The sequence below is a fragment of the Melopsittacus undulatus genome, chromosome 7, assembly GCF_012275295.1.
Source record: "Melopsittacus undulatus isolate bMelUnd1 chromosome 7, bMelUnd1.mat.Z, whole genome shotgun sequence".
NCBI classification, from domain to species: Eukaryota; Metazoa; Chordata; class Aves; order Psittaciformes; family Psittaculidae; genus Melopsittacus; species Melopsittacus undulatus.
The window spans coordinates 26,558,583-26,661,060 of NC_047533.1; the positions used below are offsets into that span (position 1 = coordinate 26,558,583).

The 102,478-nt window shown below is 38.1% G+C and overlaps 1 protein-coding gene across 1 annotated transcript; it reads right to left on the bottom strand.

The window, feature by feature from the left end:
* Positions 1–27,339: 27,339 nt before the first annotated feature.
* Positions 27,340–84,342, bottom strand: GABRG1 (gamma-aminobutyric acid type A receptor subunit gamma1). Its single transcript, XM_005149100.2, has 9 exons — positions 84,251–84,342; positions 64,098–64,246; positions 57,100–57,167; positions 41,841–42,061; positions 39,097–39,179; positions 37,660–37,797; positions 37,391–37,543; positions 32,847–33,058; positions 27,340–27,618 (listed from the first exon to the last, which is right to left on the bottom strand). The coding sequence occupies exons 1-9, from the start codon at positions 84,340–84,342 to the stop codon at positions 27,340–27,342; spliced, it is 1,395 nt and encodes a 464-aa protein (XP_005149157.2).
* Positions 84,343–102,478: the final 18,136 nt, after the last annotated feature.

The window sequence follows — 102,478 nt, forward strand, 5'->3', positions numbered from 1 at the left end:
GGATACAGTTGGCTTTCTGGGCTGTGAGTACACACTGAAGCTGGCTCATATTTATTTTCTTGTCGACCAGCACTCACAAGTCCTTCTCCACAGGGCTGCTCTGAATCTCTTCTCTGCCCAACCAGTAGCTGTGCCTGGGATTGCTCCGACCCAGGTGTAGGACCTTGCACTTGTCAGGGTTAAACTTCATGAGGTTGGCATCAGCCCACCTCACAAGCGTGTCAAGGTCCCTCTGCATGGCTTTCCTTCCCTCTAGCGTATCAACAGAACCACACAGCTTGGTGTCATCGGCAAACTTGCTGAGGGCGCACTCAATTTCATTGTCCATGTCACCGAAAAAGAAATTAAACAAGACTGGTCCCATCACCGATCCCTGAGGGACACCACTCGCTATTGGTCTCCAGCTGGACACTGAGCCATTGACCACAACTCTTTGTGTGCAGCCATCCAGCCAGGTGTTTTTTTCACCAAGTGGTCCACCTATCAAATTGATGTCTCTCCAATTTAGAGAGACAAGGATGTCATGTGGGACAGTGTCGAACTCTTTGCACAAGTCCAGGTAGATGACGTCAACTGCTCTACCCCTGTCCATCACTTTTGCAGCCCCATCATAGAAGGCCACCAAATTGGTCAGGCAGGATTTCCCCCTAGTGAAGCCACGCTGGCTGTCACCAAGCACCTTGTTGTTTTTCATGTGCACTAGCGTGCCTTCCAAAAGAATCTGCTCCCAGATTTTGCCAGGCACAGAGGTGAGACTGACTGCTCTACAATTCCCTGAGTCATCCATTTTCCCCTTCTTGAAAACGGGGGTTATATTTCCCTTTTTCCAGACTTCAGGAACTTCACCTGTCTGCCATGATTTTTCAAATATGATGGCCAGTGGCTTTGCAACTTCATTCACCAGCTCCTTCAGGACCCGTGGATGGATTTCATCAGGTCCCATGGACTTGTGTACGTTCAAGTTTTTAAGATGGTCTCGAACCAGATCCTCTCATACAGTGGCCCAAGGTCTAGATTTTCACAGTCCCTGCATCTGCCTTCCAGGATTTGGGTGGTGCAATCAGAGCCTTTGCTAGTGAAGATCGAGGCAAATAAGCCATTCAGAACCTTAGCCTTCTCCAAATCCTGTGTAGCCAGCTCTCCCAAAAGCTTCCAGAGAGGGCCTGTGTTGTCCCTGGTCTGTTTTTTAGCCGCTACATAACTATAAAATCCTTTCCTATTATCTTTAACATCCCTAGTCAAGTTTAACTAACTGGGCCTTAGCTTTCCTAACTTGGTCCCTAGCTTCCCGGACAACATCCCTGTATTCATTCCAGGCCACCTGTTCTTGCTTCCACCTTTTATAAGCCTTTTTTTTCCTGTGAATTTTTCTCAGCAGCTCCTTGTCCCTCCAAGGAGGTCTCCTGGCCCTTCTGCTGCACTTCCTTCTAGTTGGGATGCAACACTCCTATGCTTGTAGCAGGTGATCCTTGAATATCAACCAAGAGTCTTAGGCCCCCCTGCCCTCTAGGGCTATATCACATCGAACCTTACTAATCAGGTTCCTGAAGAGGCCAAAGTCTGCTCTCTTGAAGTCCAGGGCAGTGAGCTTACTGCACACTCTTCTCACTGTCTTGAGAACCTCGAATTCGACCATCTCGTAATCGCTGCATCCAAGACTCCTGTGGAGTGTCACAAGTTTGCCAGTGCAGCTGAGCAGCTTCTTCCCCCCACAAGTCCACTGTATAAAATGCTGTAATAACATGTACGGTCATCTTCCAGTTTCACTGATCTTGTAGTAATATGGGTAAAGCTTTAAAGGCATTGTATCCAGTGGTATTTCTTGAGTGGCTTTCCTATATTACTTGCTCAGCTGCCCAGTAGCCACTGTTTAAGGAACACACAGAGTGACAGGTATTAATCTGTGCTACTCTGTTTATCCTGATCATCTTGCTATGCATCTGAATTTCAAGCAAGATTGTGCAAGAGAATAAGAGCTGATTTAATTTCACAGTGTAAGTACCATAGCATAATATATGCCACATACGAAATAGATTGTGCTTCCAGGTATTTCTTCAGGAGGATGTTAAAAAAATACTGAAAAACTTTTTTTACTATATTTCTTAATAAGAAGGTGTTAAATCATGTAATTTTAACTATGATGAATTATTGGGACTTCTTACTATGTCGAACACTTGCTCTTTGCAAATGTCATGGGAAAAAAAGCTAAGGTATTGAACTTAGAAACATTTGCTGTCAAAGTTTTCACCTTACTAAAAAGCAGAAGTTCTGTTCATGTTTTAAAGTAAATTTCGAAGACACATTTGTATACCAATTAGGAAATAGTAAAAATTACAAATTTGTTTTACAGTTTTATTTATTTGGCATTCCTGCCCATGGCAGGGGGGTTAGAACCAGATGACCTTAAGGTCCTTTCCAGCCCTAACCATTCTATGATTCTATGGTACCTAACTGGCAAAAGAGCAATTTAGCACCATAAGATCCCTGGGAGTATTACTTACCAATACTATTGTAATTCTAGCAGTTATAATCTTATAATTTTTCATCATTGAAAACAGTCACCCAGAAATACGTATTCAAGTGGAATCTGTTCTCTTTTTTCTATCAGTTGTCTTTATCTATATGCTGGTACATAGACACTTATAAATGAGTCTGTGTGGAAGCAACTTGTCTTTGGCTGATGCTCAGATGCAGCAAAGATGCTCCTATATATTCAGAGAAAGAGAGAGAATACATTTTCCTTCCTAAACTTTCAACAGGCAAAGGAAATTCACAGCTGAGGGCAGCTAAATACAGGTCTTATCTCCATCAGAAACACTCTTCTCAACCACCTGACTAAGCTTCAACGTAACAGTAAGCTGCAAGTAACTATATCCCAAAATAAAAGCTCAGTTGTTACACCTGCAGTATGAAGATTTGCTTCACAGTCCCAAGTCAGCAAAAGAGTGGGCACTGTTGGTAGCTGCAAAGAGAGATGAAAAGCAAAAGAATCAAGAACAGATAGGCCAGTTTTCAAGCCCAGTATGCTGACCTGGGTCAAGGCATTTAAAATGGGCTGAAGAGAACACTTTCATCACTGCTCTTCAGAGAACTTCCTCTACTCTTGCTCTCTTTAATCCCTAAGACTTTCTCATCAGCATAAATTAAACTTCCTGAAAAATATATGAAGTTTTAGGAGTTTGCAGTATCATCGCTTTCTTAAGAGTGGCCAGTATTATCTGATGGTATTTTATAAACAGGTCAGAGCAACAGAACCAGAGATGAAAAAGAGAAAAGGCACCTTTCTGCTGTGTTGAAATACTGTGGCCTTCTGACATTCTGGTTTTTGAAAATATATCTGGGAACAGGATTAGTGGAGCTACACACATGCATCACCCGTCTAATAACTGATTTTGTACTGACAGAAGTCTTGGTGATTTCAGGCAGCTTCAAGATTAAGGAGATAGAATTTGTGGTCACAATTTTGGATTTCAGCATTAAATGTCTGCATGGATCCTGCTTCAAGAATCTTAAGCCTTTACAGTGTCTGGTCCCTAATCCTATTAGTCTTGCCAAGACCTGGCAAACTTGCACCAGTGAGCAAGTTCTTTTTGCCACATTTCTAAAAAGAAGAGTAAAGCTTTTTTTTTTAAAAAAAAGAAATTCTGTATTAGTCTGTCAGCCAGATAGTCATCAGAATGCAAATGGAGACAGACAGGAAATAAATGTGGCTGGGGAAGGAAAAGGAGACACGAGAGGAAGAGAAGAGAAAAGAAAGAATCCATAGTACACTTTCAAATCTAGTTTTTTAAGTTCAGATGTGGAAACACCTCTCTGACTCACTTTGATCAGGTTGTCTTTCAGAGTGAGGTTGATGAAGGTCTACTGAAGGTGTGAGGACCAGAGATGGTGAGAATAGCAGCTAGAAAGGCAAAACTTACTGTCTTCAGTTCACCCATCCCTGTAGCATCATCAAGTGAAGGTCTACAAGATGCAGAAAGACTATTATTTTTTTACCTGTTTGTCACAAGAGTTTGGGTACATGTATACGCAGTTCTTACTCATCTGATATAATCCTAAATGCAGACTGCTGAATGGGCAGATGTATTCTGTCTTTAAACTGTTTCTGAATATTAACTTTTTTTCTATTAAGCTACTCTGGATCTTTGTTTCCTAGGAGAACTCACCAAACTTTCACATATTTCTGAGCATCTAAGCATATTTCTGCCACTGGGTAACATGAACTGCTACACAGCATTATGCTGGACTTCCCCATAGCTCATTCTGGAGCTTCTTAAATATCTTTCCAAGACTAAACACAGGGACAAAAAATGAGAAAAGAGACCTGCCCATTATAAAGCCAGCTGGAAGACAGCAAGCTTTCCAAAAAAAAAAAAAAATGCAGCAGAGGGAAAAAAATAGAATTTCACCTTCTACTAGATTGTTAAGATTATTGGAAATCAGAATATGGAAGTCTGGTTAGGGGTTGGCTGGGCAGTATTTTTGGGTTAGATCAGTTTTATGGCTTGGAAAAAGGCATGAACTACAAAAAAAGGGTGCTGGCTCATTTGAGACCTTTTTTATAACTGCAGTTACAGGCAGTTTTAGGAAATAACATTTTGCACACATGCAAAAAGCTTCCAGGCAGATTTAATCAATTTAAGCACCTCAGGAAGTAGCTTTGGTCCCTGGTTAAGTTGATTGACCGCTTATCTTTTTGAAATGGTGCATTTCAGTCCTTATAGACCAAATCCCATTCAACTCTGCTGCAGCAGCTCTGTTAAACCTCAAAGGCCTTTTCTTTGCAATGTCTCTCATCTGGAGCTCCTGCTTTAAATTGTTTACCTACACAGCTTAGTATTCCTCCATATCATAGCACTGCTTAATGTAATGCAATGTGATGCGAATGTCAGCTTGAATCACTGCTGAAAACAAATGACATTTTTTGGGGCACCCTAGGAATTAGAAGCAGTAAATAAACACTCTGCTGTCAGCATGTCTCTGCATCAGGCTGATCAACAGTCTGGCCTTTCTAGTGTACTCTGAAGAGCAGTAATTTTGCTTTCCCCTTTTTAATACTAGCAAACATTATGAATGGGGCTAGGACTTCGAAATGGTAAATATTCAGTCTCATGAAAGGTGTTGCCCTTAGATGAAGCAGGATGAGTACCATGCATCTACAGGGACAAATCAAAACAATGTGGTCTGAAAAACTACTCAGGTGATATAAATAATATTCTCACTAAAAAAAAAAAAAGAAAAAAAATTAGTTAATTACTTGACTCTGTCACAATGTTTTGTTAGCAATAGCTTTACTTTAATTTGCCCATTCTTAACACCATTCAAGCAGTTAGAATAATTTAATACCATGAAAACCAGACATAAATTGACCAGAGGACTGTAGCTTACTGACAGTCAGAAATTATCTCTAAAATCTGAGGTTTACTTGCAGAATTTGTAATTCATCGCCAATTTCAATCAGTGGTAGTACAGAGACTCAGTGAAGATGAGCTATATTTGATTAACAGACACATTTTTAAACCGCAACTCTCATTCATGAAAATGAATGACTGAATTTTAATATCCTGTGATAACAAAGGTACGGTTTCTACAACCTGATAAGGAATGGATGGTTTCTACAAACATTCTTAGGTCAGCCGCAGAGGACTTCAATTTGGAGAGCAGTCTTCTCAGTAGAGTCATGCCATATTATATTTCTCCCGTGGCTGTTTCATAGTACAAAATAAAATGTTTCAAAACACTTTTACAAAATTTACTTCTCATAGTACATTTCATATATAGCTAGGAATTTATGAAAGACTGCCCACTGGGACACAGGACAGAGCTGAGCCCATCAGAAAAGCTAGTGGCATATCTGAGAAAATGTATTTTTAAAAGAGCAGAAAATGCCACAGTGGCAATAGAGAAAGGAAAAGAGTGAGAAACAACAATGGGAACACCAAGGTTCATTTTATTTCAGAACTGAATGAGGAGGAAGAGGTGCTCCATGGTACAGAAGATACTCCTGAAGAACTGCAACCCTTGGAGAGCCCAAGCAGAAGCAGAGTAAATATGTGAGGTGGGAGGACTGGCAGAGGAGAATCACTGTTTTCTGATGGTAACCACCCACTCCCCAACCTCCTGCACCACTCAGGGTGTGAGGAAAGTAGAGGAGTCTGGAGTGAAGGCACAAGGTTGAGAAAGAGGAAAAAACAAGAAAGGTGTCATTTTAATGTTTGTTTCTTTGTTTCCTTCTACCCAAACTGTTAACTAAATATTTATTTTAATTTGCAATGTATTAATTTTTTCCAGGTCTTGTCTGTCTTGCTTATAGCAAGGGACCTCCTTGTCTTTAACTTGGCCCATGAGATTTCTTACCCCTTTTCTTCTATTTTCTCCCCACTCAACTGGCTGAGCAAGGGAGAGTGAAGAAGCACCTGAGTGAGAGTTTAGCTGCTGAGCAAGGCTAGCGCACCACAGAAACAGTAGGGTTTTTTTCAGAGGCACTAGAAACAGAGGGCGTCATTTTACCTGCCATCCAAGAATAACAAGATATTTCATCACAACAGAAGAAAAATATTTCAAAGGAGCTTATTAGCATTTCCACAATACAGGTACCAGAAATACTGTGTCAGGAAGGCTGTTCTGAATGGTTTGGGTTGAGAAGGGACCTTAAAGCTTGTTTAATCCAATCTCCCTGCCACAGGCAGGGACACCTTCCACTACACCAAGTTGCTCAGAGCCCCATCCAACCTGACCCTGAACACTGACAGGGATGGGGCATCCACAACTTCTTTGGGCAACCTGTGCCAGTGCCTCAACACCTTCACAACAGAGAATTTCTTCCTTCTATCTAATCTAAATTTACCCCTTTTCAAATTAAAGCCATTCCCCCTTCTCGTACCCCTACGTGCCCTTGTGAGAAGTCCCTCTACATCCTTCTTGTAGGCCCTATCCAGATTTCTTGGAAGGCTGCTAGAAGATCTCCCCAGAGCCTTCTCTTTTCCAGGCTGAACAAGCCTGGAGGCTGAACAAGCCTCCAAGCTTGAACAAGCCCAACTCTCTCAGCCTGTCTCTATACAAGAGGTGCTACAGCCCTCGCGTAAAGTTTCCACTGACTGGAAAATATCAATAGATCAATAACTGGTGAATAGATCAATAACAAAGGCTAGCTGCACTGCAATGGCAAGAGCTGGGGCTTTCCAAAACAACCACCTCACAGCTTGATTCACATGTGTAAATGTCAGCAAGCCTGTTTTGTTTCATTTTGTTGCTTCAGTCTTATAACTTCTGACAGAATTATGGAAACAATCTGCTAATGTCAGATGTCTCTATAACAGGATTGCAGAAATCCTCTGAAGTCACAGTTTCCATATTTACAGAATGTTCTTCTTTATACCTCAGAAAGAGCAAGAGTTATTCTAGCACAGCCCAAATACAGGATAGTACACATATCAAATTCCCTCTGGATGGCACACTGGCTTAGAAACATCTTTAGCTGACCAAAGGGTGATTTATTAAAAGTATGACACAGCCATCTTATCTACTAAGTAGAAGCAGTCCCATGAAGCTTTAATCTCCTTTGTCTCTGGAATTTAAAAAAAAAAAAAAATTGGTTAAGAAGGTTTTTCACTAGAATTTATTAAACTATCTTGTCAAAAAGAAACCTCAACATCTTTTGAAATTCTTTCCATTCAGGTGTGTCTTTAATGAACTTCTTTACTTTCCCAAAGGTTTAATCAATCAAATCAGAAAAAAACCCAACAGCCTATAATGTGATCAATACTCATCTTAAACCACTTGGTAATATCCAGCAGGACTGTACCTAAGATTATCCAAACCCCATAGTTTCAAAGGAGTATTTTCTTAATATTTCTACTATATTTCCATATTTTCATTTGTCTGTTTACCTCATTGTGGAGACACCTCATGAATTTCAGAATCAAAAAAAAAAAAAATTTAGTTTCTACAAAGAGATTTAAGTTCAGAACTCAAAAAAGTTCAGAAACAGTTCTGACTCCATTATTTATCATCTTCCATTCAAGCCAAAGGTCTAACCCAGCTGATGCTTTCACTCAGCTCCCACACAATGGATTGTGGCTTTCTGATTAGTTCTACAAATGTTCCTGTACTGGACTTAGACAAAACTAACACCTAGAAGCACAGCTGGAAAACAGAGCTGGTAATTTTGGATGAGCTTTGATCTTCACAGAGGCACAAGGTATTTCTGCTGTTTGAAGGTGAAATGTGTGTGAGAATAATTTGCCTTTTTATAGTTGATTCAACTAAATCACTTTCAGCTTATCTGTGCTGTAACTTCTATGACATGATCCATGCTCATAGATCCCTAGGCTCTTAAGTTTTGAAAATATTTGTGAAAATCTCTGTGAGAAGCCTACATTTCATGCCACTAAAAGATATTAATGGTACTGTTATCAGCTATCTATATAGCAGGAGGAGTTCTCAGGCTTCAATAACTTTCTACTAAGAAGAATTCTCTGATAAATCTGTGATATGTCCATTTCACATCTTTCACATCTACCTCAGGCCTAGACAGGATTTAAGAAGATCCACATACACCACAATGCAGGAAAAGTCATATTTCAGGGCCAAAGTTCTTTACTTACCTCCAGCCATCACTTCTGCATCAAGAACAGATTATTAGCAAAGACAAATCGCTGAGAACCTTGTTGTATAGAAGATCCTAAAAACTGAAACAATGTGGAGTTCCATGTTAAAGATACATTGCATGTTGAGAGGAAGAGGTTTTTGGGCTATGGGCAGAATGATGTGATAACCTCTTCCATAGAATGAGTTTATAGGTTACTACGAGTTATCAAAAATGTTCAGTGCACTTTAAACAGCCAATTTTCCATTCTTACCATGGAGGTATTGACCACTGACATGCAGAGTTAAAAGTAAGATGTTGAAATTATGGCTCAGAACAGGAAATTTTTTCTTCAAAATGATAAGTGGGAACTCTAGATAACCTCCTGTCATTTGTGGTGTTGCGGAGGGGTTTTGTTTGTTTCTTTTTTTTAATTATTATTATTTTTTATTTATTGATTGATTTATTTTAATAGCATTCATAATTAAAAATAAAAAAAACAACTGTATGTTTAATGGTTGATGGGTTACTGACAAGCTTTGGACACTCTAGGAAACTTTCTAGAGTCAAAGTATTGTCTTTCTTCCTTGAGTTCAACAACAGGTATGGATATAGTATCCCATTCATAGTAAAACATATTACACAGTACTTCCACTAGATTTTAAGAATAGGAAAATAAAAAATAAAATTTAAAAATCACAGTGGAAACATCGATGAAAACTGAGTCAACTCTGCTTTGCATGCGTATGTTAGTAGCTTTCACATATTTGTCATTTATATTTTACTCTACTTTTTATTTAAGCAATTTTTAACTTCTTGGATATGATTTTTTTGCCATTCATTATTAATCACTCTCCTTTCTGCATGGTAGTAAGCAATTACTTGATTAGTTTCAGAAGCCTCTATTTGTGTGTGACAAACTGGTGAAAAAAACTATATAGAAACAACCTCTGCATATTGTTTCAAAAATTACCTGCTCCATTCTCATTCCTTTCTGCTATATGAATCAGCTTCCTAATCCATGCCCAGTGTCTGGACACTGTCTCCTGTATATACATATGCAAATCCTCTTCCTTAATAACATTTTCACTATGCCAATGGAATACAGCTGTTCTGGAAAGAAACACTCCTAGGAGGAACCACATGTAGATCTTAAGTTCTGAAAACAGCATCCAGTAGTGGACAGAATACCAGCAAATTAACACTGGCATCAAGATAATATATACTGCTTACAGTATTTGCCATGCAACAATAATTGAACCTTCAAATTCTTTCAGAAGTCTTTGTTTCATTTCCATTGTACTTGTTAATAAAACAACTAAACACAGTTGATGCATCAAGTCAACTCTGTGCTATACCTCTCAGTTCAAATGGTCAATACAGCATATGAGACAGGAGAAACACAGAATGTAAAATAATCTTTACTGTGAGAGTGTCAGAGCACTGGAACAGGTTGCCCAGGGGAGTTGTGGAGTCTCCTACATTGGAGATATTCACGGCCTGCCTGGACAAGCTCCTGTGTGATGTACTCTAGGTTACCCTGCTCGTGCAGGGGGGCTGGACTAGATGATCTTTTGAGGTCCCTTTCAACCCTTGGGATTCTGTAATCTGCATTAATGGAAAAACTACAGCTTTCATTTACAAGAATGTCTGCTAGCTAAATGTCCACTGTTCACTGTTTTGAAGAAGGTTTATTCCACTGCAGGGATGTTACAGCATGTGTAGTTAAAAAAATCATTTTTGTACCATAAGCCTTAAGACTGCCTCTTTGATGTCTCCAGATGCGGGGTTTCTTCCTTTTACCCACCTCTAAGTTCTTGTAAGAGCTCCATTCATATTTAAGTCTGAAAATTAAATTATAACATGAACAGGAGCTTTAAAAGCATTGAGAGGCAATTCAGAAGGACTTAGTCCTGTTGAACATATAAGGTTAATTAAAATAATGAACTAGAGGTTTTCTCTCTACTAGACCACTGATTAAACTGATAAGAGAATATTGTGCTCATCCTCAGCATTGAAGACCTCCCAGGGAACACTAAGTGTTCCAAATACAATTCAAAGCCCAAATAAAGATGCTTCTGAAAAAGAGAGTTTTTTATGTTATCGGAAAAGGATTACATGATGGGATAGAATGTCAAGTTCCCTTCCAGAGAGAATATATTGACTACTTACAGGTCCATTAGTTCTTTAGACATAGACATGACAGATAAAATGACTAGTACTTTAAGCCACAGCATTCACAGAGAAAACAAGCAACAATGAAAATACAGTGAGAATAGCTTAACTTTTTTCTGTGTTACCAAGTAGCATCTCCATTTTCTGAGTTTTAAGTCATGAACAGACACCCTTTTGAAAGCCATGTCAGACTCATGGTTTTTGGATTCTGTATTCCTATATGAATTATATGAATTGTGCCACTTTATGATATATAGTAAGTCATACTAGATAATCTCCTGGAATCTCCTCAATAACCCCGGAGAGCAATAAGAGCAACATCTTTACGTTTTGGAAAGCAGTACCTAAAATAACATAAGCTTTATGGAAATAAGTGGTATTTCAAGTCTCACATTAAAAAACAGTCCTCACCAGGCTGTTGACCAATGTTATTGCCCTATGCATTTTATCTTATAAAGCACCCTTTTTAAGCAACTTCCTTCTTCATTAAGCTAAAGTTATTTGTCCAGCTCTCCCAGACACAGTGAAGATAGCTTTAAAACACTGCCACCATGAAGAGGAAAAAAAAAGTTATTTGCAAGTAAAAAATAAATAGAAGACATGGACTTTTTTGGGGAAAAGAATTAAAAAGATGTATCATGGTCTTATTACAAAGAAAGTTACAGATTCCATCCTACCGATGGGTCATATAATAAGTCTTTAGAACTGAACCAGGAAGCAAAAATACTCAATGTTCTTTTCTATACCTCAAATGTGTCTCTGCTTCAGATCAGGCCAGAATTTCATTTCCTTGAGACTCTTCAGAGCTTTGAAGTAAAAGATACTGGATACAGCTTTGATTTCCAGAGTCCTGAGTTTATGGTTAGGCAGTCCTCTACGCAATATAAACAAAAGGAAAAAAAAAGTAAACAGTGAGGCCTTGTAACTTTTTTGAAGAAGTTTTTATACAGTTGATCTTCTAGTGCATTCTCTGTTTATTCAGAAAATTGGTATAAATCATAGGCTCTGAATATCAGCTTCCCTTTGATTAATGAAGGGCTGATCCCTCATATCATTAATAGAAAAGTCCAGCTGCTGGCCTTGTGTCACTTTCTTCAGATGACCCTTTTCATGGGCTTGTGTGTGCCTTCAAATGTTGCACAGGACTGTGGAAGCAGGGAGCCCTCAGGTGATTGCATGAGTGGTTACCACATTTCTGAGCAAAGTGAAGAGCTGCTGTCCCAGGAACACCACAGTCCCATTGCATCAGTGACGCAGTCTAATCAGCTTTAATGTAGGGCAATCATCCTACTCCTAGCTCTGGTGTTTGCTATGTCAGCAGTAATTTGAGGGTCTGTGGGTTGTGTAGACCTAGTAGTCCCATCTGTAACTGATAAATAATAAAAAGTCATATTTGACAGGTTTTTTAACTTCATGTGACATTTCTAAACAAGACATATCTATACTCAAAATAACTAAAATTCATTAACAATGAAATGTTTAAGACTAGTTTTACTAGCTTTTACTAGTTTTTTAATGAGTTAGCTCTGAAGATATTCTGGCTCACTTCCTTCCTCCCTTCTCTTCATTCTTTTCCTCCCTTTCCTTCCCTTCCTTCCTTCCTCATTAGCTGAAAGTAAACATTAGAAACACTTCCCTGACATTTCTCCACAAAATCCTTCACCTCTCCCCAGAGAAGTTCTGAACAGTTCAGTTGTCAGGTTTAGTTTACATACTTTATCTGACAATTTAAAGCAACTACTCACAGTCCCTTAAAGTATAGAAAACATCTCCCATGAGTTCCAATTTTTGGATTCTGAAGTACTCATTCTCTCCTACAACCAATTCTTACCTCATATCTCTCTTAGCATAGCTATGTTCCTCCTTGGCATAGTCCCAGAAAGCCTTCTTACCTTCCTTGTAAAATTTCAGACTTCTTAATGAAACCTTGTTGGTTAAACTGCTTTAGCAGTTTCTCAAGTCAATGCAGATAAGACACAAAACTCACTTCTGCTTCTACTCTTCCTGTTGAGAAACTCATATCTGGGAAAGAGAAGGTGTAGACACAAGTCTCAAATTTTTTTTGCTGTTCTTCAGGTGCTTTAAACAGAAAGAACAGGAAAATGTCTCACACTTCCTTCACTTCCTGTAATAAAACTATTCACATCTCATGCAGCTCTTACGCTTTTCAAGCTTTCATGATGACAACTACTATGTCAAGCATACTTCAACGAGTAGCCTCTTGCACTAAAACTGTTCTAGCCGCATAGATCACGAAGGGACACCACCAACAACAAAATCTGAATAAAATGTTCAGAATACAGTTTTCTGTTAACATAGGTCCCACATTAGAGATATTGCAGTATTTAAGATGATTTGGGTTTCATGCTAAATCAGGAAAAGAAAAAGGTTGTAGATTGTAATTCTTTTTCCTATAATATTTAAGGTTGTCAAGATGCAGTTTATCTCAGACAGTTTGAATTGCCTTTAACCAGTATTTCCATGATCCTGACATTCTTTAAAGTTAGTCTCTGTAGACAGATTTCCAAGCAGCTAATCATTGTGTTCTCAAACTTTCATGACTTGAAGACTAAAACATCTAGTGATGCATTGAAAGGTACAGTGTCTTCCACAGATTTTTAAAGCTCCTTCAATGCTTGGATCTTTCTGCTTTCTATTGTTCCCTCTTTTTAGGGGAATGCCTCTGTAGCAGGAAACTGTAAAAGAGAATATTCTTGGAAAGCTTTTTCTGGATAGGAAAGAGGAACAAGGAGGCATCCTTAGTTTCCATCTCCCAGTGAAGGTGTCTCCAGGTAAAATGTTGCCTTCATATGGCATTTTCCAAGGGAATAATGACTACTAGCTTTGGTTTACTGCAAAGAAGACTAATGTTTCTCTGCTGGACTAGGAATCATGGACTAGTGGTTTGTTTTCAGTCTAAATTATCAGCTAATTTTTATTTCTCAGGCAAACAATAATCCCTTTCATAACAGAAAGCCTTCAAAGGGGATATTTGCAACCAAGCACACAGAGAGCTTAAAAATATAAAGCAAAGAAAGGTTAATCTCAGCTTGGTGCAAGCTTTCTCCCTTTTCTAAGCAGTCCAGAGCCTCAAGGATTTGGAAAGGCCTTGAATCAGAGATTTTCATCTACCCTTCTGCTATAATCCATTTAAAAAGTACAGTTGCAAACCAGAATGATTGTTACTTTAAGGGCAGCAGTCTAATAGTGAAATGGTCACAGGCAAGATAAAACAGAAAGAGAAACAGCAGTGCTGGCAAAACTGGGGCAAAGTCATATGGAAAAATCCAACTTGCCCAGGAGAACAGCAAAATATATGATTTTGGTTTAGTTGTTAGCAGTGACCAGGAGATATTTTCAGAATTAATTCCACATTGAATTTAATCTAGTAGTTTTCACCAAGCAACAATATAGATATTCATTTCTAGTTTCATTTTAAAGTACTGCACCAACCAGCCCTGAAAAAATGCCATTATGGACTGCTCATAGTTGGTTGGTTTGAGGGGGAAGCACTTGGGAGAGGTAATCTCAGTGGAGCAGGGCAAATCACTCTTCATAATGCCAAGGGATCCTCGGGAATCCAAACTCATTCTTCTCAAAAATTTTATTATAAACTCAACCTTTTTGTCCTTCCTTGTAATGCTTTGCCAAACAAGGATCAAAGGATGCAGCTGCTTTTTTAGTCTGTTACAAAACAAGAGTTCCAGGATTTTAATCTGATATTAGTGATAGTTCAAAACGCCTTATAAACATCATGCATGCATTAAGTAGCAGCTACTTATGAGAATAGTGCTGTTGTTCATTGTAGTTCATTAACAACCTGAACAATGACGGTGTGATCTATGAGATTACTGTGTGCTGAGAAGGCTGTAATTCCAAAACCCATACTTCTCTGATGCAAAACATTGGTGATACTTACCACTCATGTCAGAACATATAGTTCTTAGTTATAAAATGATGTTGGTCATTCAGTTGCAATTGTAAATCAATGTAATTCTATTGATGTCAGAGGAGCAATACTGCCTTACACTGAGACTCTGGTCCTGTCAACTTTCAGTAAAATTAGATCAGCAAACCTGTTACACAGACTAAACTTTGCTATTAATTTTATTCCCTGACAGATATTTTTTTTTCCATGTGTTGAGACCTTAGGCAGTGCTGAGCTGTGCATGTGACAACAACTTAATTTACTGCAACTGTGGAGGTCCTAGAGTCTTCCAATACTGCCTGTAGGACAAACTACAAATGAAACCAGCATTTAGATAGCATGCTTTGCTATCAGCAAGAGAGCCAAAACAAGCTACAGATAAGCAGGATAAAATTGCTTTTGTGTATTATAATTAATAAAATCAAAAAGATATCACTGTACTTAGTTTCACACCACCTTCCAAAGAGTTTTCATATTCAGAGGATACTGACTGGGTAGCTCTGCTCCTGGTTAATTCTTAGGGTGAATCCTGATCACTAAATTTTTCTGAGGCTCTATCTTCACTAATGACTGTTTTATTTACTTATTAATATTTGTATCAAAAATATTTGTATTAGTAGGGATATTCCAGGCACACAACTATCACTACCATAATCAGTATAGTTCCCATTAAAGACATGCATACATTTTTTCTTCTCAGATTTTAAGGTCATTTTACAAGAAAAGTAAAGCATTTTGCATTCATTAAATCAGTATTAATTTTAAAACTCCATGAGTAGCATTATTGACATCTTATGGATAGAAACTGAGATACAGTGAAACTATTTGTCTCAAAACAGGAAATATTTGAGTCACACAGATTCAGTGGTAGTATAGGAAAAGGAGAACCTTAGAAGTTCAAGTCTTAAGGCTCATATCTAACCTTTGATTCATACTCTGTCCATAGCCCCCAGCATCAGTCTTAAGCTAGGGCTTCTCATAGTGGTCTCTATGGCAAGTAACAGTAATAGGGAAATAAGTTCATTATCAGTGTCCCTATTTGTTTAACCACTGCTGGTAGGAAGCTTAGTAAAGTATCTGAACTTTTGACAGGTTATCCACATTAACATGCCACAGGGAAAACGCATTCAAGAACTCAACCTGCTTTGAAGACACTGCTGCTGAGAGCTCAGTGACCTCAACAGCAGCACCATGTAAGAACGTTCCAAACAAAAAAATCATTCTCAAGGATATTTTGACCTTTTTCAACATCCTTAAGAGAGTGCTACAAAAGACCTGCTGCTTATTTACCATTTCTTATCAGATGACTTCACACCAGACAGAAGTCTCTGAGGGGTTCTTCAGACAGCAAGGAGGTTGATATACCGCATCATCAGACTGCTGGTTTTGTGCAAGGAGGAAAGGTCTTGTTTCTTATGTCAGCATCACTTTCACAGTGATCACCTCTCACCTGCTGCAGTTCTCATCTGTGAATGTGTGAAATAACCCAGGACTAAACAGAAAATGAGAAAATGAAGGTGAAGAAACAGGTAAAAGGTTGGGCAGTATAGGGGAAGTTTAGGAATACACAGTGGTTTTAATGTGAGGAAAAAAATCAGGTATCAGATTTGCGGAGGAAAGTTATGAGAAGATGGTAGCAAATAGCTCTAAACAAGAAGGCATTGGGAAACCTGAGCTGGTGTTTCTCACAGGAGGGAACGCATCAGAAAACAGAAGAACAGCAGCTAACCTGGTAAATAATTATGCAAATTTTCAGTTACCACTATGTACCTAACACTAATTAGGTCTGAAAGTTGTTACCATATGACTGCTGGCCTGTGTGGAATAACTTCAATGCTCAATGCTTCCCTTCCCGAAAGAGACATGAGAGCACCACTGAAGTCACCCTTACCAAAGGCAGCTCTCTTGGCAGTCTCAGGGCATGTGAACTGGGTTAATCCCTCACAAGAAGACACAGTGCAGGACCTTAGGGCATGAAAGGGAGTGCAGAGACAGCTTCACCTAGTACTTTGGATAGCAGCAGTTTCTTCCTTTTGACTAGGATTTTTAAAAATCCACAGGTTTCATGGGGACACTTGGAGCTCCTAATCCACATTTTAAGAACTCTTCAATTTCTACTGCAGATATTATTAGCAAATAATATTAGATATTAATAAAAACATTTATTTTTTAAGAATTCTGTTTATATAACAATTATTACAAATTAAAACCTAATATTACATATTACTAGGATAAAGTAATTGGGAAGTTTTACAAATATACTGCCTTATTCTGGTTCAGTCAGCAAGGCTTATACCTATACCAAGTCTGAGCAGTCTTAGTTTTCTAGAAAATAATATACTTTGGCCTGTCAATGAGAAATTAATTCATTTTAGCTCCTTGCAGGCATGTATTGCTGAAATTCACCCTATTGACAGTAACAATGAAAAAAGTTTACCTTAAAAATAGAGATGACAGATTTTAATCTGAAGTCTGTACACAAAGGCTCTGTCTAATTCCCTCATTCATCAGCTACTTCAATACTGTGGAAGCTAGGGGTTTGATTTTTTGGAGCGAAAAAGCCATTCAAAATTTCATGATTTCAGAGGTTTGGTGTCATGAAATACCACAGGTCATTGTACCATTCATACAACAGAGAGGACATCAACAATCTGAAAGAAAAAGGTAAATAAATTCTACTATACCTTGAGTAAGCTTAATAATCTAAGTAACAGTTGGCAAGACACAATACCAGAAGTAGTTAGCAGGGGAAAAAGAACGTATGATGCTAAAAGAAATGTAGGTGTCACCGAAATTTTTTACTTTAATCTGAAAAGAATGTGTAAGACATTAAAGAAATCTGTCATTTTTCAGAAGTCTGTGATTCTTAAAGCATTTTTGACTCTTTTCCCAAAGTTTTTATGTTGACTTCATCCCCCTTCCATCACCTTTCCACACCCTGTTCAGAATGAATTAGAAACAGGTTCTGTGTCTGACCACTTACAAGAAGCTGACACTTACAGGTAGATCCTCCAATGGTCTAGCAGGGAGAGAGAACAGAACACATTTCAGGAAAATAATGAGGATTGATTTTTTCCTGGATATTTGCTTTCAGTGCGAGTCCTGCTCCTTGCCCCATGGTGAGCCTAATAGAAAGTTACAACCATTTCTAAAATTACAAACAAGACAAAAAAGAGGGAGCCACACATTGCGGATACTAGAAAGGGAAGGAGACAGGGATTCACCAAGCACCAGCAGCAGCAGAAGTAATGGGTTTTTGAGAAAGAGCAGGACCACTCCTCTTGGCAGTAACAAGCAGGACATCTTCCTGAAGGTATAAAACTGTCCTTGACCAAAACAATTGATGAGGTGAAATTTTAGCTCCAGACCTTGACTTCCATGAGATGACTGATGGTTTATTTACAGTATTATTTCAGGAAGGAAAGAGAGGGAAAGAGGAGAGGAAAGGAGGGGGAAAGGAAAAATTTTCAGCAGGTAAAGGCATTGGTCTTGGTTAGAGCAGTGTATGAGACTATTTTCACCAGAATTACTATTAACATCATGGTCCTAAAGAGAAAAGACTGTATCACATGTAGAAAACAAACAACATCAGAAAGTAAGTAGCCAGGCACTATTTATTTTTTCACAGTGTAACCAATCAACTTCACAGCAGATACACTAAAAACAATGCATTACAACTGCTTCACAAAGTTCAGTGTTGAAACTCTCTCAGTTTAAAAGACATCAGAGCACAAACATCTAATCTGTTCATTTTGCACAGAACACAGGGTATTCAATGGCGGGGTTTTAAATTTATTTTTAAGACTATGGCTTTCAGTTTTACATTTAGAATATTACAGGCTACATCTCAGAAACATCTGTATGAACCACTCACAAGGGTGCAGGCACATTTCCATTCAATGCACAAGGAGTAGTGTAACATTTATAAGAAAATTCAGTAGACATTAACATTCACAGTATAATCATGAGCTATAAAACCCGTCCTTCGAACTACTGCCAGCCTTCTCCTGGCAAGAGGTTTCCAAGATTTTATTTTTCTAGAAGTCCTTACAACCGAGCTTTCTCTCGTAATCTTACATCAGAAATTCTGTTTTTAAGGCCTTGAGCAGCCAAACCCCTTCTGATAATAAGGGCTACAAGCACCTCCTTTCTGAGCTTGTTAGTATTACTCTAGTCATCAGTCTCAAAGTCTCATCAGTCCTCAAACAAATTCAGCTTTTAGCAGCTGATATACTATTCTGCATGAGGTATTCTGTTGTAAAAAATAAAAAAAAACCAAAACAAACAAACAAAAAAACCCACAGAACAATCATAGGGTGAAATACCTCCCTTTGCTTTCATTTCTATCCAGACCTCGAGAAAAACTAAAGCCAACAAAAACAAAACCACAAACAAACAAAAATCCCACAGGTAAGAGAGGACAAAAGGCTACAAAACTCTAGCCTTGAACCATATTTGATCTTTCTGCAATATCCTGTAGAAATCTAAACTTTACATTTATTTAAAACACTATGAGTGATGCCCAGTTACTTTTGGAATACTTTAAACTGAACTCTTAAGGGATGATTTTAGAAAACTTTAAACATTTACAGTGTGAAAAACAGGTCTTAAAAACAAGCTGAATCCATCCACTCTACAAATGCAATCACATAAACTTCCTCAGCACTGAAGAAATTTGTGTCTACTTTTATCTGTAAATCAATTTTTCATCAAAGAAGGAATTGTGATGTTTATTTTCAGTGATATCAATGCCTGTCTTCAACCAGAACATTTATGTTCTCCCTTTCTCTTCAGTAAAAAGGAGTTTGATTAAAAACCAATCCTTAAGACTCATCAAATTTTAAGCTTCTGAATCACTTCTACATTTTAACTGTGCAAATCTAAATGGGGGGCATTTTTAGGACCTTTTTGGTCACATTCAGTACATAAATTTTATGGGGGAAATAAGCTTATTAAAACAACATCAGAACTTGACGTACATGTAAAAATATTCATAGGTTACTTTCAAGTCTACATACATACGTATATACATATGTCTTTGACATTGCTAATATAATTTTTGCACACTCACAAAGTCTTGGTATAGGATTTAGCAAAAACATCAGTTTATCATCTCTGAAGTCTTCTGGTTCAGCCATGCTCATTCATAATGTTGTCAAATATTAAAATGATTATATCAATGTTTCATTCTAACCAGGTATAGAGAATTTGTCAAAATGGAGAAGCAGATAAAAATCAATACTCACAAATGCTCTAGTTTTGGCATTGCATGCAAAAGACCATGGTATTTTAAGAGAGGCTGAAGATCTCATGGCTTAATCACATTAAAAGCCTATGAGGATACCTTGATGTTTCTAGGTAACTGAGTAACTGATGAATGCATACCAAGGCTATTGGAAAAGTTCCAAATAACTGAGTAGAACTGTAAATGTTGGCACACTTACAATATTAGCCAAACTGAGGAGGCTTATGTAAGAAAAACTGAAATGGAAAAATAAATTTGCATCAATATTATCTATTCTAAATACTACCCCTAGAAGCAACACAGATTTACAAAACTTCCTAATGTTTCATATTTTTTTCAGGAAGTTATTCACAAGGGCTTTAATAAATAATTTTAAAAGGAACATAGTATTATAACATTGTCCACTGGAGCCACAACACAATCAAAATAAATGCATGGTACGATTGTTCACTTAGGTAGCTAAAAATATCAGCATTTTAAAAACAATTTTAAAAAATAAGGATGCAGTAGATATGGGCAAACTAAAACACTATGTGAAGTGTAAATGCTGAGATTTGCATTAAGACTGAGATACATAATAAATCAACAAGTGAAGGATATTTCTGGAAATTTAGTTTTTAGACCATACATTGCAATTGTTTATAAAACTTCAGTGAAGGGGAATATGAATTATAGCAGTATCTCTTACTTAATTAGAAAAAGTGATTAAGAACAAATATTAGATCTTTCAAGATATTAATCACCATGAGATTGCCAGATTGTGATCCTTCAGTTTCATTTAAGGAAGTATTTATATTCTATAGTAATTTAAACTGTAAGTATCATAACACAGCTCTTCACATTCACATATAAAGTCTAAGCATCCACAGCAGACAACAGTGGGAAATAAAAAAGGTACTGTGAAATCACACAAACCATTAAGATTTTTTTCCTTAACTAAAACTTAAACACAGATTGTATATTTACACCTGGCCTATGAATATGCAAATGTACACATTTACCTATCTTGGAAAATTTGAGCCATAGTGCAAGCACCTTCATTGCTTCTGCTCCTATTCCATCAGTGGGATGAGGGGCAAACATTACTTGACCTGTTTAAAATAACCATGAACTCTTTTCTGCAGATCTCACAAGCCAAAAGATTCCTATTTACCATATTCCTAAGGAGTAAAAACAATTCAAGGGGAAATAGATATCTGCAGTGAAGTGATGACTCATCCTCACTTCCCACCCACAGTGGCTGGTTTTAGATTTTAAATATTGAATTGGCAAAATAAATGTATCATCTGTGGAGCACTACTGGCCATTGTTGTTAAGAATTCTCAGTCTTCTTAAGTCTAAATGACAAAGCAATCTTAATGTTGCTCTATAAACCCAGTCTGCCTCCTCAGTGGGATCAACTGAAAACCCCTTTTCCAATGCTTGGCAGCAAGACATCTCCTACCTGCAATGCCTGGAGAGGGAAGCTGCAAGAGGAAACCTTTTCTTTTGAATTCAGCAAAGTCCAAACCCTGATGATAAGATCACTCTGTGAAGCCAGAAACAAAAAATGTTGCTTCCAACCTGATACATGTTTGAGTCTCAGGTAGCCATGCAGAGATGTATGGAAAAGAATTAAACAAGAGAGGCCTTATTATTGCAAGCAAACTCACATCTCCCTTGATCCTTTTATCTAGCTGTATTCAGGCCCTGGTGTCTGTAGCAAAATTGTCCTAATTTACACAGGCCATACCCCTACTCTTCTGAAACTCTCTTCTTGAATAAGAAAATGAAATGAGAGGAAGAACGTGGTAGAACCGTTTACACGTCTTCTGTCTTATGTCCCACACGGCTCTCCTCATACAGCCGAAGTAACATTGATCTACCATAAGCAAAACTTGAAGGCAATGCAAGATTTCCCACTGGAAAGTGGAATGAGATTGCCCAGGAATTTTACAGATTTATTTTTTCCTTAAAATACCATGAGAATTTTAATTCTTTTTTTATAAACAAGACATAGTTAGGGGGGAACAAGACCAACCTATGGAAAAAAAGGGCTAGATCCTTCAGTTTTTTACAGTCTTAGCTGATCTCTTACACCAATGAGCTTCTGAGATTTCCTCTAAAGCCTTCATTAACACTCTGGCTTTCCCGATGAGATTTACTAGTAACTAAAAAAAATTATTATTTATTGCCTTTTCACTAGCGTCATAACAGATCCAAAAGACAACACAGAACCCACACAAAATACTGAGCTCTGTGACTAGATTTAGACACTTTGTCCAGGAGTGCAATCAAAACTCTCCCCCTATACTACACAGAGGATGTCTCAGTGCCTCATAACAGGACAGCCAACTCAATGAAACCGCTCCTGTGCAAAGATAAACATAAAGTGCAGGGATGCTTTTCCATTGTTCTGGAAGTCACAACACACATCCATCTTCTGAAGGGAAGCATGTACCTTATTTCAAATTACAGTCTTGCAGGGAAAAAATCACCATTCCTTTTAACTAGAAACTAGTACCAACTTCCCTGGAGCACATCAGCTATACTAGTTCATGCCTGGTATGATCCACCTTTCACACTCCTGAGAGAGGGACTTAATGACTGAATGCAGTCTGGGTTAAATTTTCATTCTCAAATTGTTTAGCCCTCAAGGTGACTAAGAGCAGTGTAGACACCTGGGTATGAGGTCTTTCCCAGTGTCTACTGTACTAATTAATACTAAATAATGTTAACAAATATTGTTTCTCATAATTAAAGAAGAAAAAATAACCTTTTTATGATTTAATCTGATTTTTTATCTGACATTTCATTAGAATGATCACTCAAGATAACTTTCTGTTGCTCATTCAATCTGTAATTGATGTGTAGTAAATGCACAGTAACAATTCTTTTTTTTATAAAAAGTAAAGGTTTAATTATGGTGCAGGGAAATCAAGTGCATTATCACAAATATGAGTGAGAAGCCCATTAATTAAACATAGGTCAATCAAATCCATGTAACTGGATTCTGGAATCACTGCCCCCAGCAATCTTTCCTCCCCATCTTTTCCCTCCCTTCACATCAGTTTTCAGTGCAGATTCTCAATGGAATGAAAAATGGCTATGTTAAGAATCCATCCTTTTGCCTCCAGCTGTAAGCTCCCATCACATTTCTTGGACCAGAGCTTGTTCATAGTCTTGCACACTCAGTCAGATAATCCCACCCATCTGATTGAAATACTAACTTACAAAAGAGTAAAATAAAGATAAATTTTCAGATTTTGATTCATCTGGTAAAATTGCTTTACAACTGCCATTGTTGGTACAAGTAAGGCAGAAGCAAGAGACAACTGAAAAGGATGGACAGATCTATTCCTTTCATTGACTTAAACCACTTGGGTAGCAAGCTTCTGGCATGAACCAGTGCAGAGGCGTTTTCTACGGCCTGGAGAATGTTCTACCTCTCCCCATGAGTCATTTCACCACCCCAAGAATATTCATCAGGGCATGTGGATATTCACTAAGCAGAAGCACAGTAATTCTTTCTCACTCCTTGCCTTGTATTCTTTAGCTGAGGAACTCTACATTAATTTCTATTTTCTGTATCTGTTACAATGACTAAAAATACATTATTATTTCACAAACACTAAAGATCACATTCAATGTATAATTGAGAGAAACTACAATGAATTAAGAATAATTATATTGACAATGATTTTTTTTTTCTTAAAAAAAGATGCATTCGTGTTAATTCTCAGGTATTTGGAAACAGCAAACTGAAATGATGACTGATACACATAAATACAGCATACCTTACTTCAAGCAGACAGATATTTAAATCCGGACTCCTCCTGTTGGCTTTCAATTGAAAGGTCAAAGGTGTTCACAAATTACAAAGCATAGTTCATATACCAATTTTAAACAAATCTTTTATTACCATAGCTAATAAGGAACGGAAAATTCTAAAAAACATATTTGAGGTGATTCTCCTTCAAAGTCTTGCACAATCCTATGTCTCTGAATGTCAGAAAACCAGATGTGATTAAGGCCTTTGAAGCACATCAACATGTGAATATAAAATACATTACCCAGAGCTCATGCTTTGCTTGCACTGCCACTACATAAAACAGATTCATTCAGACACAGAAGACATGCACTGAAGATCAGTGAGGTACAATCACAGACAAAACCTTGCCAAAAATAACACACTGAGCTGTACTTACTACTTAACCAGACAAGTGGTGAACACTAATACAGAAATATCAAGGAAAAGTCTCTTCTTTGAAAAATAAATTTCAGGAGATGACTATATAGGTGCACTATAAAACAAATTCCCCAGACTTTTCCACCTCTCCATCTGCACGGCAATTTCTGGTCTTATGTCCCTCTCTTTCAGTGAGGAAACTTACTGAGGAGGCTCTGGCTCACATCCTTAGTGTTCAATCATTTGAGCTACTGAACACTCATTATTGAAATTAGTGCAAATTAAGTATGCGTTAATGGCATCAATTCAGGATAGCATCACTCTTTATGACAGTACATAAGCACATGCTTGTCTGAATTCTGGTCTAATTACAGTACTGATTAGGAATCCGTTTAAGCATGCACTTAATCAGTAATGGTCAGAATAATATGACTCCAAATGCTGTGATCCCAGCTATCAGTAAATGAACTTTTATCCAGGTAAGTTTGAAAAGAGATTGCAACATCTTAGTCCAAGTAATTATAGTCTGTTTCTCGCCATTTTTTTTATCACTTGGATTTCTTGAAGTGTTCACATGCAATTATAAACAAAACACATAATACTAAAATATCACATTTATTACATGCCATGTTACAGTTCACTGTATTCCCATTTCTACTTGCACTCACAGTACTATGAGAAACTAAAATTATTTCATCAGAAACAAATGAAGTACACAGAAAAGTTTGTCAACAGAGAGAAGCAAGTATATCCATAAGCCAAACAGCTGTAATGTTCAATAGGTTTAATACTTCATTACATTGTTTCATAGAAATAAGAGATGAAAGACTTTTTATCTATCCCTTGCCAATTCTGGATGTTTTCAGTTCTCCAGTCACTGGAAGCTGACTGGCAACTAACAACCACATGAATAGAAAAAGCTAACTAGATCTGCCAGAGGAGAGCAGGCTGTAAAATTTGTATTTCCTCTTGTGAGGTGCCAAGTTCTTTGAAGTTCCTTTTGTTTAAAGGTGAATTAACGAAACTCAGGAGCTCACAAAATCTGGGCCTTGTATTGTACAGTGTGTAGACGGCTTTTCAACTACACATCCAACATACTGCTGAGAAATGTGTTTACTATGTTGTCAAAAAGCATCAAACTGCACTATGGAATTAAAACTGACACATTTCCTTTGTACTGAACATTTTCTGAAAATGAGACTCTAAAGAAACAATAAATTATAGCAGTTCAGTGTTGTTAATGATGCCACACTTCTGTGCTTAGTCTAAGAGTCGGAAGTTAGTGCTCAGAAAGGTCATGCAACATATAATGTCAGCAAACCTCAACATCAGGATTTCAGATTCTCAACCACTTCCATATCTCATCAGCTAAATACTGAAATAAGTTTGCATTAAAACAGGACCTTCTCTGCCATGCTTTCTTCCAGAATCACTACATATATAGTGCTGCATTTTGTATTACTTTGGGACTGAACACTGCAGTAACATTTCATCTGAAATGTGTATTGCATATCATATCTTACTATGTTTGGTATTATATAAATATACATTCATCTTTTCTGAGAAATTCAGAGGAAGCACATCTAAAGGAAATATTGGGGGTAGTGTATCGTTTTCTATTATTAGCCATTAATCATGTCTGTATTTCCAGTACTGAACATCCTTACCTACAGCCAAATGTTAATCCCGTTAATCCTCTTTAAAGATCTTTAAGGTCTTCTGTGTAATTCTGACTTTTACTTAATGCATATCTTAATTTTACAATGATTTTTTGCAAGCTCACTTGAGACCAGGTTGGTTTCTTTTTTTTTTTTTGAGAATGGAGGACAGACAGCACTTTTCCATAACAAATACAATGTATTTTAAAATAGAAATGAGATACTAAATGCTGTCAGCCGGCAACAGTCAACACAGAGAAGTCAGTTCAGAAAGGCTGCTACTGAAGGACTGCTATCAAAGTGAACAGAAGTTCTGACCACAGAAATGCTGGAGAACTGGCCCTAGAAATTTAGGGGGGCATAAGTCCCATCTTAGAGAAGGGTCAGCAAGGCATAAGGATTATTTAACTGCCCCACCCCCAACAGAGCTTTCCCATTAGAAACAAACAACTATCAAGGAGATAATTACACGGCAATCTATAATACAGACTCAGTAAATTCATACCATTTGGCTTTGGCTCAGTGAGCAGCATATGCAGTAACAAGCAGAATCCACAAATTGATACCATATGCAAAGTGAAGCAGGTCACACACTACACTCCTAGGGCTAGAGACTTAACATAGTGGCTTTGAATACTGTTGTGTGACCACAGTAGTGATACAGGTTTTCCAAACTCTGATGATACAAATTCTACCACATGTAGTGTTATGACTTTTTCTCTGGCCTTGAGTATGAATCAGACAAAGAAGAGAATGGGGAGAACATGGACAGCCAACATCATTCTGGTTTCCATTAAATGAGCAAACAATGGCAGCTGGCTAGAAATTTTTGAAAGTTGTAGCCCTCTTGGAAAACTTTGGGTAATCACAACAGAGAAGTAACGGCAGATGGAGCACAAACATACATGTAATCTAAGGTTGAAAGCCAAAAGCCTACATCAATAATCAGGATAAGACAAGCTCAGAATTACTTTTGGGGTTTTAGTGATATATCCATTTCTCACTGCTCTAATCTCTGTGTTCTGTATAAATATCACTGTGATTAATTATGACTTAATCACTCTTTTTAACATACTGCAGAGAACAAATGGCTAGTTGAAAAAATAGTAATGTTCCCTTTCAACTTTTTAAATCAAGGATTAATAAAATCATCACCTTATGGATGAAATGGATGAGAATAATTAATCCCATTTTTTAAGGCTTTCTTTGTAAAGGTGTAAGAGATGCTACAAAATTCATCTGCATTATCACTTAGAATGAAAATTGAAAGCTTATGTAGAACTGTCCAGTTAAATAACATAGCCTCTTGACTCTGCATTTTGTTAGAGCTGGACAAAAATATGTACATGTTTAGGCAAGTTAAATCTCAGGGATATTTGTATCTTCTCTTCAAAATACCAGTATCAGTTCTATAGTTGATCACAAGAGGGAGACCACATCACCATATGTCCTCTCATTGTTTCAAATTTTTTTAAGTATCCAAACAATGTGAGTCATTTTGGACCAGCTCTAATCCCTGACTGCTCACTGAAAAGTGTTACTGACTGTTTTTTTCTGAGTTTGTCAAATCTCTGAAACTTATAGATAAAGATAGCCAATCCAGTAAACGAGATTGAACAATGCAAAGGCAGTTGGAAAAAATATTCGAGAATAGGAGTCAATTTTTGCAATTCGGATGTGTATTCTTCCTTCTCTCCAAGATCCTGTGCGGCAGTCTTCAAAACAACAAAAGAAGCTAGCACAGTCTTTCCCTTCTAGGCACTCATATCCATAATCATCATCACGTTCAGGGAGATGATTAATGTTATTAATTGGAATTAGTGTTGATCCAGGTCGAACAGCGATTGCAGGTGCTTTCTTAAGAAAAACAAAAAAGAAAAATATAATTTTGCAGGTGGTTGGTTTGCTTCTTTTTTTATTTCCCCTTATTCTTAGCCTCCATAGGCTTTCCATTAGCACCTTCAGCACATTATACAGTAATTCTGATATTAAGCGGTTTAGGGAGCTTTGCGAATTATGATAGCTCATGCTGGCAAATGATCATGAGATATTTTTCACCTGCTACAGTAAAAATGGGGTTGTGCTGCGATTTGGGAATAGTGGATAATTAGTTACACAGATGGAATTAGCTGATCCCATCTACACAACATAAACAAACATTGTGAAGTTCGCCACAGTTTGACAACTGGGGCATAGGCAAGTCTACAAGCAGGCTACAAGCATCACCATCGAAGGAATAATGATTCCCCAACATTTATAGTCTTGAACAAGAGTAAAGGTGTTTCTGGAAGACACATTTTCACCAAAAAGCAGCTAATAAGGTTAGTACAACATTACTGGTGAAGTTTAAGAAACACACAAGGCCAGGCCACATTATAACACCCTCTAATGTTAAATCCCTAAGCAATATGCCCTGCCTTTAGAAACTAAGACACAAGAATCCTTGGGAGAGCACCATTTGAGTCACTAAGCTGATTAATATAGATCTTAAATCTTTCACTTTCCTTAAAAATAACTCTTATTGCAATCTGGTAAAAATTCGGTGTAATAGATGTTAAATTTCATAAATAATTTTCATAGAAAAAATATGGGTGCCTTATGGCCTAGCATATATATTGTTTGCTATTCCCTTTCTTGTTACTTTTGCCTTTTCACCACCCTTTTACTTGCACAATCACAGCCTATCTTTTTCCTTTTTTTTGTTTTGTTTCCTTGCAGTTCTTTACTCTTCATGCTTGTGTTCCTGAATATTTCAAAATATATTCTATTTCTCTAGTTGTCTTTTTTTGCCTTTCTAAACCATATAGCCTTTTTAAACTAATCCATAATCCTCTTTCTTTCAACTCCCCCCATCTTTGGCATCTCTTTCAAAATCTCAGATAGAAGACAGAATTTACATCAACACTACTCTTACGTTGTCTTCTCTCTTTTCTACCATCTCCATATTTTGTCATGTTAGGAATAAATGCAGCAGGAAAGGATGTAGTCAGAAGAACTAACTAAGTATTTAGGTGTAGAGAAGAATCTCTCTTGAACAATTATACATGACAGGCAGTGAAAAAATATGAAAAGCAGGAAGCCAGACAATTTCAGTTCTTGCTATGTTTTAGAGTCCTGTTGTCACACTCCCATGGAATTACTCTGGCCAGCACACAGATCTCTATACATTGTTAAGGAGGCATTCTGTTGCTGAAGGGACATTTCACCCTCTGTCCCAAGGGGTGATGTTTTAAAGCAGTGCAGGGTGCACAGCATTTTCAATAGCTTTGATTAATAAGTGTCTTTACCAGAGGAAGTTTCACACAGGCTGCTGTTTCAATACTTTTTTAGACATAATGACCTAGGGAGCTAATTATCATGCTAAAGAACTTCATTATTCTTTTCAGTTATGCTAAAATACCAACAATAACAACAAACAGCAGTTACATGCTTCTATCCTAATTTGAAGTATTACAAACAGGGCTTATTTTTACAAAATATTAAAAGTAAGTTCAATGTTTTTTTTTAACTTACAAATGCATTATTTTGTTGAAGATATGTAGGGAAAAAGATGCTTATAATAGTAAAGCCTACTCTGGTTTTACAATATTTTTCTGACTGTTGGTTCTGCTAATGTAAGATCTGTAGCATGATTCATTTCTACTAATGGGGTAAAACAGGAATCCCCAACTCAAAAACACCATAAAAGGAGGAAAAATAACAGTACTGCTTTTAATTGTTCACGTTGCCAGCACAGACCTAAGCTGACTACTACATTACAGGTTTGAAGAGGTGGCCTGAGAGAGGCAGAAAGATAGTGCCATGTTATAGGCCTAACCACTTCCAGGGAATATATAAAACATGCAAGAAAGGGACAACGTGAGGAGAAAGGGGAAAAAATACCAAGAAGAAAATGACCTGTATCAATTTGAAGAGACTTAAAAACAAAAAGCCACGAAGATGTAGATACAGTAGTACATGCTGATTTTTCATGTACGTGCCTACTAATACTGTAGATAGAATTCCACATAGAGTGAGAAGCATTTATAATACATTCTGTTAGGACAAAATCCAAGTTATTCTGTATTAACACTAACAGATGTACAAAAGAAAGCCATCATCTGTTGAATTATAGCATAGGTGATGCATTCACTTCAAGTGAAATGATGATCAGAACAAAACCCGCAACTAATTAAGTTTTATCTTTCCTGCCTAAACTCATTATCCTTACTAATGTGGATTTACATAAGCCAGTTCCTACTACCTTTCTTGAATTATGCCAGCACATATTTTGCAAGATAAAACTGCTGTAATCGTTTGTAAAATCTCACTTTTTTTTCACAAGATCATTTATTGAACGTTATTGCTATCAGATCATGGAATAATAAGCCTTTATTGCATTTTGCAATAGAAATAGAAGACCAATGTAAGGCAAGCTTTCCAAGGGAAAAAATACCTGTAAATGAGAACTCTTCAGGAGGAATTAAACTATTTTAATTAAATTGTGTTTTTGAGTTACATAGCCATAACTACAAGAGAAAAAGAATGAAGTCAAGTCTTTGACAACAATAAATGGGGGGGGGAAAAAAGGATTTGTAGTTGTATGACATCCCATTAATCAGATGGCTTCTTTAATTGTTCTAGTTAGAACAAAAAAATTTACAGCTTTTCACAAAAAATCACCCCCAAAAAAAACACCTATTTACAAAATGAGAATCCTTGCATCTAAGTATATTAATTCCCCTGGTTTTTACAGTAATCTCTTACCTAGTATGGTCTTAAGGTGAAACATGTTTAAAGAATTCTGTGTGAAAATATAGCTGGTTTTCAACTACTTAGAAAAAACAAGCACGCTTTAAGAAGACACTAAACCACAACCAAACAGTGTTTGGAATATTATGTTGTTAATTTTAATCTTAATCAACAGATGTAATAATTTCTATCCCCCCATTTTCATACATTTTAAATTGTGACATGCACTGAAAATCTTAAGTCATTTGGTAGATTATTGCATAAACAGCTGATGTGTGAACAGATTCTGGAAAGTCTTGTTATTCCATTCAGTAGAGTATACTTGCAAACCACTTCAGTGGCTTTTGATCTGCCAGCAGCTGATATTTAATAGCTCCTTGGTTTGAATAAGTAGTATTTTCTCCCTTCTTTTCTCCTTGTTGTGCATGCTGAGAGTAGGCTCTTTTCACTTCCTGTTCCCTAAGTGTTGCTGAGACCTCATTGCAACAGCAACCTAAAATTGAATCTGCTGTACTAACACTGGAAGTTCCCCAAATCTCCACAGTCTCTGTTATCTTTTACCTTCATTACTCATCTGTGGCTCTTGCCAAAGCCTATGTTTTCCATGCCTTCCATTGTGCCCACATTTGCTTCTACCACTAACAGGGAAGTTTGAGGTTTCCATTTTCCAGCTATTGTAGCTGTGCTGGATTCCTTGAGGATCACATTGATGCTTGACCAAAGCTGCATAGGGCAGTATTAACCCTTCACCACTAGGTTTGCTGCAAAGACACAGAATCACAGAATCCCAAGGGTTGGAAGGGACCTCGAAAGATCATCTAGTCCAACCCCCCTGGCAAGAGCAGGGTAACCTAGAGTACATCACACAGGAACTTGTCCAGGCGGGCCTCAAATATCTCCAATGTAGGAGACTCCACAACCATCCTGGGCAACCTGTTCCAGTGCTCTGTCACTCTCACAGTAAAGAAGTTCTTCCTGATGTTCACATGGAACCTCCTATGCTCCAGTTTACACCCATTGTCCCTTGTCCTGTCACTGGATATCACTGAAAAAAAACCTAGTTCCATCATCCTGACACCCACCCTTTACACATTTGAAAACATTGATGAGGTATCCGATCCACTCAAACCAGCTCACCATATTAAACACAAGGGCTCTCATTTATTATGCCATTGCAGCCCTGCAGTGCCCCCATAAGACAGTCTCCCACAGAACTGCTGCTCAAAATTGGTGCACCTGTGCTTTTTGACACTAGCTGCAGAAGGAACATGGGCTGCAACAGGACTTCTGCATTTGTGTATCTGGGCTTCTCTAATTTAATTTTTATTTCTCTTTCATCTTACACAGCATTCAGTCAGAAAAGACAACTGATATTATGATTCAGCTATTCTTCAGCTTCCTTTGATGAAATTATCTGCAAGGGGCTTTATAATATTGTCCTTCTTCTTATTCTCTCCAAAAGATGACTACAATCAAGCCTCAGATACTAAGACTAGTGTTTCAATGAATAAGTTATTTAACACTTTTACCTCAATATTTTATTAAAGATTAGCTTTAAATATTTGTACTGGCTTCCAACAATAGAGTCTTTGGAAGTTCCAGTGTTCTTACAACATGAACAGAAGGCTTCTTAAAATACATACTTGTATATATTATACTTGGAATAATACATGTTCCTGAGATATGTAGGAATTCAAACATCAACCTGTAAAAGCAGAAGGTTCATTTCATCGGAAAGAAATATGGCAGTGAAAAAGAAGGGGGGGGGGAGAACCAAACCAAACAAAAAACAAACAAACAAACACCAAAAAAAAATAGTTAAGGTAGATTTCTGAAGTGGAAGGGTGTCAGAATACTGACCAATAATAAGCATTTTTTATGTTGAAAAGCCAGCGAGGTAAGAACCGAGTTACATGGTGTGAATCCAAACTAATCTTTACACCTCCAGTCCATTTACATTATCTCTACTGCTACCCTCTCTATGCTATCTATAATCTATGCTATCTATGGTTCCCTCTCAGATGTTGTTTGCAGAAGCAATATGCCAGACAGAATTGTCTCCATAGGCACACACCTCATGGGAAGATTAACAGGGGCTTGGCAGGGAAGCACAGAATATTATAGCAAACTGCTCTCTAGCTTAGGCTTACGAGCAGAATGATCCAAAACCTTTGTTCGTTATCAGTATTTACACAAAATTAGTACAACCTCCCAACTGTAAAAAAAGAAAAGACAAAAAAAATTAGTGTTAATTATGTTTGAACATTAGCTCTTTTATTTAAGAACAGTCCCTCAAAATTAGTGCCACAATAAATAGCAATCTGATTTTTTTCCTTCTGTTTGTTTAAACTTACTGATGGCTTAGATTTTGTCTTCTTTTCTTTTCCTTTGTCTCCTTTTCTGTTACTGGTAAAGTAATGCAATGTGCCATATTCCATCAAGGCAGCAAACACAAAAATGAAGCAAACTGAAACAAAAAGGTCCATTGCTGTCACGTAGGAAACCTTTGGGAGTGACTTCCTTGCAATTGTACTCAGTGTTGTCATGGTCAGCACTGTTGTAATGCCTGTTTGAGAAAGAAAGAAAGAAAAAAGCCAAGAGGGAAGTGTATAAGTGATCCACTTATATTGTAACAAAAAATCCTCAAATTGTCCCTTAATTCATTAATACAATGACTGAGCCACAGCAGAGGTCACTGCTGGTCATAGCCAAACACAACAGTGCTATTGCAAGAACTCATCTCTATGGATCCAGCAGCCATCATGAGATCATACAGAAGGCAGCACATTTCACATTCAGTTTAAATCCCTCCATTTTCAAAACACACCCATTAAACAATGACATTGAGAAAGCTTGTGTAATTTCATAAATCTGTTAAAGAATGTGCACATAAAACAGATACAAACAGGTACAAATAAGCACACAAATTTTATTAATACAAAAAAAGTCTTTTGGTTCCTGAAAGATTAAAATGTACACAAGGACACATTCAGAAAAAAGGAAAAAAAAGATATGTTATTTATCAGTGATTTCAAACTTTCAGAAAACACAAGGAAAAGGAATAACACTTTCAATTGTTTGCTTCTGACATGTCACATATCAAACTAGATGACCTTCGTGGCCTTTCTGGTCTCATTCTTCAAGTTACTAGGTATTTTTTCTATACTGTGTCTTAAGTAATAGAAAACATTTCCCTTGATTCACTTACATACAAGTTAATTAAAAGAACAAGCTGGCCTTAATAGAGATGTGTTCAGAATCTCAACTATACCCCTCTTCTTCACTGGTTTAATATTTAGAAGGTATTAACAATTTTTCTTGTACTTGATGCTTCAGAAAGAAGCAAAGCCTTTTTCACAGAAGTCTCAAAAATTAAGATGTGATCTTTCCTTCGGAAAGCAATACTTGAACACAGAAATTATTCGTTTTTTTTATATGCACAGACTTGTTGCAAAAAAAAATGTGTTACACCACTCTAAAGCTGTCTGTGGCATTTCAATCAAACCATGGAATGCAGGAAAGCAGTGGTGATTTTACAGCAGATTTCCCAATGAAATTATGTGCCTAAAAGGTCAAACAGGTAACCACAGTTTTCTAAAAGTGATTGGCTCCCACTAGATGCTTTTGAAAATCAATTAGGCATTTCTTCACATAGTTAAACATTTAAATACCTTTAACCATCTCAAACCTTTTGCTTTGGGAAACCACAAACTGCCAGGATCTTTCAACATACATGGAAGAAAAAGGCCCAAACCTTTTCAGCATACCAGACCCCAGCACAGCCTCCAGGCAAGAAGTCACACACAGCATTTCCCTGACTGACCTCTGTTCAGAGAAGACAAAAGGACACCTGGACTTTACTAGTCCTCTCTGCTATTCAAAAGGCACACAGAGGGCTGTCACAAGGACCTCAGCATCACAACTGTTTGCCATGACAGACCATGCTTAGTTTTGGCTTTCTTGTCTTAATTTATCATTATTCCCCATAAAATTGCTTTGTCTAGTATTCTCCACCAGAACATCTACATGTGAGAAAAGTCATCCTTCAGTCTGTCAAACAATGGCTTCTGCATGTTCATACAATAGGAGCTCAGAGTTAACTGCAGGGAGCTGTAAATACAATATTGTAAACATCAAGGATGAGGGGGTTATTAAGAACAGCCAACATAGTTTTATGAAGGGGAAGTCATGTTTGACCAACCTTATAGCCTTCTATGAGGAAGTGACTAGGTGGAGGGATGATGGTAGAGAGGTAGATGTGGTTTTTCCTGATTTCAGTAAGGCATTTGATATTGTCTCCCACAGCATTCTCATAGATAAGCTAAGAAAGTGTGGGCTTCACAATCAGGTAGTGAGGTGGATCAAGAACTGGTTGAAAGGAAGAAGGCAGAGAGTTGTGGTCAATGGCACAGAATCTAGCTGGAGGTCTGTCACTAGTGGAGTCCCTCAGGGGTCAGTGCTGGGACCAGTGCTCTTTAATATTTTCATCAACGACCTGGATGAGGGAACTGAGTGTACCCTCAGCAGGTTCGCTGATGACACTAAACTGGGAGGAGTGGCTGACACACCAGAAGGCTGTGTTGCCATTCAGCGAGACCTGGACAGGCTGGAGAGTTGGGCGGGGAGAAACTTGATGAAATTCAACAAGAGCAAGTGTAGAGTCTTGCATCTGGGGAAGAACAACCCCATGTACCAGTACAGGTTGGGGGTTGACCTGCTGGAAAGGAGTGAAGGGGAAAGGGACCTGGGGGTCCTGGTGGATGGGAGGATGACCATGAGCCAGCAATGTGCCCTTGTGGACAAGAAGGCAAATGGCATCCTAGGGTGCATTAGAAAGGGTGTGGTTAGTAGGGCAAGAGAGGTTCTCCTCCCCCTCTACTCTGCCTTGGTGAGGCCGCATCTGGAATACTGCGTCCAGTTCTGGGCCCCTCAGTTCAAGAAGGACAGGGAATTGCTTGAAAGAGTCCAGCGCAGAGCCACAAAGATGATGAAGGGAGTGGAACACCTCCCTTATGAAGAGAGGCTGAGGGAGCTGGGTCTCTTTAGCTTGGAGGAGACTGAGGGGTGACCTCATCAGTGTTTACAAATAGGTAAAGGGTGGGTGTCAGGATGATGGAGCTAGGCTTTTTTCAGTGATATCCAGTGGTAGGACAAGGGGCAATGGGTGTAAGCTGGAGCATAGGAGGTTCCATGTGAACATCAGGAAGAACTTCTTTACTGTAAGAGTGACAGAGCCCTGGAACAGGTTGCCCAGGATGGTTGTGGAGTCTCCTACGTTGGAGATATTCGAGGCCCGCCTGGACAAGTTCCTGTGTGATGTACTCTAGGTTACCCTGCTCTTGCAGGGGGGTTGGACTAGATGATCTTTCGAGGTCCCTTCCAACCCTCGGGATTCTGTGATTCTGTGATCTGTAGTACATCTCAAATAGGTAAAGGTTAGTACTGCTGAAGGGGGAGCATGAAAATTCTCTAAACCATGAGATTAAAGGCAAATTTGCAAGTTCTGTGGCATTGAGAAAAAAAAACAAAACCCTCTGTAAAAAGAGCAAGCTGGATACAGAACTCACAGAATACCAATACAATTTTTCCTGTTACAGCTAGTGTCTTTCCAGATGGCATACACAGTGATGTCCAATGATTAGTCAAAGAAATCTTATAATAAATTGAAAAATTAAGATTTGAAATTATTTTTTTATTGTTTCAACTTATTTACACAAGATTTTAGGCTCTCTTCTGTAAACTTTGCAATACTTTTAAATAGCATAAAGAATCAAAACTCAGATTTTTTCCCCTTACCTTTTCATTAGGCTACTGAGCTATTTTGCTTACTTTCTTGTTTGACTCATTAATCTTGCAGGCTTTACTGCAAGGGGTCCAGTTTCAGTGGGAAAGTCAGGGAGTTAAAACCTGGACACACTCTTCTGATAGGAAACACTCCTAATAAGTGGGAATGGTACGTTCACAATCCTATAAGCTGATGAGAAAAAGTAACACACTTCTCTCACTTTCTAAGATGCAGTCTCAGCTCTTGATCTTTCTCCCAGAACAGGTCATACTACCATCACCAGTTTTACTAAAAACACCTATCACTTCTAAGCTCAAAGTTGTAATTGTGCATCTTTACACTCCACACACCATCTAGCATTCTTTACATGGGGAGTACGACTCTTCTTCAAGGCAGCACACAAATCCTCAAGTCAAATGTAGGAGACTGGCACCATGTTAAACATGCCAGATGACACTAACACAGAATTATCTCTGTAGCAGAACTTGCAACACACTTCATTGCTATCTGTAGTAAAAGCAGGACAGTGATACAAGCTTTTTTGAGTTATATACTTAACTGCTTGAAGTGCAACTTTGGTTGCAAATTTTCTGTCCTACCCTGGGCTTAGAAGAACAACTGAAGCATTTCTGTTATTAAAAAACCAACAGCAATACCACAAAAAAAAACCCCAACAAACATACAAAAAAACCCAAACCACCAAAAAAAAGAACAAAACCTTCATGGTTATTGCTTGTGTAGCAATGACATCCTTCATTCCATGATGCTAACTGAAGTTTAATCATATTTGTCAGACTAATGATTGCCATATTGCAAGTCCCTAGAGACAACAAAATGAACACAAAGGAGAAGAAAGTGTATTTATATGAACACCACCACATCCACAAGGCTTGGTTCAGGACTTCCAGATTTCCATTCTCAACACTCCCTCCTTAAGCCGTACAGTGCAACCACAGCAGGATCTTTCTACTCTTAATTCTGCAGTTCAAGAGAAAGGGTGACCAATGGTCACAATGTGAAGGGGAATAAACTGTGTTCAATTTATTCCCTGCTGCAGGTTTGTATTCCTGGGGAGTGCCAGACGCTTCAAGGTTGAAAAAAATATGTTCTTACCGAGAGAAGTTCTTGCAGGAACTGCATCCTTATTGATCCAAAATGACACCCATGAAAGAACAACCGTGAGTATACAAGGAATGTATGTCTGAATAGTAAAATACCCCATACGTCTGCTGAGATCAAAGAAGATTGTCATAATAATATAATCACCTATAAATTAGAAAAAAAAATACATGACATTGAGAATGGTTTTCAGTTCTACCTTCATCTGTTAGTCTTGTTTTACACACATATTACGTGAAAAAACATTTAACACCTTGCCTTACCAGACAAGGTATGGGAAATTTCAGTTGTATTTCGTAAGCCTACAAATGCAAACTGATACAATCTCCAGTATTTTGGATCCGCCACTTCAACTGAGGTTTTCTTCCATTTGTATTCAATTTCATTTCTGGGATATCCATCTAGAATAAAAAGAGCTAATCAAGCATTCAGCCACCGTGCATACCAACACATATTTTGTAATCTCTGAAGCTGTTTATAAACTTTTCAAACTGTTTATAAACCATGACTATACATAAAGTAGATCAAACAGAAAGCCAATGTACAGTCCACCCGATACATGTAAAATTTAACCACAAAACCTCTAGCCTCAGTACCAAGCCTAGCTAGAAATACCTGATCAATAAAAAATTATGTAAATACAAACATTTAGTAAGTATCTATGCAATATTCTAGAACTGACAGAAAAAGTGTCTCAGAATCATCACTATGAATTAATACACAAATGTAATATTCATTATCATTGAAAGACCACAAAGAGCTTGGGTACATATGTTTATAAAATTCCTACTAATGTTTATTCTTTGTCTATTACTCTCAGAATGAATGTTTGTGGCCTGATTCACTATTCAGTACTTCAACTTTAAGGAAGTGCAACCTTCTTGATTTTCACATGCCTCATGTTACCCCACATTATCTTGTAAAAAGACAGAAACGAAATTAAGGGAGACTCGCTTGTGTTGCACAACTACTTAATCAATGGAGCTACCAAAGCTCATTTAGCCAGAAGCACTCAAGAAGAAAGTATTAAATGAAAACATTAATTTAAAAAGAATCACTGAAGTTTGATTTCATTGCCTGTTAGGTTTCACATTTACGAATAAGTCATTTAGCTGTCTTCAGGTGGTTTGGGTTTCTTTTGCCAGTAATAGCACAATCCCCTTAGATTTATTTCTTTTTAGCATAGTTTATACTAAAGAAATTAATCCTGAAAGTTGTCTTTCTTGCTCACATAAGTAAGTCCCACTGAAAGAAGGACTTCTTATACTGATTAAGCATTTACAGGAAAAAGGTGAAGAAGACAGATCTTGTTTTTCCTTTTAAGAATAGCACATGGAACTAATTCAAAGCTGGCAAGTCTGGCAGGCATAAAAAATAAAGTTCTTCCAGAGTAATAGATTTCCATTAACTGGAATGGGCACTGCGTCAGACTCTTGAGCAATAAGATTATTTTTAAAGTTGCACCTAAATGAAATGCATGAAATTCAACTTAGTCATTACTGCATTTAATAATGCACTAAATAATGCAATAAATCTAATGAAAAAAATAAAAATAGGTCAGTTCTTTTCTTCACTACAAGGCTCTAAAATGTTAACCCTTGCTCTCTTGCTGCTGGGATTTAAGGAAATATAATGCCTGAATGTAAAGGGGAAAAAAAAAACCCAACCCAAAACCAACAAAAATGTATTTTACCACCTACAGCTTGAAAACTCCAGTGGACAGGAGTGTTCATCCATAGGAAAGTTATGAAGCTGAAGATAACATTCAGCATTAATTGTCAGCCTAATTAAAAAGGAAGGGAAAAAAAAACAAAAACAAGAAAAAATATTACATTCAAGCATCCAAACACTCCAGACTAGATAGTAAAACACATGCACAGAAATCAGTTTTGTCAATTAATGAATGTTACATATAGACAACTGTGTATCTGCAAAAGCATCCAGCACCACTGCCAAAGAACAAAAACTATCATGATATGCAACCTAAGGACAAGCGTTGTTTCAATTGCAATTTCAAGCCATTTCAAAAAATCAGTAGATTTGGGAGAATCCTTCAGCTGCCTACCAGAAATAAGGGATAAAATAGGGAGGGACTGAAAGCAGGGCAAGGAGGGGAAATTTATGACAGAAAAAAAAAATATTTTTCTGAAGAATGCATTTTTCAATTCAAACTGCATTTGGCATCATTGTATCAGGTAGACACATACACGTGAGAGGAAAGTAAGAACATTCGTGGCCTTGTTCTATATTTGTGGCAAAGGCAGTAGCTTGGATATGAAAGAGCAGACTTCCATATTTCTAGTCATTTAATGTCTAAGGCATCAAGTAGTTGCATTCATGCAACTAATATATGCTTTAGAAGTAATTTAGGACTGTAATGGTATCAACTGAATCACTTGTCACTTTTGAAAATACTACCACAGATTTCTGAAGAGCTTCCAAGCAACCAATGCAAAACCCATTTCTGCTAACTTTCACTAGGAAGTTAGCTTAAGGGGCTAGACTTCAAACTGCTTTCTTTGCATTTAAAATTCTTCATAGTGTTACCAACGGGAGGTAAGTCAGAATGTCTTCCAAAATCAACTTTGAAAATTAATATAATACTTACATACTGAACAAAAAGGGATGGGGACAGGAAGATTCTGCCACACGGTGCCAGAAAGCTCTAGAAGTCTGTGAACAAAGTAGTTATTCTACACAAAGTGTCACTGGACTTTCCTAGAAGTTTGTCTTGACCAAGAGAGAGGTTTAAAGGGGGATGGGAAGTTGGCAAACATCCCCCCATTTTTAGGCAAAAGAGTTTTGTTCCTCTGAAGATGCTTTTCAAACTACAGTATTTTTTACTACTTTTATTGCCTTTGTATTCCGTTTTCAACCTTTGGATAGTCAAATGCTTAAAGAAAAAGAAAACAAAACAAGACTTTTATTAAAAGCAGCACAACTAGATTTGGAATCACTGGATTCATGGATGCAATGGATAGATCAGGTACAAGGGAGCCCGTGAAACTGGAACACTGTCAGATCCTATTATTGTTCCTTCAATCACCAACATATGAACCTCTCAATGTTATTCTACCTGAGGCCAAATTCAGGCCATATCCTCACCTATACAGATGTTTGCATGCTGCAGTACTGGATGAACACCTGTTCTGCTAGCTTATTACTAGCTCACTGCACTTCACAGCTCACACTCCAGAACATTAATTTTAACCTGTTGCTCTGGGAAAGATCATAAGGGGATTTTGTTTGGTTTTTTTTGTTGTTTTTTTTTCTGTGGTTTTTTTTGGTTGTGTTTATTTCTTTGTGTTACTTAGACCCCATTTAAAAGAAGTTGTATACTGAAACTGAATGGGCAATGGAAAAGTAAAGTCCAAGTATGTCAGCTACAAAAGGAAAAAAACACATTAGTATGTTAACAGAGAGGCTCTCTGGAGATTTTTATAAACACCAGTATAATAAACTGCTAAAAAGTGCTCTTCAGATATATTTGTATACTCTGAAATGAAGCACACTAAGAAAAAATTCAGTGAGGAGAATCCTTTTAAAACATTCTTGTTCTTCCTACTTGTGATAGAGAAGACTTCTATAAATCATTCATACAACACAACTAGCTTGCATATGAAAAAAGCATAAATGACTCAAAAGTAATTAAAGGGTGCTACTTTTTGTTTTAAATAAGCAAACTCTCAAGAGCAGAATCAGATTTAGAGCACCCTCTGTATGGACTGCTTCCAGATCAGCTCCTAATCTATAGCAACATCTTTTAGGCATACTCAAAATTGAGATATGACCCTAAAATGCTTTCTGTAGACTACAGTCTTTCAAGAACTGTTTGAAAAGTGACACAAAACTTAAAGCCAGCCCAAGATCTCCCATTTACCAGGAAGAATTATCATCCACATGTTTGCTTGTGCCCAATTTAAATGAACAGGTTTGTTGATTTTAATAGCTTTCAAGGGAAAACATATTAAAAAGCAAATGCAGGACTGGGGCTTTAGCTTTAATCAAATGTCTTATGAGTTTTATTATCTGAAGCATTTCATATTTTGCTTACAGAATATAATTTGGTGAAAATTAGATAATGAACTATTTAGAATCGAAAGTCTGCAAAATAATTTATTGCTAGATCAGCAATATGTTAGTGACAGACCACCATGGTGCTACCTGCTATGTAATATCTTTTTTTAATCTTGCCTAAATGAGATAAAAAATTGCTAACCTCTTCAATTCTCTTTACTCAACTATCTACGCAATATGTTTCAATACTACAAATTTCATGTTTTTCATGATTAAGTATTTTCATTTTCTCCTTTTGTAAACTCCTTGCAAATTCCTGCAGTCCATAACAAAAGAGATACCAAGGATTTGATCCATATTCATTATTTCCATAATCTTGGTCATAAGAGTTTTATTTTTTTTTTCTACACAGTTAGTAAAAACCCACCTTAGAGTGTATAATACTCTTCCATCACTCCAGATTCGAAGCAAACGATTTGGAGTCGTAATCCAGTGAGCATCAGATTTCCTTGAGTTCCGGAAGAAAGTGTCTGGAATCCAAATTTTTCCAACCATATTGCTATTAAGCATAAGCACCTTCATTGAGCTGTTAAATTTTAGACGACTGTCATACCAAGTCTGGGCAAAAATTATATCTATAGTGTATTCCTAAAAACAGAGAAACAATCATATCTATGTATACATTTACCAAAGTCTGCAAGCCAACAATTTTTAATTCATACATAAATTCGAGGTCACTTCTATTCTCTTTTGTATTGCAGCAGCCCATAACCCCACATTGAGAAATTACAGGGTGACGAAACACACACACAGTTTTCTCTCCCTAGATGCATACTGATTAGTTAAGGAGGAGGAGATTTGATGGGAGCTTGCTGTAACTTGGTTCCTGTACAGTGCAACTACCTATGGGAGCCCTAGACATAAATGTAAGGGCACCCTTAATACTTCAGGGCTAGGTTATGTTTCTTAAGACAGTGATTCTACAACTCTAAGAAACAAAAAATAAACTATATTTCCCCCCCCAAAACCGTACAACATGGAATTTAAGATCCTTAAAGAAGTTTCAAATTTTGAAAAATTCATAAATATGCAGGAAGTAAACATCACCGTTTGCAGAACTGTTACCATCTGTCTCATTTATCTACCTACATACACACAAAAGTACATATAATCATAATCAGGAAGGAAATTTCTAAAGTAATTTACTTTACTTATTAAAGCCTGAAAACAGCATTTTTTTTCGATTTTTTCAGTAGACTTATGGCCAGAGAAGAAAGGTAAATAAATTAAATAAATAACGGAAAGCCCATAGCCTTTCAACAAGACAATACTTGACACAGTAAAACTTGAGGGAGATAACTATAACAGATGCAATGAAATACTGTTTTTCAAACAATCCAGTTCCTGAACTCCAGACAAAGGAGCAAAGTAGCAGCCTCGTCTCTGTTTTATTTGTCACAGCTCCAGATCAGGACTCTGATCTTAAGGGCAAGTCTCTCTAGTTGATAGCAGACGTGATCTTTCCTTCACGGCTGCCCTGTGAGGGCTCCAATGAGCAACTCAGCAGCTCTTCTGCAGGGAAAAAAGAGCTGAAGACCAGACTTAGATATTTGGTGTTGGTTGTTCACTTCTCAGTTACACGGGTGAACAGATGGAACAGAGAAGGAGACAGTGATTCAAACTCCTGCTTGAGCCAATGGGGTCACTACTAGTTTACTTAGTCAGTAAAAATGTGCAGTGCAGACAGTCAATTTTGTTTTCAAATAGAAGTGGAAGGCTTTCCTGCTTGGATTGTTCGGTTTTGTTCATTTTAATTTCACAGCAGCCGACTGTGTGAGTTACAGGCTCCTCACTTGTTTCTGCAACTGATACCACCCATCTTGCAGGAAAGTTTGTGAAATTTGGCACTTCATCCTTGAGAAGTGTGAAAGGCAGATATTCTAGAGCAACCTGAATATCTCTCATTTCTTCCACCTGGAGAGGTGGGAGAAGAACTGGAAGGATCAAGAAATAGATATGCAAGAGGGAGGCTTGTCCTTGCTCTACGGTGTATGGGGATGAATTGCCACCTGGACTGTGACAACTCAGTGACTCTCAAAGTTATTAATAACTAGTGTATGAGGCAAACAAACAGTGAAGGGACAGAAGGAACAAAGGTACAAATAAAAATGCATTTTAGAGATGACTTAACTCTAAAACTCTCCTTATTCCTAGAGAGGCACTGTTATCAGGGGAAGATTCTGCAGGTCAAAACAAATCCTTCACTATTTTACTTCTGTAAATGACGTTCAAGATACCTTGAAAACCAAAGGCCTATTCTGTGCTCTTCTATAGCGGTTATAACTGGAAAGAAAACTTGCCTTGCTGCAGTGTAAATGAGAGCCCGAGGCAGTGCAACAGATAAGTGTTTTAATGGGCTTAAATGGAACAGATTGAACAAAGATTTATGTGTTGCCTTTACAGTACAAATAGGAGGGAAAAAAAGAAGTCAGTGAGAGAAATCAGCAGACATGAACAAATGTATGAAAAGTGCAGACTGTCTGAGTTTGAAGGTGCTACTCTAGGCAACCACTTCACAGTAGCAGTGCATTGTCTGAGAAGAAATTTATCAAAGTGTCGTTACAGTCAAATTCACCCACAGCAAGAAAACTCAGGTTGCCATAGAATGCCAACTACCCTAATAAAGTAAGATAAAAAAGGGAGAGGAGCTCATAGATTATTTGAACACAAAGCAAAGGAATAGTCTCAGCAGACCCAGACACTTCTATTCTCTTACCTTTCAGCATTAAACATGAAAGTTTTTATCACAGCATGAATTACAGGGGTTGTTTAAAGAACTTTTTTGAAAAGACAAAAAAAAAAAACCAAGACCATGTTAAAATCCTTCAAGATACATTTACGACTGTTAAAAATAATCTACTACATAATAGTTTAACATTATAAAATTAGCAACTACCTTTTTCCAAGTATCTTGCTGCATGTATAACAACAGATACAATTGCTAGCCTCTTGTCACATACCTGCAGAGGGTGGTCCTCCATTTGAAAACCTACACTTCAGCACCCAGCCATCTTCTTCTCCCTCAGGAATCAGCCAACCAAAGGCATAATCCTACTACTCATCTCACCTGACATATGTGAACTTGCAGTCTGGCAATGGGTGGTAGCCGCAGCTCACCACCAACTTCAGCAGGACTCAGAGTCAGTGCTCCCTGGTTTGTCCCAAGAACACTTTATTCATTTGTAGTATCTGTCTTGGTGGACATTACTACCTACTTCTTCATCAGATCTATTTGTCTTATGCCTCCCAAAGACCTCTCTTTGAGGGTCCATAATACAACCTGAGGATGCATATATTCTTCACACAACGCATCTTAGGTAGGATCACATTTTCAACCCATTTGTCTATGTTATCTTCCACTCAAGCGAACTTTAGCATAATGTCCAAGCACATACATGCAGTCATATTGTAAAGTGCAAGGCGTGTGAAAAGGACCTCAAACGTGTATTAGCCTCCTTTCTGAACACTAGTTTCCCTGCAGAAAAGGACAGGTAGCATAGGTACTTATCAGTAACCAAGCACAGGCAAATATACAGGATGATCAGACAACTAAGAGCCTGGCAGCATGCAGCTGTGATGGTAAAGAAGTTTGAGAGCAATAACCTGAAAAGAAAACTATGCTAGAAGAATGATCAGCAAAATTGGATTCTTTCTGAAAATCCAGTTTTGAATGGGTCTGAAATGTTCAGATTGTATGGATTCATACATTATATTCTCTTAAATTTGCATCTCATTAAAAATATTTCACATTTCATTTTAAGGTGGGGAAATATAGACCCCTAAAATTTGTTGAAAATTAGGTTAGGAAAAAGAAAATCACTATAACTGTCTTTTCTAGGAGTATTTTGTTTCCAAAATTAAATGAATAAAAGCCGTATCTTTGTTTAGATACTGTATGAGCAAGCACAACAGCAGCCAGATTTAGACAATGTTCTTTTGTTATAAAAGATATTTCTGAGCTATTATTTTGTTTTTCCTGCTTACAAAAAAAAAATAAAATTAATATACTTATCACTACTTCTGTTAGTTTTTCATAAATCTCACCATTTAATGTCACTGCGTAACCATAAAAATCAGTTTACTATTCTTTCTTTCAAATGAAACTAATGATAAAATAGCAGTGCAGAACAAAATGGAATCAGTCTATGGCTGTGTTAGTCACAGTAACAACAAAATGCATACTTATATATATTTAGCCTTACAGGGTTCAATGATCATGGCATACATTAGCTCATATTTGGCATTTGATTAGATTACTGACCGCTTTTTTGCTGGCATAAAAAACCCACCTGCCTAATTATTTACAGATAACTGCAATCCTTCTCCATCGTTTTCCCCTCTAAAAGATCATAACAAACTCCAAAGGCTAGGAATACACCGACTAATCAGAGATTACTATTAACGGGCCAGGCAGTGAACAAACTGAATATTGACAAGCAGGTGCACAGTCTGAGAGAAAATCATTTAATAAATAAAAGCAATTACTTCAAATAAAGTAGAAACAGCTACTGTATGGGAATAAATGGAATCCTCAATATCAGTCTCACTGTCAAGTATAGTTCAATTAGACACAAAAATGGGCCAGTGGATTAGATTTATCGGCAAGCTGTTAAAGAAAGGGAGGCAGATACCATCCTACATGATTGTTTCTCAGTGTAACCCACCTCCCACAAATTCCAACATAATATCAATAAGGATGGGAAAAATCTCACAAAGCAGAAAAAACATTTTACTTGGATATTTTGTCTGGAAGTCTCACAACTGATTTGATATTCCACAGTGAAAAGTGTGGAGAAGTCAAGCAATGCATAGCTAAATTGTTGGCTGGATTAGGTTAACTACAACACATTTTGTTTGAGAGCAGGAAGAGAGTGGCCTAGTTTCCTGGGGCCAAATATAAAAGCAATGGGAAGTCCCAAAACCAGACTCAGAACTCAAAAACTGTGTTTGTAAACCACAGGCCTGCAATACAGTTGATTACCAGTCAATTTCAGAGAAAAAAAATAATGAAAACTTACTCCTGTCATCTTATCTTTACTCAGAAAACCACCCCAGCTTTTCTCCCAGATTCAAAATTTCACCTGAAGGGCACAAAGAATTTGCAAGAGTACAACAAGTTGATTCAGAAATCTGTTTCACAGGGAGCCCCTGAACTCAGAATTACCAAGTGTGATGTAATTTCATCTTACTCAGCTTCAAGATATTTTCCCCATGTTTCTTCATTCTATCCAGCTTTTTAATTCCTTAAACTGGAATTCAGGGTAATACTGTATTATTGATACTGCAGCTATGGAAGAGGGGGTTGCAGGAAATACACTGAACAGAAGTGCACAGCACCTACTCCCAGAACCTTTTAACCAGTCAGATTGTTATAACCATACACGTAATCACACTGGAGAATGTATGCACAGGGTAAGTGGAAATATGGCAAATCATATCCACAGAAGGTGAGGGAGTTCAGTGAGACCTACATAGTCACAATACATAAAAGAAACCTATCAGTTTTCACATCATAATTTTTCATCTGTGCTTATCCAGTCCTTATTTTGAACATGCAAAGTGACAGATGTGAACAACGATATGAAAAAAATCTTGCCTTTGCAAGATTTGTCTCAATACTTTGTAGATTACAAACTATAATTAAAATCCTGCCAATAATGAAAAGATTAGCTAGAAAAGAAAGCAAAGCACTTCAGCAAAATCTCTGCTTTTATTTCATCAGCATAGATTTTGGCCATTTGAAATGAACATCAGGCAAGGAAGTAGATTATATATATATATATATTTATAAAATCTATACACATTCCCACAGCAAAATTCATACAAAAAGATTTGGTTTGCTTTTCAGCTGAAAATTGACTATTTCAGCTACAGCCACTTGCAGAGAAACATTAAACTACAGAAAAAAAACAGAAAACTCAGAACAAAAGAAAAAAATCAGACATAAATACATACACATATATTAAAAACCCAGGAGTGAATGCTGGTATGGATTAAGGGTTTGGCTTTGAGATTGTGAATAGTGATTTATCAGCTTCATTAAGTGTGCTTTCTAAATTCAAGCAGCTACATCTACTTTCTCGTAACTAGAGAGACTCAGGCAGTAAAACCTGCTCCACAACTTCAGTGACAAAGCTGCGTATTACTCAAGCATATATGGTTTTCTACAATTTCCTTTTATAAGTAAGCTATCAAGTCTCAAATACAATACCTGAGTATTCAGTATGGTGCAACGTTTTTTAAAGAAAGATTAAGTGCACAGTTACTGTTTGGTCTCTTTATTTCCATGTTTTTCCTGCTATGCTTCCAAACCTCAATACTGATGGCAAGAAGACTTATCTCGGTTTGGTTTCTATGCCGCAACTCCTGTAAGATATATCATCCTACATGAAAAACAGCACAACTATCAGTTTAGCTTTCTGATGAGGCAGTCATACAACTCCAAATATCAGTCACCTGCTACACTGAAGATAGAACAGCATCAACAACCATTAATAACTTCCTAAAAGAGCTTCTATTTACTTACCGGCTTCAAGGATGTCACCCTTTGTGGGGATAACCCTCTACAATAGAGACACTACTATTACTCAAAAAGGTGAAATCTTACACAGTACTTACTGCATGCTAGTGAATGACACTCCAAAACAGACCAACAAGAAGTGGTTTAGATGTGTGTTCTCCACAGTGGTTGAAATAACCACCCAGACTACATAAGATTAGATGAAATTTCAAATCATAAACCAACAGTATAATAATGAAGACCAAGATCAACAGGCAGTTACATTCACTTACTAGCAAAAGCACACGGCTTTTCTTAATAGCTATTTTGTCAGTGCTGTAACCCCTATTAAAAGGGAGTGAGGGCAACACTTTTCTCAGGAGTAGGTCTGGTTCTTTGCCAAACAGCTTGGAGGTACTGCTGCAAAAAGGGCACCCAGAAACCCTGCTTTGTAAAATGAACTTCCCACAGCATGCACTGTGAAGAGAAAAATCCTATTCCTGCAGTCCAGCTTTTATCAGAGAATAACATTTTGCAATGTCAGCACAGATCCTGGCACTAGGCATTGTAAAGGCAAGTGAACAACAGCAGCTTTCCTCTGGAGCACAGCAGCAAAGGAGGCAATGAAAACCCGCATGCTAGAAGCCATTGACAAGGACAGTTTTTATCACAACAAGCTGTTAAAAGTTATCATAACAATTAAAGTACATTCCCTGCCTTTTTTCCTGAAAGCCAATTCAAATCTAGGCCAACAGAATTGCTCCTGCAAGTGGAATGCAGCATCACAAATTACCATATAGACAGACAGACTAGGAATTAATAACAAAGAACAGGTGTGTAATGTTCCTCAAAATAGCTATAATCTATTCGACATAAAGAGGTACAAGACAAAGAACTAAGTGTAGCTTGTCTCAGCTGCAGATACAAGAGAGACAACTACAGTAGAAGAAGACAAAGTATTTGGATAGGATATTCAGGCATCAGAAGTAACAATAAACTGTATGACAGAGCAGCCAAGCAGTCTGTGCAGTTTGCGGGGAAAAAGCAGGAGTGAAGGACTGGTGAGTTAACTTTAGAACTAGTCAATACCTTTACTTTCTTGGTGAAGTGCTATGTGGTGGTTCTGTTAACACCATTCTTTGCTTAGATCATCTCAGATCACAACTGAATTGTGCAGGCACTCAATACTGCTTATGCAGGATACACATCCTCTGCCAGGAGGTTTGAATTTAACATAAAAGACAAGATTCAGAAAGACAACATAGGCATAAGAAACATGAAACAAAGAACCCAGTCAGAATTACAGGTAGGGATTTTAGCACAACAAAAGCTTCACTGTTTGTGATATTTTGTAACCTCCACAGAAAGAAGAAAAAAAAAGAAAGAAAAAAGTTATAAGAAACAATGAAACATCTTTACAGGCATGTATAGAGTTTCTTTCAACCGCAAAGGGCAGCTTGGGAGAAAGCAGTATGAAAAGCTGAAAGAATGCAAGTAGAAACTAAGGAGATCTGAGATAGGAAATGACCTCTTGGGGTGGTGGGGGGGGGGGGGGGAGGGGGGTTGGCAGTGTAATAAATGGTTGAGGATAGGCTTTAAAGTGCCTTGAAAGTGAAAGGAAGCTTGAAACTGATTATGTGTGAGGTTCAGTGAAGGAGGAAACTGAAGAACCACCTGAGAAAGAAAACGACTCAGTTGAAACAGTGGAAGATTCTCTCTGTAGGTCATCACTACACAGCACAAATGCAGCAAGGCTGCAACTGGAAAAGTTACAAAAATATGTTAGCATAACAATGGGAGTCTGGACAAGGGATTCCATGTGATGGATTAAAAAATAAACAGATAAAAGCCCTCTGCGCTCAGAATTTGCAGCACTACAAGTCTTGGTTCTAAGATTTATCACATCATAAAAAATTTTTAGATTTCAGGTCTCAATGACATAGAGACTAGTGATTACCCTCAGCAACTGTGTGGAAAGGGTAAAAAGTGGGAAGACCTAAAGCTATGATTTAGCCATACTGAGCTAACTAAATATCTATGAACAGGTATGAGTGACACAAGGCAGTATTTCAAATTCGACAAAAGCAGACACACAAAGGAGAAGGCAACTGGCACAGAGTACTGAATTTGTGCATGAAAAGAAGTAGTTGAAAGCAGAACAAAGAAGGTGACCATGGAAGATATCCTGCACAGGAATGCCAAAGAATGAGCATTAAGAAGTATGTTCATGTCAACACCTAAATAGATCAAGCACTGGAAACATGAGAAATTAAGGGACTAACAACACACTGGCAAACTGACCACAGATAAAAAGAAAGCTTTTCAGAACTGTCTTCTGCTTCCAATCAGATCAACAACTCAGCACTTCTGCTATTTCTTTAACAAATTAGCCTTCTGCAAATAGACAGTACTATCATCTAAACTTTCAGATACTTTAAAGGTAGTTTGGTTACTGCTCTGGCTGTGGGTACTAAGAATCTGAGATGATATAAACTGGATTTCCACCAGTAAGCCATCCTACTCTACTGAAATCAGAGGAGTAAATTATTATGATTACTACTGAAAACAAGCCAACTGTGGCTTAAGTGATACAATGGAACTATGCAAAACCAGTTGTGTATAAACCACAGGACAAAAAGACTACAGCCTCAGACTATAGCATTGCTAAATGGCACACAGAAATCAGGCCATATTTTACAGCAAAAAGTATAGTTTTTCTGGTGTCTTGTGTCGAACCTTTACTGCTTCTCCTCACTTCCTAGCTGTTAACCAGTAAAATGTAGCTGAAAATGGGACAAGTACTGTATGCTGCTTAAAGTGGGGGATAAAAGACACTTGTATTCTGGTTTGGTTTTGGAAAGCTATTGCAACATTTGTCTGCTGTACCACAGCTGCTTTTTCCCTCATCCCTCGCCATTCCCTCCAAAACGATCACAGAAACTGGAAGAGACACAGGAACTGCTGTGCTGAGCCCGTATAAGCAGAGTATTGCCTATACTGGGCCAATTCCCCTGAAACTAAACAGAACAAGCTTAAAGCTACCTTTCAATAGCAGCAGGCAAACCAGCTGCATGCAAGAACAAAACTAATCAATTCCAGCTTTCCCCCACCCCCCCCCCAGAAAAAAAAAAAACAAGAGAGAAGATTCATGAAATTGTATTCGTAAAATATCACTCAAGTTTTTAGAGCCGGTAAAATGAGAAATACTAACAGACATGTGATTTTTGACACATAAATATACTTCATAATAAAGAAAAAACAATGCTCAAGCCTACTGAAGAATTATTTGCTCAGCTGCTGTAAATGAACATGGTGTCCATCAATCTCAGTCATCTGAGTAACAGTCAATTAACTACAATCACTTGCAGTGCTGACAGGCACCAAAATGATTGGAATCTATTTTCTCTAATCAAAATAAAAGGGTAAGTTGGGAAAAAAACATTATTTTTCTACCCTACTTCAAAGATGTTGTACAATAGGAGACAGGTAATATTTAAAACTTGTTGGTACTTCTGTCCTTGCCTATGAACAGATACTTCTGCCATTTGAAAGAACGGAACCAATTTTCACAAGACATACACACTGGGCTCTCAGAAAATTGCAGTGCTTGCATGCTGAACCAACACACCCTTAGGAAACCTCATAACTTCCTAGATATGGGCAGAAGTGCATCCCTTCTGCTCCTTCTTTCAGTCTGTCATCATAAAGCTCATAGAGACAATGATTCTCCTCAGAACAGTCTTCTTCAAATTCCAACCACCAGGAAAAGCTTTAAATGCAGTTCATAAACCATGACAAGCCATATCAAACAGTGTTCACCTAGTCCTGAAATACTACCGTATACAGCAGCAGTTTGATAGCACTGTGGTTTATTATGTGTTTCTTGTATGGAACAATGTTCACTTTGACACACAGTTTTCTGTAGCAGACCGATCAGGAGGGGGAGAGAGAAAGTGCTCATATCATTCCTGTTATACACTCTTAGGCTTTTTTCTATTGTGTTTGTTAAATCCTTAATATGACATGGTTCACACATGTAAGCTGAAGAACATGCCTAGGTAACGACAGGATAAGGGCTTTGCTAATTCTGATATCTATTTCTGTCTTTTTCTAAACCTCATCCTTTATGCTAGATACTGTTCATTAACAAAACATTTAATGCAATTCAGTTAAAAATACACTAATTTGCAGAATAATGCATACAAAGAGTCTTTGAGTACAGGATTTCAGGGTAGCTTCAGATAATTCATCTTTGGGACAGGATTATTTACATTAGTGTGCTTAATGTAAATTTCCTGGCACTGTAAAGCAAGAGTACAAAACCTTCAAACCTTCTACACAATTCAATGACTCATAGAATGAGTGCAGGGATATACCTGATCACAAAGCATCCTCAGCAAGTACAATAATATTGAACAATGTATATTAGGATACTGAACACATTGATAGTTGAATACATTAAAAAAAGAACCAATAAATTAAAAACCTGCTGTTAGTTGCTGCAACTTGAGAATAAAATGGAATGCATAAGTCAAAGGATACTTAAAATTCACCATCAGTACATTCTACATGAAGCCATAAATGGCACATTATCATAGAAATAATTGTATCCTAACAGTGCCCAGGCTGTGCAGTCTGTGTACAAAAGTAACATATTATGTAACCTGTAAATATCTGATCTGTTTAGTGGTTTACTCTCTTGTTAAAAATATGTGGGCTAGGCTTCAAAGTATGTCCTTCAGCTTGCAGTCACAGCAGTCTTCAATGGATAACTAGCAAAAAAACATGCAACAAAAGATAAATCATCTACAGAAGAGACAGAAATGTTGGGAAATAATAAAGAAACTGAATTGTTTCAGTGAAATACAGAATCAGTTCCAGAATTAATCCTGGAATTTTCAGTCTGGACATTCTAATACCAAGTTCCATTAATAAATATTAAAACTGAATAGAGAGCATCATCTGCATCCACAGCAAGGGAAGAAAAGAATGCATAGTCCTCAAATACACTAAAATGGTAATGATACAATAATGTTTCAAAATGTTAGACCATGACTCAGAAACATAAAAAAAGAAAACGAATTTAGAATTTTTTTTTTCTGTAAACATACAGATTTATGTAAGTATACACTTACAGATATAGACAGGTAGAACATTTTCTTCTGGCTCATTTTTAATCTATCAGTCATGATGTCTCTGTGTCTCTACAGAACTGATCTGACTCTTCTAATCCTCTCCCCATTTTTGTTACTTGAACATTGCTCCACTATTTCCTATATGAAGCTTGATTAAACTGACATTAAGGACAAGGAAAGTACAAACTTTTCTGTTTGCTCTTAATTTTTGAAACAATGATGTAATACTGCTTCTTACTTAAAAAACTGCTCCTGTGAATCTTTCTCCAAAAACCTCTCTTATTTGGGATAGCAGTAATTTACTGACATGAGTTTTGGTCAAACAGAAATTACAAGATCAGGTATTCTCTTAGTTAAAGGAAGCTGAAAACGCCTTGAAGTGCCATCATGCCTTCCCCAACCCACTGTCTCACACACTTGCCTTGTCTTGTCAGACCACAAAAGCTGTGGCACTTGCATGGTTTTCCCCTGAGTTCCTTGGGGCACCAGCAGCACAAAACATTGTGCATTTATGCACACATAGGGTTTGGGGGATGAATACAGGGCAGAGAAAACTAATGGGACCCACAGGCAATACAGATCAAAATGCATTTCTACACACTGACCGTACAACAGACTCTGCTACACAGTACCACCAAACTGACATTTTTTTCATCTTGGCCCTAGTTTGGAAGGCAAGAGAAGGTAGTAAGAGCTTAGAACACTTACATTAAGTGCTCAATTGAGTGTCCCATCCCTGGAAGTGTTCAAGGCCAGGCTGGACAGGGCTTGGGGCAACATGCTGTAGTGGAAGTTATCCCTGTCCATGGCAGGGGGTTGGAACTAAATGACTTTTAAAGTCCTTTCCAACCCAGTCTATGATTCTGTGAATGAGCCTCTGCATACAAGAAAACCAAGCTCTAAATATTCATCATATGTCTACATCCTAAGACAGCCCCAGACCACTGCAGGGCTCTTAAGGATCAATATTTTGGCCATAAAAATGCACTTAGCTGCATTTTATGTGACTATTGCACAATGCATAGCGCAGTTTAGCACTAAAAGACACATTCCAAAATTTTTAGACTTAATGAGTATTAGAAGCATAAATATGCTGCTGATCCAGACACTCTTAAAAATGTTTACTCAGGTTGTAGTTGCCTGAAGAGATTGCATACTGTAGAAAAACATCTCGTAAGTATGGAGTGCCTATACTGTCTACAATTTTGAGTAGATCTTTGTTAAATGTAAAAGCCAAAACACAACAGCCTTCAAAAGCAAATTCCAATGAACGTCATATGTACATCTAAAGCATTCCTTTCATAAAACTGAAAGTCTACCAGAAGCAAGAGGAAAACAGACTGAATCACAAAAGTAAACCCAGTTCCTCTCGTGTGTGTCCTCTGAAGCTCTCAGACAAACATACTCCCTTGATATACTGCTTCAGCATCACTGTTAGGAAAAAGTGCTCTCTACATGATGCCATATTGCATCCAAACTAAGCTGAAGGACATCATTTGCCATAGTGAATTAACATGTATGTCAAATGAGTAATCCAATGGGGAATCACAGATATGCGTTCTCACTATAAGTGATCAAATGAAGGTCTAAAGACAGACTTTGAAATTGAAGCAATTTTGGGATTATTGGTTAACAATCTCAAACAATATTGACTCCAGGGAAAGCGCCTTCCTAATGAAAAAAGAGCTTACAGGGTCAAATCTGTAACTACCTTTTTTTTCCCTGAGAATGTTGTTTCCCAAATTAGAAGCATCTTTTTAGGAAATCTTAATTAAATTATTTGTATTTACATGGATTTATTTCCCACAAAAATTAGATTTTTGTAGCGATGCTCGGATGCTCCTGATTCGTGGAGTCCAAACCCAGTGAAAGCAATTGTTCTTTTATGAAGGCCATAGTGTCCTCAGACTGTAATTTTAATTTCTGTGTAGTTCTCTGCCCATTTTTAAAACCATAGAATAGTTTTCAAAGCTTTATGTCTTAATGACATTTACCTCACTACCCTTTGGTGGCACACTTCTTTGCCATGATTTTTTTTTTACAGATATCAGGGTCAGAGGGATAAACATTCAACTGACATACATTATAACTACTGGGATCATGCTCTCTAATGAAATAATTTGCCTTTTCAATATGGTGTTATCCTTACCTTGGACTAGTTTTATTAGTATCATGAGAGTACCACACCTGTGACAGCTCTAGCAGATGTGTGGAGACCTCAAAAATGAGTGACATGAAGTAGTCCCATGTCTGATACTGTCATTACTGCAAGTGCAGTGCATGATATAACACTGCTGAGCAAGCAGAAGATAGCTGTTGGCACAGCAGAGGCCATGGTACATAGCAGTAGGGAGATTGCCAGGGGCTGCAGAGACAAGAAAAGGGCATGGAAGATGGGGTAGGGCTACCTGGTTCTTTAAAACAGGAAAACTGTTTCAGTTCCAGGGTATGTACTGGCCATTAGCTGAAGAACTTATATTTCTGGAAATATAAGTTACTGGAAAAGGGAGCCTCTACCATTTGCTATATCCTCCTTACAGGTCTGTTCACACATTTTGCTCCCACAATACATTCCTTCAGGATAGGATAGGATGGAGAGAAACGAAAGAGAAAGACTGCAACAGGACGACAGCCAAAACTGAACATACCACTTATATCAGACATGGAAATCAAAAAGTTTCCCCCACCCCATCACTATTCTGCACTTTCATGTATTTCTTTACATTCAGTGTGGTGTGAGACATGGACTTCATGTCCATGGACTTCATGTCCATGAACACAGCCTCAGATAATGACAACCCTAAGTTTATTAGATATTTATGCTGGAATGGATATCTTTTGTCACAGATCTGTATCATCTATGTCTGACACTTCTATTCACAGTGTCTAAGTACTACTGTTTTTTCCTGCTTTGTGTTCCATCGCTGAAAGCTGATATTCCACACCAAAGCATGATGACATACACATAAACCACAAGATCCTTAATAATAATCAGAATTACTGTGCTTTCACCAAATATTAGGAAGCCCACTGCACTGGCATACTCCAGCCTCAGACTGAACAAAAGGCTTCTCTGCCGTGCAAATTCAATACTGTCAGCAATTCTGTAGGGAGGAGGAAAACAAAAAAGTTGGGAGGGGGCTGAACTCAAACTCACCCAAAGACCATTCCCAGTGTTAGTCCTGGGCAGCAGTCCCCAGAGGATGTCATGCAACAAGGCCTTTCTAAAGCCTCCAATACTACCATTTTATACAATGCATATCACAACAGAAAAGCTAAGTGATTTGAAAAAAGGTCACAGACTTAACTACATCATTACTGCTGTTACTTCAGTGTTGGTACCAAATAGGTTCAATCTCAAGATCAAGTTTCTACACAAACTAGATTAGACATGTTGCTCTACTTCTGAAGAAACCAGCTGTGTGTACACACACACCCCACAAAAAGGGCCCATAAGACTAAATGCACATGGAAAAAGGAGGACGAAGAAATCAATCACAGAATTACAGAAGGAAGGTGACCTCAAGGATCATTTGGTCTAACATTTCTTGGTTAAAAAAAGTGTTAATTTCAGATTTTTCTGTGAATTTGAAAAAGTAATAATAAATCAATGCACTGAGAATAGTTTTATTCACAAGTCTGGTTCAACAGTTATTCTTTTTAACCTTTGACGAGTAGCTCCAGGAAATTATAATGGGCTAGAGATAAACCAGCTATAAACAAACACAGGGAAAATATTCAACACAAATCAAAATAAGGAGCTGATGCAATGTCCTCTGTGTGACCTCATTTTTTAAAGTAAATATATATTTTTGAAATTACAACAATTTCAAATAGAGTCTAAACATGTTTCTGCAACAATCACAACCATCTCCAACAGCATAAGAATACACAGTAAAAAATAAACTTATTTGAATAAGATTGTAAGTATTTTATAATATTAATCTATAACATCATCCAGATAATATTTTCTGGCAATAATCAGAACTTACCATATTAATTGGGTCAACTGGGCCAATGCTGTTAACATAGACATCTGTTTCGATCACTGTAGTTCTCACTGAACAAAACAATAAGCATAATAATTACATATTTCATTAACTATGTACATTGTTAGAATCATTTATTAAAATAGCAACAAATCTGATATTCTTTTATGAGATTCAGAATAATTAAATCTCTGGTTTATTCATTCTGGGAAGGATCATATATGACTTGGCTCCCTATTCCATATGAATTGTTAGAATTATCAACATGAATTTTTTACTTCATAATGCAATCTCCACCAGTGCTTTTTGAACAACTAGATATAAAAGTCATAAAAGGTAAAATTAAAAATCAAAAGAAAACAAACCCAAAATCTGTTTTCCAGCATAACAAATTAATCAGAAACAGAAAAAATGTTTGGGAAAAATTGCTCAAAAAAAAAACCATAAGGTCTGGGAACAGATATGATTATCAGCTGTAACGAATCAATGTGCAGTGCCTCCTGTTTATTCCTACTGAAAATTTGTAACTAACTAACTAAATAAAATCCAACAAAACCCAACACTTTTCACCACAGATTTCATCAATTCATGCAACTACAGTACACCTAAGGACTACTAATGTCTTTTATTAGACTTAATACACTTCTTCAAACACTAAACTAAAGCTCCTGAAGTTAAAGTCATTTAGAAGTTAAACATTTCAAACGTATTTTTTCTTTAAAACCACTCTCACCAGGCAGACAAAAATTAACTGCTTAAAAAAATATATTCTCTTACAGAATATATTTTCTTTGTGCACTTGCAGGAGGGCACAAAGTCTCAGTGACTTTCCATGAAATTTTCCATCTGAAATACAGGTTGCACAGATAATTCAGGTTTTTCCTCCAAACTGTTTTACAGAGAGGAAAAAGTACAAAGAGAAGAGGTCAGGATGCATCTTAACTTCATCAGTTTACCAAACATTTTCTCTTAAGTACCAGCTTGTACTGGAAAGCCAAAATAAGGACACAAAAGTACATATGTCCTAGTCCCAGTGGTATTAAGAGGGTTAATAACAAAGCTCTGCTAGTTTTTATTTCATGATGTGGCATGTTAAAATGAAGCATCTCTGTCCATCTGCAGGCAGAAAAGGTGTAAGGTGCAAACAAAAAGATACTTTGATTTCCCAAGAAAGGGAGTATATATCTTCAGATTTGATTTCTTTATACTGCAAACCATCAAAGATCACACAAGTGCTCTATAACAAACCAAAAACCATAAGAGGATTTTTCAAATCTTAGAAATCTGAAAATCAGACACACAGAAAGAAACAAGGTATCATTAACATCCTCGCTAGTTACAGTGACAGGCAAGATATATTTCCTAAATATCCTAAGATTCCTTTGTCCCACCAGTCTCACTTGGGAGGAAATTCTCCCTGATTCCAAATCCAGTCACTAAGCATGGCAAGACACACCACTGAGGCTACACAAAAGATTTTCTAGACGACCACAGAGCACAGTCACTTGGTCACCATCCTGTCCCCAGCATGCTTCCTAGAAAGTTTAAACAGACTCTAGAAATTGATTTATTTCCTGGAGGGGGGAAGAAAGTAGTTACTTCCTGAGCTGCAAATGTTTTCAGTATCTGCAGGGCCCATAGAGGAATGGGGGCAGCACAAGAACTCACATCCACAGTCTGAAAAAATCAGAGAAAAAATTAGTATGTAATACATGTGTGTTTATACACATATGTAAAATGTAACATAATTTACATATGCCACATCTGGCAGATATCGTCTTCCTTTAATTCTGCAACCCTGTTTATCTATATAACAGCAACCCGACTGCTAAAGTAGGAAAAAAAGGAGGTGGATCAAAGTGCATCCTGCCTCATTATTCAAGCAATGCTGAAACCACTATTTTTCTCCCATATTAATAGGAAATGTTTAATTCTCTTCAGTGTTAAGACATCTTGTTTTGTTCTGAGGTTCAAGTCTTTTACTCAGGCTTTCAGCACTGCCCAGACATGTCTCAAACCTCTTCTTCAGATGCAAATACCTACAGACAGTGATTAAGGTCACCTCTGAAGCCTGACTTCACTGTGACTGCTTTACGGTGCAGAATCTTACCCTAGAATATGACCCACAGGCTGTTTCTCTCTCCTCCATCTTCCCTCTCTCCCTCAGTTTTTGTATTTCCAGTTTTACTGAAGGAGCTGATTACTTTGCAGATACAGCCTCTTCCTTTCCAAGAGTCTGCCATCCACCAATTTTTGTACAAAAATTAATTGCTGAAATCGTTGAAAGTATCACTATTCTTTATCAAGACTCCTGTGAGACCCCATTATAGACAGCCCACTGATATTTACTTATTAACAACTAAATTTTTATATCTTTCATCAAGCCAGCTTTAATGGGGACTTTGTCAATTTTATGAAATTTCAGCTTGTAGTGAGCAGCACTTGATCTGCTACAAGGGCTATCCTGTAATGTGCAATGGAGTTCAATTTGCCTTTTCCATACTGCTCTGAGTAAGACTAGAAGAGCAATTAAGAGCCAATGAAGAGTCTGAAAATTTGCCTCAGTTGAAATTATTTTAATTGACCCAAATGATCCAATTCAAGAAGACTGGAGCAGGATGTTCTGCTACCTCAGTTCTTCTGCATGGTACAGAACAAAGTACTGTGAATCAGAAAAAAAGAATTCATTCTTCGTATGCTCTTGAACTAGAAGTGGTAATAGCCCATGAAAACAACAAATGCTGGAGGAAAATATTTTCCTGACATCCATATAATTACTATTGCTCATTTACACTTCACAAAGATCTAAATAAAAGATGGCTTGAGATTTTTCTACTGTGAATGCTTCTTATTTTACTTTAAAAGTTTTGTATCAACCTTGAAAATACTATGAGTAGGAAGGTGGCTATTCAACACATCCTGAAGTGCAGAACAGCACTGTAAACTTACAGAAGCTTCTAAGGAAGGGGAGAAAAGGCTTGCACACTTTAAATATTTACACTGAAAGACAACATGAGTTAGGCTAGAGTAAAGTAAGAAGGTGAGAGGAGAGCAGATTGCACACGCAACAGAGACAGCACCAAGGGGCAGCTGTTCATCAACTCATAACACAGCTAAGTACACAGGGAACCAGATCACTAAGCCCAGTCTAGAGAGATCTACCCACATTTTCTGATTTCCTGTTTTGACGCCTTTTCTTCACTAGACTAAACTATGGGAAAATGGAACTGTTGGAACAAGTCCAGAGGCGGGCCATGAGGATGATGAGGAGACTGGAGCACCTCCCATATGAAGACAGGCTGAGAAAGTTGGGGCTGTTCAGCCTGGAGAAGAGAAGGCTGTGTGGAGACCTCATAGCAGCCTTCCAGTATCTGAAGGGGGCCTATAAAGATGCTGGTGAGGGACTATTCATTAGGGACTGTAGTGATAGGACAAGGAGTAACAGGTTGAAACTTAAACAGCAGAGATTTAGACTGGATATAAGGAAGAAATTCTTTACTGTGAGGGTGGTGAGGCACTGGAATGGGTTGCCCAGGGAGGCTGTGAATGCTTCATCCCTGGCAGTGTTCAAGGCCAGGCTGGACGAAGCCTTGGGTGATATGGTTTAGTGTGAGGTGTCCCTTCCCATGGCAGGGGGGTTGGACCTAAATGATTTTAAGGTCCTTTCCAAGCCTAACTATTCTATGATTCTATGATTCTATTCCTACAAAAATCAGAGAAGATAATGAGAAAATAAAAACAAATCTTAAAACACCTTCCCCTACCCCTCCACTTCCTCAATATTGAAAACAGCATGTCAGTCTACCTAAATTCACTAGCCGGTTCCCATAGTTTACCACAATTCCTCATTTTAGAATGACGGTCTAAGATACATCACCTTTTGTTAATTATTACTTTTCATACTGTTTGATGTAAACTAAGACTTTTAATAACTTTATCCAGGCTTATTTTTTATATGAACATGTTTTCTATAACATGCTCTTCTTGGTGATAAAGCAGTTATTCAGCAAAAAAAATAGGCAACTATGACATTCAGAAATAACAGTCCATCAGTTTGCAACAGTTTTCTATGGAATAACACAATCTTCACAACTAGTTATCTAAGAGTATTATTTATATGGTTATCTATATTGAAAATTCATCCGCAAGTGTCTATAGCAGAATTCCAGTTCCAACACTGAAGAATTTTTTTCAAAGTGATTTTGATGAAGAGAGAGCCTAATTCTCTACATTTCTTTTACCTTTACCTTTAAAAGAAACCCATCTTCAGCAAATACTCCGACCACCACTTTTAGTATTTCCATAATTTTTATGCAGTGCACACACCCAGTACCTTTAACATTCACTGCATGTGCTCTTAAACATCTCGCACTTGCATTTAAATTTCCTTCAAATCTTGCTAAATTTTCTTAATACCAGAAGATATTTAAATAAGACAAAGAGAAAATGACAAAATGTGGTCTTCTATTAAATTTCAGTATTGCCTCTGATGTTTCAATTTTTATTTGGCTCTCCTTTATCATCTGCTATTATGAGACCTCACTTGGAGCACTGTGTACAGTTCTGGTGCTCTCAACACATGAAGGATATGGAGCTGCTGAAGCAAGTCCAGAGGAGGGTCACAAGGATGATCAGGGGGCTGGAGAACATCCCATATGAAAACAGGCTGAGAAAATCTGGGCTGTTCAGCCTGGAGAAGAGAAGGCTGTGTGGAGACCTCACAGTAGCCTTCCAGTATCTGAAGGGGGCCTACAGGGATGCTGGAGAGGGACTCTTCATCAGGGACTGTAGTGACAGGACAAGGGGTAATGGGTTGAAACTTAAACAGCAGAGATTTAGACTGGATATAAGGAAGAAATTCTTTACTGTGAGGGTGGTGAGGCACTGGAATGGGTTGCCCAAGGAAGTTGTGAATGGTCCATCCCTGGCAGTGTTCAAGGCCAGGCTGGAGAGGGCCTTGGACAACATGATTAATGTCTGGTGTCCCTGCCCATGGCAGGGGGGTTGGGACTACATGATCTTAAGGTCCTTTCCAACCCTAACCATTCTATGATTCTATCTCCCTCAACTAAATGGATGTTTAACAATGAAACCCCTTATCTTAATCTGAGATGTCGAAATTCTATGTCAAAATTGAAAAGAAAACAAAATTCTGCCCTGGTATGCAAACCCAGAAAGTTCAGGTTAAAAAAAAAATAAAAATTTGTAACTATTGTAACTGAGCTTCGTAATTCAATAGTAAAAATGTTCTTTAGAATTAGAATTCTAGTTCAATAACCTTGTTGTACAAGTGCTGACATATACTCTGAAGATGGGGAATCTGACACCAGATTTTATCCATATAATTGAAGCAGACGAAGCTGAATGAACTGAGGTTTGTTTTACATCAAGAGAGTGAAGAAGGAAAACAAAGGAAGCATTTATGTGAGAGAATCTAGAACTAAGTGTCTTTCTTCAGGAACTGATATTTGGAATCCAAAATGCTGTACACTCACTCACAAAAAGGCAGAGTTCTTGCCCTATCAAGACTCAGTACATAATCAGAAAAGCGAAGGTAAGGATTACACCATAATTCTTCCATAACTGTCAGTCTATTGACAGGTCAGAATAAACACTTCTTCCTCTATTTTCTCTCCATTTATTTCTTAGTTTTAGGGGGAAAGAAGAGAAACAGGCTTCTCTACTCTTTCGTCCCCACCTACCAGCTAATCATTAGAAGGAATTCTAGAGGAGGCAGTTTATTCCCTCATAATGCCTTTGCTGGAGTTGCATCAAGCAGTCAGGGAAAAAAAAAAAGGAAAAATGGTAATATTGTACAGCTGTCACACATTGAGAATGTAAGGGGAAATAATCTGGAAGACCTTTCCTGTTGTCTAAATATTTGCAGTTATACAACTAAATGAATGTGAAAGCAAAAGCTTACAAAAAACTTCATGAGATTCACATGTGGTTATATTATGACAGGAAGAGAAAAATTGCCATTCATCATCTTCAGGGTAACAGTCAACAATAAAAGAGAACTAAGAAATTCAGGGAAGAAAACAATTTGTCAGAAGCTTTCAAAAGAAAATACTTAGTTTGAGATTGCATCTCTGTTCTCCTACATAAATGAAACAAGTCTAGATTGTTGTATTATCATATAAACAGCTTAAAGACTTACATAACATTCCTTTGATAGGGAATGCCAAGTATTTAACAAATAATTATGTCCTACACTTCTTCCTCCACAGTTCAGGAAACAAACTCAGAAAATAAATTATTTTTTCTAGTTTGATCCAGCATGCACATGGCAGACAAGAGCTGGCAAGGTTTCATGTATTTCATGTTTTCAACACAAGATTCTTCCAAATATTTATATTTAATAATTATATGCAAATTGATGCTCTGACTATGGAAAGACAAAACTGCTTTCCTGCTAGCTGCAGTCTGGCATTTGGTAATGCAGTCTTCCTTTCTGTATTTCCCAGAAAAGATATAGTCCAAAGTTATATTTTTAGATTCTTATGAAGTTTTTCAAAATCTGAGTGAATGGAAGAACTGGGTTGAGTTAATTTTGCTCAGAATGCACACATACAATGCACTTACTACAGCAAGAGTAAAAATATCTAGGGATAATCTTTAATAACTCCTACAAACTCAAGACCAATTTTTTAAATAATCATGGCTGGTTTATATCTACAACTCTTTCTGCCAGAAGATCTTAGTTAAACAAAGCAAACTATAATTGTCTTTTAGTGTTTTATTATAGATTGCCTAATGTCCACAAAAAGCAATGCTCTACATAAAAGAGATTGTAAATAGAACATTAAAAAAAAAATCTGCTCATGCCTAGAACATTATTTTTACCGGTTCCAGAAGAACACTGCATTTTATTGCTATTATATTTAGCTTGCTATATGAAGTTTTAAAAATTGTATTAAATAGATTTTTGCCATCTGTGATAAAATGCACACTATCTCAGCTTCACATTTTCTATTGACTGAGTTATTTTATTGGCTTACCCCCAATATCTGGTCGAAGCTTATTGTCATAACCTTGAAGTAAAGAGTCCAGTATGTGAGTTACATCCCCTCCGTGAATCTTTGGTGCAAGTACCCATGTTTTATTCACTGTTAGATCTTCATCATCTTCATCATCTGCTTTATCAGCTCTATAGTAAATTAATTTAAAAAAACAGGGTTAGGGAATAAACAAACACACCAAAAAAAAACAAACCCAAAACCATAGTGAAACTAAATACACAAGAAGTGAAGAAGAATCTGATAAAAAATTGCACAGTATTTACAGTACTTTATAAAAATCTAAATGCATTCTGGTGCCAAAAAAAAAGAGGCAGGCTGCTTATTTAAAACACCAACATTTTATTTTATGGCAGTAGAGAGTGTAAGCAAATAAACATGTCTAGAGAGGCATTAGCACATCAACCATTCAGAAAAAAATCAAGCCATGAGTCAAACCCATAAAAGCAGCAGTAGGCATACCCTTCCTGTCAGCCTTTTCCTGTTTTAAAACAGAAAATGTAACTCACAAGCTTCTCCCTACATGTATTTCATTTTCAAATCATGGTGATAATATTTCTAAGAGATACATAATCATGGTAATAGATAGCTGCCAAGAACATTCAAAGAACTTCCTTCCCAGTAGCCTCCATTCTAGCTGTGATATAAAAAAGACTTGTATAACTTATTCAATTCCATTCAAATTTTAAGAAAGCAAATAAATATAACATCCATATGCTTTAAGTAAACATTCACAGCATGTGTTAATTAAGTATCTGCATGTACACATGGTATAGTTAGAATGCTGTTCTACTCCTTTCAGTCAGTAATATTATTTTTTAGCTACCTATTTTATCAAGATAAAACAAATGTACATGGAGAACACTTACACATTTATTTACAGGCTATCTGGCAACAATATATAGTTAATCATTAAAGTCACCAGAGAAAAAACCTTGAAGTACCTTGGTTGTATCTGCAGATTCACTCAGGTATCACTGAAAGGTCAAAGAATGCCTGGAAGTACTTTTCCTACTTGAATCAAATGAGTGTGGACTTAAGTATTCCTCCACTGCTAAGGTTTGCAATCTGTATTACTCATCCAGTTTATTTCAGGGAAACTGCTAAGGGCTTCAAGTAAAGCAAAGTGCATTAGACTGATAGCAGTAACTCTGAGAGTCACAACATTATCTTCACAAATGGACACTGGCTAGCAATTATTACAAATGTATGCAATCCATATAAATCAGTTCCAAGGTTAGCATAAGCTAACATTTCAGTAAAAGAAGGAATTAAATTATTGTTGTTGTACCAATTTGTATTGTGCACTGAAACTAAAAATGTTACTGTTATATTATCAGAAAGGGATTTAAGAGTTTCTAAATTACACACACACATGCTGCCCTCAAAACTAGGGATGGATTCTTTCAGCAAATTTCCTACAGGAATGAAGATCACCAGCATGTTCCACGTGGAGACAATATTACATCTCCAGGGAGAAAGGACAGAAAAAGTCAGAAAAGGACAGAGATGGAGTAGGCACGCCTGGCTTTAACTGTACTCCTTTGAGGGCATGTACCAAACCAGTCTGTACTTATAAGACCTTGCATCACCTCAGATAACATTAGCAAGTCTCACTGAGAATCAAGACTACCAAGGCTGTGGAAACTGCTCAATGGTTTTGGCATGCCTGCTTAATTTGGGAAGCACAACAGTGAGGTTGACACAGCTCAACAGGCTCCCAGGGGATAAACAAAAGGCGCTGCTCAGATATCAGGACTTTCATACCTAGCTTGCTGTAAACCAGTTGCAAGAGGCTGTTACAGCTAAAAGTGACATGCAATCTAAATACAAGGTTCACTGACAGCTTTCCCTGTTACAGTCTGAAAAACACTTTCATTCTTTAAAGTTGAAATTCACTGTAAAATACTTAAATCTTTACTGCACTAAACAGACATTATAGAAATGTCAGATATTAAATATTCAACATTTCCCATCAGTAGGATCCCAATAAAGGGAGCACTAAAAAAAGTAGGAAGCTAAGTTTTTAAATGTACACCCTTTTTTCCTTAAAGCCACTTACAGGTATCTCTTTCATGTTTTGTTACCATGCAGCTTTCTATTTTTATACATATATAGTCTGCTTGCACTTATGTCATCTAATTACTACATAAATTAGCTTACAGTTGCTAAGAGGCAATCCCAGCTTTTCCCCAGGGGCACCAAGATGATGATGAGTCAAAATTCATAAGCAGCTCTCTGAGGAAAGACACTACAAAACTGACTTTTTTTTTTCCTTTTTTTGTCCTCCATTCCACAAACAACAGAAAGTACAGTGAAACCACCAGTTTTGTGCAGAGCCAGGGTACCTGACTCTCAGGATCAGACCAGTTGTTTGCAGAGAATTTTAAGTGATGCTGACACAACTTTCTCCTCCTTCAATGTTCTTTCCACACTGCTATTAAGAACAGCACAGATTTAGCAAAAATTAAAAGTACAAGAGGTCATGTCATTCCCACCTAAACCCAAGAGGACTTACAATCGTGATACCTCCACCTGTAGTCACTCAAAAATCTTGACTTTTTGGAGAGTTCTTAATTTTATTTATAGATTCACAGGACAACTCCAGTGGGAAGGGATCATGGGAAGTTTCTAGTCCAGCCTCCTGCTCAAAGGAGGGCCAGCTCTGAGGTCACAGCAGGCTGTTCAGAGCTTAACCAGGTTGGGTCTTGCAGAGCTGCAAGGATGGAAATGCACAACCTCTCTGAGCAACCTGGTATCAGAGCTCAGAAAGCTATTAATAATGCAGTTCCAGGGAGAGAGTGAAAAAATCCATCCCGACATCCAACCGCTTTACAGGTCACAACTAGCTAAATCCATTTAAGAGGTACTTCTATTAAAGGCAACATTTCTCAGTGTCTAACAGGAGTCTTAAAACATCCATTTCGTATTTACACAGAACTATCTGGTTTTATCTAGAAAACACCATGCATAAAAAAAGTGACAACTGCTAGAATAGAAATACACTAGACTTCCACACCAGTTAACACTAGGTTAACAAGAGCTTGCAGTTCACTAATCCATTAGGTAACTAGCAAAGGAACTAATTCAAATTAGAAATTAATGTAACCAAATGTGAAGGCACCAGATTATCACTGTTCTACACAGTGAAAGGAGTTATTCTTACTCTCTGTGTTCCTATCTTACTGACCATTTCAGAGATGACTGACTGTGATGAACTCATCTCACCAGCAGAATACCATCTTTTTAACTCCTCTTTAAAAGGTGCCCAAGATGAGCATGCATCTCTGCAGTGCTGATTGCACCCAGTTCTACACTTCTGATTTCTAAGCCATCATCACCAACATGCTGCCACAGTACTGAGCTAAGAAAGGAATGATGCTGGCTGGAAAAAGGAAGTGACCATAAATTACAGAAAGTCCTCCTTATGCCCTCCAGTGAAATTGAGCACAGCACACCTGCCAGATTGAATTCTCAATCCAGATGTTTTTGGGGGAGTTGCATAAAGATCTCCTAAAAGAGCACCTAGCCTCACAAAGACAAGGGAAGAGACACTGTGGACTATTAATTTCTTGGAATCTGAACTACTAATCTTTGTCACAGTAAATAGGTTTGAACTACTCTGTTTCAAAGGTAGAAATCCCTGCAGATTTACACTGTCAGCAAGATCAGCTGAGATGGTGCTATCAAGATCTAATAAGGGTTTCTAGACCATGTTCTTTAAGAAACATTTTCATGCTGGAAAACAAGATGGTTCAAAACTCTTTACCTTTTACCCAAGTTTCTGTGTGTCTCACATTGCAAAGGACAGTTGTATCTCGAGAACTTGGAATAGGGTAGAAGGAAAAGCAGAAGAAAACAAACTTCATTCCAAACCAGATAATGTAAAATTCAGGTATATTGGTCAAATACTTAGTGACACATTTACTTGGGCTGAGCAGCTTTCTACTTCTTTGCAGTTAAAATAAATATACAAACCCGTGAAGATTGATGACAATTAACCACTCTTGCTTTAACAACAGCACTTTTCCCTCTCTCTCTCAGAACCCCAGGAAATAAAGACAAACTTAACTGAAGAGGAATTCTTTTCCTTTCCATGTTTATGTGAAGGTTATGTCCCTATACACTGTCTCCATTCACTGTAAAATATGTTTTTTTTTCCAACAAAGTTCACTCAGTATGTCTTTTACAGAATGCGTTGAGACATGATGATCTAGAACAAAAATATGACACAAACCATGCAAACATTTTTGTTCCACTGCACGAAGCTAGAACTGAGTGTGACCTCAGCAAGTTTTCCGATGACACCAAGCTGTGTGGTTCAGTTGATACGCTAGAGGGAAGGAAAGCCATGCAGAGGGACCTTGACACGCTTGTGAGGTGGGCTGATGCCAACCTCATGAAGTTTAACCATGACAAGTGCAAGGTCCTACACCTGGGTCGGAGCAATCCCAGGCACAGCTACAGGTTGGGCAGAGAAGAGATTCAGAGCAGCCCTGCAGAGAAGGACTTGGGGGTGTTAGTCAATGAGAAAATGAACATGAGCCAGCTTCAGTGTGCACTCACAGCCCAGAAAGCCAACTGTATCCTGGGCTGCATCAAAAGGAGCGTGACCAGCAGGTCAAAGGAAGTGATCCTGACCCTCTGCTCTCGTGAGACCTCACTTGGAGTATTGTGTGCAGTTCTGGTGTCCTCAACATAAAAAGGACATGGAACTGTTGGAACAAGTCCAGAGGAGGGCCACGAGGATGATCAGGGGACTGGAGCACCTCCCATATGAAGACAGGCTGAGAAAGTTGGGGCTGTTCAGCCTGGAGAAGAGAAGGCTGTGTGGAGACCTCATAGCAGCCTTCCAGTATCTGAAGGGGGCCTATAAAGATGCTGGTGAGGGACTATTCATTAGGGACTGTAGTGATAGGACAAGGAGTAATGGGTTGAAACTTAAACAGCAGAGATTTAGACTGGATATAAGGAAGAAATTCTTTACTGTGAGGGTGGTGAGGCATGGGAATGGGTTGCCCAGGGAGGTTGTGAATGCTCCATCCCTGGCAGTGTTCAAGACCAGGTTGGATGAAGCCTTGGGTGACATGGTTTAGTGTGAGGTGTCCCTGCCCATGGCAGGGGGGTTGGAACTAAATGATCTTCAGATCCTTTCCAATCCTAACTATTCTATGATTCTATGGTTCTATTACTGCAGGTATAATCCAGATTTTAATGATTTTATAACCAGGAAAGGGACCTTACTTGTTTACATGCTTGCTTTGTAACACTTCAGCTATAGCTTCATAAACTCAAGAGTAAACTCCATGTATACAGTTAACAGTAATTGGGCAAAAAGTGCCCTAATTATGCTCTCTGTCCTTCAAGTAATTGGAGACATTACCATGACTAATAAATCCCTGAGCATAAGTGACTAATGACTAAATAAGTCTTTTCAACACCATGATCATCTTCAGACTTTAACACCACAGGTCTTTGTTTAACTATGAGAAAAAACAATCAAATGAACTGTAAATTGCAATTAACATCAGTCAGGTTATGTAAGCCACTGGAAAAAAAAAGTATACAGTGAGAGCTCCAACTGCTTTTTGCACCATGCATATCAAAGTATTACACAGAGAAGTACACAGCATAGCATAGGTGGGAGTATTTAAACACAGCTAATAATCAATTTAGTTGACCATTTCCAGGCTCCTATTCCCACCCAACACACCCAAGGGTACCCAGTCCTCCAAGTGGAGTTGATTTATGGGGAAACATAGACTTATGGAGAAGTGGTACAGACTGGGCAGTGAACCTTAGTTATCTCCACTGACACTTTATGCCTGTGCACAAGCAACTCAGTCAAGCCCTCAGAGGCCGTGAGGTATATCTGACCCTGCACAGTGGCCTTGTCTGTTTAGAGACAAAGTCTTCCTTCCATACAAGGAACACTCTAATGATCACTTAATAAATAAATGGGAAGGAAAGTCAGTACTTCAGATAACCTCTGTACCGAAAGAGCTGGAAGGAGCACAGAATCATAGATTAGGAAAGAAAAGGATCTTAAGATCCACTAGTTCCACCCTTCCTGCCATGGCAGGGATGTCTCACCCTAGACCGTACTGCCAAAGGCTCTGTCCAGCCTGGCCTTGAACAATGCCAACAACTTCTTTGGACAACCCATTCCAGTGCCTCACCACCTTCACAGTAAAGAACTTCTTCCTTATATTCAGCCTGAATTTCCTCTGCATTTTTCTTTTTACCTTACACAAACAAATGAAAATAATACTTGTGTTAGTTCATTTAGCTGAGCATCTTCTCCAACAGCAGCCAACAGCAGTTTCTTTGAGATTTCTACTGACACAGGAGTAGGCAGAGAAACACTTATCTAAATCACAAAACATGCCTTAATACAGATGTTATTCACTGGCTGTGCATCCCAGCATGCTGTATTTATGTTATTTGCTTAAGTGTAATATAATTTAAACTTTATTTTCCAGTACTTAAATTTCTCTCAACTTTCAGCAAAATGTTAATGTTTCCCAAATTATAAACAGGAGATCACTGTTAGCAACAATTCAGTTTCAGAAGTTTGTCAAAATACTGCATTTAACCAATGCTTCCTTAGAAGTCAGTTGAAACACACAAGTTTTCCACAGGTTTCCAACCAATCAGACATCTAACCAGTGACTACCTTACTCCAGAACACCAAACCTGATATGTTTTCATGTGATAAAGAAGTATATTTCATGGCTCCATCAATAAGAGTTCAGAGGTCATCTGACCTAGACAAATTCCACTCATGAAAAAAAAGACCTTAAAACATTGCTGAAAACCAAAACAAGGTCACTGACATCCTAACATCCAGAGTCAGACCTTTTTACGGAGGCTGGTGATGATTTCAATTCAGAAGCTAAAAAAACAAGTACTTAGGCAAGAACTTGGTCATTTGAATCACAAGGCATAAGGTGAGGCATAGATGAAAATCTGAACTCTAGAAGGATTGTAAGTTAGGCAGTGCCTGGACCAAAAGAGAGTTCCTTATAGAGAGAGCAAAACGCAGCTTCAGCATGTCAGGAATAAGTAATTACTCTTATGTCAGCAATTTAAAACATTTATATATTTCCTTAGACATTCCTGGGATAGAGCAAGGGCATCAGACAGACTGTAGTATCCCTTCAGAAGCTAAAAAGGATTAGGACTTCTGCACATACTCAAATATTACTTGTTTTCAGTAGCAGCAACAGCAGCAGCACTACATTAGTCATGACTGCTAGAATAGGACACAATTACATTTTTCATCAAAAGATTCTCTTGAAAGCTTACTTCCATTGCTAGCTGTCAGTAGCTCTCAATATTATCTTCCAGACTTGATGGTTGACTTCATACTCATCAGTTCTATTACATTTCATGTAATTTCTGCAGAAATGAACTCTCTTTTGCATTTCATCATCAGCTTATTCACTGATACGCTTTATTCATCTCAGAAAATCATGGGAAAATAAGTGTAACTGCAAGCAAATGCAGCTACTGAAAACATGCCTACAGAAAGCATTACTTGCTCTTCTGATTCCTGTGCGATATAGTCACTCACATTGTATTCTTCATCTTCATCCTTCTTAAACCAGTTTAGACACTGTTGACAAAAATCTGTTCTCTTCCCCCCACCCATTCCACCTCAGGTGATTTTACCAATCTATTTCCTTCTGCCTTGACAGGCTTTGGCATATTCTTTTGTATGTCAAAATGTATCTCTCCCAGTGAAGTATGACGTATTCCTTACATCTTTCTTCCATCATACCTACCACATACTGGTAGGTTGATTCTTCTTGATACATTCTGCCTTGTGCTCTCCACTTTCTCTAAACTCACTATTTGTCTGGCTATTTATAATTATCTGCCCTGTTTCCTTTTTCCCTTCTCCTTCCTGAGTTTTTACTGAATGGATAAACATGGAGCTTAAGTCAGCAGTAAAATTAGCAGGGAAAAGTATGGAAAAATTAGAAATTCTTATACAGAAAGAAACATCAGAATTTTAGGGCAAGTTACATAAAGAAGTTCACTTAGTATTTAATAAGTAAAGCTTTGTTGAAAGAAAAAAAAATAATAATTATAACACTAACAGAATTAAAGCAGGTACCCCAGCTGTTCATTCCCTGTAACAGTGTTGCCTGCATAGCTGAATGTTTAGACTATCAAACTTGTGATATCTTAATACATATCACAAGCATCAGGTGTTCAAGATCTTTTGAGTCATTACTGCTTTGAAGTACATCTCTGAAAGATCTGAAACATTTTCTCCCACACACAATAACTTCAATATAATTAATTTTAGTCCCAGCAAGACCTTCACTTAAAAGCATTATCATATTTCTTATAAAATGATCTTCAACATCTCTGTGATACTAATATAATAATAACTAATCCAAAGAGAAACTGCTGAACAATATAACCATATATCACAATATAACCCTGAACACTTGACAAAGGCACAACCTGCAAAGAACATTTATAGAAATGTGAATTTTTAATGTTAAGAACAACAGGTATTCCAGTACAATAATTTTGTTCTCAGAGCCACACAAATTGCTTTTCTCCAAGTCAGTTTTCAGGTAATGCCACATGCAATTTGAAAGACATTGGTCAAATTTGTTATTAATTCAAATGCTTTTTAAATATCTCGAAAAAATATCATCTGTACTCAAAGCATCAGATATTCTTTATTCATCAATCTTCTCATACAATACAGAGTTAATTTTCTCTCCTTGAAAGCTCATCCAAATATTGATATGCTCTGACCACATAACTGCTGCCCCTATGCCTATCAAGTTGCAGTCCAGAAATCAATTAAAAACTTTCCTCTTCTCTCGCTATCTAAATACAGGTAATATTCTGTGCCAGTTCAGAGCTGCTGGATTCTCAGACATATTCACCTTGATTAGCACAGTGATCTTATTTTGACCATCTTAGTAAAAATAGCTCTTTACCTCCTGTTGTGGTTTAAAACCCAACCACTGTCTCTCTCTCACACATTCCACCCCCCCAACCCCTCCCTGCTCCTGGAGGGATAGGGAGGAGAATCAAAGGAATGCAACTCCCATGGGTTGAGATAAGAGCAGTCCAGCAACCAAGGTACAACATAAATCACTACCGCTACCACCAATAAAAACAATGATAGAGGAAATAAACAAGTGGAGAGAATATGATACCACCCATTGAAACGAGCCCAACCCAGAAGAGAGCAAGCCAGAGCCCTTCCGGCGAACATACCTCCCGGGGCATGACTTGCTGTGGTATGTAATACCTCTTTGGCTAGCCTGGGTCAGGTGTCCTGTCTCTGCTTCCTCCCAGCCTCCCCCTCTTCCCTGAGCAGAGCATGGGACTCACAAAGTCCTTGATCAGAGTAAACATTTGAGCAGTAACTACAAACATAAGTGCTATCAGCACCGTTCCCATGCCGAAAGTCAAAGCACAGCACTGCACCAGCTACCAAGAAGGAGAAAAAAATGACTGCTACTGCTGAACCCAGGACACCTCCATATGTGATCACAAAAATATTCTTCCAGTTTTGTAGATCTGATGGAGATAAGTATCTGTTTCTGCATCCCTCCCTTTTATGTTAACTTTTACTCACAGGAGGCCAAGGGCAATACAAAATTCAGACCAGGATGCTTAGAGCTTTCTCCCATCTGATCTTTGAAAATTCCAAGGACAGGGATCCTACAACTCACTGGAGAACTTATTCCACTGTTTAATTATCCTCACAGTGAATTTGTTTCTTTTTACCCAGTTGGAATTTCCCCTGTTGCAATTCATCACCATTATTCCTCATCCTTCTTACCATGCACCACCTCAAAGAGCCCACCTTTGTCTTCTTGATTACCTCCCTATAAGTGATGGGGACTACTGTTGGGTCCCCCAAAAGGCCATTTATTCTCCAGGCTGAATAGCCCTCTCCCCACAGAGCAAGTGCTCCAGCCTGATCAGTTTTGTAGCCCTCTGCTGAGCCTCCTCCAGTTTAAACCCAAGACTGAATGCAGTACCGACGTGGTTTCACAAATGCTGAACAGAGGGAAGCGATCACTTCCCTCAACCTTCTGAGCATGCACCTGGTCACACAGATCAGGAGACTGCTTCTCAGGTGCCATGCTGTCCTTCAGGAACTCCAGATCCCTTTTGGCAGAGCTACTCCCCAGCCAGCTTGTGGGCCTTCACACACAGCTGCAGGACATAGCAGTCATTGTTGATGAATTTTATAACATACTTGTCAACCCATCCCCACAGCTCTCTCAGAACAGCACCCCTGCCTGCAAACATGAACTTGGTAAAAAACAATCTTTCAATAGGGGGAAAAAAGTATATTGTCTTCAGGAAAATCTACACTAATATCATTATTCCTGCTGCTCTGAGCAGTTCTTGCTCCACTGCAGACAAGTGAGGAAATAGGACACACTTTTCACTCCTCTTTCTTCACATCAATTATTCCACATTCTGATTGCAAACTTGCAGAATGTGTGGTGTGTTATTTGTTTTGGCTTACAAGAAGTGGGTACTATATTGATCATAACACCCACATTCACAGTGTAAGTACACCTCTCCCTGTTCCAAGAAAATCATTAGTACAGTATCTTAAAACACATCTTGCCTAAGAAAGTATTTGAAAGTCACCATTATCTTCAGTATGTCCTTCCTTTTTTCTAGTACAAACATTTCTAATTCTAGCTGAAAAAATAATATGGGCCCTTATGCCAACTATGCTTTAATCTTAAGAGATCAAGAGCATTTTGTCATTGTAACATTTTAAGATAAATATATCTTCCTCTACAAAATATCTTCCGAGGTAAGCCTTCCAGCTATTGCATGCACCAAAAAAAAAAAACCCAACAAATTTATGAGGATATTATAGTCCTTAGCATAATCTGTACTGCCTTGACTGAAACTGAAATATAAACCTTCTAAAATTCTTAGGGAGATTTATTTCAGATAGATTCTGAATAAAACCTAGAAATGTAAATTGGTAAATCTTATCTTCTCAGTTGGTAAGTTCTACTTTCTTCATGGGTTTTGGCCAGACCATGCAATCAAGTAATTAAAATGTAAACAGCCATATTCCACTGTTCATTCAAAGCACACAGCAGGAAAAGAATGAAGATTCAGAAAAGAAAATAAAAAAAATAATTATAGCAATTTACAGAGCCTAAGTAGATATAACTGAAAAGGGATAAATGGTATTAAATAAAGCACACAAATATCCCTAAACTCCTAAGGAAGAGCATGATGATGAAAAGGCATAACCTCTCTAGATATCTGAAACATGTGCTAACCACCATGGTAGTAGTAGATGTCCTGGGAGTTTCAGACTAGGATCATCACACAAAGACAGACACACATAAACCCATGTGCCACATGTCAGCACCCCTATCCAGAGACTGCAGATCTCTATCTACACTTGACTGATAAAAGGTTAATTATCATCAAGTTCCGAATGGGCTGATACATTGTTGATAGGTTAAATGCCTTGATCTAAGAAAGACTTTCCATAGTGAAACTAGACTTAAAACAAATCTAACATAAATGAATGCTGAGAACCATAACCTCAACAAAAAGCAGCTACTCTAATTAAATGCCATCCCACAGTTACTATAATATTCCTCAAATTGCAAAGTCAACCTTCAACTTTGTTAGGTTTCTACCTTAAAATGTCACCAACATCTCAAGCAATAGATGAAATCAGCTCTCCTTAATAAGACATTTTTGGTTATTTATACTGCTGCTATTTCAACATATTCATGTGAACATTTGTTCTAACCCAATTCATTGCATACTTCCTGCAAAATCTTCAGGTAAATAGTAATCTACTGAAGACCTTCATAAAAACAAGCTTATTTGAAATACTTCCAGCTTCTGGTACACATATAAGCAGGAGGTAAAGAAGTATGTATAGACAGAAGTAGCAACAAAATCAGAGACTTGTGTTGAACTATGCACCACAATTGTGACATGCAGGCAAATCTGGCTTAAAGTCATAGAAAAAAACACAAAACTACAATAACAAGGAAATGACAAGAAGAGAAGTATCACTGTGGGCAACGGCTCAGTGTCCAGCTGGAGACCAAAATGAGTGGTGTCCCTCAGGGATCAGTGGTGGGATCAGTCTTGTTCAACATCTTTGTTGGTGACATGGACAGTGTGATTGAATGTGCCCTCAGCAAGTTTGCTTATGACACCAAGCTGTGTGGTTCAGTTGATACGCTGGAGGGAAGGAATGCCATCCAGAAGGATCTTGACACACTTGTGAGGTGGGCTGATGCCAACCTCATGAAGTTTAACCCTGACAAGTGCAAGGTCCTGCACCTGGGTCAGAGCAATCCCAGGCACAGCTACAGGTTGGGCAGAGAAGAGATTCAGAGCAGCCCTGCAGAGAAGGACTTGGGGTGTTGGTCTATGAGAAAATCAACATGAGCCAGCTTCAGTGTGCATCCCAGAAAGCCAACCATATCCTTGGCTGCATCAAAAGTATCATGACCAGCAGGTCAAAGCAGGTGATCCTGCCCCTCTACTCTGCTCTCACAAAACCTCACTTGGAGTATTGTGTGCAGTTCTGGTGTCCTCAACATAAAAAAGACATGGAAATGTTAGAACAAGTCCAGAGGAGGGCCACGAGGATGATCAGGGGACTGGAGCACCTCCCATATGAAGACAGGCTGAGAAAGTTGGGGCTGTTCAGCCTGGAGAAGGCTGCATGGAGACCTCATAGCAGCCTTCCAGTATCTGAAGGGGGCCTACAGGGATGCTGGGAAGGGACTCTTCACTAGGGGCTGTAGTAACAGGACAAGGGGTACTTGGTTCGAATTTAAACAAGTTTAGATTGGATATAAGGAAGAAGTTCTTTCCTTTTAGGGTGGTGAGGTACTGGAATGGGTTGCCCAGGGAGGTTGTGAATGCTCCATCCCTGGGAGTGTTCAAGGCCAGGTTGGATAGAGCCTTGGGTGACATAGTTTAGTGGGAGGTATTCCTGTCCAAGGCTGGAACTAGATGATTTTAAGGTCCTTTCAAACCCTACCTATTCTATGATTCTATGGTTCTATGAATGGGTTCTGCTGAAATTTTAGTCTAGCTGTCATTAAGCCATATGGACTAATCTTAATGTCAGTGATTTTAGAGAGTAATTGTACAAAGAGATGAATATAGTATGTAAGGGCCAGTGTAAATAACTAAACCATGTAATAAAGAGGTTGTTCGCTCTCTCTGCAAGCAAAATCTGTCTCCTCCAATGTAATTTATTGTGTATTAAATATAACATATATCTTTCACAACAGGAGTATTCCACCTCTTGTCAAATGATAACTAAAATGTATGGCTGTCAAAGTTGTTCCCTGCTAGATGGAACCTCTAGGCCATGAGTTGCATGGCCTTAATTGATAAGATCCACAGCTCATCTGCAGCAGGTCCCATACAGCCCAGTATGTATTCAGTGGCTGGCTGATGGTGAGGTCAAGTACCTTTCTTGCCCAAGAAAAACACTGAGGCTACTTTATTTTTAAAACAACTATATCTCTTGTTCTGCCATATAACTATGGCATTGAACAATGAAGAAAAAAAGTTATGACTTACAATGACAGTTAACCACTTAAATGAATACTTAATACTATAACTTTTACCTAATGTAAATTCCATCAAGCCAAACTCTATTCTGAAATATAGAATAGGTGGATCAAGAACTGGTTGAAAGGAAGAAGGCAGAGAGTTGTGGTCAATGGCACAGAATCTAGCTGGAGGTCTGTGACTAGTGGAGTCCCTCAGGGGTCAGTGCTGGGACCAGTGCTCTTTAATATTTTCATCAATGACCTGGATGAGGGAACTGAGTGTACCCTCAGCAGGTTCGCTGATGACACTAAACTGGGAGGAGTGGCTGACACACCAGAAGGCTGTGTTCCCATTCAGCGAGACCTGGACAGGCTGGAGAGTTGGGCAGGGAGAAATTTGATGAAATTCAACAAGGGCAAGTGTAGAGTCTTGCATCTGGGGAAGAACAACCCCATGTACCAGTACAGGTTGGGGGTTGACCTGCTGGAAAGGAGTGAAGGGGAAAGGGACCTGGGGGTCCTGGTGGATAGGAGGATGACCATGAGCCAGCAATGTGCCCTTGTGGACAAGAAGGCAAATGGCATCCTAGGGTGCATTAGAAAGGGTGTGGTTAGTAGGGCAAGAGAGGTTCTCCTCCCCCTCTACTCTGCCTTGGTGAGGCCGCATCTGGAATACTGCGTCCAGTTCTGGGCCCCTCAGTTCAAGAAGGACAGGGAATTGCTTGAAAGAGTCCAGCGCAGAGCCACAAAGATGATGAAGGGAGTGGAACACCTCCCTTATGAAGAGAGGCTGAGGGAGCTGGGTCTCTTTAGCTTGGAGGAGACTGAGGGGTGACCTCATCAGTGTTTACAAATAGGTAAAGGGTGGGTGTCAGGATGATGGAGCTAGGCTTTTTTCAGTGATATCCAGTGGTAGGAAAAGGGGCAATGGGTGTAAGCTGGAGCATAGGAGGTTCCATGTGAACATCAGGAAGAACTTCTTTACTGTAAGAGTGACAGAGCACTGGAACAGGTTGCCCAGGATCGTTGTGGAGTCTCCTACGTTGGAGATATTCGAGGCCCGCCTGGACAAGTTCCTGTGTGATGTACCCTAGGTTACCCTGCTCTTGCAGGGGGGTTGGACTAGATGATCTTTCGAGGTCCCTTCCAACCCTCGGGATTCTGTGATTCTGTGAAAGATAAATTGGACCATAATATTAATAAGAATAATACTACCTAATCTCTCATGGTACACTGCCTTAAATAAGAAGAAAACCATATTAAATGAAAGAACTAATGATCTATTTAAGACCTCAAATAATTTAACCCAAAGGGATGGATCTCATGTTACCTTAGATCTTTCTTATTTACTATGTCCATCTGTCTTCACAAAAATAATAAAAGTAACTGCATATAAATGTAGAAACAGAATAAGCCATTCACACCTCACCAAGGATGAATTTAGTGACATGGAAAAGAATTTGAGGATCAATGCAGAAAGCAAAAAGAAACTGAGGTACAGCACAGCAGTACCAGAGCTAATTCTGGGATAGATTATCTCAGTATTATGAAGTAGTAGTATGGAAGTAACATGCCATATCTGCCATTAATAAGGCTAATATTTATATAATCTACCCATTTTTTGAGGTCTGCTCTTCAAAGAAAAAATTGAAAGGGTTTACAAAATGGTTAAATAAAGAATTAAGTATTTTTTGAGGAAACGTACATAGCTCACTCCATTTACTTTCTAAAAGGAAAAGGTAAACTGTTGATCAAGTTGCGTCTTAAACTACAATATACCAGGGCAATACTTCTAGTAGTAATTAGTATACCTGTAGTATGAATAAATCCAATTCAATGGGAATTTCCACTTTGTGTAGAGTATCTCCAATTGTGACACATTTGTATAAAACTTTCATTTTGGACTGGATTATTTATCCTGCAACAACTGCTAGGCATAAAACTGCACTGTAACTCCTCATTTCTAAGAGATGAGGAGGTTTCTCTGAGCAAGTAATCTGGAAAGAGAAAGGCAGCATCAGGATGGTTTCCAACCAAACTGCTGATTTTCTGTAAGAATTTTCAGGATTCATTTCAGGTGCTCTGAGTTCATGTCAAGGCAAAACATGGCAGAGGCACATAAGGGCAAGGAAGAGTTCTGATGATAACATCTGTCCTGTTAAAGAGCAGATGGGTGCAGACCACACTCCACTCCTGATGAGCAGCAACAGCCATGGTCTGTACCCTGAGACTGCCCTGCTCAAACCAGAGATCCAAAACAAGACTTGAATTTCCCCACAAAGAGATGGACATAGGATCCAGTGGCTGAGCCAGCTGTAGCAGGTGGTATTGAGGAAAAAAAAATCAGGCTTTTTCAGCTAGCAGACAGCAGAAGATACACTGGTTAGAAGCCAGAGAAACCTCAGACTAGAAATACTGTACAATACTTCTATGCAGGGACTTAGAATAGTTATACTGAAGCAACAAACCTGATGCACAAGCGAAGGTAAAATCTCCAATTTTGTTTATTCCGGTAACAGACTGATTATCATAACAGATCCTACCAACTTGAACATCCACCAATGAAAGCATGTTTTAGAAACCATTTCTTTCCATCTTTGTCATAACACTTCAGATTTTCCTCTTCTTTGAAGAAGGTTCTGTTCTGGTCAATTCCTGATGACCTTTCTAGTCTCTCCAGTTACTTCCAATAGTTCAGTATTGTTGCACGATTTACCATTTTAAGTTTAGATATGTAGATCAATTTTTTACACAGGCCAGTAGGCCACTGAACTCACCACACTATTTTCAGCATTATTAAAAGCCTTTGCATGTGTAAAAAATGCAAAATTAGGACTTCCATGTCATCTCCAGGTTAATTCAATTTCATTTGAATTTCTCCTTAATATTACCAGTCAGAGAAATGGTGAAGGAATAAAAGTTAGTGTTACTGTCATCAACCATCATTTGAAAGGTTCCTGTCAGTGTGCTGACATTTATACTGTCATTTATAATTACCATTTTCTCTCTACTGCTTTTTACCAAATAGGTTATGATATTGTTACTTTACCAAAGTACAAGCTCAATTGCGTATGTGGTGCAAGAGGTAGCTAAAGTTCTAGTACTCTTCTTTTATAAATGGTACTGCTAAAATGGCTCTTTGCCCATCTTGGGAGATGCTCACCTTTGATCTTCTGCAAGTTCAAGATTCATGGCTTTTTCAGTGTGTATATAAATGTATATATATGACAGTACAAACCAAGGCAGTTCACCTTCAAAAAGTGCATATGCCATGTTCATTTAAGTAGTCCTACCTACCAGCCTTAGAATCTAAGTGTTGTATTCTAACCAGATTATCACAATTCCTCTACAGCTTTGAAGAAAAAAACATTGATCCCCCAATCACCTGGTAACTTACACTGTGGCCAGACTTACATATCCAGAAAAAAGTTGACCAAAGTCAACAAGTTCTCACCTGTAACCTTTCTATCCAGCTCAGAAAGGCCTGAATTGGTAGCAAGCACCCTTGATACCTCTTATTAAATATCAGGCATATTTAACAAGCATAAAGTAGAAAGTAGTTGAAAATGTAATTCAATTTGCTGTAAGAGCCCTTTTTCTAATGGACTGCCATGGCCTGAAGGTTTCCTTTGAATCCATTTGAGGAAAGTTATGTGCAAAGAATATAAGTATTTCTCGATATTTACATCTCATTAAACTTTACAGTAACAAAAGAAAATATTAGTAAACTAAAAAAAAAATAAACTGCATTTTAAAACACTGGCACTGCTAAATTATAAGTTATTCACTGTCACATCATGAACAAAGCATGTAAGAGTAAGGATAATAATGAATAAACATCACAGATGTTCAAACGAAACAGTAAATCGCTATTATCAAGCACGAAGAAGCCCATGTTGTTATGAAAGGCTTAACTCTCATCCAGGAATTCATATGAGAAGAAAACGTAGGCCATATTATGTAAATATTTACCTAAGAGATACTTTAAAACGAAAAAGAAAATATTGACATTTGCACCTGCTGACAGTTACACTGCAATGGATCATTTATAACTGCTTTTTACAACATCAGGTTACAAAACTAAAAGGAAGATATGGTGAAAAATTAAGTTATGCTTACAATATACTACTAAGGATACTGACCAGCACATACCATTCAAAGCAGTATAAACTAGAAGAAATGGTCCAGTTATGCTGCACCTCTATGGTTAGAATTAAGGAAATAAAATTAATTATATTGCCAGCTCTTATGCTCTCCCTATGAATTATCTGTTTACTGGAGTTAAGCAAGAATAATGGCTTTGCTGAACATTTAGGACTGAAGTGACTGCTCGCTAACTACTCTTTTCCTGCACATACCTTCTGGAAAGAAAGGCTCACAGTCCAGTTTCTGCTACAGAAGTGATGTCAACTATGGACAAAAAAAAACCAGTCCTTCAACATACTGTCTCACAAAGTGACATCAAGCGCATTCGATATTTTGGTCTGTTTGTGCTGCATGTGCAGAACTGGGGAAGACAACTGGTTTATGGGACAGTTCAACTGCAGTGAATGCCTCTGGTGAAGTCCAGTCTAATGTCATACTACAGGTTTGGGGGCAGTACATTAAAAGGATAAACTCTTGGTTGGACTCAACTTTCAATGTGCTTGCTTAGGCTCTATCTCCATGTGTCAAGTAACTTTACTCATACTCCACACAAGGTACTTTGTGTATAAACATATACTAGCAATTTGCAACCTTTTTAAAGTATGTGTTGAAAAGGTGGGTTTGCTTCTGCAAGATGCCTTCAGAGAAAAAAACAAAAACAAACCCACAGAATTGGTGTAATATGGTCTATTGAGAAAAGCATTACTTCTGTGTTTTAGTTTGAACATCAAGGAAAAGCTTGGGCTGAAAAGTACAGAAAAGCATTAAAAAGCAGAAAAATAGCATTTCCATCCTACTTTGTGGCTGGCTGCTAAAGGGCGCTAGAGCTTTTGAGCTCTCTGTGAACACTCCTGAGTTGCAATGCACTACATACTAGAGAATAAGCATCTGAAAAACATCACGGTCACTTAAAAAGAAAAAAAAAATAGCAAAAGAGAAAAATCTCTCAACCACCATTTTCCAATGTAGCCTCTGAACGAAAGGCAAGCCTGAAAACAGTTGATTCAGATATACAAATGTTTATACCAAAGATTCCATTTTATCTGAGCTGTTCTGGAATACACAATAAAATAATGCAAGTAAGTCACCTCTTTTTCTTACTGAAGACTTCTTATCAACTTATTTATTAACGGTACTGTTAATGAGATGCATACATAATAACCTACACCCAGTCCTGTAATCACAACCACACTTCAACAAACAAGCCAAAATTACTTTATTTTTTTCCCAACTAGTCCTCCTCCTTTGTAACTATGCCTTTGGACTGACAAATTAGCATTCATATTCTTTTTTCTCAAGCCACTTGATAATTTCTTTCATACCTGAGGTACAATATGTTCATTAAGAAGCATTCTGAAGATGCACAGCTGCGCTGGTATCATTTGCATCAATGCTTTTGAAAAATATTTCCATAACATACCAACGTTTTAAAAGACAGAGAGATTAAGAAAAGTACAATCAGTAGTGTTCCTGACTAGGTTAACACAGCAGCTTTCTGAAGATGGGAGATGAGCTGAGATCAACACATACATACAAACTGATAAATCATCATTCAGTATGGGGAAGGGGTCTAGAGTACGATGGACTTAAAAAATGTTATAATGCATTTCATGTTTGTTGGGTTTTTTTTCTTTTGCCAGCCTTTTTACCACACATTTGCATACCCTCTTAGAATGATAATTTAGTCTATCATTAAAAAGAAAGACACTGTAAGCAACAGTCAAATGCTCTTTCAGTGATGCTTTGTGATTTTTATGAGAGTATAACCTGTGGAATGGTTCACATTAGCTCTGAATTATTAATGGAGTTGAATGATCAGATTGCTCTTCGTTATTATGGGTACTAATCACACATTTACACAGCAGTATCAAACTGTTGTTTCTTCAGAGTCCCTCGGATCAATTTTACAATTCTCCCTCAAAATGCCCGTTTCCAACTTCTGGGACTTGAGCAGCTGCCCGGCACCGTCTCCCTCCCGAGGCTGCGGAGGCTCAAGGCGGTGCCGTGCAGCACGCCCCACTGCACAGTCAGGAACTAACGGCACCGGGAGCACTGTTCCCCCCACCCGCCAGCACCGGCCCTTCTGCCAGGCCCTGTCGAGAAAGCAGCAGCAGTTCAGCCGCTCCCCAGCTAAGCTCCAGCTTTCACCTCCCTGCGCCAAGCGGAGCACGGGCTCACCAACTCGCCCAGCGAACAAGTGGGATGCGGCTGAACTTTTACTTTGCCCGTGCCAGCTTCCCCCGCGACTGCCCGCTGGAGCCGCCGTCGGAGCACCGGCACCTTGTTGGGCTATTTTTAAGTTTGGCTGCCGCGTAGCACGTCCCCTTCTCCTTCCCCCAGCCCGGAGCGCGATGCGCAGGTAGCGGAGACACGTCGGGAGCGTGCTGGCGGTGCCGGTGCGGGGGTCCCCTCTGTACTCACCCGCTCCCCAGCCGCACGGTCAGCAGCAGCAGCAGCAGTCGGGCCCCGCGGCGGCGGCTCCAGAGGGGAGCGGAGCCCCCCCACGCATCCATGAGCGGGAAGGCGCTTTCCCGTCCCCGAGTTTTCTCCAGAGAGGCTGGGGAATAGCGACCCTGCCAATCTCACCGTTCTCCCCCCCCCCACCGGCACACGGCAGGCAGAGGGAGGGGAAGGGGGAAATTAAATAAAAAATCAAGCACCCAAACAGGTAGGAAGCCACTCTACAAGGACCGAGCAACTCGCCCAATAGGCTCATCAGGTTGCTCCATAAATTATCCTAAAAATTGCTGGGCGAATCAATCCCTAGCAGAGGTGGAGCCTCCTTTACTAGAAGGGAAACATGCTTGGGAGAAAGGGCGGCATTGATTTGCTATTTTCCCCTAAGAGGGAGCTAAATCTCATCTATATACAAAAATATAAATAAAATGTTAAATATGTATTTACATATATATGTGTTTGAATCTTTGTGTTTTTAAAGCTACGGAGAGGCTGGCTTGCAGTCTGAGAAGCAACCCCTCGACCCTGCCAAACGCAGAGCCGCAGGCGGGAGAAGCTTCGCGGGTTGTGTGCGGGCATCCGCGGGGACTGCGCGGCCCCGCGTCCGGCACGACTGAGATTCTAAGGAGGGTGGCACCAGCAGCTGGAAAGGGGCACCCTCCGGCCCCTCGTCTGTCCCCAGGAGAAGGGGCCCACCCCTCCAGCCATGGTCCCCAAATATGTGCTGGAAGCAGGCGGCATGCTCGGTGCGCAACTGCAACCGCGGGACTTCCGCACATCCTAGAAACGAAAGTCGCGCAAGCTCGGAAGCTGCATGATGCTCTGCGCGGCCGCGGAGCGCCCCCGGGGGGGGAAGGGGGAAGACAGCTGTCCGTGCACGGTGCTGCGCTGGGAAGTGAAACGCTCCGAGGCTTGCTACAATGTGCAAATCGATTTATTCCCCCCCCACACACACACCCTTTTTTTCCTCTTCCCATTTCCCTCCTTGCTGCTCCGTTTTCCTGCCTCTTTCGGGAATCCGACGGGGGAAAACAGCCAAAAAACCCCCACACCCTAAACCTTACACCAAAACCTAACCCGAGGCACGAAAAGCATCCTCAGCGGCGGAGGGGCGCAGAGGTTTCACGCTTGCAGCCCTCTCCCGCGGCGGCGGGGATCGGCGGTAATGTCCCTACGGGACTAGCACCTAAGTAGAGCCTATGTCTGCACGGCTTCAGGGTTGGATGGCCTCTGAATCTCTCCCCGCTCCGGAAATGTCCCGCCTGCAGCTCTCGACTGGGGAACTCCCAGAGTAACCGGTGCTGTGTGATTCTCTGCATAAGTAGCAAAACGTTTTATAGTCATCCTACTCATCGTCATTCTCTGAGCCAAGATGTATCTGCACAGAAATGTAAATAATTCCCCATTCAGTGGTTATTCTGACAAAAGACAATGATTTGGTTTGGGTTCTCCTGCTTTACACATCTTCATCTGGTTATTTTATATATACAGCTTATAGCTGCTTTAATGGTTAAAGGAATTCACCACGCTTCAGAGAGCTGCAGTGCATTAAGTGAAAATTCAACAACTTGAAAATTAATAGCCAGTCCTGGGGGTACTGGCAGAAGGTAAAGGCACATATTAGTGTATGACCTGAGGTTTCTTTATTGGTGGATTAACACTGCAGGCAGCATCCTATCATGATGGCAAAGACATGAGCTCAGAGGAGAGAATATGCATTTATTACAGAGTAAATGCAGAAGCAGCTCCCCTGCTGCAGCTGGTGGCCCTGACTCCAAGGAATATGACTGCTGTCCCCCTCAGCAAGGAAACAAGCACAGCCTGTTCCCAAGTCCCTTCCTCTCCAGAAGCCCTTTTGCCCTGAAAATAGCCACAATCCTTAGGTTTATTATGAATTGAACTGTCAAATTGACCACATTTTGCAAATGTATAATGAACACTTCATATGCCTTTGCATTCTGATGTTTATGGAGCCATTAAAACTCTTTACTAGTCTATAAAATTTCATCCTGTCACTAAAATAAATTAAGCAATTAATATGAATACTGAGAAAGTTTGATACAAGAAGTTTAAGGGTACTTACAGGATTACAAGGTATCTTTATTCTACATGAGCAGCTTTGAGCATTGATTTATAAACATTTATTTTCACCCCTGTGTAGGTCCAGCAGCTAGCTAGCACTGAAAGAGGTGAAAGACTACAGCTAAAATAACAGGTAAGATGAATACTGGGAAAATACATTTTTTGATTTGATTTTTCTGGGTTTAGAATGCTAAGGCACATTAAAGTGCTATTAAAAATAATTTAATATAAAATTTGTACCTATGAGATTTCTCAAATGACACAAGAATATAGCAAGACAAGCTGGTTTCTGATAGTCCTGAATCTGAATTTTCCTTTTACTTTAATGTAAACAACAGAATTCTACCCCTTACAAAGCTAGAGAACAATTTTTCCATTAGTAAGTAAAATACTTAAGGAACTCCAGGTGTTAAAGTATTGAGAAGCAAACAGGATAACTTGCTATCCTGTAAAAATAGTAAAACTTCTTTAACTACCAGAAGAAAACTTGAAGGACAATAAATCATCTCAAATTGGCTGTGTTTCAAAGGAACAAAAGAAGCAATACAGGAAAACTGCAAAATGGAAAAGAAGACACTGAAGAAAACCAGAGGAAATTACTTAAATGAGTGTCAAAAGGAGAAGATGCTGATCCAGGTGACAGTAAGTTACCAAGACCTCCTGATACTCATCAGGCAGGTGGCACTGACACAGCTGACCCAACAACAATATTTAAATTATCAGTTAAAATCATTGTCTTCTGCAGACAGTAGGAGGGGTATCTTAAAAAAAACCCAACAAAGCACAGAGGTGAAGCAAGGGGTCAGCAGTGGCATTTCAGGCCTGCTCGGCATCACCTCAGAAAGAGCAAATTAAATAATGTTAATGTGCAAGCAAAACTATAGGATTTAAACTGCTGTTTTTATTAAAGGGGCCCAAACCAGAATGGCTTCTGCAGAGAAAAACACTGCCTGTAACTCCTTCAGTCATGTTCAATGAGTCTGTGAATAAAAGAGCAGGGCTACATAATTCACTGTCTTTCAAACCCTTTTTAAGCCTATCAGTTGTTTGTTAAAGGAGCTGCATAGTTGGGGGGGAGTCGGATAGTAACACCGTATTTCAGAAATTGCTTGAGACTACTGTCAGAGTGGTTAACTTTCCATATTAAAAGATGAATTGTGAGTTCTTGCACATCTGCTCTTGAGATTATTTTATTTAATCAATTCCTTACTAATGTAATGGTTTTAAAGACAACAAATAGAAAATTTTACAGATGAAGGTTTCAGGTTGGCTAAGTCTATAGAAAAAAAATACTGATTCATTCATCATGGTAGAGAAAATTAATTATAGAATGTGAAGTGATGGTGTGTTGGCAAACATAAAAAGAAAAATTATTCAAGGGCTGAATTTGGTAAGGCTTTAAAGTACCTAAATGTAAAAATCACATCTCAGCTCTCAGCTCTGCTGCTAACTAATAGTAGAAGATCTAGAAAAAGCATTTATATTTAAGTGTGACATTTCTCCAGGTCTCTAAAGCAGCACCCATACAAACACCCAAATGTTCGTATGCATCGTACACATGCAACTCAACACCTAAATTCTGCCCAAGCTCATATGAATCTTTTCTCTACCCTCCAGCTTTGAGGAATGCAAAATAACAGGATAGTTAAATGCAGTGTAAAAGTCCTCCAAAATACAGCCAGGATAGACTGCCTTTTCCCTAATTTATTAGAAGTGTAAGAATTTATTTGGATTCTATACAAATACACTTAACCCCCAGGCACTGTAAGAGGAATGGAGGCACTTAGCACAAGTTTCTGATTTCCAGTCTGGGAGCCACCTGTTCAATTTCAAGGTATCTACAATCTGTGATGCATCCAAAATGACATGAGAAGGAATTTTCATGCTTAAAGATAAGATAGAATTATATAGAATATAATAAATAGAATAGCTGAAATAGTCCAAGTAGAAGCAGGAGGGAAAAACAAACAAAAAATGAAACTAGGTAATAACCACCATTTTTCACCTGGGATACTTCACACCTAGTATTGAAAAGCATTTTAATCCTTCAAAACTTAATTGCTCAAGACCGCAGAGGAACCTAAAAACTCTCATATGTAACTTTCCATAGCTGACATCATGCATCTGCTGTATTACTCTTGGGCATAACTACTTTCCTTACAGGAACATGGGAAATTTGATGATAGCTTTGTGTGCCTGCATACCACTTCGAGTGCATAAAGAGCTCTGAAAATCTAGTGGGTGGCTCATCTTCATCGACTGCTCTTGAGGGAAGTTAATGGTCCTCGCTCATGTAGTTCTGTAAGAAGCATTTATCCTACTGAGAGCAAAATTATCCAGTGGGTGGAGAGGGAAGAGAAAACTATCGTGGTGTTCTGTCATGTTCTGTCCTCCACCAACAAAAAGCATATACAACAGCAAGAGCTCAAGGACCATTACAGCCATGTCTTCAGAAGGGTAAATTCAAATTTACATAACACTTTTTGCATGTTTACATACATAGATTTTAACTGTGGATGTACAAAGCTATTTTCTGATGCCATTGCCCACTAAATTCATATAATCATAGACTAGTTCAGGTTAGAAATGACCTTTAAAGGTCATCTATTCCACAAACCCATACACACACCCCTTGCAATGATCAGGGACATCTTCAGAAAGTCTGCACGTATGATTTACATGCTTGCATTTGAGTAATCACAAATTTAAGTGCAGAGTCACATGCACAGGTTTTTAAATCTGCAGCCCAAATGAAAACAGTTCCATTTTTCTTAGGGCAATTCAGAAAAAGTGATTTTAAATATGCATAATCGTCCTTAATCCTACCTGAATGTTTACTCTTTAGTAAAATTCAAAAAAGGTATCCTAACCAGCCGATTGCACCCTGAACTGCAATAGATGCAAAAAACATCTCAAGAACAAAGAAAAGTAATGCAGACATTTTAGCACTAGCCTTTTAAAATGGGCCTTTAAATATGAGAATGGTGGATATCCACAGGAGGAAAGCAGAAAGATACAGAAATGTAACTTCAGTGTGGCTTTCATATTGCAATTAAAACCACAAAATAATTGCATTCAGTGAAACAGTCAACATCTTAATAGAAAATAAATTATAAAACTCTCACTTCCCATGGCTAAATACTGCTTTAATTAAGATTTCATCTCTGATACATTGATTTAACTGCTCACTCACTTATGTTGTTCATTAAAATGATTACTAACAGTACAACTTTAGCGGCACTTAAAATTAAATGAGAGAAGTACTCTCAAGTAGAGAACAACGGATGTAGGAAAGGAGCAGACTGCACATATCTTTGCATCCAAGGGAAAGGGGAAGGATTAAAGCATATAAAATGATAATTTTTTACATTTAGCATGTTACCATTCTTCTCCATTTAAGATATGATGAAAAGAAAAACAAGCTGAAGTATAGGCAGATCTATGGTGAATAGGCTGAAGTTCTTGGGCGCAGAAAGGTAACTTCAAAGCACAAGTATTCTCTTGGCCTGTGACTACTGTCATTGCCTTTCACTAGACCTCCAAGTATTTTCAACATAAATCAGAAAACAGTAAATAAATACATTTTGATCCTTACTGTTTTATGGGCATAAATCCACAATCCCACCCTCTTCTTTTCCCTGAGTACTGTTTTATCTTTGCCTTTACCTTCCAGACCATCTCCAAGCAAACAGAGGCCAGGACCCTGGATTTCACATCTGCTAAGGCACATCTTTGAAGACAACAGACTTTGCTAGGGAATTTCTGACCAAGAAGAAGAAGGATACTTGAGAGTGTGAGATGTGTATGCTGCAGATAAGGCAAATCTTCCAAGGGACTGAGGCACCTAGGTGCACTCTAATTAATTCAGGAAGTTAAATCCAGCTGGGACTATCTCAGTGTCACAGGCAAGAGGTGGGTACTAGTTCAAACTCTTCTGCACAATATGCTCTATTTTCCCCAGCAAGGAAATGATATAGTTCAACCGAGTGAACCAGAGAGGGTACATTATATACATTGTCACTTCAGTTCAAATAAGGAGTATGCTTTCAAAGTTAGCCTCCCAACCATCTCTAGATACAGAGCTTTACCTACTGAGCTTTAGCTGGCATAACAGAGAGGCACTGGAGAAGGGACAGTATAACAGAGAACACATGAAGATGCTTGCGGCATCTTTTTATAGGTGCTAAGAACCTACTGTGCTCCAGCACTAATGGGTCTTCAGTCCATGGGACTAGATTAGTGCTAGTCTAATGAAATCCCACCCCCAAAACACACCGTGGGTGTTGGATTCTCAGCACCAACCAATTCTCTCTGAAGACCTGCTTCTATTTCACCACAGTATTTGCCAATGTAGCCAAAGCCACAGTGAATTATTAGAGAACTGGGACCCTGTTCTGTATCGTGGCAAATCAGACTCTCAGTGTAAGTGTTCCCATACTTTGAAATCATACAGCAAATAACTCTTTTATTTTTGCCTATTCCTCTTGTCTCCAGGTAGAATGGACATTTCCTGCAAAGAGTAAGAATAAGAATTGCTTCATGGCTTAGAAGATGCTTTCAGGAGACAAATATTTGATTATCTGTCTGATTTTATTTTGTTAGAGGCTAACAGGGCAGCTGTTACACCTGACTACTGTGAGCACTTACTGTTCCAGCCAGATCAGGAGGACAAAGACATGTGAAAATAGAAAATAATGGGGCAGGCAAAAGACTGTGGTCTGTACTTTTTCCAGTTTCAAAAAGATTCAGTTGATACTTGACTCTGCCTTTGTTGAAAGCTGAAGTGGCTTTTCAGAATACCCTATTCTGACCAACCCTCCTTAGAGTACAAAGAATTTTTTAATCTGTAAAGCCCAAGACATAAAAAAGGTGTCTTCATAAGACTGGTCTGTCTGATAATTGAAAACCATTCTCTCCAGGATGTCGATTTAAACTCTTGGTAACAGAATCCCATACCAAATCTAAATGGTGATATAATGCTTTCCAGAATATTAACATGCTCTCTGCAATTTATCATGTCACTCACTGAACTTCCATACTTATTACAAACTGACCTCTAGACCTCTCAGTTGTAACAAAGGCCTGAGATACTTAGGGACTGTTTTTTTGTATATAAGATTGTATTTTGCTGACTGTAACAAAGGATATACATTCTCTGAATTTGCACTAATTTTCAACTTTATTTGTGCATCTCCATTTTTCTTCTTAAGGGTCTTTTTTTCATATTTCTGTGGTTACTATAGGACACCTTATAAAACCAAATGTTTAACTTCCATTTTGAGTACATTACAATCATCAGTACCTACTGTGCTTACTAGGAAAATAAGCAGAGATCTGGCTAAGCTTCAAATTATTTTTATTATTATAGAGTAGCAAACAGAACTGTCCTACAGTACAGCTTGGTGTAAACTCAGTCTCAAGTCAATAGATTTATTTGTAGTGGCAGGAAAAGGTCAAAATACATCATGTAAAACCAGCACTGCTTCCAAGCTTTATTATTGAGAGAAAAAGTTAAAAAAAACAACCTTCGTCAGTAGTGTGTCATGACAGGTTCTCATAAGATTGTGTAAAGAAAATGCTGTTAATTACCATTAACCATTTGCTGATGATATCAAATATGTCAACATTAAGAAGCATTGAGATAGCGCAGAGCTTAAAGAATAAATGCATATGCTGCTGTGTCAAAATGCTATTTTTTTAAAAATTATGTATTTCATGGTATGTTTTCAAAACTACTTCATTCATCATCAATATAAAAACGCTTTGATTTTGTTTTTTAACATGTCCCAGAGAAGAGTATTTTTCTCTCAAACAGTACCAGAAAGTAGAAGACCCTTGGTGTGAGGTCTTTTGCTCCTAGACAGACTCGTTTCTGCAGTTGTCTTTAATCACTGACTTGCATATTCTAGCATCTGCATATGATGAAAAGTCTTCATTTTAGCATGACGAGAACTGTTGCAGAGATGCTTCTAGTGAATGACATAGAAATCAACTATTTTTAAAGGTGGAAGAATTATCTTATGGTTTATCATATGCTCTCAGGAAGGTCATTATCAGTTACAATTATCTATACCGATTCACCCTTTTGATTGGATACTAATGGAATAGCTGCTTCAGTTTGTATCATTGATGACTCTATTATTCTTGAGTATGAGCCTCTCCTGGAGTAATTCAACCATTCTCTTGAAAGTATCTCCTAAAATAATTCCCCTGACAAGACTGGTGTTATTCATTGTCTTCTACTTCAGGTATGTTGCAAATGATATTCTTGATGTTAGTCTTTGATTTCCCTATTAGCTGTTAAAAGCATTGTATGTTTTTGTGAAGCTTCACCTCGGTCACCATGCTGTATTAGCCATGTAAAACATATTCTTTATTTAGTTTGGAAAATGTTATTATCAATTAATGTGATTTAATAAAACAAAAATTAATTTAAAATCAATTTTCTGATTTTCCCCCTGTACTTTCTTTACCTTAAAATATTTCTCTTAAACTACTAATCTTCTTTACCCATTAAATACTTATTAACTCCTGCCAAAATGTTGTCCACCCACTGGCTGACCTACCTCTTCAGGAAGTATCACAATGGCTACAGTATGTTGTCTTTGAGCTGCCAGTCTCAGTGTGTCCTAGGCTTATGACAGGTGTCAAGTAGAAGCTGCCAGTCATGCAGAATTTTATAGTGTGTTCCATAACTAAGGAATTTCCACCTTCCGTCTTCCACAGCTCTCTAGTATAGTTCCCACTTCCTTCCAGGTCAAACCAAGGACCTGTATGTCTTATTTACAAGAGTTTGCAGCTTCTCCTGGATTATACTGTTTCTGCTAAGAAAAGATTAAGAGGACCATACCCTTACTTCAATTTTTTCAAATTGTATCTTTCTCACCTCAGAATTTCTTCAAAGTATCTACTGTAATATCAGTGACTTTGTATAATTTCTTAAATTCACTCATTAGATTTCAGTGGTTGCTGCATGCTCACAGACAAAAGTGCAGGGTTTGAGTGGAAAATCTTATGGAAAGACAAAAAAAGTTATAAAAGCAGGCACTCTTTTCAGTGTTGTCTTTCTGCAGAGCCTTGTGTCCAACATGAAACCTGATTGCCTTTGCTCATTCTACAGATTTCTTCCAGTAAATTGCTATGTCATCTTCTGATAAAGTCCTGCCTCCAGGTTTTGTCATTTATAGCCTGGGTTTTGAGCATTACCTGAAGTCCGGCTGCACTCACTGGGTAAATCATGGCAAGAATCAGAGATACTCTGCTTTTAGCCAGTCCCAGACTTCACTGTAGCTCCACAGACTGATTCCATAGCAGAATGAGATCTGTCTCTTGGAACAAATGTAGCACCATAGGAAAAGACATATTTGTGCTATCTCTTATCATTGAGTCACTGCCACATTGTGCAGTAGTCCCTGTGTAAGCCCCAGATAGAGTTATAGCTGCACAAATACTGGGGATTGCTAAAGCCTACTGCAATTACAGAATATTTTTGAATAGTAGTAGCGTATTCCCCTTCCAAATAGATATCACAAAATATTTTCATCATGATGAGTAAACACCAAAACCTGTCTTTAAAAAGTAAAGCCACTTGCCTTATTGGGGTGATGGAGATTCTTGCTAGCAGCAAGTATTTTTGCTGAAGCCTTATGTGAATGTCCTAGCCAGGAGCACCTATTTCTTGTTTTGACTCAGAGTGAGCTGCTTATTCACAAACTTTTCAACTGCAAGACTTGTGACAACTTGGTAACTTTACACTCGTCATCTGTTGAGAACATATGAATTCATTAATTCTATTCAAGCCTTTGATGATTAAGATACATATGTTGTGGTGATTGCCTTTTGTTCTTTTCAAGCCATTTTTTAGCCATTTCAAGATAGCAGGATAAGCTTTTATCCCATAAGAATGCTCCCTGAAATATTGTCCAGTTTTCCTTGGAGAAGTAATCTAGGAAAAAAAAACAAAAAACACTATACTGAAACAATCTTACTTTTTTATCTACCCATAGGGAAGAAAACCACAAACAAAACCTAAAGTTTTTGAAAGTGATCTGTATGTTTTACTAGTATGTGTGTTTGAAAAGCAAGGTGATTATGTCTAAGTTACAGCTTTTCTTCAGGGAGGCACAACTTGACAACATTAATATCTGTGTCTACAAATGGAAAGACAACTGAGAGTAGGCAAAATTATGTCAGTAGCTAAGTGCTAAACTACAACTAAACAAACAGATTTATTAGCCTAAATTATTTAAGCTACTACATTTCTTTAGGAGCATGTATGCCTTAGGAGTAGAGTAATTGCAAAGGTCCTTTCCTCTCAGCTGTAAGCATGATATTGTGACTGCAATGCTGCAGTGCTTCTGGGGTTAACAGGTCAGAAACATAAAAGTAGCTATTGTACACAAAACCACTACTCTCACATTGTAAATTGTGATGGTAGCTTTTAATAGTAATTTTCCTATCAGAGTAAGAGAAACCATACCGCTGAACCTCCTATTATTTTATGCCTGCTCTTTTATACAAATTAACTAGTTAAGCTTGTGACATTTTTGTTTACCTTTATAGAGGTTTTAAGAAAGAAAAAGCAAGAAACAGTATTGTGCTGTAGATACAGATCCAATATATGTGGGTTTTGGTGCAGACATACAGATCATGGTAACACATGAATTGGCAGCCCTGTAGACTTCTATTTACCTGCAAAATAGGTACATCACATGTAATCTTATTGTATAGTATCTTCCTACCTGTGGAATGGGAGAGAGTGAAACCTTAGCTCACTCTTCTAGTCCAGACATTTATGCTGTCTCTGAAGCAGATAAACACATTAACTAACATGAGTTATTCTTCAGACTGAAAAATTACCATCTCACATCAGCAGAAATAATTGTTACCCTCACTCTGCTAGAAACTAAACAAGTGACCACATTTAGAAAACTTGGTGTTGTGCAACTGTGTCAAGCTCTCTAATTTGAAATTCTGCATTGGTCTACCCAATATAAAAATATTTCAGCATTTCTCCTGCATTTGTGCCCATGAAGTCACATATATTTATAATGTTATAGCTATAAACAGTTAAAACTTGGGAACTGAAAAGCTAAGATGCCAGTTTAGTAAGCAACTAGATAAATCATAGAATGGTTTGGGTTGGAAGAGACCTTAAAGATCACCTAATTCCAATTCCCCTGACATGAGCACAGACACCTTCCACTAGAGCAGATTGCTCAAAGCTCCGTCCAACCTGATCTTGATCACTGCCAGGGATGGGGCAGCCACAATTTTTCTGGCAACCTGCTCCAGTGCCTGACCACCCTCCAGAAAAGAACTTCATATTATCCAACCTAAATATACATAAATAATTAATTAAATAAAACTATTGAATTTATTGATTTTATTAAATAACATTATTATATAAGTAAATCCACCTAAATCTAAATAAATGCAGCACACAATTAACTTTTGTGTTGTTCTGAAGTTCTTAGGTTAAGAGATTTATTTTCCAGGATCAGTACATAGTCCATGGAGAGGTAGATAATTACCCTTTGCAGGATTCATTTTCCCTTTCTCAGCTGCATAAGAGAACATACAGTTTAGCTGTGCGACTATTCCTTTCCATTCTTTCTACTGTTGATTACTGTTTCTGATTCTACCATTTTGTGTGACAGCCCTAGTTCTATGTGACTGGAAAATGTTTCCAGTTTGAGTCTGCAGAAGGCTTTCTGTCATTGTGAAGTGCCTGCCTATTCTTCTCTTTCACTGGAATGAATACTTTACCCACTGCAGAATGCCGCTCTTCATTCTTCCAGAAACTGTCCATCTAGTCTGTCTAGATAGACAGTAGATCACAGTTTCTCTGTTTCCTACAGCAGTGATAGATGTGGGCAAAGTAAGTAGCTTATTTTCATTTTTTAGCTCTTTCTCCTAATGGAGCCAGTCCACAGTTTTGGGTAAAGAATTTAAAATCACATTTGGAATATGTAACTGTCAAAATGTGTGGTCTTGAATGGGAGAGTATTTGGTAATAAGCATATCAGGCTGCCCTTGTTATTAACCTGCTTAAGGTGATGTCATTATCTGTTCAAAACATAAATGGATTTTAAACACCTATTATGCTTGTGACCAGAATGAATAACAATAATTAATGTAATAACAATAAGCTGGAATCAATGAGTTAGGAAGTACATCCCAGTGCTACCCAGTGAATTTTGCATATGCAGTACACTCAAACAGAAATACTCCATTGTTAATCCTACACAGCTTTTGACAATGTGCAAAATACATTAAATATTTTAGTTCAACTGATCAAGTCTGCTTTGAGCTCTAGAAGCCACTAACTTGCCCTGACAAGTTGTAAACATGCATTAGGATGGTCACCAAAAATAACTATAAACTTTTTAAAGTAGCTACTCCAATTTTAGTGACTGAAATCCCACCTCTAGTAAAGAAATTTTCATAATAGCAACATCGCCGTAAATTATGGCTATTAACAATTAATCACATTACTGGGAAAGAACAGCTCCAAGGCTTTTGAAGAAAAACAGGGGCCCCCAAAAATTCAAGCACAAGAGGACAGAATGGGCCATGAAAGTGCAAGAGAAGGATGACACCAGAAGCCCTAGGGCTGCAGACAAGGGTAGTACAGGATTTAGGGATAACAAATACAGCAAAAGACAAGTATCCAACACGTGAAAAGCACAGTATATGTATACTAAGACCCAATAATAACATGCAGTGAAAAAAACTGTAATAGGATAATTACAACTGTACATGTTAGCATCATTGTAACTTGATCAGTAATAAGTCTTTTATTAGATTTCTAATACTTTAATTGGACTAACAGTAAATTCCTGACTTTGCATAAAGTGTGTTTCTTTGCTCCACAGAGCATTTGGTCTGGTACCACACCCTTGAGACATGATTATAATCTGGATGCATCGCTCCTTAAAGGTATGCAACATGTCTCAGGTACCTTTTGCTTCTTAACACATAATTCCAATATAATCATAAACAGATTAATGGGATAATTTTTCTTTTGATGGATTACTGTGCAAATATGAGTGCCTAATGAGTAGATGTGTTTCATCATATTTATGCCATGCCAATAAAAATGAGAATAGTGGCAATCTGAAAAGACTGTCCTGGTTGCCCCCTAGCCTCTGATGCTCTGGAAGCAAATAGGGATAACAACAGCTAAAAGCACAAGCCTTCATAGCATTAGCTAGCTGCAGTCTCTGATCAGTTCTCCCTAAATCGCACAAATAAGGAGCTCCATGTCACACATGAGCAAGTTAACTGTACCCTGACTTCATCCATGCGAACACCGTTTGACCTCCTAGCCATCTCTGGCCTGCATGCTCTTGTAGCTGCAATTGCAGATGACCAGGTAATCCTATCTTGATGTAGGCTGGCTAGAGAGTTTGTCTAAGCCTTGTCCAGATACAGTTGCTATTCTGATGCTCTCATAGAGCACCTGAAGAGGTCAAGCTCTTCCCTTTTTACAGAAAGCCCTACTTCTACCTGACTTCAAAGACTTCTATCTGAAATTATGACATTTTTGAGACAGAAGTGAGAAAATCAGACAAAAAAGTTTCATATGTCTTTTATATTTATTAGGGGACATTTACAAATTTTTATTAGTAGGGGCAGTTTGGAGAACACAAATGTTTATGAAATAGTAGTAAATACTTGTGGAATGAGCTGCTGGTATTCTCGATAAAAATCACAGTCAGACCAAGACACAGTTACTGAAGAACAACAAATCACTTTGTATACCACAGCACATTTTTTGCAATGTATCTTTAAATATAGCGGCCCCCTAATTACACACACACGCTGAAGTGCTTTTCAGGGTTCAGTGTCTTTTTACCACACTGATATGTCTAGTTCCTTCAGTTCACAGAAGTTCTTAAATAATCTATCATCCTAACAGAAGTCAGTAATCCTCAAGGAGAACATCTTAGGAAAATTTCTCTCTGAAAGAGTAAGATGATAGCTTGTGATTATGTATAGCAAATTATAATGTGTTTTCTCCTTTTCCTATTCTGAATTGCTAAACAGAATTATTTTACCTGTTTTGCCCTGTATCTACTTTGTAGACATTCTTTCCGCTTCAAAATAGATGTCTCAATCATGAAGCATAAAAGAACGATAAAAGCTGACTTCAAGTTGTGTCCTAAAATACCTTAGGGACTATCCAGCATTCAGCAGATTAAAGTACTGGTTCTTCAAGACTGAAATTAAATCTAAGTGTGGAAAACTCATTTTAGGAAAAATAAACTCCAAACCAAACAAAACAACCCATTTGGTGCTATAGTACACAAACAAGTTTTTTAGAAGACATCTCTTGCAGAGCACAGTGGCTACTTGGGCATTAATATATGTCTCAAGTAATTTTTCGTACACTCTAAATGGAAGTGTCTGGGATAAGAAAAGGCTGTTTGCTTTCCCTCACCATTTACACTATTCAGCGCTGAAACTTGGCTAATGCTTAGTCATCTCCCAGCTCTACCTGTTGCTGTGTAAAGGCTGTTCTAATGGAAAACAAACCACTCCCAAGTAAAATTAATTGCAAAGTTACCAGAAGAGCTTTAAACACAGAACGCTGAAGATGCTGCTGTGACTGGGTATTGCGTAGCAGCTCTAACACCCTGATAAAATTCTGCCTCTTCACAGACAATGAGTTATAAATGTTCTTTTGCCAATAAATATAAAATACTCATGCCAAGTAAAATGCAAGCAAGTTATGAAGGTAAATTTGTTAGTAATAGAAACCCATAACAGAAGTGAGGAATGACATCTTGTCACACATTACCCCAATAACTACTTTTCCAGGGTTGAACTGCAAGTGGCAGGGCACTGCCTATAGGCAGACTCCTAGGACCTTTAGACTGTTGAAGGAAAGAGCTTCATGGGTTAGCAAAAATCTCATAAACAGCAGAATCAAACATAAGAAGAGATACCCAGCAGAAGGAGATTTTGAAGATAACCTTTCTTTGTTATCATTTCTAGAGAAGGAGAAGGCAGGACAGTTTCACTCTTCCTACCCAGGCAAAGAAAGAAAGTACAGATAGGTGCTTTAAGCATGCAAAGTAAGTGATAAATTCCTGTGATGCAAGTTAAAGGACAAGCAAAATATATACATACTTTTTTTTCATGCAATTCAGACTAACTGAATTTGGAGTGGAAATGCTGAAGAGAAATAAATTGTAAAAATCTGAGTTTATTTTATCAAAAGGTACATTGTGGTAGCTTTTGCTTCAAGAGAATACCCTGAAGACCAGTCCAAGGCATTCAAATGCAAGAATTAATATCCTCTCTCGTTCTGAATTTCAGAAATAGTTTAAGACACCAGGCAAGTAAAAGGAGGTAGAAAATATCCTAAATAAACTTAAGTTAAATGTGCCTTATCAGAAGATTGTGAGTTTTATGAGCCAAGAAGCTCCTTTAGGGCTATTTAATGCTTGTTAGAATTTCTAATTGTCTCCCACATTATTCCAACACTTAAACAATCACAGTTACTTCTAAATGGAAAAAAATATAGCAAGCTACATTGCCAAAATGTATCAGATAAAATGATTGTGGACATCTTATACATGTAAAGGGAATTTTATTCTCAAAGGTACTTCTAAGGCACCTACTATCTTGCTACCAGAACAAATGTACTCCATCATTTTCATTGCAGAGTACTAACATGAGATTTGCTGGGAATTAATAAGGGTTTGAATCATCTTTAGGTCTTTTCTGGGCAAATTTTGGTTTCTGTAGGAAAAAAGAAAATCTAATTATATTAATCCTCTAATTGACTTAAGTACATGTTCTCCTTTATGCCCTGGTAAATTCTCCCACTCTCTCCAGGAAAGTCACTGTCATTCTTCACCACAGACTTTTGGAATAACATCCATTACTGCTGTTTCATCTTACTCAAGCCTTCTCTTCTGCTGCAGAAGGATGAGACACACTAACCTCCATCCTGCCCTGCACAGTCTGAACTCAGTTTGGAAAGGAGGAAGAGGAGACAGCAAACAGCTTGGCTGCTTAGGCTCAGCAGAAGCAGTGTTGGTCCAGCCTGCCCTTGCTGCCCTGCAGGAGCAGGGAGCTCACTGCACTTTTTTCACTCACCTGCACCTCCAAAAAACCCTGCTTTATCCCCTCCTTGAACCAGTAGCTGAGCCAGGCAGAATTTCTCAGGTAATTCAGAAAAGCTAAGGAAAGGATTATAGCTTTACATACATTATAAATGCTTACACTTTCATACCTTCAAAGTAACCTGCAAAGAATGTTATGTATTTGAGGTTTGCCTGTTATTGACTTCTCTCCAATGTATGCAGAAGTTTCTGAAAATAAAAGTGTTTCTTCTCAGAGTTTTGTGCCTCAGAAGAGATGCATTGAATCTAATCTTTCTTGGCTTTGCAGAGAGGTAGGGGAGTCAGAAATGCTTTTGTGAGCTCTCACACTTTTATAGAATGAAATATGATGTTAAGTATTGAAGCCAAGGAAAAACTCATTTCACTAAGCTAAGGAATTCACTTGAATGAAACATGTTAGGAAAACAACCAAAACCCAAACCAAAAAACACCAACCCTTAAGCCCCCAAACGAATAGAATTTAAATAAATAATTTTTGGAAAAGCTTGAAGCTGTAAAAGATCAGAATATATCTGGAAAAAAAAACTATGGAATAATTCTTTTCAGTAATCTAAGGAAAAATTCACTAGGATGAAATGTACTAGGAAAAAACAAAGTCAAACAAAAAGCCAAATGGAATTTAAACAAACTGATTTTGTAATAAGCTATTCCCTCTCAATTGCTCAGCAAGTTTTGAGAAAGTGCAAGTTCAATAGTTTTGTGTTTGCCTGACTTTCTGCTATGAAAATAACCCACCATGAAACTGAAATATTTTTCTCTTGATTGAACTCCTTGCCTTCCACATGCATTACAAAGAGCTGAAATAAAATAACAATTGCCTTTATCCTGCACAAGTCACCTTGAGAGCTACAATCTAACCCTGAATTTATTTATGGTGTCTATCAAGTATGACTATGAAAGGGTTATGTAGTACTGAAAAATGAATATGAAACGTGTTTTAGTCAAAGTGGTACATTATTACATAACCTACCCTTTGTTATATAGCCTCTTCTAACCTGATAGGAGGCTGCAAGAACAAAAAGGGAGGCACTTTAAGTAAAGGAAGGTTTTCTAAAAGTCAACTGTGACAAGAGCTTCCCATTAAAGTCCAATTCAGTACAGCCCCTTCTTCCAAAATCTCAGTGCATGGCTTCTGTGAAAGCACATCTAAGAATTAATCCTTGGTGGAAAAAAGATAGAGAAGAATAAAAAGCTCACAAAATCTGATGCATACTTTTGCATGAATTTTAAGGAATATGTATTTCCCTTTCCTTATGTGTGCCCATACTGGAGAGAAACATTCCCAGGTGAGAGCTATATGCTCCGTCATCTGCCTAAGGGAAAAAATGAAATCAAAGGTGCATTTATTCAACAGAATATGAGTTTCCGTAGAAGTTAGCAATACATTTTCCTAAACATTTTAATACTTATTTTAGATTATCCACAAATAATACAGGTACTGATATTCGTATTCTGCTGCATTGGGTGTGAGATGACTCTGAGTTACTCCCTAATTATCTAACAAATGACAGTTCCCTAGACTGAGTTTCTGACTCACAATGGGGGAAATATACCATGAAATGAAAATACAACTCTCATCCCATATTAAATTTGCTGAAATCCAGGTGCCTGTTAAATATTTTTATGCTTTAAAGGACATTATACAGTTGCATGAGCAGGGAGAATGGAAAACTTACACTTTTTTTCCCTGAACATCAATGATGATTACTTTAAAAATAATCCTTAAAGCATCAATGATCTCTCTCATAGAAAACTTTTCTCACTTACTTTGGTTTTAGATGCTTCCTGTGAATAAGAAACTTTGGGTTTATGCTTTATGCTCATAAAATGTGGTTTGTGCAATCTCCATTTTTAACCCTCATTTAACACTTTACTGAAATGATCATATTTCTGGCTTGGCAAGAAAAATGTCTGTTGTGCTTTTTACTGGATTACTTTTTAAAACAAATGTATAAATAAATCATGTTCCTTT

Bases quoted from the DNA above. Each gene is read 5' to 3' on its own strand.
- GABRG1 (XM_005149100.2), bottom strand. From the start codon at position 84,342: ATGGATGCGTGGGGGGGCTCCGCTCCCCTCTGGAGCCGCCGCCGCGGG. The intron at 39,180-41,840 runs GTGGGTTTTTAC...CTTTTTAATTAG, and splicing joins AGAGTATTATACACTCTAAG to GCTGACAATTAATGCTGAAT. The intron at 37,544-37,659 runs GTAAGGCAAGGT...TCTAATTTATAG, and splicing joins AATTTCCCATACCTTGTCTG to GTGATTATATTATTATGACA.